The following is a 109,773-nucleotide window of genomic DNA, read 5'->3' on the forward strand; positions in this document are numbered from 1 at the left end:
TTCATCATACCTGCACTGACGTGGGGGCCGCTGGCCTCAGACGGAGCTTCTGAAGGCAGGAGCCCTGCTCCTAGGGAGGGTGGGTGGTCAGCCCCAGCTAAGCGCCTCTCTCTGGGTTTGGTAGAGTTACTGGCTCTCCCTTTTCTGTCATGGGCAGCTCCAAGGGTCCTCAGGGCCCAGTGGCCTAGTTTGCTTCCTGTTGCTGTGATAAACCACAAGCAACTTGTAGGCAGAAAGGGTTTATTTCAGCAAACAGTTTAGCATGGAGGGAGGTCAGGGCAGGAACTGAAGCAGAGATCACCAAGAACACTGCTTCCTGGCTTGCTCAGCCTGCTTTCCTTATGCAGCCAACACCCACCTGCCCAGGGGTGACACTGCCCCCAGTGTACTGGGTCCTCTCACATCAACCATTAATCAATACAATGCCCTACACACTTGCTTCCAGGCCTTCTGGTGGAGGCATTTTAGCAGTTGGTGGGTCCATCTTTCCAGGTGGCTGTTTTGGGGTTGGGGATCATGGTTATCAAGGAACTTCCAACATCCAGGGGTAGAGGCACCTGCTCTTGCCTGAAGCCTGTGCCTTCACCAGGCCTGGAGCAGGGCCAACCAATGTGGCCTCATCCCAACTCTCACAGGAGCCTTCATATGAACCAGTAGCCCTCCCCCAGGCTCTGCCATTTACACAGCTAACAGTGACCCCTAAAGAGGGAGAAGGAAACATCTGGTCTCTGCATTTTAAGAGTCCATGAACCCCACTTGCTCTTGTTTTTTTATTTAAAGGAGGCAGGAAGCAGACGTGGGCCATAGTGGACGTGTGGTGCTCAAAGCACATTTGTGGGAGTTGGTTCTCCAACCACTTGGTCTGAGAGCTCAAGTGCATGTCACCAGGCTTGGCAGTAAGTTGCCTTGTCCACTGAGCCATCTTGCTGAGCCTCCCGCTCTTTTTTGATGCCTCTTGCCTCTGGCTTAGTAAAGAGAAGACACCTCACTTCACCTTCAGGCCTAGCCTCCCTCCCTCAAGTCCCCATTGGCCCTGGCTCCTTGGTACCCTAATGCAGATGAGGGCATGGCTGCCTCATCCCTAAATCCCACATCATCTGTGGGCAGCTGTCAGGTTAGGTCTCACTTCCCATCACTCCAACTCTGCTCACCCAGGTCTACAATGTTATTACTGTCTGTTAAGACTGAAGAGTGTGAAGTACTCCACACGGCATAGCTGAGATACTCAGGGAAGGACAAGTTGCAAGGAGAAAAAGCTTTGTTCCATCAAGCTGGCTGCCAGCGTCCTAGCTCAGTGCATGTCCTGAAGAGGTAAGGAAATGGTTTTGGCTCTTGGACAATAGGGAGAGAGACACTGTCCATTGTCAGACCTGAGTAGGGCTTCAGGCTGGACCCAGGGAATTCCTCTGGGTATATCTTGCTCACACCCAATCCCTGTGCCTTTCTTTTCTAAACCGAGTAGCTAAATGACTGCCTCTTTCTTGGCTAATTCATAGTGCCTAGCTCACTTCCTGGTTTACAGACTTAGCTCAGTGAATAGACATTTGCTCACTGTGCTGTGCCCCTGGCCATGTGGCCCTTGCTTTGTACCCTGAGTGCCCAGACCTGCTCACCTAGAACCTCAGATGCCCTAACCCACATGGTATTCCTTTGACAGAATCTGCCACAGGGCCTTGTGCTGAATGACCAGGTGGAGAATCTGGCAGAACTCCTTGGGCTCCCAATCTGCCATCCCTCCTGCTACAGAGACATCAAAGGACGTCTGACTCAAACTTCCCTGGAGACAGAGCCTCCCTCCCATGTGCTCACAGGAGATGGAGACCTGCAGAGAACCCAGAACATGTCCAGGGTCAGGACCAGGGGACCTGAAACTAACTTAGATGAGCCTGAAGCGACCAGGTAACTTCCTGGAGCTTTATCAGGCTCAACAACAGATAACAACTTGACCTCCTCAGACAGTGTGGTAGTGGCAGATAACTGCCGGTGTGAGGGGTTTCAGTTTTTACATGAAGCAGCTCGAACCAGGTACCACTAAGTATTTTAAACCAGGAAAGTAGCCATGTTTCCCTCTATGGCTATATCTGTCTCTTTGTCAACTGCCAGCACCACTCCATCCCTGGGTATCTCTGAACAACCCCTTCTTCAAATTAGTGTCCCATGGCTGTGACAGAGTTTCTGGGTGCTAAATTTGAGGAATAATTCCCAGTTACACACCATTTATAAAAGAGAATTATGATGTATGTGCCTTTTGAACATTTAAAATAATATATATACATACATATGTATGTATGCATATGTATGTATATGTGTATACACACACACACACACACACATGCTGCAGAGAGCAAACAGGCCTGTAAAGAACCACAGAGCTGGAAGGGAGATATAGCTCATTTGATAGAATGCTTGCTTAATATGAATGAAGTCCTGGGTTTGAATTCCAGCACCATAAAAAATCAGGCATGGTGGGAATGGTGTCTGTATTCTTACCCCAGAAGATGCTGAATAGAGCTTTAACTAACACCTGGCTTAAAGCCAAGCCCACTAAAGACAGGTGTGTTTTTTTTTTCCATGCTTTAGGGTGGGTTTTACCCTAGGAATGTGAAGTGTTGGCACTTACCTGCTTTCCAGGGAACTTTGAGTTATTTGGTCCCTGCCAAAGGATTAAGGTGACCCTGTTTGCTGCATCCTGTACCCCTGCTAGATATACACAACATCCCAGGGAAGATGATGTCGTCCAAGGCCTCCAACTATTCTGACAGATTTTCAGATACAAGAGTGCCAATACTCAAGTAGCCCAACCATATAGGAGAGGCAAGATGAAACTAACAAAAACAAGAGATACAACAGCCACTAGGAGCAGATCACTAGGGGCTCCCATCTACACAAGAGAATCAAGTAAAGTAGCTTTGCTTAAATGTGCTCAGGTATACAGTAGACCCAACAAGCAACTCTGAAGAGAACTAACTGGAAATGATTTTTAATTGCTTTTATTTCATTTATTTAAATCCCATCAGTTGTGGTTAAAAAAAATAGGGTGTCACTTCCTCACCCCCAAATTAACAAATGAGTAACAACTGAAAACAAACAAACAACAAAACAAAACCTTCCAACCTCTGGGGGGGGGGGGGAAGCACATCCCAGGATGCCTGTTTGAGAGTATGCTTGCTGGAATCTTTGTACACTGGGTACTACCATCTTTAGTCCTAGCAGCAAAACTGGTGCTGGTACATTCATAATGTAATTCCACATCAACATGCCCAGAGATGGGGAGGATTACCACCATAAAGGGCATTCACCCGCTTCATGCAAGACCCTGGCTCTGTCCTCAGCCTGGCTCTCAACTCCTGGGCAGCACGAGCTGTACTTGGTCAGCACTAGGCCTGTCAAAGGTTTCCACCTATCACCATGTTTGACTTTCACAACCCTACACACAGGCTCCAAGGACCTCTCCATTTTATAATAAAACAAATTGAGGCTTGGGGAACCTACCTGACATGTTTGAGGTGCCCCAGCTAGCAGCATCAGAACCAGGCTGTGAATCACACGACTAAGGCAGGCTCTGCTCCTCCCACTGAATTGCTATAACAATCCCAAGACTCCTGCAGTCAGAGAGGCCTCAGAATTCTTCCCACTAAATACCAATTGTATACTGAGCCTTTGCCTTAGAGACCCAGCCTCAGGGACCCAGAACCAAAGCATAGGAAAGAAAGAACCTGTTACTGCAGCAGAGATTGGTCCATATTGTCTCTCTTTTCTTTGTCCTTTCTGGACCCAATTCCCAGCACATGGGGACCATACAGAGATAAGTAAGGAGTGATCCCAGGCCATATGTGCAGGATGGCAGGGGGAGTGCAAAACCCTGTTCTTACCACCAGATCCATCCTGGGAAGACAGTGGGACCACCCATGCTACTGTCTGTGAGACGAGGGGGGATCCCCAGCATGGCCCACACCCCTGGTTCTCTCTTAGGAGCTAATTCTCAGAGAGAAGGTAGGGCCAGCACTGGTATGTCTAACCCAGGATTCAGACAGGACAGCTCAGCCCTTAGACAGGCCTTTCTTGCCCCACTGGGAACAGGAGATCCAGAAGAAAGTTGCAGAAAGCTCAGAGGACATGACCTTAACCATGACGTTTGTTCTATACAGGCCTGGGAGCCAGCAAGGTGGCAGTAAGAACAAGGTAAAGGGGAAAGGGGGGAGGGAGCACCTCCATGGAGAGAGCAAGCTATAGGCTGGGGAGGGAACAAAAAGGACGTTGGAGGAGGTAGGGGGACCAAACTTAGACAAGGGGAAAGAAGCTTAGATAGGAGACGGGAGAAAAAAAATGGGCAAATGGAGGGGGCTATGTTCCACCTAAAGGCTGGAGAGAGAACTCCCATGGGTGGTGAAGAGGTCTTTCCTGTTGCTGAGATACCACAGCGAGGAGGACAAGCCTACACACCCAGAAGAACCTGTTCACTCTGTAGCTCAGTAAAGACTGAGAGTGATTTGGGTCACAAGGAGAAAGAGTGCAAACGTGGAACTGGGTAAGCTAGAGAAGAGGAGGGGACAGCCCAGCACTAGAGGCCAGCCTGGGCTCTGGGACAGAGGTTGCAGATGTCTTCTGGTCCAGGCTGAGACAAGGAAGGACAGGAAGCCCCAGGGATCACCTTGCCCTGTTATAAATTAAAAAGGAAACAGGTGTTGGGGGGGGGATGGGTCCCATCCACACCCAGACAGAGACCCCAGCTTTGCTGCCCTCCTGTATATTGAAAACCCCAAATCTCAGCCCCTCAGCTCAGGCATTGAGGGATTATGGAGGGGTAGAACTCACCGGGTTCTATAGCTTCAGGGAGGTGACCCTGGGTATATGGAAAAGTTGTGTCTCTTCAGAGCTGGTGGAGCTGTGACATCACAGAACTAAAGTGAGTCCCTAGCACAGACCCTCAACCCTGACACAGGGACACCCAGAGCTCTGATGTCCCTGTCTCAGGAATCCTCCAGAGGATGAAAAGTTCTAAGCTATTCCCCCAAGTGGATGTGTCCCAGCAAGAAAGACACATGGCAGGCTTATGTGAGAACTTTCAGGCCCAACACTCCTTAGAGTTGGGCCAGAAACTCTCTGCCTGGGAAGTTTCCAGACAGGGTATCGTCCAATGGCTGTAAAGAATTTTTGGATACCTGATACCCGATGTGATTCTGGCAGCCCCTCACCTGAGGCGTTTCCGGATGGGACGGAAGTATTTGGAGGTCTTGACAGCGAAGATGATGCTGGGGATGAGGAAGAAGGCACACCACCCCAGGCAGAACCAGAAGGCATTCTGGACAGGAGCCATGAGGTCAACTCACTGAGCTGGGCTTGGTGCCTTCCCACCAGCCCGGTGCTCAGAGGCCCTGCACTGACTCCACATGCCTGGGCTCATGCCCTCCCTCCTCCTGCCCCTTTCTATTTGTTTTGTATCCATGGTGGGTTGAGGACACTCACCCAAGGGTCGGCCATCATGTCACACAGGATCACATGACCATTGTCCAGGGCTGTAGAGAGGGGCTGGCATGTGGCGATGTGCCGAGTCACCTGTCATGCCAACATGAGGTAGGTAGATGTGAAGACACCTGAACCTACAGATGTGTACCCCATATTCTGAGGAACACCTCATGCTTGCACAGAGAGTAGGGGGTGCACACACAGACATAACGGCCATGGGTCCACAGGAAGGTTGGGACATTGAACTTCCTGCTCAGCTCTCCCCCTTTGCATATTCACCAGCCTATGTGTAAGTCTCACTATGTTCCCCACCGTAACTTTAAACCATCCTCACTAGAGAGGCACACACATGTCTGACTTCACATGCATGTGCACATACATACACAGATACTCAAGGTAAGCAACCCCCTGTGAAGCCTTTCCCAACAGCTGTGGCCCACAGGGTGTGCAGGAGGAGGTGGGCTTTGATGGCTGGTCCTAAAGAAGCATGAAGGACCTGTTCATGGAGAGGCATGGGGACAAGGTGTAGATGAAATATTCTGGAAAGCTATGGCCAACCATGTCCATACTTGGGTCTCACAAAATGGCTGGGGGTAGAAGTGCTGTAGATAGCATTCACTTTGTGAGCAAGATGCAGATGGCAGGTTTGGGAGTTTGGGTTCAATCCCAAAGGCCTAGGGTACCCCCAGAAGGGCCCACAGGTGGGCCACTGGGCTGGGTATGCTTTGAGGCCCAGGCAGAGTTCTGTACTCTCACTTACCTCTTCTCTCACCCAGGTCACATACTGAGAGAAGTAGCCTATTTCCCTGGTCAGGAAACACTCAGTGGCCTGCAGGAAAGAGAGAAGCCCTGGGTTGGCAAGGGTCCTGCCTCTCCTCACCCCTCCATATCTGGGATCATCAAGACAAGCCTAGCTCTCACAGAAGCCACAGTGAGGATGAGCTGAAGAAGCCTGGGATAGACACTTTATGTTTGGCTTAGAGGCCACACCCTGCCCTCAACTCACATTCCTCAGGATGTGGCTGAGCTGCACCGGCAGCTCTCCTTTTAGATGGGTGACAGTGTCAAGAAAGTCTGAGGTATTTGCCTGCAGGAGACAAGATCCCAGCTCAGCCACCCATCTCTCCCCTCACCATCCATCCTATTATACCACACACCACCTTAAGGGAGGAGAGGCAGGCTCTAGGACCCAGAGGCCAAAGAAGGGGATCCTTAATGATCTGGCCACGCCCCTTCACCTTCTAATAGGACAGGACAATTAGAGATCTCAAAGCAGCCATTCTGTTTTCCAGCTACTGCCCACCTCTTCTGAGTCTGCCCCCCACCTCCCACCCCACACACACTCCCATTAGCCACCTGCAGTTTGGGGACCAAGGACTCCAAGGCCCTGACACTGAGGTTGAGTTTGGCCTGTGGAGGAAGAATCAGGGCTGTTACAGGCAAGAATTCAGAGGCAAGAAACACAAAGAATGTGGCTATCCCCTCCCTCATTCACTGCCCTCTCTCTATCCCTCCTCTTCCTCAGGCCTCAGAATCCCTCCAAGCTTACCACAAGACTCTCCTGGGGGACAACCTTCTCCTGGTAGAGGCTTTGAAGTTCTCTGGCCTTGTCCTGTAGCTGCTGCCTCAGTGAAGAGTCATTCTGAGGGTAGACAAAAGGATGGGAATGGGTCCCACCCCAATAGGAAGAGCAGCCCTTTAAAGGGATTTATTAAAGGGATTGTGAAAAGTGCTGGGCTCAGAGACAGAAAACCCCCAAGCTCCGGTTTCCCTTGCTCTAGGGAGGCCACAAGCTGGATGCTCTAAGTATAAGCTGTAGATCCTACTGCTAAAACTGGGCATTGCTCTCTGCTTTTCCCAGGGTCACGATATCTGAAAGGGAACTTCAGGAACGTGGGATATCTGTAAATACAGAGTGGCTTCCATTACTGACTCTACGTGTCTATTCGGGGTCCTCATGACATCTGTCCCGGCGGACTCTAAGGCTGGCCCAGCTGTGTGAGGTTAGGCCAGATACTTCATCTGATCTGAGACTGGGACAGTCTACAGATGGAGAGACAGAGATATGAAATGGCCTGCCCAAGGCCACTCAAAATTGGCAGCAGGGCCTGAATGGGAACTGAAGGGGCAGAGCTTCAAGCCCAACAGCAGGGTAAAAAGCTCCATGTGTCCTTGTCCCCTCTCCAATCCCAGCATTCCCAGCCCCTCCTGCCCAGATCTTCTTCTTGATGGCTGTCTGGCTAAAGGGTCTCTGCTCCCTTCTTACTTGGGCCTGGGCCAGTCCTTCTAGCTCCTGAGCCAGCTGCCTCATGTCAGTCTTCACCACAGGCTTCTGGATCTGAGGAAAAACAAGAGACACCAAGAAGGCAGATGTCCCCAGTTACCCTCAGCCTTTGAGTTTCTAGACTTGTCAAATGTGTCCAGTACCAACCACGCCCATTCATTTCCACCACCCCCATCACTCTCTCTGTTATCTCAGGGAACTCAAACTTGCACATTCACCTCTCTGTCTCTCAAACACTGCGATTCAGGTGTGTGTTGCCACATAAGGCTTTATGCAGGACTTGGGACAGAACCCAGGGCTCTACACATGACAGACAAGAACTTTACCAACTGAGCCATATCCCCAGCCCCAGTAAGTCCATTATGAGGGGTCATCTTAAGTTTGAACTGAAACTTTGAGGTATTTCAGAGTTTTCAATGGAATTTTTAAAAAAACAAAACAAGGTGCCCTCTGGAACGGCTGGAAGAAAGTCACTGTCCAACTGTAGAGTTGACTTGGCAGTTAAAAGCACTGGCTGCTCTTCCAGAAGTCTCCAGTTGGATTTCCAGCACCCACATGGTGGCTCACAATTATCTGAAACTCTAGTTCCATGGTATTGGCTTATCTCTTCTTGTTTCCTCAGCCACTGCATGTGGTGCACAGACACATGTAAGCAAAACACCCATACATGTGTGGAAAAGAAAGGGTGGGGGACGGGGGAGCCAGTGTCACACCACAGTTCTTAGCAGCTGTGCGTTCAGGACCATGAACAGCGACACACGCCCTTGCTTGAGGGACCTGGGCAAGTGCCTGTAGGTCCTTAACAGGAAAAAGCCCCAGGAGTGGAAAGAGTGGAGAGAGCTGGAGAGATGCAAAACACACCCGGAATGGCCCTGTTATGAGATGTCTCATCCTGCTGGGGCACCAGATGTCCCCCTCACTGACCTGTTCAACGAAATCTCTGTAGTGGAGATTCTCCAGCTTGCTACTCTGCAAAGCCTCCAGGTCCTGGCGGGCAGCAGGGCTCAACAGATCTAGATCCTTTAAATCTACTTTGAAGCTCTGAAACTCCTGCTGAAGCTTGTACGTATACTGGGGGAGAGGACAGGATGGGGGACATTGTTGAGCTGGGTCACTTGGCTTAAGGGCCATTACCTGCATCTCCAGGGCCCCAACTCTGGATACAACATCACAGGCTCCCAAGAGACCTCTACTTGGGATCCTGTGGTACCTGGGCTGTGGCACAGACTTTCTCTGGACAGCTGATACTAAACAGCTTTCTGGAACCTCTTCATCACATCCTCTGTTGTAAGGTCTTTGCAGCATCTAACGCTCTAACATCACTTACTCCTCGACTTGTTAATGCAAGCTCGTCAGCTGCATAATATCGGGGACTTTGACTACTCTGAGACATTCTCATCTGCAGCAGAGTCTGTTGAGTGGTAGGTGAGATACAAGTTTGTAGACTTGTAAGTGAGTGAGTGAGTGAGTGAACACATCCACGTTTCCAGGAAAGACATCTGGCATTTGCCTCTCTTGTGGTCATGGCATCCAGCTTCACTATCAGACAAGGCAGCCCATCTCTGGTCACCTCCCCTCATCTTACCAGGTAACCTTCCTCCAGGGAGAAGGCTCCCCAGCTGTCTTAATGGGCATCATTGACAGGGACAGGACATGAAGCAGCAGACATTCTGGTGCCCTGGATGGCACATTCTGTCTTCCTGTTCTGTGCATAATTGCCTTTTGGTGTCTTTTCTGAGAAGTTTTTTTTCAAGGTCACATTTGATAAAATACCATGAAACCTCAAAGGACTTCCTGGTCCCTCAGAACCAGAAGCCTCATTGGTCCAAACTTTTCTGAAAGCTGGACTCTTGTTCTCTGAGACCAAGATCACTTAAGGCTGAGATAACTTCTAGCCAGCAGGATTGGAAGTCCACTGTACCCAGGACCCTGTTGCAAAGCTTCCAACTAAGGGGCAACTGTCTCTGGTTAAAGACACTAGAGGGAAAAGATGCTATAACTAGGGATAGAGATGAATCCAAGAGGTTTCTTGGGCATATCAAAATGAGCCAGCTTTATATGGGCAGCAAGAGTGCTAGCCAGAGCGTGTGTGTGTGTGTGTGTGTGTGTGTGTGTGTGTGTGTGTGTGTGTATTTAGGGGGTGTGTCCTGTTTCCTAGGACATGCTAAGAGGAATGACTTCCTCAAGGCTCTCTCTCCACTTTACCTAGGGATGGAGAGAGGAAAGAGGGCATGTTTCATATACCTTTGGAACCACATTCTAAAGATCCCCAGTCCCAGGTTCCGAGGCTCTTTTGTCTGTACTGACAAGTGCCTCTGTTCTCCACCCCTTCCATTCGAGCTTTGCATACTTCTGCACTCAGGACCTGCACCATCTCCAGCAAATGAGACCTGGGAGGACAGCCAGTCAGACTGGAGGGATAGAATCTTCCACTGCCACCTATTGGCTCTGAGGGTTCAGCAAGGGTCCCAGAGAGCTTTCCACCAGTGTCACTCAACTGGCTCAGGAACACGCCACTCCAGCTAGAACATGGTACCTGTCGCTATCAGGACATCCCTCCCTCCCCCACTGTCACTGTCCTCTCCTCCCATAACCTGTGCTGTATTCATCTTTCCCTGGAGCACATGCTTAGAGAGGCCCATAGTGACCAGCCACATACCTACCCATACCCCTAGAATCTTCCAGAGTTCAAGCCCTGGCCAGACCCTGAGTTGGTTGCTCAGATCTCTGGCTTGGGTACCTTGATAAGAGATTTTTGTTTTGTTTTGTCTTTTGTTTTTTAGTTCAGAGATAATGCCCCAGAAAAACAGAAGAAAGGGATGTACAATCTTCTGAAACACTTCCTTGCCTGTTTGATATCCAGGTGCTTATCCAGGTCATAGGAGTCATTGAGCTGTAGAACGTTCCAGAGTACTGCCCCTGCCTTACACTGTCTGGGGAAGAAAGATACCCATCAACAAAGAGCCACCAGGGATGGCAGGTGGGATTGGCATCACCCTAGGAGACATCCACTTTTGCACCTCCCTTCTCTTCTCCCACCCTAGCGCCAGTCCCAGGACACCCACTCACTGGTAGGCCTGGAAGATGCTGATGTTTTTCCTCAGGCCAAGAAGGTAGGACAGGTTCATGGATGGAGGCAAGTTCCCTGGGGTGTCTGCAAACTGCAGGTGGGCAGGAGGAAGTGGAGCACAGAGAGATGAGGGGCAAGGCTGCCCTAATGCTCGGTGCCACCCGTTACTCCAACTAAACCCACTCTCTAATTCAAATGACTCCAAACCCTGACCCCTTATGGGGACTTTGCCCACGCATCTCTGGCAGTGATGCAGGCAGGACCTTCAGTACAGTATCCTTCCCAGACTCAGAGTTGGGGTGGGGGGTGTAGGTGCCACCACCCAGAGTCCTTGCTGGGGAGCACCTTAGGGGCTTGGGGCTCATGGGTGTCTATCTGCAACCCACCCCCCCATCGTCCACTTGCACCTCTGGCTCCCACTTCCTCCTGACTCAGTCTCTTGGCCCAAGCTCACTTCAGCTCCCTCTGAGCTGGAACAGGCCCAGGCCCACCTGATATAGCTCTCCACTTTCCCAGCTCCGGCACACCAGCGTCTGCACATTGCCACCCACCAGGAAAGTGGCGAAGACAAGGAGGATAAGGGGGGCTGCGAAGAGGAAGCTGAAGGCCACACCTCTGGAGGTGAAAGACATGGTTGAGGGAATGTGGAAGCTGACTGCCCTGAACCATCCTTGTCCCCACCCACATCCTGGGGTCAGTGTAAACCGAGAGGCATGTCTCCTGGCCAAAGGAGAACCCAGTACTCCTGGCAACTCCTTGGCATCCTCACCCATCCACCCCCATATTACTGTTGGGTTCCACTGCCATAGTAGCCTAGAGGAAGACACCTGCTTGTTCAAAGAGCCATATCTGAACTTAGGGTTCATGGAAGTAACTGCTCCAATGCCCAACCTTTCTACATAGATAACACTCTAAAGACGCTGAGCAGAAAGGACACTTTGACCAGTGCCACTGACTTACAGAGTGTCTTTGTGAGCTGGCACAGTCCCATGCCAGGTCATGAGGCCTGGAGAACAAAGTATAGGGTGGATTTCAACTCCTTACTAATACCTTTGACCAGGTACTTGGTATGAACAGCTTGGCTAATTGTATGTGGCAGCCCTGTCCTTATAAGGCCATCAGTTTAAGGATGACAAACAGATTCTGCCCTTGCTGCCTTTGATGGCTTTGGGACTACTTAGAGGCTGGGTTAAGAAGAATTTTGAAGCTGTGTCTGGGCTTGATGGGGGTACTATAGTTACTACTGGTGTTGCTCTTCTTTCTTCAGCCCAACACTCTGGGAAGACACTGAGACCCAGGCAGGTCATTGCTTTACCCAGAGTCACTTAAGGAGTGGAGACCAGGTAAGCATCAAGGCTCATTCTCCTGACTTGCCAGACTCCACTCCTGTAGCTATATCAGGAAGAATTTGGCAACCCAACAGTGGGGGCCCCCTTCCCCTCCTCAAACCTTCCTTACGCCATGAGGAAGCGGGCTCCAGCCTCGCCCTTGGTTTCAGAGTGGCTGGGGTCCTCCCTCGCAAACAACCCCCAGATGCCTAGGCTGAGGCCCAGAAGGTTACAGATCACCACAAGCAGGATGGCAGAGCACAGCACACATCCCAAAATCCACCTGCCACAGAGAGAGTATGGGGTTCACTGAGAAAGAAGCCATCTGGTACCAGAGGGCTGGCCTAGGACCTAGGCCTCTAGGCACCAGACTGGATCTTTAGAAGTAGACATGTGAACATTTGCTGAGGTCTCAAAGCTTTTACAGAGTCCCCAGGTTCAGATTTGGTCATATACAACCTGATGGGACATGGAAGCCATAGGAGTTAGGGTTCTTGGCTTAAAAGGAGACAGTGGTAGTGTCAGGCTGGAAGTGACCATGGATGGGTAGAGGCTCAAAGTACCACCCACCTGTATGTCTCATATCGTTGCACATCCTGCAAGTAGGGGCGGCTGCACTGTTCCAGCCTCTCCAGTGCCTGGCTCCAGCGGGAAGCTGCCTCTGAACCTGGGAACGCTTGGGCCAGCATCCTCACACCTTCAGGCTGCTCAGCCAGTGCCTTTTTCAGATCTGCCCAAAGTCATAGGGTTTTGGAGGGAACAAAAGGGGGCACTCAGGAGTCAGGGCCAAATCTCTGGGACTCACAGACGGGGAAAACAGCCACCTCCACCACTGCTCAGCTCCTCTCTCAGCAAGCCCCCCTGAAGGGGTGTGCTGGGGGTGGCATTCCAGGCAGCCAGCCAGGCCCCTAAGCAGGCCCTCACCTTCGACCACACTGACCGTCTGCATTTTAACCAGGATCGGGAGGTTATTGAAGGTGGTGTTCTCCTGCAGAACCAAGCAAAGCTGTGTTTATTGCTGTCTGGAATTCCACCTTGGGGTCTCAAAGTCACAGGCCCTGAGGGAGGGTGCTGCTATCCAATGCTCCCAGCAAAGGAAGTGGTCTTGTCCTTGCAAACATGGCTTCTCCTGCCTGACTCAAGTCTTCCACACATGGAACTCCTTCACCCCCTTCTACTCGAAGCCACTTCCTAGACAGCCCTGGCTCTCATCCTCTCACCATGCATCCACCCCATGCTAACAGCCGGCTCTACTCCCTCAGCCCAGCTCCAACCTTCCATCTGCGTTAGTCTGGCTTCCTTCTTCCCAGCCTCCCAGCACAGCTGACTCATGGATCCTCCAACTCCAGGCCCTGGGTCACAGGCTCTGACTCACATGGTGCCACCCCTGCCTTGGCTGTCTCCACCCAGAGAGCAGGACTGCCCTCTGTGGTACAGCCAAAGCACCTGTTCCCTTGTGGCCCAAAGACCCTGTCCTTAATGGGAGCCCAACTCTTTCTGAGCTGCAAATCAGCCTTTCCCATCTGACTATGAGCAGTGGGAACTGGCACAATGAGCCTCTAGCCCAGGCTGCCACAGGGTGAGAGTGAACTCAATTTAATCAGGTTCCTTCTTTGGTCTTTCAAGACAGGGTTTCTCTGTATAACCCTGGCTGTCCTGGAACTTACTCTAGACCAAGCTGGCCTCGAACTCAGAGATCTGCCTGTGTCTGCCTCCCAAGTTCTGGGATTAAAGCCACCACTGCCCAGCTTAACTGGCTTCTTCTTCTAGAGAGTGAAACTGAGACCTTTCCCTCAGTAGTTCCTAGGTAGGTGGAACAAGAGCCCAGGTAACAAAACTAGGGCTCACCTCCTGGACCAGGCTGGAGAAGTTGGCTTCTGCGACATCCTTCAGCTGAAGCAGGACATCACCCACAGGGGGCATCTGAAATAAGAAGTGTCTATGACACGAGAAAAATCTCTATAGGAGGAAGGAGGTGCCTCTGAGCCCTAGTGTACTCAGATGTAAAATGGGGACCACAGAGGCCCTAGCACTCTGGGAGGAAGAGCCTGAGAAGCTAATACACATGAAGCTCGGGGTTCGGTGTGTGGCACATGGAGAGCTTTGGCTCACTCTAAGAATGAAGGGTCATTAACCCTGGGTGCTCTGGAAAGGAAGGCGTAGCGCAAGGAAGGAAAGTTGCCTGGTCACTAGGGATGACAGAGGATTCCAAAGGTGCAGGCTAGACCAGTCCTTCCAAGTCCCCATGGCTTTGTTCAGGGCTTGCACCTGGGTAAAGTCAGCACCCAGTTGCAGAGCACTGGCCCAGCTTAGGAACCCCTCGCAGTTATGGCACCAGCTCTTCTGAAGCAGGGTGAGCAGGCGTTCCCGGAGCACTTGTACAGGTGGTTCGAGGTACTGCTGACCCTCCTGCAGCTCCACTGAGGTGGTGTTCAGGGCTCGAAGGTGGTCTATGGAGACCTGCAGGGCTAAGAGAGTTACACATGGCCTGAAGATCTCCTCATTTCCTGGTGCCCTCAGTAACCTAGGAAAAAGAGGCACCATACTCCCTCCTCCTGAGACATATACTGTCTATAGCCACAATGGAAACTGCCGCTGGGCACATGAGGCCAGGAGGTAGGCAGGGATGCCACATACTAGATTCCTGAATAATGAGAGGAGAAAGACTTGGGCGGAGCTGGGGTAGTATGTGAAATGCAGGGGTGGGGGATGGTAGAATTGGCTCCTAGAGGACACCTGCTGGACCCACCCACATACAGGGCACCTGTCCAACTCACCCTGGCCCAGGCTGTGCATTGAGGCTAGCACCGGGTACACTGTGCTCTTGAGCCGGTTATGAATTATGTTCCCAAGATTCTCACCAATACCTGGACAACACAGGGCATTTGGCAGGGTTGGTCCTCCAGGAGCTGAGGACACCCCCACTGCCACCCATAAGCCGTGGTCTCTGCAAGGTGGTGATGGCCTCTTCATCCTGCAGTAATATGGCTGCTGCACAGGGAGCTCCCTCTCGGTGAAGTGGTACCCTGGTGGAGTCCAGGCTAAGGGGACTGAGAGGCTTCCCTAAGGGCAGGCCAGGGCAGAGGGACCTGGAGTTGGCCAAATGTAACTCTCACCATCCAGCTCCTTTGAGACTTGCTTCTGAGGCACGGAGAACTGTTTAGCCATGGCCTGCAGCTCCTAAGCAAACACAGGGGAGTAAGCCATCTTCCCTTGTCCTTCAGCAGCCCTGGCTTACACTTAGGTATTTCAGGGACTTTCCATGGGGGCAGTCAAGTACAGGTGGGAAGGGACACACTCTCTGCTCTGCAGGTTCTCAGGCTTGAGGCTTGGTACGCACACACAGATGAGGGCTTGGACAGTACTCACTTCAGGAACGTCAGAGATCAGGCCTCTTAGGCTGAGCAGGGTCTCAGGGACAGCTTCCACACTGGGGCCTGTCTGACTATGTGTGTACTGGTTAGTAGCAAAAGCACAGACCATACCAATTCTGCAGGGAGGGAGGCAAGGAGAAAGGGGTTTTCAGTGTGCCCAGGAGCACAGGGCTGCCATCCAGTCCTCCCTCCTGACCTAGGCAGCCTCTCACAGAAGCACGAGGGTGGTCAGCAGCAGGAAGGTCATGAGGGTGCCACGTTCACAGGCCATGGTCTTGTGCTCCGTCTTCACTCTGCCCCCACAGCGCCGGCGGCAGCGACAACAACAGAAGCAGAGCCCAGTGATGGGCACTGACAGGAGATAGAAGCCAGCAATCACAGCACACACGATGTAGCCTGCCTCATACCGAACCACCTGGGCAAGGCAGCAAGGCTTGAGGGGGCTGTCCTGCCTTTTCCCTATTCCAGCGGAAGTCAGAAGCGGAGAGAATGCCTGTGTGCCTCTCCATGTACCCTGGGGAACTCTCACAGGACACACAAGGCGAGTGGCATCCTTGCTAATTACCATTGCACCGATGAGGCAACTCAGGTCTAGATCACTGCAAATCCCGCCTTGAAGGGAAAAGATGCCTAAGACCCTACTCTGGCAAACACTCGGCAAGGTGGGCTGAACTGAGCAGGTGTGACCCTTCTGCTCACCCTTAACTCTCTCCCCCCAGCGCCTGTAACTCTCTCCTCACCTCATCTGTCTTCACAGAAGATGGATCATTCAGCAAGGTCTTTATCAACTCTGGGGAAAAGAAGCAAGCTGAGGGTTTGGGGAAAGCCACTGCCTTGCCCTTGTGTCTAGCCTCTCTTCACTGCCAAGCTAAGGGAGGTTCTTAGAGAAGGCAGTGTCATGTGGCTGTGACACCTTGCCAGGCCTCATCATGCTGCAGAAAGAGGCAGCTGGTAGAAGACCTCACAGACCTTTCCAGACCCCTTCTGGTAGGCCCTGCGGCTGGCCTGGTAGTCCTTCCCCTCCTCCTGCCTCTTCTGGCCTTCCTGAACCCTGACACCATGGCACTGGGACAATGAGCCAGATTTAACATAATGCACGTGCACATAGAGAGGAAAGGGGGCTGGCCCAAGGTCAAACAGGAGGGCTAGGGAGCTGCTTCTGGAATCTAAGAACGTGTGGAAGAAAAAGGCTGTGTAGTACCAGAAACCTCACCCTGCAAGTGCCTGTAGACAGGATGTGCACAGAGGCTAGTTGGAGACCCAGTGCCTGCAGAGGTCCCCTGGGGGGAAGGGACACTCACCTGCCGGGAAGGGGTTAAGCTGAACCACGGAGAGGAATCGTCTCACGGTGCCATAGAGGGAGTCCAGGGGCCCTGTCGCGCGGTCATAAGGGGTCAGCTCCCGTGTCCTGGCCACCTGAGCGAATGCCAGATGCTCCACACGCCCGAGAGACTCGCAGTCGGCTGCTACAGCTCCGGGCAGGCTCAGGGCCAATCCCAGGCTCAGGCCCAGCAGGGGCACCATGAGGTCCGGCGTGCGCGTCATGAGTTCGGGCGGGTGGGCAGCACAGGCTCAGGCGGCGGATAGTGCGGACCAGCACGGGGCAGGCCGTGCATCCTTCTGTAGCCTTCTTCCCTCGGTCCCTGTGGCTCTACAAACCGGCCCGACAGGTTTGGGCTCCCGAACTACCAGGTCGGGAGCGTAGGAAGGGCAGGGGCGGAGGCCGGATAGGGGGCAGGGCCGGCCTTGCCGCCCTTGGCCGTCTCAGTGAAGTCTGTGCTTCTCTCCCCTCCCAACATGCTGGGCAAGGGCAGCCCGGAGCCCGTCCAGGGGTACTTCAGAGTCTCTGGATTATCCAGGATGGTCCAATTTGAAATAGAATTTTCCACACTCAATCCCAGCAGCTCAACCTGAGGGCTGGTTAAACATGACCAACTAGTGAAACCCTGGCCCAATGACTCGGTCCTAAGACCAGACCCACAAACCAAGAAACAGCCTGGCTCTCCCTGCTTCCTCTGGGCACTGTTTTGTCCCCAGGGGTGAGCTCTGCCAGGCCAAACTGGAGCAGGCACTGTCCTTAGGGAGAGCAGAGGGTTGCCCTCTGCCCTAGCCATGCCCATCTGGTCACCAATGTCCAGAACTTGATACAAGTTATGCCCGGAGATGTGTCTCCAAAGGTCTGTGATTTGTGAAGGACTGAATCCTCAGGACCCTGTAACTGAGCAGTTGATGGGGAGATACTCCTGATGGATGCAGGATATCCCTAGCAGCATTATTCCTGGCGCCAGAAACAAACTGGTCCAAGAGACATCCTTCAGAACACAACGGGCAGCCATCAAAATGAACTGAAAATGTCCCGTGGCTTGGATAGATCCTCATGCATTAGTAAGCACTAACAGTTATCACAGAGCAGTCTGTGACATGAAGACACACAACACTGATCTTCTCCAGTAGAATCATGGGCAATATATATAATATATATTACATTCCATATATATTATATATAATACATGACAATACACAAAAATATTTTTAACTAATTTTGAAAATTGCTCAGTCTCTCTCTGTGTATGAGTGCAGGAGTTCCATGGTGTGAGTATGGAGGTCAGGGGACAGCTTTACCAAGCCACCTTGCTGAGAGGCAAGGCTTCTCGTGGTTTCTGCGGAGTTATGCTCTCTGGGCTAGGTGGCCCTAGAGCGTCTGGGTAGTTCTGTCTCAGCCTCCCATCTTGACTTAGGAGTGTCAGGATTGCAGAGTCTTGCCACCACATCTGGCTTTAAAGCTAATTGTTTTTACTATGTGTATTTATTTACTTCCAGCCTGTGTTTGCATGTGTGGGCATGTGGTGGCTAAAGGACAACTTGCAGGAGTCCTGGGGATGAAACTCAACCCATTAGGGTTGGCACCAGGACCTTTACCCTCCCAGCCACCCCAATGGCCATGTCTGGCCTTTAAAAAGTGGATTCCCAACTCAGGCTGTCAGGATTGTGCAGCAAACGCCTGTACCAGTGGAGCGTCTCACTGACCCACCACAACCGGGTTTAGTTCTCTTTTGCTCAACTGCGCATCTTCGATTCTGTGACTGAAACATGGGTAACTGACAGGTGAAGAAGCAACAGAAGGGGTGGGGATGTAGTTTGGTTGGTAGAGTGACTGGCTGGCACAAAGCCCTGGGTTCCATTCCCAGAGCTGTGTAAAACTGGGTGTGGCCAGTGAGAGCTGGAAATCCCAGCACTTGGGGATTTGGGTAGAAGGATGAAGAGTTCAAGGTCACCTGCAGCTAAATAGTAAGTTCAAGGCTAGCTTAGGCCAGTTCATGAGATTCTGCCTTTAGAAATAAAAGGTAATAGAAAATTGTGAGCTTCTCTGAAGGGAGCTCAGCTCAGTTCAGTACTGGTTTGTGGGGTGGGTGGGCTGCCCTGGTGGGGTTACTAGTCAAGTTAGGGCTGAGCTCACAGCAGCATCCTCACTCCTCCCACTGTTACCCCTATAGTTCTCTCAGTGTTGGGGGTATGACAATAGTGCACAGTCATGGAAGGAATGGTCCACTTAATAACTGGGTGCAGACTGAAAACGGGACCTCATTAAAGGATGATTCAGAGATGCAGATCAAGGCTGTGGTGAGGAGTGGGTTGTGGTGCCCTGGAACCCAGGCCGTATACCAGACCCACATGTTCCCTGCAGCCCAGCCCTGGTACGTAAAGGAAGATACCTGACTAATTTAGCCCCAGACTGCTGAAAAGCCGAATGCAGGTTGTGTCCACCCAGCCCCGCCTGCCACCCTCCCTGCTAGCCCATGATGTCTTTCTCCCTCTCCTAGGTTCAGGAATTAGAACGATTCCTGAGCTATCACTCTAAGTCTATCCCCATATCCAGAAGGACAGAAATAGCTTCTCACCAAGCCTGATACAGCCCATCTGTTGGACAAATAGAAGCTGCCACTGAAGATGTTAAAAAGAGGCGTGAGTGTGTGTGTGTGTGTGTGTGTGTGTGTGTGTGTTCTTATTTGGGTGAATTAGTGGTATAGGAGTTTATGTCCCAGCTCTGGGGTTTGGGGGGAGGGCAGGAGAAGACTGCCATCTTTGAGGACCTTTGAGGATTTGATAAATAAGTAGGTCTTCTCTCTCTCTCTCTCTCTCTCTCTCTCTCTCTCTCTCTCTCTCCTTAATTATCATAATTAAGACAATCACTGCCTGCCACCATTGTTTTTATAAATGTCTGTAATAAAAATGCAGCACTTTGAAGGTGAGATTTCCCCAGGAAAACAAAACAAAACAAGCCTCTTCCTCAGCCTCGGGGCAAGAAGGCTGATAAAGATAACCTACTTATTTGGCAGGTAGAGAAACTGAGGCAGGGGAGGGACTTTCCTGAGCCAGTCTCCAGATTGGAAGACAAAGCCACAACCAAGCCAGATCTTAGTGGAAGATGATCATCAGCCTGGCTCAGGACCACTTCCTCCACCCAAGCCATATGTGGCTGGAGTGCACAGGGCAAAAGGATGGGGTTCTGAACATTTAAGGTGGCCTAGAGTTGGGAAAAATCACCCAGTACAAAGTCCATTTTAAAAGACAACTTGCTATTGTTGTTATGACAGGGTCTCACTATGTAGCCCTGGCAAGCCTGAAACTCTCTATGTAGACCAGGCTGGCCTCAAACTCACAAAGACCTATCTGCCTCTGCATGCCAAGTGCAGGTTAAGGTGTATACCATCATGTCTGCCTAAGATTCATTTTTATTATTTTTAATGAGATATGTCTGTCTCTGTGAGGGTATACGCACACGGGCACAACAGGTACTGACAGAGACCAGAGGCAGCATATCCTCTGGAGCTGGGGTTACAGATGATTGTGAGCCACCTGGTGTGAGGCTTGGAACTAAACTCAGATCCATTACAAAAGCAGAATATGCTATTAACTGAAGAGCCTTCTATCCACCTCCCCAATTCTAAAAAATTATACTTACTTGTGAGATGGGGGCATGGAAAACATGTGTGGAGGTCAGAAGACAGCTTTGGGGAGTTGGCTCTCTTCCTCTACCATGTGGATCCTAGGAATCAAACTTAGTCATCCGGTTGGTGGCAAGTGCCTTCGCTTGCTGAGCCTCTTTTATAATGAAGTGGTGAATGACTCATAGCATTTGCTAAATACTGAAAATGGAGTACAGGACGTATAGGTTCCCTTACACATTGTCATAGCGTTGAAAACCTGTGGCACACTGTCTTTAAATGAGGGATTGTCTTGTCTTTGCACAGAATGTGAGTCTGGAATAGATAGTGAAGTTAGGTGGCGGTGCATGTCTACACAGCTGCAATTCCAACACGTGGGAAGCTGGGGTAGAGAGATGAGGATGGTGCGTTTGAGGGCAGCCAGGGCTATAGAGTAAGACTCTGTCTGCAGGTGGGGAGAAAAGCTATAGGCACACACCTCTGTAGTCTCAGCTGCTAGGAATTCTGGGACAGGAGGATGACCTGAGCCCAGGAGTTTGAGACTAGCCTGGGTACAACAGTAAGATCCATTCAAAATCAACAAATGTAATTTTTAAAAAGTATATAAATTAAACAGACGAGCAAGCCCCAGACTAAAGTTCTGAATGAAAGGGAGAGCTGGGGAGGAAGGGTGGTGAGAAAGCAGGTGGGGCAGGGAGGAGAAGGCTCTTTGATGAGCAGCTATCCCTGGGGATGTGTTCATATCATCATCAGGCAGTAAAGGAAGGCCTCTGGGCTCAGGGAAGTGCTTGAGAGTCCCTGACAATAACTACAGACTAAGTTTGACCTCCATGCAGCTGTGGAGCATGTGCTGGAAGGTGTCAAATATGCAGAGGCCATAGCAGCTTAGAGTGGCCAGAGCTGGGAGCCAGGGCCCATGCAGGCAGAGATGGCTGAGCTTTGGTTAGTCATGGCAAAGAAGCTAGAAGCAGCAATCTAATATTAAATAGATCCTCTAAGCTGATCTTGAGGCCCAGGGCCAGCTAAAACCTCAGGCCTACAGCACAAACTCACCGGGTATGCTCTGTACTCTCTGCATGGCCAAGTGAGCCCCTAGAATAGATCACTATGTCCTAAAACTGGTGTCAGATGGAAGGACAGCACCTTTTGGCCTGAGCCAGACCTCCCCAGGGTTATTTGCTTGGGAACACATCCTTCAGGTCACCTAGAGACTCCTCTGCTGCTTCTTTTTTCTCAGTGGTGGAAGGGTTTGGCTCAGTATCAGGGCCTAGGTCACATTGCATACCAATGTCAAGTCTTCCTCCTCTCATGGCCTCTGTGGAAGAAGAGAGAAATGGAAGTTCATTTTATAGAGCCTTGAGGTTGAGGGGCCACATGCTGTCCAGTAGCTCCCCCGCCCCCCAGCTCCTCTGAGAGCCCAAGAGAGATAACAAACACATGTTGGAGATGAGCCACTAGGTCCATTCTAACATAATCCTAGTTCATCTGGGCATACCATTACAAATTACCTGAAGCCCAATAACTTGTAAAGAAAAGAGGCTTCTCCTCTTACAGTTCTGGAAGTCTAAGAGCCTGGTGCTAGCATCTGCTTGGCTCCACTGAGCGCTTCTTAACAGGTAGCACCTCAATGATGGAAGCTCATGTGTAAGAGAGCACATGGAGAGACAGAAAATGAGGGACTCGAGAGAGACTAGACATTCTTGTACAAGAACCTACTCTTGACAGATCTAATGCCACGAGATCAGCCTTAATCCCATCCAAAAAAGCTATGGCTCGAATCTAAAATGTAACCATGGCTCATGCTTTAAACACATGGTTCTCACATGGTTAGGGCCTAGTTGGTGGAATGCAGGTTCCTGGTTCCTAGCTTGTTTTCTGCTTCCTGGTCCAGCGTGCTGTGAACAGCCTTCACCCACTGCAAGTGGGGCTGGCCTGCTATGATGAGCTGAAACCCTCTGAAGGAGCTGAAGGAGCCGTCATTAGATAACCCCATACAAGGTTTGCAACATCATGGCGTCTCCCTAGAGCTGCGATGCTTTGTGATGACCATTTAACCCACAGAGATGGCTTTCTCACAAGTTTTGGGATTCACATTTGGGTTGGTTTTATGTCTTCAGCAGAGACACATTTCCAGAGGATACTGTGAGCCAAGACCTTGTAACCCGGCCCTCCTGCTGAGGGAAAAGTCATCTAAGTCACATGGCCCTGGTGGTAAACTCTGGGGGGAAATATCTTGGATCAGTTGCTGTCGGTATGTACCGGGCTGAATCTAAAGATGAATCCCAGATAGCAATGAAGAGGGAAGACACATGTCCTTTAGATGAAGAGTTGACCAAGAGGGTAACGGCAGCCACAGCCTCTGACATGCAATTGGAAGATACTTTTTATGGGGCAGATGTAAATCTAAAGCTCAGGAAGGAGGCAGAGTACTCAGGCTCAAAACGAGCACATGGAGCACCTGGGTATCACGCTCTCTAAAATGAGCTCTTTCCAGAAATGCTGGAAGAGACAGTGGTTGACACACTGCAGCTACAGAGCAGCTTAGACCAGAAGAGAAAAGACAAATGGGGCAGCCAGGGGTTATACTCCATGTTTCATTGGATTTGGGTGTCTGGGTGCAGTGGTAATAGATCAGGTTTCCAGAGTCCAACGACCAAATAAATGGAACAGATGCATTCGTTGCCTCTCTCATCTGGTCGTCTTCCAGGCAGTTGTTTGATCGCACAGCAGTTTCAGAAGTGAGGGGAAACAATGAATGAACCACTAGGAAAAGCTACTGTCGGGGAAGCAGCGGTCTCGCTCTCTGTAGCTCAAATCCCTCCTCAGAACATGATGGTGACTTCTCTCCCCAGCTCCTGATGGAGGAACCTTGTCACCCATGAGGAAGGGAGATAACACATACATTTCCATAGTCAGGTGATAATAACACATACATTTCCACAGTCAGGCAAGTGCTCCCACTCATATGTAAGCAGCAGTTTTATAAAGCATTAAAAAAACAGAAGGCATGCATGGTGTGATTGGATTTTCCTGTGTTTTATCTGTATTCCCTTGTACAGAACTTTTCTATTTCTTGGTATTCTTATATTATCTTTGATTATGTCTGATGAGAGCTTAGCTGCCCCTTTTAAGATGAAATTTTTGGCTCTTGAAAAGGAATTCTTATGAAGTCTATGGGAATTTTATATATTTAAAGAAGAAAATCTGGGGTTGATATTTTGGATACTTCACAATTGCTGTTCTGAATACATATCTATAAAATCTGTATTTCTTTTATTATAAGTTTGTACAATTAGAACTTGAATAAATATACTTTGATGCATAATTCTGAACTAATATAATGTAAGTTTTCTTTGTAAAAAAAAAAACCAGTATATAAAAAATTTTAATTTCCATTTTCTTCTTTAAAACAAGTTGTTTCTGTTTAGTGGTCACAGTGATGCTAAAGGAAGGGCGGTGGTCTCAATGTCTAAGTCACTTTGATCTGGGCTCTTCCTCTTAAGGGTTCTGTTAACCCATCATCACCACACTGGGGACCAACCTTGCAATATATGAACCTTGAGAACAATCAAGCCTACTGGAACCGTAGCAACATCTTCTTTATCTACTGCCTTCCTTCACTACCAGTGCAAGGGTTTGTCTTGGCCCACCTGTTGTTTAACAGTTTTCTCCAAGATTGAAACATTCACCCTGAAGGGAAACTTCTTAAGGTAAATAATTCAAAATAGCTTCAGGAAGTCCCTGAAGCTGAACAGATTCACTAGGGCTCTCCCTGCCAGAGTAAGCAATAAAAACTAAGTCCCTCCCAGATGAGTAAATCTGAGCTATAAAGAAGACTCTTAGAAAAGCCCAGCTGCAAAGCAGACTTAGACCAAACCAGCTGCCCGGAAGAAACAGAAACAGCTAAGCAGCCTAGAAGAGGTATAGATCAACTGAGTCACTTGGAAAGAACACATTCCTTCTTGTTGAGCTGCCTGCAGGCTGTGCGGTGTGCTCCAGTAGGTTCCCAGCTTTGTGAGCTGTCACCCATGCTGGGGTGATACAGCTGTCTTTGAGTCATTTCTGCCCTTGTAAGTAACTCCTGACCTATATTCCTGTAAGTAGCCTCAATAAAACTCATTGGTTCACCAAGTCGGACTTTGGTAGCATCCATACTTGGTCTGTTGTGGATTCTCTATCTGGGATGAGTAGACGTATGAGTTGTGTCTCCCAGTGAAAGTTCTGTCACACAATATCATGTCAGCAACATCTCTCACACTCTCAGAACACTGTTAACACTAAGTGTTCTCTGACCATTCACTACACTAGGAGATGTGATATAGCTAGTAAGGGCTATGCTCTCTTTCCTTGGTGTGCTTGGGAAAGACATGGGATGTAGGGGCAGAGGTTCTTCTTTCAGAGAGGGCTGGCAGACAGGGCTTATCTTACAGACAAACCTACCTAGATAGAGTAGGGGGACTATGTTGAGAGCAGCCAGCTAGGATGGGGTGGGGGGTGGAGGAACCTTGAGATTCCCCAAATCTCTCAGGAAATTCCTGGTGGCGCCACCATCTACTCTGCTCAGAGCCTGTCTCTATTCAACACTTAGAAATTATTTTTTAAAAGGCTAATTACACAAATGGGGGTGGGGAGGGGGCCAGGCTGGGACAGACCCGGATGGCATATCAAAAGTCTCAAAGAATCCTGACCAACTGGAAGGATGGGTTCAAACACACAGCAGTGCATAGAGGCCTGAGAAATAGAACGACCTAACCACAGATTCCTAGATTCTAGATTCTACTGTGTGTGGAGACAGAGTCTATAATGGATTGGCTGACCACAATCCAGAGTCAATAATGAGGTGAGACACCTAAGACAACTCTGTAATACTAGTAGGCTAAGATGTCATTGGTCAGGCCACAGAGCCAGGGCTGCCCTCTGGTGCAGTTCAGCCCTGCAGTTTGAGTGCTGTCCACAGATGATCATGAGCAGATGTGGCAGGGTACAGGCTGGGTCAAAGGGCACTAAGCCAGGAGAGGATGCTTGGACAGGGGCTACCTGAGGGTCAGAGCAAGGACAGGAAGGATGCAGTCGAAAGGTCTAACCTCACCTGTCTTTTCTCATCCAGCACTCACATCCATTCACATACCTGGCAGCCACCAAGCCTGGGTCACAGCTGGTGAGGACAGGCATGACTCCCAGAAGCCCTTCCTTCTCATGGAGCTAGTGCCCTCTGCAGGCGGAGATGAGTTTGAAAGTGTTAGGCCCATTTCCCACCCCTGCCAACAGACGATGAAAATGAGAACAGGGACACCCAGCATCTACTGCAGCAGACACCCCAGAAGCATGCACATGTATGCACACACATACAAATGAGGGTCTTCCTGGGACAGATGTGCTTATCTGATGCAAATTACTGTTCACTGAAACACAAGCATCTCAGAAAACAAAGTGTGGGCACATTCCCCTGAAAGTGACAATGTAGTATATGAATTATGCAGCTGTCTGTGCCCCGAAACACTAGGGAGGGAGGGATATAAAATCTGGAGAGGCTTTGGGGTTACATGCCTTCATCGAAAGAAATGCCAGCTGTTACAGTTGGGCATGGTGGTACCCACTAGTAATCTCAACACCGAGGCAGGAAAATCAGAGGTTCAAAATCATCCTGAGCTACATTGTGAGTTGGAGGCCAGCCTTGGCTACATAAAACTCTATTTCAAAAATCAAAGCAAAAAATGTCTATACTGTTGAGACCACAGACAGTGGCAAAGGCTCTGATTCCTGCAGGCCCACCTGTCTTTCCTGGGTTACTCCCCACATGAAAGCCCTCCACATCCTTAGTTGAAGGGCAGGTCCTTTGGAGGTGGGGCCATGAAGGAGCAGATCCCTGACTGCTCAGCCAGAAAGAAAGGATGGGGCAAGAGCAGAGAGAAGGTCTGGCAGCCATGGAAGGGCTGAGGTGTTCACCAAGCTGCCCATCAGAACTACCTACAGATGTCAGGATCACAAATGAGACTCTCCTTGGTCAGGATTCAGAGTTTGGGGGGTTCTGGTGGGACAGGAAGACTGAGAGCTGGGGTACCACAGGCCCTTTCCCCAGGAGCAGCCCTTACCTGAGGGAACAAGGCAACCCTACTTCCTACCCTTCTGAGGCTTCTGTATACAGTGTGGAAGGGCCATCGAGACTTCATTCCTGCCCTGACCTTCTGTCTGCCACAGGCATGCAGCCTTGACCTTAAGACTAAGTCATCAGAGCACCAGGTCTCAGTCCCAGTGCCTACAGGTGTAGGAGAGAAAGAAAGCCAGCAGGGCGTGGGTTGGGGGAGGGCACTGCTGTCTTCAGAGAGGCTGGGGCAGTGGACCTGCAGGGAAGCCCTCTGTGGGTGGGGACAAAAGCACCAGGGACCACCTTCTTCCACTCCTATCTGGCCTTCTATGGTGGCGTCTTGATCTTGGACCTCTCAGCCTAGAGAAGAACACACTTCTGTGTCTAACTCGAGATTGCTCCGTGGAGAAAACTGGCCGCACATTCTGCTGCCATTGCTGTCACATTCCAGGCTGTGAGGGGCTGAGCTTTCTCCTGATTGAAGGGACTTTTTCTAAACGACCTGAGAAGTTGCTCCCAAACCTTTATCTGTTTGGTTAAAACTTGCTCTGGAAGCAGTATATAACAGCTCTACCCAGCTGCGGGAGGGGTTTTCGACATGGAGTGGGGCTTGGTGATACTATCCAATCTGTGTCATTTCCAGTGTCTCAAACATATGTCACTCCCAGAGTGTCTGTGTGCTGTGCAGCGTGTGAGCATCACCTCTGTGGGACTCTCTACAGGAGAAGCCCTGAGCACAGGCTCCCTCAAAAACCCTTATGGTTTTTATTTGGTTAAACCATGTTTAATCTAAAGACCCTTATTAGAAGGGCTCCATCCATTTCTGACCGAGGTCCTTCATCTTTTTTTTTTTTAATTTAATTTTTAAGGTATTTATTTTTTTATTTCATGTGTATGGATGTTTCTGCCTGCCTGTATGTCTGTGTACCACAAGCATGCCTGATGCCCGTGGAGGTTACAAGATGACATGAGTCTCTTGGAAGAGGAGTTACAGACAGTTGTGAGCTGTCATGTGGTTGCTGGGAATTGAACCCAGGTCCTCTGGAAGAGCAGCCAGTGCTCTTTACTGCTAAGCCACCTCTCTAGTCCCTCTCTCCACCCCCCGTTGAAACAGGATCTCATATATTCCAGGCTGACTTCCAACTTACTCTGTAGCAGAGGATGACACTGGATTTCTGCAGCTCCTGCCTCCACCCTTGAGCACTGGGATTCTAGGCATGTGCCACCTTGTCCAGTTTTGATGTGCTAAGGATCAAGCTTAGTGCTTCTCAGACGCTGGGTAAACACTACCGACTGAGCCTGGAGCCCCATCTCTTAATACTGTCCCATCAGCCACTAGGTTTTAATGCCTGGACTCTGAAGGGAAGGCAGACAAACAGTAGCTGTGTGCTAAGTCTTCCTTCTGTCTTACATCCTGGTAGTGAAAGCCCAAACTGGTGTAAACACAAGGGAGTTTTGTTTTGGGATAGAGTCAACACCTCGACATGCCTGGTCCTTTGCTTGTTACTGTAGGAGCTGGGTGTGGTGCACTCAAAACCACTCTGTGGCCAAGCTGGCCTTGGCCGCTTATGGCAGGCTTATTCACCGCAAAACTTTGCCCTGTTAACCACAAGACCCTCAACTTCCCAAGAGCAAAACTGAAGTCTGACCTTGCTCTGGAGTTTGGCCTCTGGCTTTACAGATCTACTGCTAATTCCACAGACTGAGAAAAAAAAGCCGGTTGCCTGTGTTTAGGGAGGATGAGGAAGCATGGTCCTCCCAGACGAGGCAGAGCTGAGGGAAACAGGGACAGGGTCTTTGCTCTCACAACCAGGTCCTCCTGGCCCCACCGGCACAGGACAGGAAATTAAGAGACTGGCTTCAAGGTCAAGTCTTTGGGGCAAATGCCACCTGGGCAGTGCACAGAGGGGGAGCATGGCGGCCAACTGGCAGAATAGATGGCATCTGGATGTCCAGGAATGCACTTTGATGAGGAAGGTTTGTGCCCAAATGAAGGTGGGACCCTTGATATTGGGGTCTCAGCAGACAGAGCCCGGAAAAAAAATCTAGCTATGAGCTGAGCTCAGCCGGGGAGTGGGCTTGGGATACAGTGGCCAGACACACAAATCACTTCCAAATCAGTGTGAGGTGATGGGATAGCCAGTGCATGTGTGCACAGAAATTTGGCAAAATGAGGTGGCAGCTGCCTGGCACAGCAGGAACTAGATAAGCAGGTGAGTACAGATACCAGAGCCCCAGCACAGGCAAGCCTCAGCAGGTAGCAAGCAGCCTGGAGAGGCTAAGCAGCAATGGGCAATGCAGAGCCCAAGCAGCAAGGAGAAGGCCTTGGTCCCAGGGCCTGCTGGGAAGCCAGGGGAGCAGGATCTGGACAGAAATTCTGGAGGCAGAATTCTTGAGCTTCCAGAGTTGGCGCAAGGATTCAGGTTCAACTAAGTCAGTCTCTAATACGATTCTTTGTGGAAGGGTGGGTGTCAGACTCCCTGGGGTACCCTGTTCACAGGGGTCTTGAGTTCCCTTTAGGACTCTTTCTAGCAAAGGAAATTCTCAAGGCTCAGCAGCGCCTGCTACATTATGGCGCATCTCCAGGCTCTGTGCTGTCCAGTGGTTCCAGGCCAATCAGCTGCCTGTTCTGGGGTTCAAGTGCTCAGGCACTGTCTACGTCATTATGAAAAACAGTCTGCCGCCATGTGGTGACAACATGTCCTACTTAAAAAACTTCAGGGCTGCCACGTCCTCACATTAAAGTTCTGCCCCAGGCACAGTCGTCCAGATCTGTGATCCCAGCACCAAGGGAGGCTGATGCAGGAGGATCGAGTTCATCCTGAGCTACCTGTCAGTGCTGGTTAGTTTTATGACAACTTGACACAACTCAACTGACAAAATGCTCCACGAGACTGGGCTGGAGGCTAGTCTGTGGAGCTTGTTCTTAATCAGTGATTGATGTGGAGGGCCCAGTCCATTGTGGGTGGGGCTTCCCTGGGCTGACCAGGTCCTTGGTGCTATAAGCACCCTCCATGGCCTTTGCTTCAGATCCTGCCTAACTTGAGTTCCTGCCTTGGCTTCCCTCTGTGGACTGTGACTCTGGATAGGTAAGCCAGACAAACCCTTTCCAAGTTGCTTTTTGGTGATGGTGCTTCATCATAACAACAGTAATCTTAACTAAGATATTGTCTCAAAAAACCAACAAGAGATCCACTAGTTAGAGTACTTAAAAAACACACAGAAGACCTTGGTTCTATGTCCAACACCATATAAAGAATAATTTGTTAATTAATTTCTTTTAAAGGTCTGAGCTGAGAAGGTGGCTCACATGAGCCTGGGCAACCTGAATTAGAAATGTGGGGCGTATGTATAAATCCAGATGTGGTGACACACATCTGTAATCCCAGCACTCCTATGGAGATTGGAGATGGATATGAGTCCCCAGCATGGAGGAAGCAACCTAGCAGAGGTAAGTGGAACTCTGCCTCAGCAGGATGGAAGGAGAGAACTATCTCCCAAAAGTCGTCCTTTGAGCCACATGCATAGTCACATTCACACATATCACACACACACACACACACACACACACACACACACACGATTAAAAACAATAACAAAAACTTTAAAAATAAATAATAATAAAAATAGTTATCTTCCAAACATCTGGTGACCACTGTAGTCAAGCCCCAAGCTCCATTTTGTTTTCCTTTCCCATGTGCTGGGAAGGTAAGCAGTTACAGCTTCTCTTGCAGCTGGGTTGAGACTGTGGGACTGGCACTGAAGAGCAGTCTTTTGATGGGAATGAAGAACACACTCTCTGCCTGAAGCATAGCAAAGCAAGAGTGAAGTCCTTATTCTGTCACTGTAATGAAATATCTGAAGCTGAGTTCTTAACAAGAGTCGTTTAGGTCACAGTTTTGGAGGCTAACAATCTAACTAGCACATCACCGGCTCTGGCGAGGACACTTCGGCCGAGCACATCACGGCGGACAGAGTCCCGGGAAAGATGCTTGCAATCGTGATCACATGGTGGATGAGGTAGGGAACCCCAGTGGGGATCAGCTGGTAATAACCTCCCACTGAGCTCCACCCCTTGAAAAATCTCAATACCTCTTAACCTGATCACACTAGAAACCAACCTTTCAGCAATGTGGTTTTGGACAACACACCAGACAACAATAAGGGGCCACAGCTCCCCGTACTGTCCCCTAAACCTGCATGTTATTATAGACTAGCAATGTCTCTGTCAACTGGATCCCCAGGTCTCAGCAGAATTACCCATGTACACCAAACACCCTTAGTCCCTGGGAAGGGTGGGAGAGCCACCCACACAGCATGATGCTTTGATGGGGGAGGGGTGGGGTGGGGCGATCCTCTCAAGGACAGTTTAAAGAACAGCAGATACATGTAAGGCACACTTACCTCTCTATTCCTCAAGATGGCAGATTAAAACCCCTGAAAGGAAGGTAGTTTATTCATAACTGGAAGAAAGAAACATACTTAAAGGAGGAGTCATGGCCAAGAGAATTCTCTACAGATGACTTTGTTGAATTCTGCTCATTCTCCTTTAACCACAGTCCCCCCCACCAAGCCCCACTAACTTAGTCTCTTCTCCACAACTGCATCACTTTGTTCAATTCTGTATCATACAAAACATATCCTTTTAAAAATATTTATGGCTGGGTGGTGGTAGTACATACCCTTTAATGCCAGCGCTTGGGAGGCAGAGGCAAGAGAATCTCCATGAGTTCAAGGCCAGCCTAGTTTACAGAGATAGTTCCAGGACAGCAAGGGCTACACAGAGAAACCCTATCCTGAAAAGCCAAAAAGAAAAGAAGAGAAGAGAAGAGAAGAGAAGAGAAGAGAAGAGAAGAGAAGAGAAGAGAAGAGAAGAGAAGAGAAGAGAAGAGAAGAGAAGAGAAGAGAAAGGAAAACAAAGAGAAAAAGAAAAAATGTTTGAGTGTGCACCACATACATGCAGGAGCCTTCAGAAGCCACAAGGGGGCGTCAGATCCACTGGAACTGGAGTTACAGGCAATTTTGAGGCCCCTCTCTTTGCTACCACCATACAGGTTCTGGGAACTGAACCCAGGTCCTCTGCAGGCGCAGTAAGTACTGCTGAGTCCCACACACCAATGGTGTTGGTTCTTCATTTCCTTTTAAAGGCTCTGGTGTCATGAAACAACTTATATTTGCATGCCTTATTACTATTAACTTGTCTCTGTTAATAACTATTAACTTGTCTCTGTTAATCTAATTCCAGAGCTGGGACAGCAGGGGAGAAACCTGTGCCTCCCTCCCATCTGCCAGCGTCAGCCACTAACCCTGACCCAAGAGAAACAGATCGGGCTGAGTAAGGCCTGGAGTTAAGTAGTTCTTGAAGCATTCCCCAGACTCCTGGAAACTTGGTGGAAGTCATTCTAGGTTTCTTCACAGGCTGGCAAACCTCCCAGTCTACTACCAGTAGCAGCTACACTGAGGCTGTCCTGTTCCCAGTACTACCCCAGTCTTTCAAGCCTCTTCCCCTCTGCAAGTGCATGCTGTCCCCTGACCTGAATGCCCTCCCATAGTTTTCTATCAACTAAGCCTCTGATTGTACCATCTGGACTGGGGCCCCAGGGGCTGGAACACCTATTTGCTTGGGTGCCCCTTCTTTCTCATGATGTAACTGTATTCCAGTTCACGGTTCTACTTGAAGGTGTTTCTTTCTCTTTAAAATAATTATTCTAAAAATGTTTTTATTAGCATATATTAACTATGAATTAAATGGGTTTCACTGTGATAATTTTCACACATTATATGTTTTATTTGTCACACTCACCACCCATTATAGTCTCCCCTACACACACGCGTGGAGAAAACCAACTCCTGTTAAGTTTTCTTTACTTGCATGTGTGCAACATAGCATGCCCCACCAAATATATAAGCAATACAATAAATTTTAAAAAGAACTTGTGAAGAGGTAAATAAATGTAAAACAAAGTGGCTCCACCACTGGAGAGGGTGTGTCTCTGAGCAGTAAGTTAGTCTTTGGAAGCAATCAGAGCAGGCTGGGCAGGAGGGTTTGTGCAACGTTCAGTTTAGCTTTGTTCCTGTAGCAGAGATAAACCAACTTACAAAGATAAAAGGGATGCCTTGGCTCACAGTTTTGAAGGCTTCCGTCTGCAGCCCCTTGGCCACATTGCTTTTTAGCCTGTGGTGAGATAGTACACATCATTACAGAAGTGAAAGATAGAGGAAGCTGCTCACCTCTTGGTAGCCATGAAGCAGAGGAAGAGTAAAGAGGGGCCCAGAACCACAAAATTCCCTTTGAGCACATGACCCTAATGGTTTCACTTCCTTCCCCCAGGCTTCATCTGGAAGGCTCCACAGCTAACAGCACTGTGGGCTGGGGATCAAGCCTTAAACTCATGGGCCTTTGGTGGGTATTCAAGATCCAAACTGTAAGAGTACATTGTCAGACACTGTATCTCAGGCTCTGCTTCATACAAAGTCAAAAGGAGCTCCTGCCAACTGTCTCATGTGAGGTCCCGAGAGGGACTTCCTCAAGCTCTTTCCTAGAGTCCCTCCCAAGATCCCAAGAACTCCTTCTTCCTCTCTGACAAGCAGGGGATAAAGTGGGGCCATCTTTCCACTCTAGGTTGGATCCTCTTCCCAAACTCCAGTCCCCTAGGTGTATCTATGGAAACAGATTTGCAGACCTGATACTGCAGGAAACTGCTGGTGAAGGGCTGGCTACTGGTCCTGCCAGGCTCAGGAAGACAGCTGTAGGGACACGAAACAGCAGCTGGTGGGTGTCCGCTAGGAACAGCCTGCTGTGCATGGAGGGAGAAACCAGAACAGGTGTGTGTGTGTGTGTGTGTGAGAGAGAGAGAGAGAGAGAGAGAGAGAGAGAGAGAGAGAGAGAGAGAGAGTATGTATGTGTGTGTGTATGAGAGAACGTGTGTATATATTTGTGTGTAAGAGAGTATATGTGTAAGAGAGTATGTGTATGAGTGTGTGTGAGAGAGCTAATGTGTGCATGTATATGTGAGTGTGTATATGTGTTTGTTAGAGAGAATATGTGTGTGTGAAAGAGTATATGTGTATATGTGCATGTGTGTATATGTGAAAGAGGATATGTGTGTGTGTGTGTGTGTGTGTGTGTGCATGTGTGTATGTTTACAAAGCTAAACCAAAGAGCTATAGTTTGGAGTCCTTTTAAGAATTCCTGGACAAAGTGGCGTGGGGGTGGTGGGGGCAAAACCAAGTGTATGGCTGGAGTCACCCTTTGGAAAAAGTTGTCTTTTAAAGACAATTTGTCTGTCAAGGAACAAGACTTCCCACATAATAAGGCAAGCAAGGATTAGAGAACTAAAAATAACTCCAGGTTCATTTTGCCAAGAATCAGCAGGCCATTCCAAGCACACACCTTCCTCTAACATGATGCAGCCACCCCAGGCTGAAAGCACAGGAGAACAGGGGGAAGCTTCTGCAGCTCCAATCCCTTAAATGCAAACGATGAGCAGCCCAGCCAGGAGCTGTTCACAGTGTCAGGATGCAAAGCTGGGCTAAGACTGCACGCGGGAGAGTCGTGTTCTGTTTTTAGGGTTTGTTTGACTTTTTTCATTTCGAGATTATAATATAATAACATCATCTCTCTCTTCCCTTTCTTCCTTCTAAAACCTCCTCGCCATCTTTCAAATTCATGGCCTCTCTTTTTCATTAAGTGTTACTGCATGCACATATGTATGTACACATATGTTCCTAAATATAACCTGCTCAGTCTGTATAATGTTACTTATATGCATGTTTTCAGGGCTGACCATTTGGTACTGGATAACCAATCAGTGTGCTCTTCCTATTTCTCCCACTTTCAGCGTTCCTTAGTTGCCTGTCACTCTTGGTCTTTCCCTCAGCCACTGTGGCCTGTCTATTGGCGTCCTTCTTCAGCTCATGTTTCAGCTGTCATGTTGATGAGTCTGAAAGGGTCTTGTGTTGCTCTGGCTGGCCTGGGGAGCACTAAGACAGAGGACTGTGGACCTGGGAACTTTTCAAGCGTTTTTTTTTAGGAATGGACCACAGAACACTGGCAATTATGTATCATTTATTTTTCCAGCCGCTAAGCCAGGAGCACCTCAGATCTTCCTGTCCTGGCTGTACCCCTGTCAGTCATGACCAAGCTGTCCTGCCGCCAGCACTGGACACAGAGAGCCCCTAGCTACCTGTTTCTTGTCCTCAAAACTGAGATGTCACCTTAAAGCTATCAGGTGCATTCAGGGGACACTGCATGTGCTCACAAAGGCCAGCAATTGCTTACGGAGACCAGAGCTCTTGAGTGCAGCTAGGAGGGGAACTACGGACATGTGCCTTTGAGCAGGGAGACAGACAGCTTTGTTTTACATTTATTTACCCCTTCACAAGTTCTTTTAAAAATTAATGTATTGTTTATATATTTGGTGGGGGCATGCCACGTTGTACACATGCAAGTAAAGAAGACATAACAGGAGTTGATTTTCTCCTTCTACTACGTGGGTTCTCGGGATGGAATTCACATGGTTAGACTTGGAGGCAAGTGCCTTCACCTGCTTAGCCAGCTCACCAGTTCTACTGTTCTATCACATGTTGGCCTCACACTTGTGATCCTCCTGCCTCCACCTCTTCAGGATGTCCTACTGATATGAACCACCACAACTGACTGTCATAACTAATCTCTCCCTCTCCCTCTCCCTCTCCCTCTCCCTCTCCCTCTCCCTCTCCCTCTCCCTCTCCCTCTCCCTCTCCCTCTCCCTCTCCCTCTCCCTCTCCCTCTCCCTCTCCCTCTCCCTCTCCCTCTCCCTCTCCCTTATCCCTCTCCTTATCCCTCTCCCTCTCCCTCTACTTATCCCTCTCCCTGTCTCCCTCTTCTGCTCACTCTCCTCCCTCTCCCTCTCCCTCCACTCCCTTCCCCCCTCTCTCTCTGTCTCTCTCTCACACACATACACTGTACTTTGATCATATTTCTCCCTCTCTCCCCCTCCCTCCCCCTAACCTTTCTCCTTTCTCCCCAAAAGCACCCCTTCTTGCTCCACTGTCCCTGAGTGAGCCCCACTGCACTTGATTAGTGTTGCATCCATGGATGGATAATGGGGGGCATTTACTTGAGGAAGGGCAACCTTATCAGCAACTATACCATAAAGATATGCCTTCCCATCTCCTAGCAACCATTAAGTACTTGCAGTTCCTCTGGGAGGTCTAGGACTTCATGAGCTTGTCCCCTCTTCACAATGGAAGGCTGGTGGGCCAGTCTAATGTGGGTGGCCGTCACCGTCACCGCTTTGGAGTCCGACTTGAACACATGGCTACTCTATGCAAGTACTCCAACATTGAGATTCACGGCTAGACCATTTCTAGCATTTTTTTTTAATGAGTCAGAGGCTCACTATATTGTCCAGGTTGGCACTGTGCTGCTTCTGTAGAGCAGGCTGGCCTTGCGATCATCCTGCCTTTGCTTCCCGAGCAGCTGGAGGTTACACTTGTGCCACTGTACTTGGCTGCAGAGGGGATCCCCATGATTTTCCAAAGCCTTCCACAGGGCTCTGTGCTGCACACGTGCCACCTGTCAGGAAGGTCATGCCACTGCAGCGTCTGTGACCTCTGCTATTGTTCAGTTCTCCACAGGGCCCTAGGGTTCGTACACCAGAGCCACAGATGTGTTCTGGACGAACAGATAAATCATTTCCCGCTGAGACTGGTGGAAGAGTGACCGATGGTAGAGCTGCCGAGCTGCAGAGGCAAGGATCTCCATGGAGCGGCCTCAAGAGTCTGACAGACTGGTCGACACTGCCACCTGGTGACAGGCATGAGAACTACACAGAAATCCTTAGGCATAGGAATCCTAAGCCAGAAAACAAAAGCGGGGAGCATCCTAGGAGCCAATTAGTGTGCAGGCGGCCCCAGTTACCCCAAATTAAGCCAATCTTGGGCCTTTACTAGGCTACTGTTATTTCCAGATCCTTGTTTTGAAACAGCCCCATTTTAGCACAGGCTTGCCTCAAACTTGTAATCCTACTTCTGCATCCTGAGTGTGAAGGTAACAGGCACACACCACCATACCCTCGGCTTCTTAATCTGTCTTTGAAACACCTCGCTGTGCTTGTCCCAGATAGTCCTTCCCTAACAAGCAGGACCTTTCCACTTTCTGTTATTATCCACCACTTTGGTCTCCTTTGAAGGGTTCCCTGAAAGTCCTGTAGCAATATGCTGCAGGTTCTGGTTCCTTCCACTGGGCAGGGTGTTTGTGAAATTCATTGTCTATCAACAGACCAATCTTTTATCGCTGACTAATGGACCATTGCGTGAACATGCTGTAATTTGTTTTCTATTATACTGATGATGAACATTTGGGTCGTTTCCAGGTTGGGCTGCTGTAACGGTGAGCTAGTAACACACAGAAATCTTTTGTGAATGTGTTTTCACTTCTCTTGGGCACACACCCACAAGTCAATGTGGGATTGAATTTGTGTTATTCGACTTGGTGGTAGATTCCTTTATCCATTAAGCTATTTCACTGGCCCTCTATGGTTTTTGTTTTTGTTGTTGTTGTTTTGTAATTGCATGATGCGAGATAATATAACAATACAGACATAGTGGGTCTTCTGTGGTCTCACTTTCTGAAATTGCAAGTACCATCTGAAAATATTAAATAAAAAGTGCCAGAAATAACCAATTTATGTATTTCCAGTTGTTCACTGATCTGAGTGGCATGATGAACTGTCATAACCTCTGCTCCATCTTTTCCAGGGAGGACATGAATCATCTCTTGGTCCAATATATACACTACTTCTTCTCAGTCACTTAGCCATCACAGTTACTATGACCGACTGCCAGAGCATCACAGTGCTTGCATTTAGGGAACCCCTGCTTCTACCAATAACAGCCCAGGAGCACAAGCCCAATGATTCACATATACCAGAGAGGCTGAGAATAAATTACATACAATACAGAACTATATGAGGTTTCATGCTCCACTGGGACATCATGGAACACACTCTGATGGATAAATACAGCTGTATCTGAGAACAATGTTTCAAGAATGTCTACTAGGCTTCCAACGATGAATACAAATGGAATTTTTAAAACAGGCGGAACACTCAGAGGCACTGTGGACGTAGCTCTACCGCAGAGTGCATACTGACCTTTGGGAGGCCTTAGGCTCTATGCCTATCAGTTCCTGACAACATTTCAGGTATCTATTTTTTAAAAGTTTTTGTTTTTGAGTATGTGTATCTGTATAGCTGAGTATGGTTTTGTGAATGAGTTCAGTGCAGAGGCCAGAAGAAGGCATCACATTCCTAGGATCTGGAGTTACATGTGGTTGTGAACCACCCACATGGCTGCTGGGTATAAAACTTGTGTCCCTTGTAAAGGCAGCATGTTCTTTTAACCATGGCCATCTCTCTAGCCCCCTTGAGAGAAAGAAGGGGTACATGAAAGGAGGTGGAGGGAAAGGACATGGGACGAGTTGGAGGGAGGGAAGGGAAGAGGGGAGAGTGATGTAATTAGACTTTAATTTAAAACATTTAAAATGTAAATGCAGGGTGGGGGAGATGGCTCAACAATTAAGAGCACTGGCTATCCCTCTAGAGGACCAGGGTGTGATTCTCAGCACCCACATAGCAGCTAATGACTGCAGCAGCTAATGTTTGCCTGTGACTAAGGTCCCACAGGTTCTGGCACCCTCTTCTGGCCTACATGGGTACTGTACAAATGTGCACAGACATACATGCAGGGAAGGCTAGAAAGAAGCAATCTCAAAAAGGACACCATTGCGAGCCAAACAGAGACTAAAAGGAAAAGAAAATGAACTCAATGACAACAGAAAAAGTTTAAGAAAAACTTTTAAAAATTTAAGCAACAGAAATATAACTAGTCCCTAAAGCTAATTGACAAGTCTACAAACACACCAATCCCGATTTAGCAGGAAATACAGACACTAAGAATACTAACCCTTCCAGAGATGGGGAAATCATGACATTGGGTAAATCTCAGGAATGCCTGGATTCTTTAACATTAAAAAAAATCAATACAGTTTGTCACATTGGTAACGATCAGCTTAGGGCTGCAGAGATGGTTTGACAGCTGAGAATGTGCTCTGCTCTTGCAGAGGACCCGTGTTCAACTCCTGGCACCTACGTATATAATTCACAGTGGCCTGTAACTCCAGCTCTAGGAGACCCAACCTCTGTGAGCACCCACGGACGTGTGTGCATACCCTCACACAAACACATATAATCACATAAATTAAAAATGAAAACTATGCTTACTACAAAGACACATATGTATTTACTACTGCTTAAGAAAACTTAGTTGTAAAAGAAGAAACAAAAACTCTATTATATTCAGTCATTTTTATTAAGTTACAGCATCACAAAGAATACAGGATGGACTATACCTAACACTTGATAGTTTACAAATCACTTATGCATCCACTGTCTACCTAGTTCTAGCCACTTTCAAATAGGTATGGCATTTTCAAAATACATATATAAAGAAACATTTCAAACATGAAGTGACTTGTCTCAGATATCAATTATCATCTTAATTTTGTTGGTTTTCTATAATATCACAAAAGAAAATACCCATATATCAAATGAACTGATAGCCATATATAAGTAAAACATAATTGGAAAAAATAAATCCAGGTGACAAATGTAAATTCAACTTGCCAATGGCTCTTACACATTCTTGGAGTAAAGACAGAGATAAAAATATTAACGCTACAGTTTATATTCACGGTTGTAGCTATCTTTCCTTCTCAAGTTTGCAATGCACAAATTAAATGATGCTATTTCAATTGAAAAAGTATAGTCCCCCCCCCAAAGCTAGAGAAAGGAATGCATAGTTCCCACAGGAGCCTATCTGCAGAACCAGTGACCATTCCAGTTCTAGCTGGCTATTCTGTACTAACATCTGTATGCCACAGACCTGCAGGCTGTGCTCCACGGAACTCCACGTGGGTGTCAGTGCCCAATGCGAGAATGGCAAGGGAAAGATGGAGTAGCTGTTTCCCTAACAGTTCAAGCACAGATGGAAAGCTTGGTAAGAGAATACCAGAAGGTTCTAACAGGTGGAGAGAGATGAAATGGACAAGGACCTAGAAACCTGAGGGACCCCACAGCAGGGCTTCTTGGCACTTCTTTTGCCTTATATCACAAACTGTGTTTTGGAGAAGGTGACAACCCAAAACTTCAGAGTTGTGGGAGAGACGAAGAGGAGAGAAAGAAGCAGGTAGATTTTTAACGGCCCAAGAAAAATCTACTTGTTCTTTCAAAAAAAAAAAAAAAAATGTCAGGAAGGGGGCAGACCAGCAGGACAGAAAACTTTTAGACAATATTGCCCAGTTTTAGCACAAGAGAACATGCAGTCCTTTTCCTACCAGCATGGGCCATCCACCCTCCGCTGTGGTGGTGCCAGAGTTCAAAGGGCCAGGTTTTGAAATCCTATCCCAGCCTCTCCTCACCAATGCTGATGGAGGATACATGAAGGGATGAGGCTTCCAAATCTACCCAGATACAAGATATCCCTTCCTAGTCTCACTGGCATCAGTGGGGCTTAGAGTCAGAATTTGCCCCATAGTAATGAGGTCTCATCCTACCCTAATACTGGTAGTCATGACATTCATGGATTTCCTAGCTGGGGCAGCATGAATGGAGAGCTACAAATCCTACCCCTCCTAGTGGTATTGAAGTCCCCTACCATGGTGCCAAAAGAGGCACAGGCTTTATAATTGTCTGCCAAGATATTAGGATATTAGGATGGACACACACACACACACACACACTTCAAGAAAAATGGAGCAGAAAAATACAGTAACTGAAATAAGTTCAAAGGAAAGAGGAAAAAACTGGCTACAAACTTGAAGACTGAACAAAAGAAAATACCCAATATTACCAACAGATAAAATGACAAGGGATTGAATTGTATCCATCTGTTCCTCCCCACCCACCCTCAACTCATTATGTGGAAACTCTACCCTTGCATTAGTCAGGGTCCTCTAGAGGGACAGAACTTATAGGATCAACCCTCCTCCCTCCCTCTCTCCCTCCCTCCTTCCCTCCGTCTCTCTCCCTCTCCTTCCCTCCCTCCCTGTCTCTCTCTGTCCCTCCTCTCCTTCCCTCCCTCCCCCTCCCTCCTTCGCATGCTTCCTTTCTCTCACAGGTTTTTTAGAGTGACTTCCAAGCTGTGGTCCAGTCAGTCCAACAAGAGCTGTCCTCCAACAGAAGGTCAGAGGATCCAGTTCCACCCATGCTCTGTCAGTGAGGTGGGATGTCTCCACTGGTCTTCATTGAATACTAGAGTCTCAAGGAAGTAGGCTCTAATGCCAGTGAAGGAATGGATTTGCTAAAGGTCATAGGAGTGAGGTCTTAATCCAACAGGACTGCTGGCTCATGAAAGCAAAGGAGAGCTCCCAGAGCCTCCCTATGTACAGGGTAAGGCAATGAAGACCATCTTCAAACGAAGGAACACTCTCATCAGGAACTGAACCCTTGATTTTGGACTTTTATCCTCCAGAACTGTGAGAAGTACATTTCTTTTGTTTGAACCACCTAACCCATGGTATTTTGTTATGGCATCCTGAGCCAACTAAGATCCTGGTGCCAAAAAGTGGGATGCTGGTACAGCAAACATTAAATGTGTCAAAGCACCTTTGCAATTGGATAGTGGGTAAAGGCCAGAAGAGCTCTGCGGTCGTACAGAATGTAAAGGCTATTCTGGTGAGGACTCAGACGGCAATGAGGAACATGCTCTTGGAGCTGGAGATGGCCTTTTTATAGTGTTGAACTTTCTGATGAGTGATGAAACTGGTAGTTAGTAGCAATCTCTAGATAAAGTACCAAAAGTGACAGGTGGAGTCTCATTGCTTTTAGTGAAGATGGGAGATGGGAGAGATGGACTAACGTACCGGAATGTTAATCAAGAAGGAATAAGAATCCAAAGATATGGGGAAAGTCTACTCATATGGGGGAATTTGAGGACATTTGTTAGGAAGAACATACTAATGCTGTCTGAACAACCATTTGATAAGATGATAGGCGTAGCTCATGGGCTAATACAGTGATGGGTACAACTCATGGATTAATACAATGATGGGCATAGCTCATGGGTTAATACAATGATGGGCATAGCTCATGGGCTAATACAATGATGGGCACAGCTCATAAGCAAATTCAAGTTATTTAGCTTGGTTTCAACAGGCAAGATGGCCTTAAACTTAAACCTGACAGCCAAGACTGGGGATGGAGTGATCTGGAAGAGCCATAGAGAAAGGGTCGCCTCACCAACAGATCCATAGGCTATGAATCAAATGAAAAGGGACTATTCTTATGCTTTACAATCTAGTGGAATTCTCTAAGTTTTGAACTTGCTTGGCACCCATTGCCCATTCCTTCACTGGCATCTCTATCCTTTGGTGCAGAAATGTCTGTCCTGCCATAGTATTTTAGAAGTATATAACTTACTCAGTCTCACAGGTTCAATGGAGCTGGAACGTCAGACTTTGGGAGGTGCTGGAGCAGAGTGAACGCACACCATGCATGGACATGAATTTGGTGGGAAGCAGCAGGAGCTGCGTCGTGACAAGGAATAAACTGTCTCCTTAAACACATGTACTGAAGGCCTAGCTCCTAGTGCAAAATGAATTTGAAACAGGGCTTTCCAGAGGTAATTAAGGCTAAGTGAGATTCTAAGGATAAGGTTCTAGTCCAATGGGACTGATAAAGTAATGAGAGAGGCATCTCTCTCACTTCACACATGAACTAACAATAGTCTGTGTGAAGACACACTGAGAAGACAGTCATAAGTCATCAAGATGATGGTGCATGCCTATAATACCAGCATTTGATGGGGGTGCAAGAGGATGAGGAGTTCAAGAACATCTTCAGCTACATAGACTATCTGACGCCAGCCTGGACTACATACTACATAGGATCCAAAGAAAACCAAAAAGGAAAAGCAGATGTCTGTGAGTCAGGAAAAGAAGCCTGGCAGGAAATGGGGTCAGCTGACTCCTCAAGCTCCAGGACTCTGGGAGACACTTTCCTTAAGTCACCTAAGGGATTGTTTCAGCAGATCCAGAAGACTAATTTTAAAAAATGGACTTAAAAAAGATGAACAGAGTCTTAGAAACCTGTACTACAATCAGAGCTAATGATTCTGCCATCCAAAATCAGAAACAAAGAACAGGTAGGGTAGTGGGCTAAAAATGTATTTTGAAGTGTTGTGGATAGCCCCAGCCTTGTGTTTTGATGGTAGTTCCACTCCTGGGAGGGGCTGCGGAGGAGGAGGGAATATTGTGAACCTTCTGTCCAATTGAATTTGTAAAATAAAAGCTAGAGCCGGTGATTGGGCAGTAGAAGGGGAGGTGGAGAAAAAGGCTTAGGGGAGGAGTCAGAAGAGGAAGTCAACAGGAGAGAGAGGCCATGGAGATGTTACAGAGGAGGAGAAGAAGCCGGAGGAGGAGGAGCCGGAGGAGGAGGAGCCAGAGGAGGAGGAGGAGCCAGAGGAGGAGGAGGAGCCAGAGGAGGAGGAGGAGGAGCCAGAGGAGGAGGAGGAGGAGGAGGAGGAGGAGGAGGAGGAGCCAGAGGAGGAGGAGGAAGAGGAGGAGGTGGTGGTGGTGGCGGTGGCGGTGGTGGTGGTGGTGGCGGTGGCGGTGGCGGCGGCGGCGGCGGCGGCGGCGGTGGCGGCGGCGGCGGCGGCGGCTTAGAAAAACCGCAAGTTATAAGGGATCTCATAGTTGGGGAGTAGAGTAGTGCAATGGTAAATCTGCCCAATCTAGGCTTGAACTTTATAATCATAAATATTGAGTTGTGTTTTCCTTGACCGGACTTATTTGGGTCGGAGATTTACCGCAACATTGAAGAAATGGTATCATGCTGAAAATTCCTCAAACTTGACCTATGGATTGAAGAATCTCAACATCTACAAAAAGATACCCACTCAAGGGAATCTACACCAAGACACAGCATAGTGGAACCCAAAGATAAAACTGCTACAGCCAAATAATGTTTCCAATACTAGCCTTCAAATTTTCAATCAAAATTGTATACACACCAAGTCACCTGGCACTACTCCAAAAGTATACTGGAGAGAGGCAAGCTTCTCAGTCAAGGTTCTCACAATCAACACAGCATCAGTGCAAATCTACAATTACATTTTCTATGACATAAAAAAAATTCAAGGTACAAACTATTTACAACTGAGGTAAATTTTTATAAATAAATATTCTCGGGTAACTCAGACAGATTAGAACACACTGAACATCTCAACGGCCTCTTTCATAAACTGACTGAGCTATAAGTCTTCAGCCTTGGGATTAAGATGATTCCCAGAAGACGCTTACTAATCAAGACACAAAGACAAGCTGCTGTTGCTCGGCTTGGGGCAAAGCTGTCCTCTCATGAGCTTGGCAACACAGCAGCTGTCAAGTTTACAGCTGCTGTTTTTTTCTGGTTGTCAATGCTCAGTTACTACAACCCACACTTCCTGGGGTCACGCCTCAACTCTTTCCCCTGTTCTTTCCGTCTACTTCTGTTGTGTTCTTTGACTTAAGGCTGAAGGACAACTGTTCTACCATTTCTGACCCTGGGCAAACTCATCATGACTTCTCAATCCTTTGTATCTATTCCTAAAATGGCCATTTATCTCCTTAGAATTTATCTCCTCCTCATCAAGGGACTATGTACCACAAATAAATGTCTTCTTTCCACAATGTATACCCTACTCTCTCACAGATTTGGCAGTGTTCATACACATTAGGATTTTGGAAGCAAATTTCTGTTTTCCATTCAGGAAATATTTTTAAAATATAAAACCTCCTTTCATAGTCTAGTAGGTCATGTCTCACATCAGCAGCTATTTCAATAACTTTTTCTTTCTTTCTTTCTTTCTTTTTTTTTTTTTTTTTTTTCTGGTTTTTCGAGACAGGGTTTCTCTGTGTAGCCCTGGCTGTCCTGGAACTCACTCTGTAGACCAGGCTGGCCTCGAACTCAGAAATATGCCTGCCTCTGCCTCCTAAGTACTAGGATTAAAGATGTGCGCCACAACTGCCCGGCTTCAATAACTTTTAAGATAACAGTCCTAAATTTCTTTGTAGCCCTCATAACATATGATAAGTGTTCAAAACCAATCAAACAAACAAAAATACCCTTGAATGTACTACACTTATCCAGTGTGGATTCTCTTTTGTTGGCCATAAACTGAATACTCACTAAAGGCTTGCCCATATGCCTTGTTTTCCCCCCCAGCATGAGTTTTCTGATGTTGAGAAAGAGATGAACTCTGGCTAAAAGCTTTTCCACATTCTTTACACTTATAGGGTTTTTCTCCAGTGTGGGTTTTCTGGTGTTTTGTAAGAGATGAGCTCTGGCTAAAAGCTTTTTCACAGTCCTTGCATTTATAAGGCTTCTCTCCAGTGTGTGTTCTCTGATGTCGAATAAGGGCTGAGCGGTCACTGAAGGCTTTGGCACAGTCACCACATTTATAGGGCTTCTCCCCAGTGTGTGTTCTCTGGTGCTGTGTCAGGGCTGAGCAGTAGCCAAAGGCTTTCCCACACTCATTACACTCATAAGGCCTCTCCCCAGTGTGAGTCCTCTGGTGCTGAATGAGGCCTGAGCGGTCACTAAAAGCTCTGCCACATTCATTACACTTGTAGGGTTTCTCTCCAGTGTGAATGACCTGATGCTGGGTGAGGAATGTGCTTTGGCTGAAGGCCTTCCCACATTCATGACATTCGTAAGGTTTCTCTCCCGTATGAATTCGCAGATGTTGAGTGAGGTAGGAACTCTGATTAAAGGCCTTGCCACACTCGCTACACTCATAGGGTTTCTCTCCAGTGTGGATTATGTAATGCCGAATAAGGGCTGAGCGGTGGCTGAAGGCCTTCCCACACTCGAGACACTCATAGGGCTTCTCTCCAGTGTGAATCCTCTGGTGGAGGGTAAGGTGTATGCTCTGGCTGAAGGCCCGCCCACATTCATTACACTCGTAGGGCTTTTCTCCAGTGTGAATTCTCTGATGCAGGACGAAAGCTGAGTAGTAACTGAACACCTTCCCACACTCCTTACATTGCCAAGGTTTCCTCCCTGTACACGGTTTCTCTCGTTTAATCACTTCTGAATTTGTAAAATTCTTAAGTGAACCATAATTATGAAGTTTCTCTCCTGGGTGTTGAACAAGCAGTGACTGCTGACTAAAATTTCTTTTAAATGCATCACGTTGGTAGCCTCTCTCCACAGAAAGGCTCTTCTGAGGGACCAGCTCTCGTCTTGGATGCTTCTCATGGTTTCCCTGCCTATTTTCTATGGGGTCTTCACAGTCCATGGCCCTTTCCTCGGGAAAACTGTCCAGTAACACTCCAGGGGATTATTCCTCTCCAGAAAAGAGCGTCTCTGGAGTTAGCTTCATGCTTTCTGGTATTGTCTCCCACTCTGAAAGAAATAAATTAACATACACAGAGAAAAATAACTTCCACATTAGAGAATAATAAAACAAAGAAAAATTCTTGCAGAAAACACATAAGCTTCAAAACTCTCAAAAAGAGCCTTGTACTGTTGGGAGGGCATGAGAAAAAAGATGGCTGACTGAGAAAAGATGCTGCAAAAAGGGAAGTAGTGAGCAGATGGGCAGTACTGCTTTAGTCAGCAAGGTAGGAAGAGAAGAACAGTAACAGAACAAAGCCTCTCAATGCTGACTTGAGGGATGACAGTCAAAAACAGGGTCTGTGGGACACAAGGATGGGACCAGAAAAGAAGCCTCTAAGAGGGGCTTAGTCATTGTATTTATACAGCCTTTCACTGAATACCCAAATAAAGGCCATCTTTAATTTTCCTTCTTGCTATAACTTTTCCCCATGTTCTCATGTCCTAACTGTAACTAAAAACTAATCTCTTACACACACATACACACACACACACACACACACACACAAACACATACATACAAATTGGTTGCTACTGTTTCAAAACAAGATGAAAATTCTAGCAGCTAGTATTCAATGTTGGATGTATCCACTAATTCAAATTATTAAAAAGCTTAGGAGTTAGAAAACACATGACTGGGCAGTGGTAGCACACACCTTTAATCTTAGCACTTGGGAGGCAGAGGCAGGCAGATCTCTGAGTTCAAGGCCAGCCTGGTCTACAGAGTGAGTTCCAGGGCAACCAGGGCTACACAGAGAGAAACTCTGTCTCAAAACAACAACAACAACAGAAACAAAACATGATAGTCTCTGATTGCTTACTATCATTCCCAACCAGAAAAAATACACAGAACTGAAATGGAAACTTCCAACTCTTTGGAAAGTTAGTTATGTCAAATGATGTTTTGCTGGGGCACATAAGTGAAAGGATGTCTTACTAAAGAAGACACATGAAAGAATGTTTTCCTGAAGCAGATACAGGTGAAAGGGTGTTTGGATATCGCAATGTGAAAGGACCCATGATGAAGGAGTGTAAACATGACCACAGACAGCGGGGGGGAAAAGCACTAGTTTGCTCCACCTCACTATTCTTTGCTAAAGACACACATGTATTGGCTCACTTTACATAATGTTGTTGAGCTCAACTTGTGGTTAACAACACCATTGAGAGAAACTTGCCCAAGAACTGCTTGTGAGGTTCCTGTGGCAGCTTGCTGCCTCCGTGGCTTCAACTACTGCAAAAGATCAAGCTTGCCCTCAAAGAACTATTGCTGAACAGGTCCACTTCTCCCATATCCTAATAAATTTTTTCTTCCACTACCACTGTTGGGTGGTGGGCTAGAGGAGAGGTTGAACCCTTATTAAAAGTCAGCTGCAAAAAATGTATGCCTACATAGAACAAAACAGAATTATATCTGAGGTAGTGGACAAGACCAAAGAAATATAATTTGCTGGCAATCTGTTGTAATAATTCATTTTGACAGAAGTTAAGATGACATCATTTTAAAACACCCATGACATCATTTAAAAAATACCATAGTAGTCAATAAACATTCATTTGCTTAGCATATAGGAAGGTGCTGTTCTAAACATTTTCTTAAACTATTTGATCCTCACCACAATGACCTAAGAGCTATATTGTTTTATAAATGGGAACCTTGACTCACAAAAGAGGGTAACCCACAGAAATACTGAGTAGCTAAGACCAGCTTTGAACCCAGAAGACTGATTTCAAATCTACCTGAGGGTAGAAAACCGAGCGATATGCCATGCTGCTTCTGCTTGAATAAGGAACACAGAAACCAATCAAAAGACAGTGACTGAGATAGAAAAAGGAAAGCATTACGCTGCAAATGTAAAAGAGCATGTAAAAAACAATCAATGTAGGGGCCAGAGGTCCCTGTGTTCACAGATATGCACTGGGAAGCCAGGAATGTTAAACATATAGGATCGTCTCTTCAAAGGGAAAGATGTATAGCCTGTTTTTCACCCAGAGGCTGGGAGCACAGCCTGTGTCCTTTGCACTGTCCGTGTGGCTGAGACCACATCAGAGCCTCTCCCAGACCCTAAACATTAGCTTGTTCTTCTCAGTCAGTCTGTAGAACCCATCTTTATGGATGGTGTCACAAGTATTTTACAAAGAGTTTTGATGTAGTCATGTCTTTTGGCTTTATTGTAACACAATAAAGTTAATTGTCACCAAGAAAATTTTTCACCAAGTTGTGCTTTGCTTAAATATTCCTAAAATAATACTTGGGATCAGAATCTACAAATTTCAACCAACAGACAAATCATAAAGTTTGAATAAACAAACTAAGTGCTGGATTGTGTTGAGCTAGACTGCCTTCTTAACTCTCACATATTGACACTCTGCAGGCCATGTTGTTTGCAGGAACCCCTGCAAAGCAAGAACTAGAACATTAAAATATCATCCCTTTTCATAGTATTCGATTTGATTGATTCTGGCTTTATATCAAATCATCTCCACAGGGCTAGAGGATAACACAGGAGAGACCAGGTCTCCAGGTGGACATTTCCATGGGTAGAGGCAACCTGGATAGCTCCTCTACAAGTGACCATCTGAGTTATATTCCCACTGTCCCCAAGAGTCACTCACCTGGACTGGCTGCTCTCAAGACATCTGCTCTAGTTCTTCTCTATGTTCTGAGAGATCACATCAGGTTTGGCAATCAAGCCCTGTTTACAAGGAAAGAAAAGGAGTCTGGTAAGGAGTGACTGATGGTGTCCTGGTCTTTAGAATTTATTTTTATTTTAAGTATGATTATTTTGACTGCATACATGTATATGCACCACATATCCATGCAGAGAAAAGAAATATGGACATACCTGAGTCCCGGAGTCAGTAAAAAAAAAAAATAATAATAATGGTTATGCCATTTTCTTTTGGTTTTCCAGCACTGGGAGAGTCTGAATCCTCAGAAAGTAAGTCTAGAAGTGGATGCCAGGAGCCATCACAATTAGTCCAGCCGACAGGCATTGGTTACCTTGCCTAAAAGTTAACACAGGAAACAATCCCATAACATCCCTGATACAAGATAGCTAATACAAATTTCTACCTCAGGTTCCTCCTGGACACCTTCGCAGTTGCACTACAGTAGAATTCTCCTATGAGAATCTGAGTACATTATACAAATACGTACTTCTTTTTCTTCTACTTAGTCAAAAATAATACAGATCTCTCTGTACATAGATCCGTGCTTTAATTAATGATTTGTCTCTGTTCTACTCCAGGCTCAAGGGGTGTACGAAGCCGAAATATTCCTGTAAGCTTTTGACCACTGGCGTTTCAAATGCAATACCTGCTTTCTTAGACCAGTGATGGGTTTTATGAGAAAATATCTAAAGCATTTAAAAACTAAAAACAAACAAACCAAACCCAAACAGGATTCTACATAAAACCTGAGACTTCAAATCCCTGCTTTTCTTTCCTATCTGCCAAAATGGGTTTTCTCTTTCCTTAAGGAGTTCTCACGGGGACAAAAAGCAAGTCGGTGTCAGAAGCTAAATTGTCAATGCAATGGGTTTTAGGAGGACTGCCCACTGAAGGCTTTTCCTCAAAATCTCAATGTGGGACCCAGAAGCAGAAAGCAAAGGGCTCCCTTGCAGAGCCTCACCTTGGACCCGGACTCCACGAAGACTGAATCACCGTTCGCGTCCCGCCTCAAGCCAGGGGGCAGGACGCGAGGGTGCCGCTGTCGTGCATGTAGTGGCCGGGCGCATCCGGGTCCTTCATAGCGCTTAGCAAACTCCGAGAGGTCTAGGATCAGCTCTCCATACTAAGCCGCCTTCTCACCGCCTAGAAAGGTACCTTGGCCTGAGCCGCTAAAGTGAGCTGCTCAACCGAACCACAACTCCCAGAATGCTCTGCACATAGCACCCCAGCTTCTCACGCCGCTTCCCAGAGGATCTCGCGGCGCCTTCTACTACTCCTGCGCCAGGGCTAAGCCCTCTTAATTTCGCAGATGGATGCACGTGGCTGGCCCATTGCTGCCGGTCCTTTAATGCAGGTGTTGTGTATTGCGTGCCGTGGGACCTTCTCTCCGGGTTACAGTATCCGAAGGATCGTGAACCTTACCCATGCAGGCTTCTCATTTCTTCTCTTTAAGAGAAAATGCCTGGATGTGTCCCCTACAGGGTTGTTTGCCTGGACCAAGATTTCACTTTTATTTTTAAGTTATATTTGTTTGTTTTGTTTATTTATTTATTTGTATGTATGACAGAAAATGCCTATAGCGGTCAGAAGACAACTTGCTAGATAAGTTGTCCCTCCACCATGATTCCAGTTTGGTGGCAGTTACTTTTAGCCACTGTACTGTGTTCCAGCCTCCACTTTCATTAAACTTGTAACTGGGAACTGATACCTGCTATGAAATGACTAAGGTAAGGCCATCCTGACTCAACTTTATTTTGTGTCAGCCTAGACACTTCTCAGCCTCCCACTCCCACTCCCAATAGCCATATCCACCTTGGCGATGCTTTGGGGATTGTCGTGACCATGGCCCAGATGTGTTTTGTAATGTATGAAAATACTCCTGAGCTTTACAAAGAAAGCAGATATTACTAGGTCACCTGGATTCCCCCAGTAATATAACACCCTCGCTCCTCCAGCTCTGATGTAGTGGTGGCTGCCTTTTAAAAAAACGCTGTACCCCGGAGCTTGTACACCAAGAGACTTTTCAGAGGCACAGGTTCCCTCTTGGTCTGGTCATTAATAAGAGGACTCAAAACTTTTAGTTGGCTTAATTAGTATAGTTGTCAGTAAATAGCTCATGTTGATAATTTCAGTTGCCCCTTGCTTTAAAAAGCTAGTAATTCGAGGAGAATGGTGTGTGTGTGTGTGTGTGTGTGTGTGTGTGTGTGTGTGTGTTCAGGGGGTAAGGGCAGATTTATTTGGAAAGTGGAAGCTATAGTTAACAAAGACCATCTTAGCAGGGGATTGCAAGGCGTATGTATAGAGGCTTGTGTTCAGAGACATATGAGAGGCACCAAGGTAGTGATAAATTTGGGGTGGTCTACTTCTCCCTAAATTAATGACTACCAAAATGAAATCAAAGGAAGTGGAGAAACTTTATTTAGGAGAAAATTTATTTAGGTTGTCTTAGTGACAGGCCTGTTATTACCTTGATTTACATGAAGTAATTAAAGATGCTTGTGCCAGGCTGTTCTGAGTAAGGAAATGTGGATTTTCAACTCTACAAATTACCTCAGTTCAGAAATGACCAAGTTCCAACAAGTGTTACTGAACTGGTACTACTATTAACCATACTGGAGTGGCCAAGGCAACACCTTCTTGTCCTGTTCGTACTCTGACTCCATTTTGTGTCTGCTTGGGCATTTTCCAGTCCTTATCCCATGGTCTGTCACTATTACCTTGTCAGTGTGATGGTTAGCATTACACTTAAAGTTTAGACCTTCTATGCTTGAAAGACCAAAAAGAGAAAAAAAAGAATGCCTCTAACACAACAGTCCCTAACTTACACAGGCTGTACCCTACCTCCCTTTTTTTCCAGACATTGGACTTTTTTGTTTGTTTGTTTGTTGTTTTTTTGAGACAAGTTTTCTCTGTATAGCCCTGGCTATCCTGGAACTCACTCTGTAGACCAGGCTGGCCTCCAACTCAGAAACCCGCCTGCCTCTGCCTCCCAAGTGCTGGGATTAAAGGTGTGCGCCACCACTGCCCGGTGACATTGGACTATTCTTAAATTTACTGATCTTGTAAAAATTACTGTTCTATCAAGATAGTAGGTCATAAGACTGCTATTTCTGGTTTTGTAATTGAACTTGCTTATTCTGTTCAGGAAGATAACTAGGACAATTGCAAGATATATATGTTAAAATTAGACTCTACCTACTCATAGACAGAATGCATGTATTCTAGTGGGGTTTGCCTTTATAAGCCCTGGGCTGATATAGCTAGGTGCTGCATCTTGGGAATGTTCTCAGTTGCGGGCCTGGCCCCATATTGGGCGCTAGTATCTAAAATAAAAAGCCTGTTCTTATTGAAATTTATTTATGGTCATAGTGAGTCTCTGAAAAACCCTAGACTCATAATATCAACATATTCAAGACTGTTCCTTGACTTGGACCATAGCCCAGCTGTATAACCCAAACAACTGATGTGTTCTACCAAAACAAATGTTACCAGGTTCTGCTGACCCATACCTGACAATGATATCATTGTGTTTTTTGCCTAATAAACACTCGGTACCCAAGCTTCAGTGCCAAGAGTTTTTTGGAGACAAGAGCCTGCTCTTAGTCACTGGCTAATTAAGGACTCTGATCTGGCTTTTTATGCATAGTAATATATAACTTTATCCCCTGAACTATAATATGATTCAGACTACCTACATGAGCTCTTGAATTCTGTAGATTTGTGAATTGTCAGCTGGTATATTCTCACTTATCTTCCCGCAGAAAACTATAGTTAATTTGAGCATCAGTTTGTATTTACAGAAGAGAAAATTTGATTCGCCCAGGTCTCCAGGAACAAGCCACAATGTCAGACTGTCCGTTCTCCAATCTAGTGCCTAAATTTTAAGTAGACCTAAATCTTCTTTGGTAAAACCTCCTTTTCTCAACATTTCTCCTCCTGCCAGTGGGCTGAGAACAAACGTGCTTCTTAGGAGAGTTTCTTGAGTCCTTCTCTATGCTGGCTGGACCACAAACAAGTCATCAGGGTTCATGCAAATAAACATGGATATCATTGAAACCCGAGTGAAAGTATTACCACTTAGCTCAAAGGGAGTCTAGCTGGACTTTTGGAAAATCTCAATAAACAATTCAGTTTTGGTGTAGCCACATTGGGAAGTCCTACATAAAAGTTGTCTTTGGGTATCAGTAGTAGGTAGCTGTAGGCTCTAAAGGAAAGAACAAAGGAAAAAACTAGGGTTCTGCACAGCAAGTGATCATAGGATGTAAAGTCACTGACCCATAGCCTGGGCTGATGGCAGGGTCTTATATGGTGACCGCTGTGCAGCCGTGCAGATCACCTTTCCAAAAGGAAGCTATGCATTGACCTCCCCACTGTTTTCAGTCACTTTTCCCATTTCACTGGTAATGACAGTGACACTGAGTTTATTTTGAAAAAAAGATTCAGAACTCTCAGAGACAGTCAACAGACAGGTGTCAATAGTTCCTTTATTTTTTATTCAACATTACAAAACATTAGGTATTATCTACACACAGATCCTGTGATATTTTTCTTCAAGCTGCTTATTATATAAAATACACACAAAAATGTATTCTCTGACACTCATCTGCTTCAAGAGACCAAAATGAATTTGTTTAGTAGCATGGGAGAGGACTGTTTGGCAATTTAATCTCCTGTCAGTTCCAAGAGAAACCCACCTGGATCTACTGGAATACACAAGCCCATTTCCAGGTTTTACCTTGCAAAGAGGGAATACAGACTCCCAAAGTCAAGGTTGTCTCATACCTGACCTTTAATACAATACAATACAATACAATACAATACAATACAATACAATACAATACAATACAATACAGAGCTTAGCCAAGGAAATGGATGCATTTGGGTACTCAGGATCTAAAGTTTGGTGACAGGGAAGTACATTGATGAAGATTTTAAATATCCAGAGAGATTTCATTCAATAGAGAGCTATTTTAGGTCTGGAATAATGGGTAGAAAGGGGTCATGATGAAATACTGAGCTAAATTGTGTGCAAAATTTAACTTCGATAGAGGTTTCTAGTGTCATCCAAATATCAAGGTGCCTGTCTGTGTCCCTACCTTCAGGTATGAATTCTGGCTCAGGTAGAAGTAATCAGAATGGCACCTAGCTGATAAAAATATCCTTTAGCATTCCCTTTCTTAATTCATGGTGATGTGCCGGTTGCAAACAGTACAGATTGAATGGACACTCATACACACCAGATGAGAGTCACAGGTTTCTATTTAGAAGGCTTGTTACTGTACCATGAGCAATGAAGAAGGAAGAAATAGATCTTGGAAGTGAAGACTAGTATGTTAAAAGGCTGGACTGTGAAAATTTAGAGAGAAAGGAGGTGGACCAATGCAGGTTTTGAATAGAGAAACTTTGGTATTCATTTAAACATTTATTGATCACCTAATATTTGCAAGGCGTGCTGTAAGACAGAGAGACCTAGTAAATCACACCTCTGAGTGCTTACAATCTAGCTAAGATAGTTTAGGTACGCCAATTATAAGACAACATTTAAGAGTATAATCTATAGTAGGAACACTGAAGGCAGACCCATACTGAAGACCTAGTTTCACCTTGTGTCATGTAGGGTATTTTACTTAATCTCTCTAAACTTCAGTGAGCACATCTGTAAAATTCAGACAACAAAAAGGCCTATTTCAAGTGTGAGGATTGGTTGTTGACCATGTCCTTGAGTGGAATGAGGTGGCTTGAATAAGAATTGTTCCCATAGGCTCATATAATTATTTGAATGTTTTGTTCCCTATTAATGGAATATTTAGAAAGGATTAGGAGGCATGGCTTTGTTGGAGGTATATACTGGGGGTGGGCTTTGAAGTTTCAAAAGCCCTTGCCAAGACCAGTGTGCCAAGGCCAGTCTGTCTCTCCTTATCTCTTGGCCTGCTGCTTATGGATCAAATCTAAGTTCTGCTCCAGCACTGTGCCTGCCTGTCGCTATGCTCCCACAATGATGGTCACAGACTCAATCCCTGGAGCTATAAGCAATCCCTGCAAATGCTTTCTAAGTTGCCTTGGCCATTATGTCTCTGCACAGCAATAGAAAAATAACTAAGACACCTGGTCTCACCTTGTGTCCCCTAGAGTATATGACTTAATCTCTCTAAACTTCAGTGCGCTCCTCTGTGAAATTCAGACAGCAAAAGGACCCTTTTCACAGATTTAGAGAGATGATCAGTCAATCTAGTCCTTTTACAACTCACCACTGAGAGTTTACCCTAAGATAAGTGCTTAGTAAGTGCTACCACTACTACTAGTCTAGGAGGGTTAAACACTGGGGCACAAGAGAAAGGACAAGGTCTGTGTGCCAAAAAGCTTCAGAACTAAGAGCTATAGAAATTTTTGGAGAAAATGGTATTCTCTCATAATTGTGACATTCTCCAATTGTAATAGCCTGCAGCCATTTAAAGTGCAGTGATAACAAACCTATCTCACTGGTCTGCAGACTCCTTTCCTAACATCTATTCTGTTGTCTGACAATCTCTCCAACTTTCTTGTGCAGTACATGGGATCAATTTGCAGCTCCTCATGCATGCCAGGCGGTGGTAGTCCATCACTGAGCTATGCACAGCCTCTGTGCAGAATTTTGAATGTGGAGATTCATGGTTTAGTTTCTGTACTCCATGTTAGTTCTGTAGCACAGGAGGTACACCATTTACTCAGACCCTGGAGCAGAGGTTGGGTAGAAGACAGCGGTCAGAGAGTTGGCAGAACGAACAAATGCTAGATTTGTAGATGACAGGAAAACCTTCCAAGCTTGTAGGAAAGCCCGTGGTCTAGCTCATGCTTCCCCCTGCTCAGTCTATCCCTTGTTTGGCGTAACGCCTCTGATGCTGAATGACTGAGGACTTGGAGCTGAACTCTTTGCCGCACACACTGCACTCAAACGGTTTCTCCCCCGTATGAACTCTCTGATGTCTGGTGAGCCGGCACCTCTGGCTGAAGGCTTTCCCACACTCGCTGCACTCATATGGCTTGTCTCCAGTGTGTATCTTCTGGTGCTGTGTAAGAGAAGAGCGGTCAAAGAAAGCTTTGCCACACTCGCTGCACTGATAGCGGGGCTCCCCAGTGTGCACTTTTTGGTGTCTGTTTAGGGAGGTGACACCATAGAACGCTTTCCCACAGTCACTACATTCGTAAGGCTTCCTGCCAGTGTGGATCAGCAGGTGACGGGTGAGAATGCTCTTCTGGCTGAAGGCTTTCCCACACTGCTGGCATTCATAGGGACTCTCTCCAGTATGGATTCGCTGGTGGCGAGTAAGGGATGAGCGGTCAAAGAAGGCTTTGCCACAGTCATTACATTTAAACGGCTTCTCCCCTGTGTGAATCCGCTGATGTACAGTTAGGGATGAACGATCAAAGAAGGCCTTGCCACACGCACTACACTCATACGGGCTCTCTCCTGTGTGGAACATCAGATGTCTACTGAGACTGCTCCTGTGGCTGAAGGCCTTCCCACACTCAGGACAGTCATATGGCTTCTCTCCAGTGTGAGTCCTCTGGTGGCGGATGAGGGACGAATGGTCAAAGAAGGTCTTCCCACACTCACTACATTCCTGGTCTTGGTGTTTAGCGAGGGTTTTCTTGAATGGAGCTGACCTTTGCTGCAAGCTTTTATCCAAGGGAAGGGGCTTTTTGCAAGTCTTTGCTTTGGGACTTTCCTTCTCTGGTTCTAACCTACCTGTTAGTGTTTGGATTTCATGTTTAAGGCATAGAGAACTTTGTCTTCCATAGATTTCTCTCAGTGTGCCTTCTGAAGCATCTAGGATCTCAGACTTAGTTTCCAAGTCTGCAACAAAGAGAAAACAGATGCAGTTTCTTCTCTGAACTAGAAGACATGACAGGAGAGAGATTCTATGACAGATATAAAGGTAATGCCTAGTCACGGCACAGCTCAAGCTGAAGGCTTGGGAATAAGAGAAGAGGCCAGGAAGGAATTTGACAGCAGACTTCTCAGGATACTGGAAAATGGCCAGTAGCTTTTTAGGGTAGGCTAAGTAGAGAGCTGGGTGACCAATAAAAATATCAGAAGTATACACAGGCAAGGTCACAGTTCCGAGAAACAAGTTGGTGAATACAGATAAATAACACATAACCGTGTAGAAGGGGAAAGAGAACCAGTAATTGACAGGAAATGAACATGCAAACAGACAACCTGTATTTGAGCAAAGGTGACTCCTAACATTCCTCTGACCCAGACAACCAGACAGACAGCCTGCATGTAAGCAAAGGTGATTCCTAACACTCCTCCAACTCAAACAACAGAAGCAAACACAATCCTGCCTATCCTGTTCAAACCTGCTTACCTAGAGAGACACTCTCTGGCCATGCTGTCTCCTCAGATTCATGAAGACCCTGAGTCCAGGGCTCGCCCCTTCTCTTTAACTGAAGAATCACATCAGGCCGAGGAACGGGAAGCCCTGCTCATGGAGGAAAAGAAAGGCAGGTGGCTGCTGGGATGAAAATGTCTAACCATTCCGAAACTTAATCCTGGCCTCTAAGTCTTCCAGAAATGCAGAGCATGGACCAGAAAGCCTAAGGGAAGGTCAGGACTGGGGCTCTTGAAAGAAACAAACGTCAGGCACCAGGGCAGTGCCCACAAGAGTCACCTCAGTCCACAGGCGGCTAATGAGAGCTTTCCATTGGCACTGGACAGTGGACACTGGACACTGGCAGGATAGAGGCCCTTGGCTCAAGAGGTAAGTGTAAAAAAAAAAAAACAAAACAAAACAAGGCGTCATCTTGACAAAAAGCTGAAGGACTCAATTTTGTTTGCTCATATTTAGTGTACTGCTCTTATTGAAACATGTCATGTTCACTGTAGGAAAATTAGAGTTATGCACAAGTAAAAACAAAGACAATCACCTGTCATGTATTCTATTAATTTTTCTTTCCTTCATTTACATGTGACTCTGAGGGGGCTGGTAATATGGTTTATTGGATACACCAAGTCTGCTAAACTGGGCTGGCTCCCTAGAACCCACGTGGTAAAAGCAAAGAACCAATACCGAGAGTTGTCCTCTGACCTTCACACATATGCTCTGGCCAATGTATGCCCCAACCCGAAATCAATAAAGAAAAAGCAATTAAATGTTATAAGACCTTTAAAGAATTGGATAATAAAATACTATTGACTTGTAAATTGAAGTTATTTTCATGAAACAAATTTAAAATATTAATTTTAATTGGCACAGATTTTCTACAATGTTTTAATGGCTATACGCTACTGTGGTAAATGTGCCCCTGTGAGCTGTATGAATTGGTAATCTTATTACATTCCTTGTATCATTCTCCAGAAGCAATCATACCCATAGCCATATGAACAAAGTTAGATCCCACACCTGGAAACATCTGGGCTCCCCATGCACAGGGTTCTGCCCTGGGAGACAGGTGCTTTCTCCTTCCACTTGAGAAGCATCTGTCTGCTGTGTACTAGTTCTCCTCGGACAGACTGGCCATTCTCATCCCTTCTTGGTACTTCTGGTCTCTAACCACAGGGATTCCATACTGCCTAATATTTCACTCTCTAAAGCTCAGGATCTTGCTCAATGCCAACAGAACATTCTGTTCTGTTTAGTATATAACTTGGCCTGTTAAGTTAATTCAGAAGTGTGTATTTGTAGGTGTTAAATAGAAGGCCTTATTCATGCTAAGAAAACACAGTACCACTTAGCTACACCCTCAGCCCAATATCTGCTTTTTTAATATAAACCTGCAGTGTGAATGTGACTGTTATCTGCTGTTTTAGCTTGTTTCTACATCTGTGTACTCCTGCTTCCAGAGTGGCCAAGACTACAGGTACACACCACTGTGCTTAGCTTCAGACTCTTATTCTGGAAGCTTCTGAGAGTTCCTTATTACTTATGGGGACTTCACGTTACTTCACTAACAGCTGATATCAACAACAGCTCTTAGTTTCCCCCTTGTCACATAAGTATAATTCCAAAGGGCCATTTATAGGTACAATCTTTGATAAGTTTGTTATTAAAACAAATATCCAAAAATCAAGCATATCTCTAGTAACTCTTCTCCTTTTCACAGGGTCACATCTTTGTAGCTTCTTCCTCTAGCTTCCATGAAAGGACCACTATCTCTGTCACCAAGATGACTCCTTGTTCTACCAGGTGGAACTGAAGACATTACCTGTTGGCATGCCAGAAGACCTGGACTTATTGATGATTTTTCTTGCTGTATCTGGAAAACCAGATCCACACATACAATACATACTCTGCCCTATCCTCTAGATTGCCTTCTAGTTTGTGGAACAAGTTGCTGAACAAGGGAGCCTGTGGTTGCCCAGTGCTGTTAACACCAGAGCAGCCCATCTGTCCGGGGCTGGGTTCACAAGCTATGCATCCAAAGACATCTCCTTTGGCTCTTTTGTTTGTTGGGTGCCTCTGAACTCAGGTAGATAGCGCTCTGCAGATCATGTGCCCCACACTCATTCAGGAGAAGTTCTGATTCCTCACGTTCCTCACAGGAAGCCTGCTCACCCAGTGAGATGATGCTCTCATAGTTCTCTAGCATCACGGCCTTGTAGAGTGCCCTCTGCACAGGTACCAGATGCTTCCACTCGTCATCTGTGAAAGTCACGGCCACATCTTCAAATGTCACCGATGCCTGAGAAGACAACCATACTCCCCCTTACAACCCTTTTCTTTCTTGTTGTCTGTTTTGTTTTTCTTGAGACAGGGTCTAACACTGAGTGTTCTATAGCATGCAGCATATACTGTAGCCTAACCCAGCACTCTCTGATGTATAGGGGCCGACCCTCAGTCCGTAACTGGCTGCACCAAAGGGACAGCCAAGCAGAACCACTGATCCTACAGTCCTCCAGTGACCTGTTCTGTCAGTTTTTGGAAGATCACATAGAGCAACAGCTACAGGTGTTTGTGCTTGGCGCTAGGCCGGTAAGCACAGGCTCAAGGAACTGAAGGTCACAATGCTTCGGGCCTTTCACTGGGCTGGGAATGGAGGGTTATGAAGGAAGACACTCAGGAGAAAGAAGGTGACTACATTTTGGCAACTAATAACAGTCTTTCAGAAACAAAACAAGTTCGCCTCACCTGACGTCTGGTAGGTGGAGACACAGCAGCCATTCCGTCCTCTGCTGCTCTGGTAGGGAAGGAAGGACAAGAGTCCTAGTGAGGAAAAGTGTGGGGGAGAAAAGATAAGAAAGTGACCATTTCTGGGGTCTTGACCCACATGGCAAGGCCCCTCCAGATATCAGAGCAATGTAGCCACCTTCATCCCCATCACCTCACAAAGAGTAAACGAAGCAAGGCCAAGAGCACTCCATGTTCATTCCAGTCACAACAAAAGCTATGGATATTAAAGCCACACACACTGTCTGCTTTACCCTGATCTTCAGGGCAGAGGTCCATTCCCAGGAGTCAGAACACAGTGAGATCTGTGTGATACTTATATATTCACATTTAGTATCGCTCAAAATGTTTACTGAGCAAAAACCATGAGGAACTTTAGACAATGACTATATGGATAAGACAAGTCCTGTAACCTCTTCAGAGTAGCATCCCATTTATAGCTTCAGCTAATGAAGCATCCATCTCCGACACTGTAAGACTGTTCACCTCACTTCCAGAACCAGACTGATCATATCACAGCTGGGCAATGAGTGAGTAACTAGCTGTTCTACCAGATCCATCCTGGTCTGCTTTCCCTTGCTCTGATGAAACACTGACCAAAAGCAACTCAGGGAAGAGCAGGTTCTTATGGCTCACAGATTACTTATATTACCAAGGGATGCCTTGGCGGGAACCTGGAGGCAGAAACTGAAACAGAGACCCTATAGGAACACTGCTTACTGGCTTGCTCAGCTACTTACACAGCCCAGGCCTACCTACCCAGGGGTGACATTATCCTCAGTGGGCTAGGCCTTCCTATATCAATTGGAAATTCAGAAGATGTCCCACAAGCATGCTAACAGGCCGATGGAGGCAACTCAGTTGAGACTCTCTCTTCCCAGGTATGCCTAAGTTTGTATTCAGTCAACAAAAACTATGACAGATGTGATCTGGTGTGAAAAGATGGCATCCTTCTTTGTGAACATGAATTTTTAAATGCTGGGACAATATGTAGGAGATGAGTCAAAAAGCTATGAGGAGGTACTGAGTAGTCACAGGGATCGGAGGAACAGAGTCCTCGGGAGACAAAACCAGTGGCTTCGGCTCCATTGGTGCTGAAATACTGGTGCTCATGGGTGCTTCCGGATGAGATTAGTGAGCTCCGGTTGTAGCTTTACTTATTCTTGGGTTTCCAGAAGACTGCTACCCTCTTCGACCTCCCTTTGCTTAAGTTAGCTAACTGGATCTCACTCTCTGACAGTGACTAAAGACCAGTGGGGTATGGCGGTGCAAGCTTGCAGTCTCAGCACTGCCTTAGCCCATACAGGAAAGGTTGAGGGAGAAATGCAGCAGCTTTCTTGGCAACAACTGGGACCTATAGTTTTGATATGAGGGAGGAGCAACATCATAGGCAGGGAGGACTTTGAGTCTTGAATAAACAAGAGGCAGATCTTTATCACATCAAGAATTACTACTGAAATTAAGAGAAAGTCACGAACAACCCTGGAGAGAACATGAGCCTGGAGAAACCAGCAGAGGTCAAAGTACATCAAAAGGGGCTTTGGGCAAGGGCGATTTCAGCATAGTTGGGTCCTCATTAGATATGCACTTTAGGAAGATCATTGGGATCTAGCAAGAGCCTTCAAACGCAAACATTCTTAGGTTGGTCAACTCTCTTCTAGAATTTATTCAATAAGTATGAGAGAATAGTCACAAAGCTTTTAATTAACCATCACCAACACACCATCTTTATTGAAGGTTGTCTGCCTGCCAGCTTCCTAAGCACATTATATGTATCATCTTGTTTAATCCTTAAATAATGCAACTAAAATCTAGACTCTCCTAAGCATCTATGACAGAAAACTTGATTAAATAATTTATTGTCTAGAGGCTAGACAGTGGAGCACTATCAAACACCACCATAACTAGTATTGTTGAGTGCTTGCTCTCATGAGGCCCTATGCTGAGTGCTTTTTATAAAGATAATTTAGTTCCATCTTCATACATCAATAAGAGATGTATTGTTTCACAGCAATTAAGAGATTCAGGCTTTGTAAAAGGCTGAGGTAGAACTGGGAAAAGTCTGCCTGGAAGCTTTTAATTCTGTTATAATTTACTTTCATTGAAAGATAGCCATAAAGTTAAGCAGAACTTTACCTGCTACACATCTCAGTATTTGGGGAAGCTTGATTCGAACCACTGAAATTTCATGGAACACAGAAGTATGGTGACAATCACCTGTACTGCTAGCACTTGGGAGGCCGAGGCTTACTGCCATGTTAAACTACAAAATAAGATCGTATCTCAAATGTAAAAACAAAAACAAAAAAACACCAGGGAAAAGATCACTGGTAAAATGCCAACAACTTCAATGGAGTAATAGACAACTGGTCATCACACGGACTTCTAGACAGCTGATGGTTACTGGTGGTTGTAACTAAGTTGTGCTAGTTCGACTTAATGGTGGTCATAATGTCAACCTGTAGAATTGTTTCCCAAAATTTTGTTTTTGTTGACCTCATTTGGGACTCACAAAATATCCTGCTTGGTGGGTCTTAACCTGGTACTGTGGGTCTTGTCTGGCTGCAGTACAGTCCCTTCACCCTTATTTCTCACTATTCTTTAATAGTGCACTCCCGTCAATATTATCTCAAAACTGCCTAAAGCCATTTGCAATTTCCTTTAGGGTTTTCTTCACCTCAAATCCGGTATCCTCCAGGAACACCCTACGCTCAAGCCAGGACGTTCCAGCGCAGGCTCAGGGCGAGGAGCTGAAGGACGCATCGTGAAACGTTTTCTAGGGGACTGAGTGAGAATGGAGTGGATGCTCCAAGATTCAGGGTCGGTACCATCCACAATTCACGAAGCACCCATCATGGAAAGAAGGAACGAAAGGAAGACCGGGACCTCCAACTTGAAAGTACAGGATTCTGACACACAGTGGACGTACCCTAAAAGGACACTGGTAACCGTGCCGGTTCCCCACGGAACCGACACACGCCAGACGAGAGGACTCTCCGCGGCTCTAGCGCAATCTGGTTCCGCTAGGCCACGCCCACTAACCCGCCCCCAAGTTCCCAGAGTCCCCGTCTCTCCGCCACCGCTTCCACTTGGCTTCTGGAAGACCCGCAACCCTCACCTTCGGCAAGAGTGCTGGGAACCTGCGAACACCTCACCACCTCTGGTCAGGAAGGCAGTGCGCCTGCGCGAAGATCTTCGGCCTCTGAGCTCCAATCACTGTGTTGCCTATGCGTGGACTACATTTCCCAGAAGCGTCGACAGCCAGCGCGCCGTAAGATGACGCGTAAGATCCTGCACAAGGTTGCACTCCAGATCTGTGGTGCTGAAACGGGTGGGACCAGGCTTTTGTGTGCTCTCCGAAACCTGGAGCCCGGCTGTCCAGAGAGGGCAGACCTGAGCAGTGAAGCTGGGGAGGACCCTAAACAGTACAAATCTGATTTCTAGTTCGTTTCTGGTTTGCCAACGTGCCAATCTTTTCTGAAAGCCAGGGTTCCCGGTTCTTAGTCTCCTTTCAGTGGACTATCCCAGATGCATGAGCCCAGAAACATACCTGTTACAGTCTTCCATCAAGAATTCTTGGCAGACAGCTGTGGCATATACCTTTAATCCAAGATTTGGTAGCACCTTGGGGAATTTACACTCAACTCTGTAGCCATAATCCTGTATGAGGTTGACCTTCTTTCTACTGCTTCAGAGGATACCAGCCAAACAACAGGCTATACAGACTTTAAACTTTGTACCTCAGTCTATTCGTGTGTGTGTGTGTGTGTGTGTGTGTGTTCTGAACTCACTTTGTAAGCCAGGCTGGCTTCAAACTCAGAGATCCACCTGTCTCTGCCTTCAAAGAACTGGGCTTTAAGGTGTGCACCACCCTGCCTGTCCTCTTCGTAGCTCAAAAAGGACGCAAAATTTCTAGGGGAAAATCTCAATTTATGAGAAAAAAAAAAAAAGCCAACCTTCATTTGGCCCTATGATATTTAGATTTGCCCCGTTTCTGAACTAAAAGACAGGTTGGAGCTTTTCTGGAAATAACTAGATAGTGCAGAATATGGATTACAGTATTTAAAGGAATAGCCAGGCCAGTCATGAGAAACTAAATGATGGTCCCAAGCCCATACCGTTTGTAATAGAGGAACTAAGGAACAATCTTTTGGTAGGCTTAAGAAAGCCCCAGCATTGGTGCTTCCGAAAGGGATGGGCTCTTTCAGCTATATATTACCAAAAGGCAGGGTGGATAACAATCCTCATTTGGCCACTGAATGGTCACAGATGGTCCATAGCATACCTGTCTGAACAACTGGACCCTGAAACCCAAGATGACCCCAGTATCTCCAGGGATTGACAATGACTCTTTGATTTCCCATTACTACTGTACTCCCTTTCCTAAAAACTTGATATTTTTGGCTATCATTTAGACCCCTCCAGTATCAGTTTTTCTTAAATAGAACTTAGAATTGGCAAAGAAATAAATTCTTCTACTGAGTAAATACATACCTTCTGGATGTTACATGTTCATGCTGGTATCCAGAAGGAAAGAGGTTTACTGAACTCCAAGAGCAATTCCATCAAATATTGACCACAGGTTTGTCTCTCATGCATGCCATCCAGAAACCCTCCAGTCTTGCTATGTCTGTTACAGGGGACACTAAAGAGGTAGCTCACTTGTCAATAGAGGGAATAAATTATGTCACTAGACTGCCAAGGTCTCATCTCTGCTGTCTAATTTTTGTTGACCCCTTTCCCCTCTGTCAGCCTCATGGATCCCTTGTAAGCCTCAGTCTGCTTCTAAGGCAGTGGAAAAGGCAGCTGTGAAAGGATTCCTCTGTATTCCTGAAGGATGACTGCATACAGAAATCCTCAACTATGTTCCCCGAGTATTTAATGGAAGCTTGTAAAGAAGCCCTATGATATTTTAGTTGGACAAAGTCAAGAGAAACATACAACCACCTCTTCTCAGGAAAAGGAGAGTTCCCAGGGGCTGCATGATATGTGCTTCAGACATGGTCACTACCCTAAGACCGATTTGGAGAAGTTCACTAAGTCTTGCCAAGTCTTCAACTGGCTATTGGTCTTCATGGATACGCTCACTGAATGAACTAAAGCCTTTCCAGCCTGTGCTGAAAAGACTTGTGAAGTAGCCTAGGCACTCTCACAAGCAATTCTGAACTCGCTCAGAATCTGCAGGTGTTTCAAATCATGACCAAGACATTAGGTAGCAAATGCAGCTTGCCCAACAACCACTACCTTCTACCTCCAGGAAAGGTAGAAGCCTTAAATGATAATCCAAAGAAGCTAATGAGGAAAACCCTCGTGTCACTTTCTATTGCCGTGACAAAACACCATGACCAGGGCAACATAGAAATAGTTTATTGGGGACTTACTGTTTCAGAGAGGGAGTCCAGGACCGTCACATGTGACTTATTTGGGCAAGCAGGGATAGTGTAAAGGCATGAACGCATGAACAGGTGAGGAAAAAAAAAAAAAAAAAAAAAAAAAAAAAAAAAAAAAAAAAAAAAAAAAAAAACAGTGGCCTAGGGCTGGAACATGACTGTGTGTGAACAATCTCTACCATAAATACACAAATACTTCTGATGTCAAAGGCAACATATGTGTAATAAACTTTAGACGTTTAACCGGAGTTAGATACGAACTTTCCAAACTTTGTCTCATTCACCCCCTGGATCCTTCCCGTTGTTCTTTCCCGGTTCCGCACAAACGACTCCCACGGGTCGTCTGATTGGATCTGATCGACTTTGCTACTACCAGAGAAAAAGAACCCAAAACTAGCCCCGCCCTCGCCCCGCCCCTGCCGGGGGGGTCCTAGCGTGAGGACCCCTGAGAAGCTGTCCGAGGTTGAGCCTGACTCAGTTTTCATTGTGGTCCATGTGGGCAATTTTTCGACCTCCATGTTTGCTGAATTGTGGCCCTCGAGTCTCAGCACACCTCTTTGTACTGATAATGGACGTCTGACGAGGCGCGGTAGCGGTCCGTCGCTGCAGGCGGTGAGGAAGGCTGTCCCAGAGGCCGGCAGTGTCGCTGCTCCGGCTGCAGCATGGCGGCGGCCGTACGCGCTGCAGGCTGTCTCCCTGCACTGTGTAGCGTGCCGGCAGGTGAGCGCTGGGACCCGGACTGAAGTCGCGCGCGATCAGGGGTCTTTCCCTCGGGTGTGTGAAGTCCAGGCTTCAGGAACGCGAGAGGTCGCTGAGCCTCTGATCCCGGTCTCCCATTCGGGTCCGGCCGGCTGTGTGACCTTGTGTGCCTTCTCTCCTCTGGTCGCGCGGTTTAAGATTATAAGGAGTGAACTGAGCAGTGTGCTTTCAGCCGGGGAAATCTCTCGCGCCCACTCTGAGGAGGCGCGAATGTAGCAAGCATCGTCTGTAGTTCATAGGGTGATGTCAATCCCTGTTTCGAGTCAGAGTGCTTTCAGCGAAGCTCAAAACTAAAAGACTATCAGAATCTTGCAGAGTCTTCTAGATTAATTAGCTGTCATTTTAGCGTCAGGAACGATCCGTTTGCCAGAATATACTTTGGCTGTCACCGTCTTCCTCCCGCCCTTCTCAGTTGGATGCAGATCTCTAGTATAGCGTTGACCTGTACGCACGGCTTCGCGCTGGACAGTTTACTCTTTTACAAGATCCAGGTCATGAAAGTTCATCTTATTGCAATATTTGACCTGCAATCACTTGATAGGGTATGTGACTTGAGCTTTCGTTTGTTTTGCCTGCGTTGAAACCATCTCCTTATGGCCTCTGTCGATAGTGAATTGTAACATTCATAAGCGGTTACCCATGTGCCAGAAATGATCTTAAGCTAGTTATGATTTTATCCCTCCATATTTTCTTCACGGTGCCTTGATGATTCTGTTGCATTCTCATACCACCCCATCCCCCAGTGGCCTTTTTGTTTTTGAGACAAGGTCTCATTATGGTCTTAATTTTTAAAGCCTCCTATCTCAGCTCTAAACATTGGAGTTACAGTTGTTTACTATCTTTAATCTTATAGATGAGGGGATTACAGCACACAGAGATGAGAAACTAGCTCGCAGATTAAGATTTAAAAGTTTACACCCATAATGCCTTGCTTCAAGTCCCATCCCGTCTCACTCCTGCTCGTGACCCATTTAAAGTATACACCTCAGTGTTTTGTATAAGTGTTTTTGTGGACGGTGCATTTATCATCACAGTTAGTTTGAGAACATTTCCATTACTCCAGAAGAAAAAACTGTACCTTTTAACTGTTGTCCCCACCACACACCATCTCTCACTAGCCCTTAACAATAGGTGACTACTGATCTATTTCCCATCTGTCCATAGCTTGCCTGTTTTGGGCATCTGGCTTCTGTGATTGGCATCTGCCAATAATGCAATGTTGTCAGGATTTGTCCATGCTGTGACATACTAGTCCCATGTTGCTTGTGAGCCAATAATTCTCTTGTGTCAATACACCACATTTTGTTTACCCATGCATTGGTGGGTGAACATTTGAGCTGTTTCCATCTTTTGGCTCTTAGGACTAATGTTAAAACATTAGGTGTTGTGCTTCTGTCTGTTCCCATATCTGTCCTTTTGTGTGTATTTCCTGAGTGGAATTGCTGGTTGAAGTGATAGCTCCATGTTTAACTAAGGAAGTACCAAGTAGCTGGACCATTTTATAGCTCCACCAGCGTTGTGTAGGGGCTTCAGTTTCTCTTTGCCAGCACTTGTTATTGTCTGTTCTGTTTAGACAACCAAGCTGTAACAATATACTAATTTTGTGGTTTTGATTTCCAATGGGTTCATTTTCATGTGCTTATTAGCTATGTGTGTTCTTGAAGAACATACACAATGTCTGTTCAAATCTTCTGTGTGTGTGTGTGTGTGTGTGTGTAACCTGATTGTGCGGTTCTTGACCGTGAACTTCTTAGATTAGAGGTCTGTGCCATGTTAAGATGCCAAAGATTGGAAAGACTTGATAAGACCTTGTGCATGCTAGGCAAGTGCTGAGCTTTAAGCTCTAGTGTTTGAAGACTTGGACCCCATCTGTGGAGCTATTTGGAAGGGTTCTAGAAGCTTAGGAGGAGGAGCCATTGTGGAGGTAGTGAGTCAGTGGAGGGGGCTATGAAGCTTTATAGCCTGCTCTCCATTCCTGATCACCTGCTTCCTGGGTGTGGATGTGGTGTTCTCCTGTCTTGTCATCCTTGCTTGCTGCGATGACTGCTCTTCCATGACGGACTGTATCTCTCTGGGATTGTGAGCCTGAATAAACCCTTCCGTCCTTAAGTTGCTTGTTCCTGGATATTTTATCACAGAAACAAGAAGTACATTTTTGTTTTTTGAGACATGTCTCAACAGCTGTTGTTGAAGTCACTCTCTAGCCCATGCTGTGTTTGAACTTTCCATCCTCCTGTCTCAGCCTCTCTAATAGCTGGGTCTGTGAGCCTGTACTAACAGGTTTAGCTTCATGTTCATTTTTCAATTGGGTTGACTTTTTATTATTGATTTGGAAGGCTTCTTTGCATTTTCTAGAAATAAGTCTCTTGTCAGATATATAATTTGCAAGAAAAAAAAGTATTTTTGGAGACAGGCTCTTGTGTAGTTCTGGCTATCTTGAAACTCACTATGTAGAGCAGGTTGGCTTCAAATTCACAGAGATCACCCTGTCTCTGCTTCCAGACAAGGAGAAAAGGCATGCGTACCATGAATAAACATTTTTTTTTACCCTATTTTGCACATTGACTTTTAAGACCCCCCCCCCCCCACCAAGGTTCTCACTGTAAATGCAGTCTAGCCTCAAACCCACAGTGATTCTCCTGCCTCAGTTTCTCAAGTGCTGGGATATACTATTATACCTGACATTAATAGTGTTCTTTGAAACACAGATTTTTGTTTTTGAGCATCCAGGGCCTAGTGCACGCCAGGCAAGTGCTGTACCATTGAGCTGTTTCTAGCATTGAACACATTGGTTTGAAATTTTGATGGTCTCATTCACCTGTTTTCCCCCCTCTCCCTTTGGTAGAATGTACTTTTGGTGTTGTATCTAAGAAACCACTGCCAAATCCAAGGTTGTGATCACTTACCCCTTTTTTCTTTTAAAAGTTTTATAGTTTTGACTATTACCTTTGACCTCTGACCAATTTTGGTGTTAGTTTTTATATATGATCTGAGGCAGAGCTACACTTCATCCATCTGGATTTTACTGCCCAGCTGGCTCCATACATGAGTTTTCTCAGCACTGCTGTCAGAGTCTGTTCTAGAATACCACATTAAGTGAGGGCTGGTGGGCACCAGAGGGAGCACGAGTGGGGAATCTGCAAGGCTTCACCTGAGCTGTTGTTTGAAATAGACTCCCCTCCCCCCAACAACAACATGTTCTACTCACCTCCAGAGAGCGGCATGATGATTCTCCCGACATCTGTCGTAGTGAATCCATGAGTTTTGTTGGGGTTGTTTGCAGGAGTATGGGTAGCATTGAAGGACCAGCAAGGATGGCACAGGGTGCAGGTGACATCCAAAGGACTTTCACGGAGCTTGGAAACTTCATGGATTTGAGAGTGAAAGGTGGAGATGAGATGGTTTACTCATTGTCTTAATTCTTCCGTTATGTAGGTGCCAACATCTTATGGGTATTACTGGTTAAAATGCTCTGTCTCATGTAGAAAAGTATCTTGAAACAAATACTCTTTTCCTCCCAATTCACAGGTTATTTCCTGTCTAGGCAGCTCTCTTTAAACACCTTTCCAGTAGCAGCCACTTCCTTTTTGGCAGTGAAGGCAGCTCTCAGCCACGGTAAGGTTCTACTACCTCTGTTCTCTTAAGGTTTATTTACTATGCAGTTTTGTTACAAGGTTTCAGGTGAGAGCAGCCATCTAGGGCACTGTGGAAGCTAGTTATACACTCATCAGTTTTCCTCCCCAGAGGCAACTGTAGTTACAGTTTCTAGTATGTGCTGCTGGGGTATGTAAGACACACTTACAGACACACCTGCTTTGTTTCTAAACATGGAACAGGATAGGCTGCACACTCTGGCATTTTGCTCTGCTGGGACAGTTGCAGATCAGCGCACATTCCTGCGGCACACAGCAGAGGGCTCTGTTCTCCCACAGTAGACTGTGTGCTTGTGGGTACTGCAGAGAGATGCCACAGCTAACGTGTGGAAGAGGTGCAGCTTCTGTAACTAGCAGAGACATTTATGTTATTTTGTTTTGAAGATGTCTCAAATTTTGTTTTTTTTTTTTTTAAAATAGATTTCTTTATGTCTGTGTGTCTTGACTGGATGTGGGGGTAGATCTGTACACATGTATGAAGGTGCCTAAGGGGCCAGAAGCATAGATTCCCCTGGAGGAAGAGTTAGATGGTTGTGAGACATCTAGGAACCCAACCTGGGTTCTTTTTAAGAGCAGTACATGCCCTTAACTGCTGAGCCATCTCTCCAGCCCCAAAATATAATTCTTAAAAGGTCAAGATATTAGTGTTTTAAATATTTTTTATTACGTGTGTGTGTGTGTGTGTGTGTGTGTGTGTGTGTGTGTGTTTGGATACACATTCTACCACATGTGTGGAAGCCAGAGGACAGTTTGTAGGAGTTGGCTCTCCTTCTACCTCTTGTGTCAATAAGGTCAAACTCAGGTTTTCGGGCTTGGCAGCCTTTAACTATCCAAGCATCTCATCAGCCCTTAGTGACTTATTTTCATTAGTGTGATTATGATTAGTGTGTGTATTAGTGTGATGAGTATGAGATGGTGCTAGTGGTGTTAGTGTGATGAGTATGAGATGGTGCTAGTGGTGTTAGTGTGATGAGTATGAGATGGTGCTAGTGGTGTTAGTGTGATGAGTATGAGATGGTGCTAGTGGTGTTAGTGTGATGAGTATGAGATGGTGCTAGTGGTGTTTTTCTACAGCCATGGGGCACCTAACGCAGTTTTACTCTGTCTGCCTGTAGGCTCTTTGTCACCAAGGGAAACAAGGCACAACCATTGTCTGACCAGCTTGAGCCATGCGCTGCAGACACAGTGCTGCATTTCCTCTCCCAGCAAGTGGATGGGCCAGCAGTACAGACCCTACAGCTTCTTCACCAAACGTAAGTAGGATGATAAACTCTTTTCATGGAACCAGAAAATGGAAGGTGTTTATACTTTCATTTTTCTTCTTAAATAAAAAAGTGACTAGTTTATAATATCCTGTTAAAATAAAAGCATTTCTTGATATACCCCTAGAATTATCTACTTGTCATCAGTTGTACAATTGACAACAAATTTACTTTGAATGCTGGATGGTATAGCTCAGCAGTAAACATTTCTCTAGGAAATGTAAGGCCCTTCATTTGGAGCACCTGAGGTCCAAGTGGTATTGGATCATGGTTCAATAACCTGCCGATGTAGAGCCATACCAGAAAAAAATACATTGGTGCTCTTTTTTTTGTGGCACCTCTTAGGTGGTCGACTGTGTCAAGGTGAAGTTGTCTGTCTCCTTTCCGACCATGGGCTCTCAGATGCTCATTGAAGTAGGTGATGAATGCCAAGCTTTGTGCTTTCTCTGAGAAGCAGATGGCCACAGAAGTAGCTGCTGATGCTCTAGGTGAAGGTGGAAGGGTTTTGTGGTCTGAATTAGTGTTAGGAATGACAAGATTTACTCACAAATCAGGGTCTTGACCGGCAACACAACTCACTCACCTGGTATCCAGTCAAGGGCATCCTTGTTATAGACCCAGGAGAATTGGAACGATGTAATGCAAGTGTGTTTGAGGATGTACTGTAGGTGCCAGGCTGAGGGGTTTCAACTTGGTCATTGTTTTAAAAAGTAGAGAAGGATATCCCTGGACTGACAGAGACTCCTGCACCTCATGAGTTGGGGCTGAGAAGATCTCATAGGAAATGAAAGCTTTTCAGTCCCCCCAATATGTTGTTAGGAAGCCTTAAACAAAGATGGTAAGAAGCCCAGGACTGGAGCACCAGGGCTCGGTGTCTTGTCACTCCACATGTCCTGCAACACAAACACCGACCTATTGCTCTGGAGAAACAGCACACTGAGAAAAATGAGGAGGAAGCTGTAAAACATGCTAAGCTTTTGACCAAGAGAATGAAGGAAGCCAAAGAAAAGTGCCAGGGACAGACTGTCACAAGACGTGGGCTTTTTTTCCCCTGAGTGCTTCTATTTACATGTCCAGTCAAAACTAAGTATTTTAAGAGTAACAAATAAATGACCAGATTTTGGATCTCAAAACGAAAAAAACAAACCAACCCCTTGGTTCCTTTTAGTTGTTTCTTAGCTGAGGAGACAAACTGATCGGGGAAAGGTAATTTTATGCAACAGGATTTGTGGATCCTTTTCCTATTTGCAGTGGTGTTGCTGGCCTGGAACTTGCCATTCAGGCTAGGCTGGCCAGCAAGCTCCAGGCTCCACCTTGTCTGCTCTCCAGTGCCGGGATTGCAAGCATGTGCTACTAGGCCTGGCTGTTTTTACACGATTCTGGGATCAGATTCCTGTCTTTGTGCTTGCAAAGCAAGTACTTTGCCTAGGAAGCCTTCTTCCCTTCCCTGAATTCAACTGTTTTATATATGTTGGAATAAAATTAGTTCTAAAATAGTTGGTGAATTGGAAAGATGAAATTTAAATACCAATAAAATACAATAAGGATCAACATTAAAAAATCTAGACATTGATTTGAGATGCAGGTTTGAAATAGATGTTGGGACATTTGAAACTGACAAATGGAAATAAACAATACTATAGTGTAGGTGTTATTAAAAGACTTAATGTGAAGCCAAGAAGAAACACGCACATGGGGAGTAGCTATGAAACTCTGGATATCTGTTCTTTCATATCTAGTTTGAAGGAAACTGATGTTAAGATATTGGTAGAAGGGTAGAGCAGACTGTCTAAATGAGGCATTGATTCTTGTATGTAAGAAAGTGTCCTAGTTTGTCTTCTCAGTTTGAAACAGCCTAGAGCCATCTCAGGAAAACCTAAAGTCAGATTGGCCTGTGGACAGTCAATGGGGACTGTCTTATTCGTTAATTGATGTAGCAGGGCCTCACACACTGGGAGGCACCAACTGCAAGTAGGTGGTCCTGGATTATGTAAGAAAGCAGAGTAAGCCCAAGGCTGCAATCAAGCCAGCAAGCAGTGTTCCTCCATGGTGTTTGCTTCAAAGTGACACTTAAGTTCCTGCCTGACCTCCCTCAGTGATGGACTGTGAACTGGATCTGTGAGCCACATAAAGGTGCTCTTCTCCTAAGCTGTTTTTGGTCAGAGTGGTTTATCCCAGCAACAGAGAAAGATACTTATTGATTACTCTAGTGGAGTAATTATTGTGGAGGCAAGAGAACAGGGAAACAACCTAAGGCATAGCTGACTAAACGTCAGGCAAACATGCTGGTAAAGACCTGGTGCTCTAGTGTGGCTGTCTTTTGTGAGAGTAATAGCACCATCTGTTCTTGGGCTTTCCAAATGTAAATGTGTGGTAAGCAGAGTGACTTTGCTGTTTTTCTAATGTTACCACAGGGGTGTACATGAAGTGACTTCTGGCCATTTTATTCAACAGGAGACTGTAGATCATTGCTTTTAAAGTGCAGAATTTAAGACAGCAAACCTGTTTCATTGCAGTCACTGCAGAACAACTCTGGAAAGGTGCGTTAGCAGAGACTGGAGCTGGAGCAAGAAAAGGCAGAGGCAAAAGAACAAAGAGGAGGAAGAAGAAGGATTTGAACAGGGGCCAGATCATTGGTGAAGGTAAACTTACATCGAAACATCTAATTTCCTGTTTTGTATATCCCAGGCTGGCCTTGAACTCATGATCCTTCTGTCTTAGTCTCCTTGGAAGTAGGATTACAGGCATGTGCCAGAACTCCTAGCTAATGAGCTGACCTTTGTTTTGTAGTGTTAGAAAATGACATGTATATCTTGCCAGTTTGAGAAAAAAGGAAGTAAGTATTGCTGAGAACGTTGAGCGCCCTTCAGTTGCCTGTAGTCCTGTTGCCTCCCCATCTGGTTTTGTTAAGTTTCTTTTAATATTTTTAAATGCTTTTATCTAAGTGCCTTTATAAAGATAACTTAATTATGCTGTGTGCTGTGCAGAGGTGAATTGCCATCTTGACATACTCTGGAGTTACCTGGGAAGAGTCTCAGGTTGTCTAGGTCAAGTTGGCCTGTGGGCATGTTTGTGGGGGGCTATCTTGATTATGTCAATTGATGTGTGTAGACTCGGCCTAAAAGTAGGAGACACTATTCTCTGGGTTTGTTTCCTGAACTCTACAAAAAAGGAGAAAGTGCACTGTGTCTGCTTTTGACTCTGGCTGTGGCTCGCTGCATCCTGACTTCCTGCAGCGACAGACGGGAACCTGACTCTGAGTTAACATCAATCTTCCTCTAAGTTGCTTTCATCAGATTATTATAGTAGAAAAGGAAATAGTATATTCTGTCTTAAAATTTGGTTGTTTTGGCCAATAGTAGGTCTTGGAAATCAGTCCACATCCAACCATAGGAAGTGACTTTGTTTTGTGAATTCCATGCAGAACATCCTACATACCAGCTGGGCCTAGCCGGAACACTCAGATAGCACTGTTTAGGCCTTTGCAGTAACATTTCAGTGGATATGCTTTCCAGGCCCAGGTTTGCCTTGTCCTGAGATGAGTCTTTCCTTAGGTGTTAGGACACAGTGGTTTAGCTTGCATACATTACAGTTTTGATAGCACAAAGGGACATGCTGAGCAGTCATGTTACTTAAGCTCTCCAGCCTGGGTTATCTGTTCATAGCTTGCTTGGCATTTTGATACTGGAAAATGAATCTTCAAATTCTTATTTATGAATATTTTGAAATCTTCAGGGCGTTCTGGTTTCCTGTGGCCTGGTTTGAATGTTCCTCTTATGAAAAGTGGAGTCGTCCAGAACATTGGCCAGAGAAGTAAAGAGGAGCAGCAGGAGGTGGAGGCCAACATGGCCGAGCAGAGAGAAGAGTGGGACCGGAAGAGGAAGATAAAAATTAAACGGGAGCGCGGCTGGAGTGGGAACACATGGGGAGGTGTCAGTATTGGCCCTCCAGACCCGGGGCCCAATGGAGGTAGGCGAGTTCCCATCTTATTTGTCTTTGTGACAGTGCTAGGGTGGCTTTTGAAATAATTTTATTTACTTGCCTGTTTAGGGTTTTCTTTTTCCTGAACAGAGTGTGAGCATCTTTGAGTAAAACCACATTATTGTCCAAACTGTATCATAGAAAACATGGCCAAGAAGAGTGTATAGAAATTTTCTATAACAAGAAGTTACACTCATGCTTTATTATTTTCCTTTTAAGGAAAACAAAAGCCATGAAAGCAGCAGAGAGGTGCGCTGGGAAGAAGGGTTTCAGTGCAAGCACGGGGGGGTGGGGGGGTGGGGGGGCGGGGGACCACAGTGACGCTACACACGTGAATTGTTGAAGGATAGAAAAGCTTTAAGAAGTTAGAAAAGGGAGTGTGGAGAGGAGACTGAGGTGAAGGCCACCACATAGCCGGGTGTCGGTAGAACTAGAGAGCATGAGTTTTGAGTGGCTAAGTGTGCAGTGCCTTGACTTCTGTCTCTCCATGCCCAGTAGTTGGGGTGTGGCCAGAGAGCTGCACTGATTCAGGGAAGGGAGTGTGGGGAGAAGCTTAGGGAGTTTGGAAAGTGATGGGCTTCAGTGTCTTGACCCAATAGCAAATGGAGGTCAAAAGTCTGAGCTGTTGAGGACTTAGAGTTTGGGCAAAGGGTGATCCAGTCATGAATCTAGAGGTAGAACCATCTACTGAGGATAGGGGATGGGGTGTGTGGGGGGCAGGACATGGCCTTGAGAGGGGTACCAGAGGACCCTAGACTTACTAACTTTGGAGTTTGTGATGGGGCTGGGTGTGTAGCTCCTTGGTAGAAGGCTTGCCTAACAGATACAAGGCCCTGGGTTCAGTCTTAATGAATACCCCATCAAAGAAAAATGTCTGTGATGCTGCCTGTGTTGAAAAGTACTTCCATACATTAATGCTACAGACTCATTTATCTATATGCTTCTTCTTGTAGAAACATATGAAGACTTTGATACCAGGATTCTTGAGGTAGGCACATGGAATTAAGCATCCTGCCAAGCCTGTGGAGAGGCTTGGATGTAAGGAGTGGGGCTGGGGCAAGAGGACCAGGAAGAAAAGTTTTTGAAGATAGCAGTCTCTCAGATGCAGAGCTAATCTGGGTAAGGCAACAGCGAGACTTCATGCTGCGTTACTTAGTACAGGCTGTCCTGTTTCCCTTCAGGGGTCCATATTGAGCTCTCATAACAAGGTGACTTCTGTGGTTGTTTAGTAACAGGTTTGGGGCTTACATGTATAGCCCTCCATCCTAAAGCTCAAGAAGGGTTAGCAGTGTATCACTGAGGTTCTCAGTCTGAAGGACACAGCTGGGGTGGAGCACAGTCACTGATGCACAGCTGGGCATGACGGTAGCTGATGACTAGTTTTGCTGGGAAATGGATTCAGCCCTTGAAGCTGAATCCCTGTCAAGTGAATTTCCAGCGCCCTCTCTGAGAGAGACGCCACTGTTTGTCAAGCCAAGCGCTGCACACTTGCTGTTCTGTATCCTGGAAGCATTCACCTGAGCTGGAGCTGTGCCGAGTATGTGTGCACCATGTATTGCTGCTGTTATCCAAGACAGAGTTTGAGCTAACTTCTGTTCTGTCGATTGTTTTCTGTGTGATTATCCATAAGAGTGATGCACTCTCTCTCCCTTTAATTCCACTTCATAGTAAAGAAGCACTGTGAGCCAGGGTGTAGCTGCCACGTTAACTGTATCATAAGATGGGTCAGATTGAACCAGACGCAGACACCTGTAGATTTGGTTTTTAGTTCTTCATAAGCAGCATTAGCAATATTTCTATTCCCCATTAGTCCTGGTCCTTACCTGTCAGCCCCGTCCTGTGCAGTTATTTCTATGTGCTGTGTTTCACCTTTTATAGATGGGGTGAACATCTGTTGCTGGGCTGTTTCCTGTTCACTGATGAGCCATTCCGTTTTTATCCAAAGTGTTTTATTTCCTGTGGCATATTCATTAAAGTAGACCACTTTGAGTTGTATGTGTTTCAGATTCCTTTAAACATCTTTGTTGAATCTTCCACTAAGCCTGTGAAATAGAAAGCCTTACTTCCATTCTCTTCCTGAGAAGATGACCCATGGGCAGCTATGGGAGCCTTTGTTTGGAGAAAGTCTGTTTTTGTCTCAAAGCACCAGCTGGTCTCTTTCAGAATTTTCCTAAGGCAATATTGATGAGACATTTTGTCTTTCAGGTAAGAAATGTTTTCAATATGACAGCAAAAGAAGGAAGAAAGAAGACGGTCCGTGTCCTAGTTGCCGTTGGGAATGGAAATGGGGCTGCAGGTGAATGTCTGGTGGTGGGTGGGCTTTGCTTGTAGCTGGCCTGGTCTGTCCTCCTGATTACATCTCTTAGTGGTTTGGGCTCATGAACCCAACATTTCACTACGTAATTAAAAACCCAACCAATGTAGTTTGTTATACTTTTGCTGGTGTAGGAATAGGGGAGACTTGTTTCAGTAAGGTTGCTACCCTTTTATGTGTCGATAAGGATCATCAGATTGGCTCCCATCACACCCCTGTCTGTGACACTAGCAGTGTCTGTGACACTGTCAGTGATTGACAGCATGCTGTGAGCAGCATACTCTCAGTTTTGATTTGTGCACCTTTAACTAGGAAGAGTGGGCACAGTTTTACTTGTTTATTGATCATGCCATTTTCTTTTGAGCTTTGACGGCTTATGTGTTTGACCCAGTTTTTATAGAGTGGTGGTTGTTTTCCTGATTAGCATAGGTTTTTTATAAATTGAAGACATATCAGCCCTCTGCCTTTCAGATGCTTTGACTTGGTTTTAATTTCCTTCTTCACAGTGTTAAATCCAGAGATGTTGTAAGCTTCTGTATAGCAAACCTGCCACTCTTCCATCACTGACACGTGTGTTTTGCTTAAAGAGTCACTGTTTGGAAACTAGAAATAAGTCTGCTTATATTATTCTCTGTAATATCTATGTTTTGTTTCTTTTATTTATCTGAAAATTAGAAAATACAATTTCTCTGTCTTGGATCAGGTCTCTTGGGTGTATCACATCTTACAGATGATGCCTGTCTTTGTATAACTTACAAAGTTACAATTATTGAACTTCACATTCAATAACTGGCAGTGACATCAGATGCTAGGAGCTTTCCAAGAACCTGTGCAAAACTTTAAAATAACCACAGGTTGAAGGAACACGAATCTCATCTCTGGCTAAATTAAAACTTAGATTGGGCTTGACAGTCCCTGTGAGAGCTGGGAACTGTCACTCTGGAGCAAGGCATCCCGCCTGCTGCTCACTCTAGTCTGTTTCCAAAGGCGGTCACAATCATCGCCTGGTAACTTAGAACTTGAGTGCAGGGCTGGCAAGATAGCTCAAGAGCTAAGAGCACTTGCTGCTCTTTCAGAGACTACTGTTTAGTTCCCAGTTCCTGCATGGCAGCTCACAACCATTTGTAACTCCAGATCTAGGGAATCTGACACTTCTTCTGACCCCCTTGGACTCCTGTATGCATGTGGTTCACAGACATAAATTCACACACATACACGTAAAATTAAATTAGTTAATTAATTAATTAATAGATCAGAGCCAGGCATGGTGCACACCTTTAATCTTGTCACTCAGGAGGCAAAGGAAGGCTGATCTCTGAGTTCAAGGCCAGCCTGGGCATCAGAGTAAGTTCCAGGACAGCCAGGGTTACACAGAGAAACCATGTTTCAGAAAACCATAATATATAAATAAATGAATAACCCTAAGCTCACTTTACTTCAGTAGAAATTTGTTAAAGGCAATGCAGTGCATCTAATGTTGAATTTGATGAACAATTCAAAAGTAAAATGTTCAAAACAGACCAGGGAAGGTCTGTGGCTCTGTGCTTGCTGGTTAGGGAACAGCTTTTCTGTGGGTGGTGGGAAGATGGAATGCTTGGGAACAGCAGGAGCTCAAACTGGGACTGAGGAGGCAAGTGTGTTGTGTGCAGAGCTCTTTCCATCTCTACATCTGTCCTTCTCTTTGAAAGGTTTTGCTATTGGGAAAGCCGCTGACCGGGCAGATGCTTTCAGAAAGGTATGTGCTTTATCTTTCTGTTTGTCTGAGAGAGGGTCCTGCTATCACCTGAGCTCCAGGTCCTCCTGCCTCTCGCTCCAGAGTATTGGAAGTTCATGTGTGTGTGCTAACACACCCAGCTACATACATTTTTCTTTTCCATTTTTAGTAAAAGATAATGAGCTTTGCATACAACCTGGGCACCATAAGAAAATAATCTGTTCTAAAACCTTCTCATGAGGCTTGCTGTCAAAGGTTGCTTATCTCATAAGAAGCCATTTCTCATGTGCCTTTTACAAATCTGTGATTGCTATCTGTGGTGAGCCTGCATGTTCTGACAGACCATTAAGAGGCACTCAGGAAGTTCACTATGAGGAACAGTGAAATTATGCTTATGGTTTTTGTTGTTGTTTTAAATACTAAAATTTTCATATGGGTAGAATTGCTTGTAATAAAATATGTTATAAAAGATGTTTTTTAATGACGACACACCTCTTTAATGCAAGCACTTGAGAGGCTACAGCAGCCAGCCTCTCAAGTATGATTTTGAGTTTGACAAAATACTAGCAAAACCCTGATTTTCAACAGTTGAACCAGCAAAAACTTTTTTTTTTTTGAGAAAGAAGTCTTTCTAAATAGCCCTGGTTGTCCTAGAACTCAGTATGTAGACCAGGGCTGGCCTTGAATTTCCAGAGATCTGCCTGACTCTGCATCCTGAGTGCTAGAATTAAAAGTATGTACAACCATTCCCAGCTAGCCAACAAAATGAAAAAATATTTTCTTCCCTTTTTTTTTTTTTTTTTAGGCAAAGAACCGAGCAATTCATTACTTGTATTACATAGAACGATACGAAGGACATACAAGTGAGTGTGGGATGCGTGTGGGGCACTTCTCCTGCAGTCTGCAGGAGTAGCCATTGCAGAATGTGTCACAAGATGTTTTCGTGTTCTCTGTTATTCATGAAATGTGAGAATAGATCTAACCTGGAGACCACATTGTCTGTCCTTGGCCTGTGTGCTTCTGGGCCAATGCCAGGATGTGCTCATTGCTCTGTGATACTGCAGAGCTGCTCAGACCTCGAACCTGACCCTTCTTGTGCTTGTTTTTACCTCCAGTATTCCATGATATTTCACTAAGATTCAAAAGGACGCAGATCAGGATGAAGAAACAACCCAGAGGTAACAGCTCTCACTGTTTGACTAATAACTCAGAGACTGCAGCAGCCTGGGCCTTTGCCCCTTTTTGTCATCTTCTTGATCTTCTAGAGGCATTTTGTCACCTGAGATTCCCACCACGCCGATGACTATAGCTTGTGTCAAGTTGACACAGCCAATATAACCACTAAGCTATGTCTCCAGACCCTCCTCCACACTTCTTCTGTGAGGTCTCTGTCAAAGCACTGGGCATGCGGAAATGGCTCTTCCACCTCTGTGACTGTGACAGAGGGGCTGTGACAGTCATTCCCCAGATGACTCACATCCCCGTCACGTCTCACCTGTGATTCTACAGTAAAGATGGTCTCATGTAACCCTAGTTCTACAAATCTCTAGAAGTTTGGGTCTGAGCAGTTAAAACATTTAAAATTTTCTATCAGAGCTTCTAATACAATTCTGCTAGAGCTGTGGGGTAGAGCACCGTCACCACCCACAAACAAATCAAAGCACTCACATCAGTGTGTTAATGCATCAGAACTTGCCTTCTGCTTCTCAGCTATAATTATTCACGCAGATGCCTGCTTAGACCCACTTTGTTCCACAGAATGCTGCCAGCCAGTAGGTGATCGTGGACTTAGTGTGTGGCTGCTGAGATCACTCAAATCAATACATACCACATTTCCTATATATTAGAGTATAAAGTGTCTCATATGAAGTATATTTTGAAATGATAATTATTTGGACCAGTTGAATTAATAAAATATATTGGTAAAATGCACTATGCTTAAAACAACTTTAATTCATCTATGAGAAAAATTTAAATCACAGGGCTTCTGTTTGTATCTTGAGTTGCCTGGTTTTTTTGGTTTTTTGTTTTTTAAGAGAGTTGGTTTAGACACATTTATTCTCTTAATGCAGAGGCTAGAGACACATGGAAGAGCAGACTGAGTGAGACCTTCTGTAGGAGAGTTGTTGGGTGTTTCATTTTGATCTTCTTCCAGGTTACGGCCTCCGCTGCCACAGGGCCATCATCACCATCTGCCGCCTCATCGGCATCAAGGACATGTACGCGAGGGTCACTGGGTCCATGAACATGCTCAACCTCACCCGGGGCCTCTTCCATGGGCTCACCCGCCAGGTAACCTCCTGGGTGGGAAGGCAGAAGTGCTAGTTTATGTTCCAGGCTGTGCTGATGTGGCTTCCTCAGTACCTCTCCAAGTGAGGCAGAGGGATTCTAAGCCAGGCCTGGGCCTAGTTAGACAACCCAGGGCTCTCATCTGTTAGGAAACATATCCTTGCTTGTTAATGGTCATAGTTCCAACCTGCTCAGGTCAGTGTGAACCCTGCATGGGTAACACAAAGACTGACTGTGCTCCTCCCGAATGGAAGGGCCCTAGGTGCTTCACCAAATCCAACAAACAGGATTAAACTAGCAAATAGACTTTCTCTTTTCATTTGGCATTTTCGTATAATGGTAGACCAAGCATATTTTTATCATTCAACAGTGTAATTACTGACTTTCTAAATGTTGAAGCTTAAACTTGAAGAAGTCCATGAAGCATTTGTTTAAAAGTTCCTTGAGTGGTGCAGTTACTCTGGTGTAGCCATGGAAGCAAAGAGTGCCATGTCCTCCCAGAGACAGGACCCTGAGTTGCTATCCAGTGGGCCCTGGCTCATGGTCCTTCCACCCCTTTTGAAGGGCATGGTTTATAACTGGGATGCTGGCTGTAACTCTGTGACTTTGGTAGATGGGTCTTCTTCCATATAGTTTGTGTGTTGCTATTAGACTGAGGTAAATCTCTGTGGACACACCCTCCCAGTCTGGCCACACACATTTCCCAAGCCAAGTGAAAGAATTACTTCACTTTCCCAAGCTGCTAAGGGCTCTTGATGCTGGCTTCCTTCCAGTTGACAGAAGCCCCGACCCTTTAAGTTTCAGGTGGCCTTCACAAATCTAATCTGTTCTCTACTTGCTGTCTTTCAGGAAACCCATCAACATTTGGCCGATAAGAAGGGTCTCCACGTGGTGGAATTCCGGGAGGAATGTGGGCCTCTGCCTATTGTGGTCGCCTCCCCACATGGGGCCTTGAGTAAAGAGCCAGAACCTGAACCTGAGGTTCCTGATACCAAACTGGACTGGCAAGAAGTGAAGGCCATGCAGGGAATGAAGCGCTCTGTGTGGTTTGATTTAAAGAGGTCCGCCACCTGAACGTCCCGGCCTGCCCCAGCCAGTGCTTGCTGCTGACAGCACCCGGACGACTACCCCTCACCTGGATGTGTTGTCTTTTTTATTTAAAAAAATAAGTCCAACCTTCTTTCTTTTCAAATAAATAATTATATTTGTTTTACTGAACACATGATATATAGCAGTGCGATGGGAATGTTACTGCAGATATCAGGAGCAGTTCATTATTTAAACTAGTAAGTGTAAGTGAATTGGGAGACAGCCAAGTAGTGATGGGCACAACAGCCATTGCTCTGACAACTAAGGTCGTGTTTATTACGGAGTCATCCAAGAATGAATGTTTTCAGCTACATTTTACAGAGAAGTTGGGTAGCCTGATGCGCCAAGCCATTACCAGGCAGTTCCCCCGGCAGTCGCATGCCATTGTGTTCAGTACTATCCCAGGCTGTGGCCTCACCCTAGGCTGTGTTTACTGGTCTCTAGGTGATAGTGGTTCTGGTGTGTCTGAAGTATGTCTCACTGTCACCTTCACTCACATGGCCCGAAAAGCTAATGGTGTCGAGCGTCCTCATTGGCTTATCAGGTATTCATTCATCTGGCCCATTCAGATCCTTTGCCCATTTTAAATAATTGGGTTATTTGTGTTTTTATTATCAGCTGTAATTGTTTTTTGTTGTGTATTATAGATACACATCTCCTATCAGATACAACATACAGTTGGGCTCTGGGGTTTTTGTTGGTTTGTTTTGTTTTTTGTCTTCTCTGATAGTCTTGGCTTACTTACCTTTAACTGGCATTTTTAGGTCATTGACATATAAAGTGGTTGTGATGTAGTGAAGCCAGTATCTGACAATATCAATTACACTTCTTTTTCCTTTTTTAGTAGTTGCTCTAGAGTTTGCTGTATATGTTCGCAGCTAATCCAGGTCTCCCCTAGGCAGCACCATCTCTGCTTTGTAGCTAGTTTATTCAGGTACCTTACAGTAGTGGAGGATTAAGTTCCTGTCTCCCTTCCCTCATGTTCCCGCTTCGGTTCATTCAGGCCTCATAAACCTGGTACTGTTAGAGTTTTAACATATGTCTGTGTTTCTGACCCCCATCTCTTTGTTTTCGTGTATCTTAGCTTACAAGGCAGGTTCATTGGAACAAAGCCTGTTGGTTGTTTGTCTGAGTCTTTGCTTAATTATAGCTCCATGAGGCTTCTCTTTGAATAGTTTTTCTCTCATACTTTCTGAGAAGTTAGGTGCATTGCTTCTTTCTGCCCCTCTTTAGGTAATGTTTTCTTCTGTCTTCTTTGAAGACTTCTTTCCCCTTTATCTTTAGCGGGTAGGCTATGATGTGCTGAGTGTAGGTCTTACTTAGACCCATCCTACCCCCTTTTCCCTGCTTTGTAAGTTTCTCTTGATGTAGCCTCCACCTAGAAGTCCTTGTGTTCAGTTTAGCATCAAAGATGCTCCCTGCTTTGCTTGCAGCATTTGGAGTGTTTTGTTTATTCATATTTTGAGACAGGGTGTGATGGTTTGATGGTATATATGCTTATATATTTGAATGCTTGGTCCTGTTAATGGAACTATTTGGGAAGGATTAGGAGGTGTGTCCGTGTTGGAGAAGGTATGTCACTAGGGATGGGCCTTGAGGTTATCTTTCTGCCTGATGCCTATGGATCAGGCTTTAAAGCTTTCAGCTCCATACCTGCTGCCTGGTGCCATGCTTCCTGCCATGATGATCATGAACTAACCTGAAAGTGCAAAGAAGACCCCAATTAAATGATTTCTTTTATCAGAGTTGCCTTGGTCATGGTGTCTCTTCACAGCAATAGAACAGTGACTAACTCACAATGTGGCCAGGGTTGATCCTTCTGCTAAGTATTGTGATAACATGGTGTGCCAATATGCCCCACCTTCTTTTTTCCACTTACAATACCAGAGAGAGCCCAGGATCTTGAACGAGCTAGACAAGTGCTCTGCCACCGAAGCACACCCCCAGCATGTTTTTGATTCTTTCACAGACTCTCCCTGTTTATATACTTTACTGTCTGTTCTTTGGTGTTGTCTGTTCTCCGGTAACATACTAATCTTAGTTGTGTTAAACATTCCTGGGGTGCTGACTCTGACATCCCATTTCTGCTGTGTCTCAAGCCTGCTTTGTTCAGCCTGCACCTTTGCTTCCAGTGTGCCTGTCACTGTTGCACATGGTGTACTGGGTAAGGAGCTGAGGAAGTAGGTGGTTAGTGATCTAAGGGGTGAGATGAGGGAAGTTGTCTGGTGATGGGATTAACCTCAGTCTTCTGGTGAGCCTGTTACTGGGGGCTTCTCAGTTCTACCCCGTGGGTATTGGAGGATTCCCTGTCCCCTGAGTCACACAGTCTAATAAACCAACAGTAATTTAGTGTGCTAAAGCACTTTCTCTTCACCTGCCTGGTATGTTCAATGCCCCACATCCAGTCCCCTGCACATGCATACACACTCCCAAAGAACATTTTTGTATAGAGTTACATTATTCAAGGCTATAGATAGAAGCTAATTACTATGAAGGAAATACCTTTAAATTAGATACATTGGAAACATCTAAGATTTTTCTTTTTCTGTAGAATCCACAGGAAAATAGGTCTGGTAATGCTGGACTGTGAAGGCAGAGCTTTGTGTTTCTCTGGGAGCTGTGCTCCCAGACCTCTCGTCATTTTTGAAATTGTATTATTGTCCTAAAAAAAGCAATGAGCTGTATTGACCTCTCTCCTATTATTTAAGTTGGTTTTTTTTATACCTGATCCTTTTATCTTTTTTAAATGTCATTTTCTCAAACTACTGACAACCACATTGTCATTGAGAAGAAAACTGTTTCAGAGTGAGTTAAAAAATGTTTGACATCTGATTCCCCCCAATAACTTGGCAAAAAAAAAAAAAAAAAGTAAAGAAAAGAAAAGTGAAGTAGAAGTTTGTCTTGGTGGCGAGGCCTTGTCACTAAGAACGCTGTGTTTCAAAGGATCCTTCTTGCTTCTCCCCGAGAAGCATAGGGAACCTGTTGAGCGGGAGGCCCTGTGACTTTGCAGCCTGGCTTGTCCAACACAGCCTCTAGCAGCCCTGTCTGCCTTGCTAAGACATGCAGAGAAACGCACCTAGGAGTGATACTTGCAAGCAAAGTGTAGAGATGTGCCAGGTGAACAAACCCATGGCCGCCCTGGCCTCAGGAGGCATTGGTGTGTCTGTACCATCCATTACTTAGCAATAAAGGAACCAGAGAGCCCATGTGTCTGTACCATCCATTACTTAGCAATAAAGGAACCAGAGAGCGATGCTCAGCAGAATAATTGTATTGAGTGAAAGAAGCCAGGTTTCCTTAAAATGAGATGTGAAAGTTTCCAGAAGAACAAACTATAGTAGTAGAAATGGTTGTGTAGGGGTGGATGAGGGTATTACTGAGGGCTTGAGGTGGCTTTTGAGATGGTCGATGTCATGGTGGTGTGACAATAGTTTGAATAGTGTACAAACATCAAGACTCCTAAGAGTATGCTTTAAACATGCTGTCGAAAGGGGCCTTAGCTTGGGCTCTTAACCTTCCCTCCAAGAATGGAGAGGGCAGACAACAAAGGGTGAGCAGACAGAGGTGACCTTTTATTGGCCAGTGAGATTAACAATAAATACAAAGGTAGATATTCTGAGCTCATCAAGGGCCACTGGATACCAGCTGGGAGGTTTCCAGTGTGGCAGCTCTATCCTCATCTAGCTTCTGGGTGTCGGGGAGAAACTGTCAATAAATGTTAGGGTTCTAAGCTCTTAGGGCGGGGTCTCTACATTCAGGGTGACCATGCAGAGCGCAGGTCCCTGGGAAATACAGAAGTCTGGGGCCCTGCCTCCTACTAGAAGCTGAAGTGGCAAACAATGGCTTCTCATCTGCTGCCCTGCATGCGGAACATTTGCTGTATCTAGCAGGAGTGGGTGCCAGTTCCTCCTGCATCCAGCAAGTCTACAGGTCTGACTAGGGGGTGGGTGTCCCTGGAGCATCTTCCTTCCCTGGGAGCCAGACTCTGAAATCTTTAGGTTTCCTTTGAAGGGAACAGATAAGTCTGGGAACTTTCCCTGACCCCAGCTGGGACTCAGCAGAGATGTGTTGTCCCCCAGTACATAGTGCCTGGTGGGGCACCATGTGCAAATGAAATTAAAATGTAAATTGGGAAAGATCTATCAAACCCAAGAGGGGAAAGAAAAGGCCAGGCAGACCTGAGTGGGTCCTCAGCAAGAATGGTGGCCCTCTCCCCGCTGGGTCCTGTGCCATCTGTGCTTTTACAGTTCCATTCACTAGGAGTAAATAACCTGGTTGTTTAAGGGGGCAGTTCCTATCTTGAGTGGGATGGGTCCAATCCATTGTGGCTGCAATCCGTCAAAGGCAGCTCTGGGAACTGGGATTTGCAGTTGCTTTGGAGGTCGGATTGATTGATTGCCTTAGCACCCAGCTGTCCGGCACCTGTGCTGTTGTGAAGCTCAGACAGATGTTGGGGGCCTCCTGATGCTCTAACCAGCTAGGATAGCTGTGGGGGGAGGTTGGACTCTTCACTCTTAAATTTCACTTGTTTTTTTAAGGTTGCAACCACTAGAGGGCAGAGTCCCTCAAATAGTTCTGTTCCCTTTTGGACTAGCTACCATGTAGACAGAAATCTGGCTGTCTTGTCACTGAGATGTGCAGTTTGAAGTGCCCGTCTACTAGAAAGGGGGTTGTTCTTTCAAATACAGAATACCAGTTCCATTTAAACATCAACTTTGCCTTAGCAAATGCTGTCATGGAAGACACATATGCTTTCTTCATGAGGTGTGGGTGTGTTCCTGGCATCTTCCAAGCCACAGATCACCAGGTTCAGAAAGGTTTATTTAATTTTATTATTTGTTTGAGACAGAGTCTCACTCTGGAACATTGTCTGGCCTGGGATTTGCTATGTGGACGAGGCTGACCTAGAACTCACAGTGATCCTTTCCTGCCTATCTCCTGAGTGCTGGGATTAAAGCTGTGTTACCCATGCTGGGCCTCAGACAAGTTTATTACAGGCAGACCCAACCTGAAGTCAGGGTTGTGGGACAACTCCAAAGTCATCGCCCTGCAGGTGTGACCTTAGTCAAGTTGTTGAATTACTCTCTATCCCTAGACCCAGTTTAGCTTTCTAAGGGTGAATGGTGAGGGAAGTGGAGTACACAAAGCCCAGGCTTCCTGCCAGGACAGCATAGGCGAGTGAAAGCTACATGTGAGCCAGGCATAATGACAGATCAAGGAGTGGGGACTCCTTGCAGCTCTGGCTTGTGAGGCACCAGCATCTTAACAGCAGGCCATTGTTTCAGGAAAAGTCCAGAAGTAACTGGAGTGAGAACAGAGAGAGAGCCTGGCAGAGGCAGGAGGCAGTCTCAGTCTGGGATTATTGGGGAGCAGCTGGGTATCAGGCACCCAGCTGTGTCCCTACTGTACAGGAGCAGCCAGTGCAAACTGAGGCACTCAGTGCTTACCATGAAATTGGATCCCTGCCCTTCAGAGATTGGCTGTTACTCTGATGCTGTATAGGACCCTTCTTTGAACAGAAAATACTATTGGGGAGGGGGTGTCACGATGCTTTTACGATGGATACAGAAAGGTTGGCATTTATTGAGCATTTAACATGGAGAGATGGTGTTTCAGTCCACTTGTACATGTAAACTAAAAACCCTTGAGTACTGAGATTTCTATATTATATGAATTTGCTCAAGGCAACAGCTGGTTAGAGGTTGCCAGAGCAGCTAGCCTCCAGAGCCAGCTCCTGAGGCCTGTATGCCAAGAAGGCAAGATGAGTTCCTTTATCCAGGGTTTGGTTTAGTTTTTCTATGGGAGGTGGGGTTGAGAGGTGCTGAGAAGACAGGGGAGGCTTACTGGGTTTCTAGGGAAAGGAAGGTAGGAGAGTTGGGAGGAAGGAATGGCTATTTTCTTAGGGTCTTGAGGGCAGGTGGGGCTGCATGTGTATGTCTGTGGTCACACTATGCCCCAGTGCCAGTGAAGAATGCAGCTAGGGGAATGCTCAAAACAGCAAAGCCAAGCCAGGATAGCCAGCCCCTAGCTGCTTCCTGCAACCCATGCCCCATCAATCCTGACCCACCACAGACCCTGGGTCATTGCTGAAAGGTGGCACCCAGCAGGGACATCACCCCCAGGCAATTGGGCAGGTGCACTCCAATTGGGCTGCTAATGGCCAGATTCTTCTGCCGGATGCTGTAGCATTGCTGTCCAGAGAAGGGCTTCTCCTCCCTGCAGGATCTGCCCCAAAGGACTTCTCCCAGGCTGGCCTTGAGGAGCAGAGAGGCCAGCCATGAACCTCAAGGAGCTGCAGCTGTGTGGCAAGCACTGAGCTGGGGCAGCAGGAGGGGTGGGTGCTCTGTGCAGGACCTAAAGTCCTCAGGCCCGAGCAGAAAGTTCCACCTAGCAAACAAGTCTCTGGGTGTATACCACCGTGGGGCGCCAGGCACCAGGCACTCTGAGTCCTGGCGACCTGATGTCTGCAGAGGATGGGGAGGGAACTGTTCCTGGATAACCAAACACATCGTGGGCAGCCAAGGCCAGAACTCTGTGGTGACTGATTTTCAAACACAATTGGAAGCAGTAAACCCATGAACTTCACATTCACATCCAGATACAAAGTGGGCAACAGAGTTGGATGGCATCAAAGCTCTGAGAAGTTTTTAAACACAGAGTCTTGGGATTGATTGAAGGACTGAAACAAAATACATCTCTTCCCCATGATGAGGAGTCAAAATTTTACCCACATGAGTCAATGAATGAAAAATAAAAAAGGAACATGTGGCCAGGCTGCTCTTGCTTGCTTCCTCAGTTTACAAATATAGAAAACTAAGAGACAGATGGAGTGATTGACGGACTAAGAGCATGCTGTCAGGGTTACAGCATTCTACCTGGGGAGAGGGGAGACTGACTCTGCACAGGCTCCGGTGGAGGGATGGGCCTCAGCAAAGGAAGCTCTTAGCTGAAAGCAATCTTCAACCATGGGGATTCCTAGAAAGTAAGCTATCCCTTGTTGGGGGACACCCATCAGTGTCCACACACCAGGGCTGCATGAATTTTTATCTTATTCCTGCAGCACCTGGTAAGTAACTAGAAAGTTCTCTAGTTAGCAATAGTGCATGGGTTGGCTAGAAAGATGGTTAGTAGTTAAAAACACAGACTGCTCTTCCAGAGGACCCCAGTTGGGTTCCCAAATCCAGACTGGACGGCTCACAACTGTAACTCCAGCTTGTGGGAGGATCTGTAACCTCTGGCCTCCAAGAGCACCTGCACTTACCACACACACACACACACACACACACACACACACACACACACACTATAAAAATAACCAAAATAATATTAAAGCTGGGCATGGTGGTGCACACCTTTAATCCTAGCACTCTGGGAGGCAGAGGCAGGTGGATCTCTGTGAGTTCAAGGCCAGCTTAGTCTACAAATCAAGTCCAGGATAGCCAGGGTTACAAAGAGAAACCCTGTCTCAAAAACCAAAATCACTACCACCACCACCATCATCATCTTAGAAAAGAATAGTACAGATACAATAGAAAAGTTTGGATAAGATTTGTGTCTTCCAGTTTCAGTCTTCTCCCAAATGCTGTCCAGACCCAACAGGAGTTCCAAGGTACTGCCCTAACCCCAGCCTGAACCCCTGGAGATCAAGTCTTGCCCTGTAACTTGTAAGAAGAGCCAGGATGCCAGCACAGATTCTAAAGTGTATAACAGGTACTTGTGATATTGAGGGAACCTGGAGGCTAACGTGTGTGTTGTTATACTAAAAGGTACCACAGGTAACCAGTTGTCCCTCTGCCAGTGATAAGGGAAATGGCTGCTTTTGATAGAGAGGAACCAGCTTCACAAGTTTCTGAGGAATTCTGGCTTTTGTTTAACCATCAGAACTTGGGGAAATGGAGTTTCCTTTGGACCTGACAGGTTCCACTGGGCCCCTCCCTTCCTCCAGTTGAAGAGAACATGGAGAAATTGCTTGTTCTCACTACCACATACAACTTCAGAGAACAGTAGGTCTTCAGAGAATGCAAACAAGTTCAGAGCATTCTGTTGGTTCTCAGAGGGCAGAAAAAAAAGTGGGCCTCTGAAGTGTTTTTGAGACGGTAGCATTTCTTTCTTAATGACAACATTTACTTGGGACCAAGTAGAACTTCTCAGCTGAGGAGAGTGAGCTTAGAAAAGATGCTTTGAGAAGAAGGGGTTCTAGATAGCTCAGGAGCAGTCTCTTACCCCAATAGCAACCCAGGTCCAGTGTTTTCTCAAGGTCTATTTTTGTTTTTGGAGAAATACTTTAATATTTTAAAATTTTTCATGTGCATTGATGTTTTGCATGTGTGAAGGTGTCAGAGCCTTCTGGGACTGAAGTTACAGACAATTGTGAGCTGCCATATGGGTGCTGGGAATTGAACCCACTGGAAGTACAGTTGATGGTCTTAACCACTGAACAATCTCTCCAGCCTTTCTCAAGGTCTTTACATGTTTGGCTTCTTGTGCTAGAGAGATAGACTCAAGGGAGCAAGGTCTGTTCTCTCAGTGGATAGCGATGAGGGACTCAGAGTGACCATCTTGACTAGAGCCTTTAGGCCCATTGACATCTAGACTCTTCCACTTGGTGCGGGACAGGCGGAGAACTCTTCCAGAATAAAAGCCAGCCTGTGTCAGGTAGTGGTGAGAAACTTACTTAAGATGGCAGCTGTGGTACTCTCACCCCCACCCCAAGCTGTTCTGTGGTCCAAAGGCTCACTCTGTCCTCTCATCTGTGATGATGAGATGACAAAAGCTCTGGAGTGCACCCAAGACAGCTGGTCACCAAAGTGGGGTGGGAGGAATGGGGTGATAGCCTGCCCAGTGGTCAGGCCACTAGCCACTAGCCACTGCTGCTCCAGAAAGGCTCTTATCCAAGAATTGCCAGCCTGTCCACATGTGAATAACCTGTAAAATATCTGTAAAACATGGCTGGTGGTGTAGCTCAGTCAGTTGAATACTTTCCTAGCAAGCACGAAAGTCTGGGTTCAGTCTTTAGCACTACATAAAACTAGGCATGGTGGTTGTTTAGTCTAGAGTCACAGAACCTTGGAATGCCCCTATATACTAAGGTTATTTATTAGAATGACTTAGAGTCTGCAGTCCAACTAACCCAAAAATGGGTAGCTGTGAATGAGAAGTTTAAGAATCTTGTAGTTGCTCAGTCCCATGATGCTAGATGTTTCAGTTGGCCTTCTGTACACGCTGGAATCCTGAAGAAGTAGGTTCCAGCAGACGTGCTAGGAGGTAAGTACAAGCAGGTAAAGAAGAAGGAACCCTTCCTTTTTCAATTGCCCTTATGTAGGCCTCCAGCAGAAGGTATGGCCCAGATTAAAGATGTGTACCACCACGCCTGGACCTAAGCTGTTCTTTACTTGTAGCTTGCTCTGTCCCAGGCTGGCCTTGAACTCAAGAGAGCTGCTTGCCCGTCTCCTGGGATTAGAGGTGTGTACCACCTTGGCTGGGTCTAAGCTTTTCATGGCCACTATGCCTCAATATCCACATCAATAGCCTGTGTCATCCCATGTCAGGATCCAGATTAAAAGTCTGTGTCTTCCCATGTCAGGATCCAGATTAAAAGCCTGTGTCTTCCAGCCTCAAGATCTGGATCACAGATGTGCCCTCCATTTCTTGATTGCAATTCATGCCAGATGTAGTCAAGTTGACAACCAGAAATAGCCATCACAGTGATGAATGTCTATAATCCCAATACTAGGGAGGTAAAGGCAGAAGGATCAGATGTTCAAGGTCATCCATGTCAACATAGTAAGTCTGAAAGCAGCTTGGGCCACTCCCCCTATGATTTTATTTTATTTTATTTTATTTTATTTTATTTTATTTTATTTTATTGTTTGGTAAAACAGTTGGCCCTCTACTGGCATGGGGCAAGTGGACTGTGCCACGAGACAGAAGAACTGGTAAGGTTGAGTGAGCCCAAACCCTGTGAACTCAGAATTGAGTACAGCAGATGTGGGGCCAGCTCCCTACCAAACTCCACCTGCTCTGAAACAGGAAACCATGACACCCCACTGAGAGAACCATGACAATCAGCCATGTAGGGAAAACACCTGAAACCCATCCCCATGCTAAGACTCTTCAAAGCCTCCTGCGGCTAGCATGCCCTTCCCGGCACTCCTAGCTCAACAGCTCTAAAGCTTCCCTTAGCTTAGTTGCCAGTCACCTTCTGTGAAGCCCATTGGTCTTGCTGCCCAGGATGTTTTCAAGCTGCCCCTTCCATGGACCACTTTCCTTTTCTACCTACATTTTGGAAGGTCTCCCCTGCAGCTCTGAGACTGTTCTGTCTCTTTCCCCCAAGTATCTTGATTTCCCTCCTCCTGCCCTCTCCTCTCTCCTAGCCTTCAGGAACCTGGAAGTTTCTCCTCTTTTTTTCTCTACCCATTGGCCACAGGCATCTTTAATGATTAATCAAGAACCAACTGGGGACAAGGACCTTAGTGTGTGGACACACAGATTCCCCATCAAAGCATCAGGACCTCTCCCATCCAATCCAACACAACTGACTTTCCAAAGAACCCTTAAGTTTCCACTTCACTACTCCTCAATGTTTATAAAGTCACTATCCACATGGAATAAAGTCCACAAATTATTTCACCAAAAATCATTCATTGCTAGACCTTAGCACCCCCTGACAGGCTGGGCTAACACCTGCCATTCCTACCATCCCTACTGTTGCTAGCCACCGCTGCCATCGCCCTTGCCACTGGCATTGGCACTGCCAAGGTAGTGGGCAAGACTTGAGACCTCAGCGACCTGCCCTGCTTGGGCTTCCCTCTGAGAACAGTAACATGTTGGCCGTTTCCAGCAGTGGACTCACGGAGCACCTAGTTCCTTGGAGAACAGCATCAATGACAGATACTGGTAATAGGCACCCTTCTAGAGACCGGTGATAGAGGCCATCAATCTACATGTCGCTCTGTCTTCAGCAATGCTTTCATTGTGGGCATCATCTGTAGTTGCATATATTTGAAGCCTAGGATTGTAGGGTATCTGGGCACTTGAACTGGGCAGGGCTAGGGGGCTCAGACCCAGTTTATAAGAGCCCTCAGTGTATAAGCCACAGGGGTTTTGTTATTTTAAGTTTTTGTAGCCATGGCTGCCCTGGAACTACTTCTGTAGATGAGACTGCCCTTGAACTCACAGAGATCTGCCTACCTCTGCCTCCGGAGTGCCCACCACACCCGGCCTGGCAAAGGGAGGTTCATTTTTAAGAAGTGATAGATGATGAAGATAGAGGGTTTGCTCAGCAGTTCAGAGCACTTTTTGCTCTTGCAGAGGGCCCAGGTTTAATTACCAGTACCCATACGGTGACTCACAACTCCAAATAAATCATGATACACTCAAAGCCCATCACATGAGCTGCAAGTATAACTCAGTAGTGGGGTACTAGTCTCTCATGCATGAGATCCAAATCCCAATACTTTAGATAAATAAATAAATAATAAAATGATAATTTTTTTTTTATTGCACACTTTTCCCCAGCCTGAACATCCTAAACTCCACAACAGGTGGCTTGGTGCTCACAGATGTTGACACAGAGGGCTGCAATCCAGAGCCAGGCTCTGAGGACCTGGTTGGCATGGATGTGTTCTCGGAATTTCTTTACAATCCTTAGAGCAAATGACATGGGCTTGGGGCTCAGCCTAATGTGGCTCATCCTTCAAGGCCCAGATCTAAACCTGCTCACTGAGCCATAACCAGACCCAATCTCCAAAGAGATGAGAAAGCTTCACAGATCTGTGTACTGCTGTACCTGTCAAGAGGGGCTCATTGAGTGAGATTGAAGGTGTCTGCACACCCCCAGATCCTGGTTTAATTCTTTGTGGTGTCTTTATCCTTGAAAAAGAGAAACCATCACACACACAGAGACACAGAAGGGAGGGAGGGAGGCGGGGGGGGGAGAGAGAGAGAGAGAGAGAGAGAGAGAGAGAGAGAGAGAGAGAGAAGTCAGGGACACAAAACTCAGATCTGGGCACAGTGGCACATACCCGGAATCTCAGCAATTCAGGAGGTGGAGGCAGGAGGATCAGTAATTTAAGGCCAGCCTGGGCTATGAGTAGCCCCGTCTCAAAAAATATATATATATATTAAAATAAAAACTGTTAAAAAGTCAAACTCAGCCGAGCAGTAGTGGTGCACACCTTTAATCCCAGCACTTGGGAGGCAGAGGCAGGCATATTTCTGAGTTGGAGGCCAGCCTGGTCTACAGAGTGAGTTCCAGGACAGCCAGGACTACACAGAGAAACCCTGTCTGGAAAAAACAAACAAACAAACAAACAAACAAACAAAAAAAGTCAAACTCATAGAGGTAGAAAGTAGAATGGTGGTGAGCAGAAGCTTGAGCAATAATTATGACCATATATGTCCCCAGAGCAGATGCTTGAGTGACAGTAACGACCGTGCACGTCTTTACATGGGAGTGGTGAGCAGATGCCTGGGGAATAGTTACAACTGTGTGCATCCACTCTGCTTTATAATGGGTGTTGACTAAGTGCTCCATGTGGGTCAGGCATGGTGCGGACCACCTTACCTGTCTCAACCATCTCATCCTCACGGCAGCCCCAGGAAGTAGTCAGCAGACCAAACAACTACTGTTCACTTGACTGGTTAAGCCTGGGCTGTCAGACTGGCAATTCACATAAAAGGTTTATTGCGGACTTAGTGGAAAGGCTAGAGGATCATGTTTGTGACCTGGACATAGAGAAGGTATGCCCCACTGTGGAGGAGACCAAACATTCTCCGCCCACATGAACATCTTTTCTACCATAAGGCTGCTGAGGTGGTTCTGTGGGTAAAGGCCTTTGCTGCTAGCCTGGGCTGAGTTTGAGCCTTCCCAGAGCCCACACGGTGGAGTAGAACTGACTCCTACAAGTTGTTGTCTGTCCTCCACACACTTGTACCCACCACATACATATACACAAGATAAAGTGCAATACAATTTCTTTAGAAGTAAAACAAACCCTGTTGTTAAGATATGATGAACCACTTGGAGGGGAAAGACAAACCAGTGAAAAAGAGGCATGGGTTGTAAATGTACAACCCTCATAAGAAAGAACACAACTAATAATGCACCTGAAAGACTAAAACCCAACAAACAGACAATGCAAGTTCAAACAATATAATTTTATGCAAAAATTAAGACTATTTATGACCTGTTGGAAAAGGATAGAAAAACAGGCTTTTTGTGTACTTTGGAGGTGCACCTAAACAATATCTTTACATTATTTTATTTTATTTGTATGGGTGTTTTGCCTGAGTGTATGCTTGTGCACCATGTGTGTGCAGTCCATGGAGATCAGAAGAGTCTGTCAGATCCCCTGGAACTGGAGTTACAGATGGTTGTGAGCCTCCATGGGGGTGTTGAGAATTGAACTTGGATCCTTTAGAAGAGCAGCCAGTGTTCTTAACCATTGAGCCATCTCGCCAATCCTTTAAATACTAAAAATTACTGTGCACACACAAGCATGCCATAATGCACTTGTGGAGGTCAGATGACAACTCTGTGGAACTGATGCTACCTTTATGTAGGTCCCAGGGGTGGAACTTAGGCTCTCAGACTTGTGTGCCGAGCACTTTTATCATCTAGGAGCCGTCCAGGAGGCCCCTGGAGGCACGTTCAACACCCTCCATGTTTTAAATGCACTGTTCAGGAATTTTAGTTGCTTTGTATCTGCTCTGGAGGGACACTCCTAGGAAAAGATTTGTTAGAACACATTTTTTTTTTTTAAACAGTGAAAAAAGTAATATTTAAATGACCATTAAAAGAAAGTCTAAACCAATAGCAGATAGGCATGTCCCTTGACACACTGAATACTACGTGTAACTGTGTGAAGGGAAGAGTCTGAGGACAATCTGAATGGCTTGCTTCAGTTTGTGTGATGCAAACACAGACATGCATGTAAATGCATAATTGCCAACGTGTGTCTCCCCAGAGCTTTATGATATGTCAGTTTTACCAAGGACTTTACTTTGTAAATTGTAATTGGTGTAATTCTCTGTACTAGGAGGTAAGGGATTGATGGCCTTACATTAACATGATGGTCATAGTCACCTCTGGGGCAGGGCCAAGCTGGGAAGTGACGGGAGAAGAGGAATCTGTGATTGTTTAATTTGTGTCCAGATGAAAATCTTGTTGGCGCCTCCATGCTTCCTGCTAATGCCCAGGGTGGACCCACTTTCCTGTCATCCCTTACACACACACACACACACACACACACACACACACACGTAATAATGATTATGGATGGCTTCCCCAAACCCATGTGCTGAGGTCTTAACCCCCATATATCTGAGTGACTGTAGTTAGAAACAAATCTTTTAAAGAAATTATTACGGTTTAATGAGTCCCTTAGAATAGGCTCTAATCCAAGGTGACTGGAGTCCTCAGAAGAAGAGACAGGAGTGTGAGCATAGACAGGTGTCCATGTGAAGAAGCAGTAGGACTGTCACTGGAAGTTAAGGGAAGAAACTTCAGACTGAAACAAATCCCTAAGAAACTGAGAGCTTTTCCTCTGCGGTCAGGAACAGGATGCCCACTCCTATTCAACAAAGTACTAGAATCTTTGCCAAAGCAGACAAGAAAAGGAAATAGCACAGATTTAAACTGAAAAGGAAGATGTAATATCATCTTTGGGAATGATAAGATCACAAATATATGGAAACTCCAGTAACCATACATACACACCTAAACATACAAACACGCACACAAACACATGAAAACACACATACATGTACACACACACACACACACACACACACACACGCTTTACTAGATTACAGGAATTTGACAACTAGAAAGATACCAAGTATTTTACCCCAGTACACTGATGAGGAATAATCTGGAAATGAAGTTTTGGGAAAAGTGCTGTTGACAGTATCATTAACATAGAAAACACTTAGGGATTGGTTTAAGGAAACAACAGACATACTCAATGAAAAATACAAAACACAGTGGAAGGGAATTCAAGCTGCAGCAACAAGGCTGTGTGTGAGGACTGAGTCTTACCATCGTCTTGATGTCTGCACTACTCCAAATGGTCCACACATTCAGTGCAGTTCTTAGCAAAACACCAATAACGTGTTTCATCTGTAGAAAAACTCTTCCCACTGGGCAGTGGTGGTGCACGCCTTTAATCCCAGCACTTGGGAGGCAGAGGCAGGTGGATTTCTGAGTTCGAGGCCAGCCTGGTCTTCTACAGAGTGAGTTCCAGGACAGCCAGGGCTACACAGAGAAACCCTGTCTCAAAAAACAAAACAAAACAAAACAACAAAACAAAAAACCCAAAAAACAAAACAAAACAAAACAAAAAAGAAAAAAAAAAAAAAGAAAAACTCTTCCCAGTGTTTATATGAGATACCGAGGGATCCCCGTAGCTACAGATAGAGAACATAGGAACAAATCTAAAGGATTCAAACTTACAGATTTTGAAACTTACCACAATGCTACAGCAATCAAGATATATGATGTTTGCGCAAAGCCATACAAGCCACGGTGTAGAGCAGAGAGCAGAGAACGTAACAACCCTTGCATATTTGGTGAAAGTCTTTTTGACCAACTGTCCGAGGCCACTTAGTGAGGGAAATAACTATCTTTTCAGCAAATAGTATTGGGAAACCAGAAAATAAACATGCAGAAGAACAAAACCACACCCTTAACTAACCCTATGCACAAGCATTTTCTTTAAATGCTGCTGGGATGAAGCTCAAAGGTAAAACACTAGCCTAGCATACATGAGGTTCTAAGTTAACTCCCAACCTAACTGCAAAAGAAATAAAAAAAAAATCTTATTCAAAATGAATCAAAGATTTAAATTTGACACCCAAAGCTGTAAACTTTTAGAAGAAAGCACAGGACGAAACATTCGTGCCATCAGGTGGGGGAGGATGGGTCTTTTGGGTATGAGCCCCAAAGAATGGGTAACTTCATGAAAATGGAAGTGCTTTGTGAAGACAGTACCAACAGAGTAAGAAGCCAACCTACGTAACAGGGAAAATATTCAAAGCTCACATCCACTCAGAGATTGCTATCCAGAGGACATAGAGACTACTTGAAACCCACAAAAACAAATGACCTGGTTAAAGGAGGGGAGAATGTAGTTGGTGGCGCAGTGCTTGCTTAGTGGATACAAAACTCTGGACACAACCCAAACACCACATAAAGCCAGACACAGCGGTGTACACCTGTGATCCTTGTGCTCTGGAGGTGAGGGCTAGAGGCTCCAGGGTTCAATTCCATCCTCTGCTTCAAAGTGAGTTTTAGGTTAGCCTGAGCTGTATGAGATCCTGTCTCAGTAAAACAAAGAAAGGAGGAAGGGAGGAAGGAATGGAGGGAGGGAGGGAGGGAGGGAGGGAGGGAGGGAGGGAGGGAGGGATAAAGGAAGGAGGGAGGAGGGAGGGAGGGAGGGAGGGATAAAGGAAGGAGGGAGGAGGGAGGGAGGGAGGGAGGGATAAAGGAAGGAGGGAGGAGGGAGGGAGGGAGGAAAGAAAGAAGGGAGGAAGGAGGGAGGGAATGGTACAGGCTGCAGATTGTTGCCTTCTCCAACACTCTGGTCTAACTTTGCTCCCCATATGCAGTATTAAGGGTTGGAACCTTTAAGAGATGACTAAGGGTTTGACTTCATGAATGGACTAATACATTCGTGCAATTAGATTAATGAATCAGTAGCTTATCTAAGAGTGAACCCACTATAAAAAGCCAGTTTGATTAGGTCGCTTGCCGTGTAATGTCCTGTGCCAATTCAGGAATGCCAGACAGACAGTCACTGATCTTGGATTAAAACTATGAGCCCAAATAAACCTCTTTTCTTTATAATATATCCACATTTGGTACCATATTATTGGCAAAAACAAAACAAAACAAACAAAACAAAACCGAAGGTAAACTGTCCAGTTCATCCTGTGGTTCAAGCAAGCGAGCCAAATGGCACCATAAGAAAACTAATTCCTGCCCTTATAAACACCTACATGGAAATCTTCATGCAAAATACTTAAAAGTTGAATCCTGCAAGTCAGGTGGTGGCGGCACATACCTTTAATCCCAGCACTTAGGAGTCAGAAACAGGGGAGTCTCTGAGTTCTGAGTTCAAAGCTAGCCTGGTCTACAGAGTGAGTTCCAGAACAGCTACGGCTGCACAGAGGAGCCATATTTCAAAAAAAATTAAATAAAGTTGAATCCTGCAAGTTAAACACATATAGCTAAGGAATGCAAAGCTGGTTAAACACTAGGGAAGAAAGCATGGTGGTCTCATTTTTCTTTGTGGCTGAATAAATTCCCCTGTGCACACAAACCACAGTTTTTACATTCATTCATCTGTTTATGGACATCTAGTCTGGCTCCATGTTTTAGCTGCGTGAATAGTGCATCTACAATCATGAATGTGCATGTATACCTGCAATGTGTTGCTTAGAGTCCTCCCAGTATACTCCAGAAATGCTATTGCATATACACATACACATATATATATATTCCAGTATACTTCAGCATATGTATATGCTACAACACATATATATACGTATACATATATATATTCATATATGTATATATATGAATATATATATATATTCCAGTATATTACAGGAATGCTATAGCATATACATATATGTATACATACATAAATATATATATTCCAGCATACTACAGGAATGCTATAGCATATATATACACACACACTTATATACATATATACATATACATACACACATATATATTCCAATATATACTAGGAACATTATAGCATATATATACACAAATATATATATGTATATATTATATATTCATATATTATATATAGTATTATATATGTATATATACACACATATATGTATATATTACATATATACATATATATTACATATATATACATATATGTATATTATATATATATATATATAATACTGAATATGTATATATTCAGTATTAACTCCAGGAACACTACAGCACACACACACACACACACACACACACATTATATATATAATACATATATATATATATATAATATATATATATATTCCAGTGTACACCAGGAATGCCACAGCATAGCACTGTTGAAGTAATTATTTAAAATGGTCAAGCCTATTATCTAAGCTGCAGCGGCTCTGCCTAGCTCAGCTGCCATATTTTGTGGCCAGAGGCCATGTGCGTGCTGCAGCTAGAAACTGACAGCCAGAAACAGCAGCCCTGGCAACCATGAGATGCCAGTGTGGAAGATTGGCTCTCTTCCACACGTCTCCGCAAGGCTGGGCATTGCCTAGACCATCCTGCCATCCATTCGGGCCCAGTAAGAAAATGAGACTCTAATGCTTAAATATTAATCAAAGGCTTTATATATTTAGTAATGCTTAATAACAATATGCACATACAAAAAGAGTTGTTTCTCAATTAGCTAACCTAAATAAAAGTTGTTACCCAGGACTGCTCTCCATACCTGCATGGCTCTCCATTGCTCCTACAAGCTCTGCTCTCCCCAGTTCCTCCTCTTCCTTCTCTTCTCTCCTTACTCCTCTCACCTTAGCTCCTCCTACAGAGCACCTGTTCTAATTCCCATTAGCAGTGGATAAGTCTTCCTCTTTCCCCACATTGTTACCAGAATTTGCTGTTTTTTACTGGATAATTGCCATTCTTACAGGTGTGAGACAGACTCTTAAGTCAGTTTTCATTTACATTTCCTGATGGCAAAAGATGTCCAAAACTTTTTCCCCAATCATTTATCAGGCATCTGCATTGCTTCTTTTGAGATTTTCTAGTTTATTAGCCCATTCTTTGATTGGAAGAGTTTTGCAGTTTTTAAAAAATATATTCTAAATATTAACAACTAACGTAGGTTGTTGGCACAATTATTGTACTAAGTGAAATAAGCCAGACTGAAAAAGAGAAATACTTATTACTACACGCTTTCTCTCATGTGCAAACCTTAGGGGCTCTCTCTCTCTCTCTCTCTCTCTCTCTCTCTCCTCTCTCTCTCTCTCTCTCTCTCTCTCTCTCTCTCTCTCTCTCTCTCTCTCTGTGTGTGGAGGGTGTCATGGTGGCAAGAGATGAGTAAGGGCAGAGTGAGCCTGGGCACACGGTGAATTCTAAATCTGTGGGGAGCTGTGTATTTGGTAAGAATCCTACTGTGAGCTTGGCTCATGTGTAAGCAATGTGAGTTATCCTCATCAGTTAAAATGCCATACATCCCAGTATTGTGAACAGAAATGTGTTCATCATGTGTTCTTAATACCGAAGCTCTGGGTCAGACACCACAAGGCAGCACTCTGCTTCTTGATGTAGCTCTCAAACTGAAATAAGAATCTTTCTTTTATGGTCTGTCTATTCAGTGATTTTCCCCCACTCCCTTTTCACATCTGGTGCTTTTAGTTGGTGGTTTTGATGTTTAAAATGCACCCAAACACAGCACACAAATGCTGCCAAGCAGTCCTATGTGTAAGGAAGTTGTACTGTGTATTATAGGGAAAGATATCTGTGTTTATAACTTCATTCATGAGCAAGTCATAGAGCTATTTGCTGTGAGTTCATGAGTTCAGTCTTCACGGCTCCGAAAGCATCACGGTTGGTTTTAGTGTTAACTCAACACACATTAGAATCACCTGAGTAGACAGCCTCATCTAAAGAGTTATCCTGATTGCCTTGATTAGTGTGGGGAGACCCACCCTCATTGTGGGTGGTTCTTGGCAGAAGACCAGGTAAAAAGGGTTTCAGAAGTCTCTCTCTCTCTCTCTCTTTCTCTCTCTCTCTCTCTCTCTCTCTCTCTCTCTCTCTCTCTCTCTCTCTCTCTCTCTCTCTCCTTTAGCTGGCCTGCTCTCCCTTTTGCTGCAGAGTTAATTTACCTTGTTGCTGTGGCTGCTGCCGTAGTGACAGGGAAATGTTAGTGATTCCCCCCAAAACAGACAGGAGTCAATCTGATGCAACTCACAGGACAGTCTTTATTCAGTCTTTATTCTATTCAAGCTACCTCAGGCTCTCCCAACGCACCCTGAATGTCTATAAGGCAAGGCTTTATAGTAAGCAGCAAGCAGGAAGTACATGTGCAAGCATCTAATTGGAAAGCCACTGCTGTGGCCTTTAACGTAATTGGCCGGTGCTGGGAATCAGATCATAAATGTAATTTCTGCTCTCCTCTGCATTGGTGGTCGTTAGGCAGGGAGTGGGCTTGTAACCTGGGGATGCAGTTTGTTGGGGGAATAACCTGGAGACACTGATCTTGTTGAGGGTATAACCTGGAGATGCTGGTCTTGTTGGGGATTAGCCCAGAGACTGGAGCTAGGCTCAGGTTTTGTTGGAGTGGGGCGGGAACTTGGAAACTAATGCTAAGTACCAGCCTGTTAGTTTACCTGGGTTCAAACTTAGGTCAGGTTCTCTAAAATGGAGTCTGAACTTGAAAGATTTGGCTTCTCCCTGCCACTGACTCCTTCACTGAGAGCAGAATCAGTATTTTCAAGCTGTCATGGTGAGCTAGGGATCAGGGGCTCTCCAAAAACCTTCTGAGACCGAGATTTTGACATCATATGGGACTACTGAGGTACCTTATCTTGTAGGCTGAGTAGCTGCTGGCTGTCACTCTCTCTGTGAGAGACAGCTATTCTAGGACTACTCTGAATGATGACACACCAGTTTCAAGGACTGAGTAACTATTGGGTTCTCAGAGTCTCTGGTGTGACTTGGCTATCATTGCTATTTTTAAGTTAGCTTAATAAATTCTGAAATATGAATACATGTACACACACATACACACATACACACACACATACACACACACACACCTCCTTGGTTCTGTTCTTCTAGAGAGCCCCGACTAAAACAATAAGATACATTAAATAGTGTCTAAACAGAAATGCATTTAAATTTATATATTTATCAGATGATAAAAGTGTGACCATACCTTCAAAGGAACCAAATCCTATATTTACCCTAAGAGCAGCAGTTCAGTAGTCAGTTGCTTCATAGGACATAACTCTGTAACAGGAACAAAATATTTACTATCTGTCTTCTATTATCCATCTATCTATCTATCTATCTATCTATCTATCTATCTATCTATCATCTAATCTATCTAAATCAAACATCATCTCCAAATAGAAAATATGTAATAAATTTGAAGGTATGCTTCATTTTTAAAAGATATAAAAATGGTCTCTAGAGCTGGGAGTCAGTTCAGGAAAGTGCTTGCCTTGGAAGGATGAGAATCTGAGCGTCATCCCTAGAATCCACACTTAACAACCCAGAAGCAGACACAATGGCATGTGTGTATAATCCTGGTGCTGGGGAGGGAGAGGCAGATCCCTGAGGCTTGCTGACCAAGCAGCATAAATGTGACTTGAGAAACAATACCTGTTTCCACACATGTTAGCACATGTGCATGCCAAATGTACATGTACATTTGTACATACATGGACAAATACATGTGCACACATATATTCAGACACAAAAGGTCAGTAATAGCATGAAAAAAATCTAACATTATCAGTACTGAGAAATACATGTTTAAATCACAGTAGGATGCCACTATGCATATTTGAAAAAAAGATAATGCTAGAAAATATTGACAACACCAAGTGCTGGCGAGGACATGTAGGGCTTGGAATGCTCCTACAGTTCTGGTGGGAACCGTTTTTATGGTTTCCTATGAATCTAAAGATCCACTAGCATGTGACTCAGCCATTCAACAGCTAGGCACTTATCCAAGAATAAAGAAAATACCTTCCTTCAGACAAGAGATTTTTACACAATTGTTAGCAGCTTCCTTCAGAGTAAGTAGTTACAATGATCTAGCTCCTGTCCATTGAGGGATGAACAGATCATCTAAGACATATGTATACAATGGAACACTGGGGAACATAACAGAGAGGAAAGAACTGGTGTTGGAGAGACAGCTCAGTGCTGTTCTTCCAGAGCTCCTAGATTTGATCCCAAGCACCCAGATGATAGCTTGCAATGGTCTGTAGTAACTCAACTGTAACTCAAGTCTCAGGGGAGCCAATGTTCTCTTCTGACCTCTGCAGGCACCAGGCACACATTTGGTACACAGGCATGCATGGAGACAAAACACCATAGACATAAAATAGAAAAAGAAACATGTGAACTATGGAAATCTCCAGCTGTATCATCCCATACAGCACGATGAGAGAATTTCTTGCCAAATTTCAAGGGTCCCCCGCTAAAATGAAGAGTCCTTGTGGGCAGTAGACCCTTTAGACTATCAAGGGAACCAGAGCAGCTAAGCTTGCCTGGGGCCCAGACTGGGAAGTAGACGCAGAGCACCCTTTAGTCTGTGTGAGTCTTCTGCCTGTGTGAATTGTTCTAAGACATATCTCTGGCTCTTGGCAGGGGTGTTTGCTAGGTAAGTTTCAGGCTCAGTAAACCTGTCTCTTCATCTGGCACTGAAGACAGCAGTATACATAGTGGGATTATCGCTGGATGACAACAGAGAAGTCAGGTAGCATCTTTAACTCTCACCTTATGGATAATGCTGTGAGAATCTCTCAGTAATACATGAGGAGATCACATCCAGCTAAGGTCAAGAAGTGTCTGAACTGGCCGATGGCTAGCTTTCTCTGCTCATCCAGCTCTCCTCTCCCCACACCATGAGAGGCCAGAACCCTTTCCTCTTTTGTTACAGAAAAAGGTGGTTCAGAGTGTGGGAGACAACTCCCTCACCCACTAAGAGCTGGCATGCTTAGCCTGTAAGCACCAGGGCCCAGAACATTCTGCTCAACCCAGAGAAGTTGGGTAAAGGGCAGGGCAGGTCATATCTCAGCATCAGGCCAAGGCTGGCATGGCTGAGCATGCTGTCTCAGGGCACATTCCTGTCATTATTTGTCCCAGGTGGGGCACTGGCTGAGACTGGAGGCCCCAGTCCTAATTTTAGATGTGAGAAGTCTGTAAAAGTATGCTGCCTGTCTACCTGTATGCTCCCCACACACCAGTTCTCCCCTGCTCTGGGCAGGGGAGTGAGTCATAGGAATGGCCCCTGAGTCAAGTCACTTCCTCCTATGTCCACCACAACCAGTCCTTGGACCTGCTAAATTCCTGGGTCCTTCCAGCCCTGTTCAGCCCTACTTGGAGCAGCAAGCTACTATCCTCAGTGACCAGAGAGTTTTGGTAGGAGCAACCTACCAGAGGGCTTTCCAGAGGGCTGCGTTGGTTTTGTGAGGTGGAATTATAGTAAATGATGTTATCTTCTGGGGCAGGAGACAATATTTATAATCCAAATTTATGACAGGATATCAAGAACATGACTAACAAGACAGATAATTGGTCACATGTCCAGCTAGAAACTTCAGGAATAGCCCAGACTTTTCCCTTCATATTTTCCATCAAATATACGGGGAACATCCTTGATCTCAGGTCTTACCTGAATCAAGCGCTCAAATCCTCCTGACACTCCATGGGGTGAATTAATATTCCAATTCTGTAGCCAGGGAACTGAGCTGGGAGGGAGGCCACACTCGGGCCAACTGAGGGACTCATGCCCTTGGCCACACCCTTCCACTGGCTCCCCAAATCTAGTTGTATCTACCTCTTGTCAAGCCTGCCTGGCATCCCTACCCTAGCCCAGTGGGCAGCCTACAGGATCTGCTTCTCAGTAGAGCCAAGCTTTCATTTTTTTTTTTCTGAAAGAATTCAGGCCCCTAGAAGCTCCTGCGAGTTCTGCTCTCCAAGACCAAGAGAGGAATAGAGTCTCCCTCACCTGAGACCTAACCACTAGCGGGGCTGGGTTCCTGTTTCCTTTGTGTTCCTCACGAGCCTCTTAGAGCCTTTGGTATTAGTGAAATCTATCATAAGTGTGACACATCTGGGGCCCCAGCTTCTAGAAAAATGAAGATCCTCTTGTGATGAGACTCTAGGCATGACAGACCACTGTCTCAGAAAGTTGTGACCACAGACAAATAATTTTATCTCTCCGCACCCCAGATCTCTTATCTCAATGATGTGGCTCCTGACCATCCCCCCCAAAGCCACATGGTGAAGGTTTGTCACCGGCTTCTTGTGTCTGGGGAGGTAGTGGAGGCTTCTGGAAGCAGAGCCAATTAGAAAGAAGGCATTGAGGCTGTGCCTGCGGTGAGGCTATTCTGCCATGTGCTCTGGCCATCATGTGCTGTGCTACCACATCCCCAAAGAAACAGGACAAAAGATCATCTACACTGAAGCCTTGGACATGGTGAGCCAAGACAAACCTTTTTCCCTATGCAGTTGACTGTCTTGGGTATTTTGTTACAGTAACAGAAATGAGGCCAGCATGGCCGCCGGTGAGATCAAGTGAAAAGGTGAAAGGCTTCCAGCATCCTTGGCGTCCCCCAAGCAGGAGTAGGTCTTCTTGTTTGGCATCTGTGCACAAATCAGACCTCTCTGGAGTCTTCCAGTGAGCCTGGGACTGTGTATATACCCAGTTAGCTACCTAAGACAGAGGAGAGAGGTCCCAGCTGGGAGCTCTGGTGTCCTCCACCCCTCACCCGCCTCTCATCCACCATCACTGCATGTGGTGGACATGGAACAAAGGCCACTGCACATGGTAGACACAGAACAAAGGCCACTAGATTGTACACTTTAAATCTGTTTTCTCAAATCGTGTTATTTTAAATGTTCTGGGCAGATGCCCACGTGTGCAGGGACACTTAGGCAGGCCAGAGGCGCTTTGTCTCTTTGAAAGGCCTCCATTGTGACCCCACAGTGGCCCCAATTGATTCTGGGAACAACAGGTCCTTGTGTAGCCCCACAGGCATGCTTGCTCCAGCCCACGGCTGGCAGTGAGAATCCTTTACTGTCTCTTTAAGGCCCATGTAGGGAGGCCTTCAATGCTCCATTGGGACTGCTGTGCAAAGACACGCTGATTCCTGAGGGTGCCCACACAGATGCCTTCACAAGGCTCAGCATCTATGAAGTGGTCTTTGACAGGCTGGTCTGATTGGACCTACTGTGTGCAGAATGAGATGTCAGAGGTTGGCTTCCAGGGGATACCTCCTTCCGTATACCCTCCCTTCATGGGGGAAGATCACCAGAAAGAGAAACAAAGGCAGAGAAGTTACAGGCTGGAGCACCTATATCCTGTATGGATTTGGCACATGTTGCCTTTTTCTGTGTGTCCACCCTCCCTTATAATGGCCGTTCCTAGTTATCGCTTCCATGTAGTTGTCTCTGGGGCTGACAAAGGCAAGAGGGAAGGGACAGTACTAACTCATCACCACATTGTCAAGTCCAAGTTATGCCAGAGAGATCCACACAGCTGCCCCAAATACCCAACTGTATCCCAGAAGCCCCTGCCAATTTGACCACCACAGGGACTCTGCTCTGTCATTGCTTGAGATGCTGGGTGACAGACTGCATGAAGATAAGTTGGCTGGAGCTGCCCAGAGCTGGACCCTGCTCACTCATGCATTCACATTTATGGGTTCTTTTGGCACCTGCCAAGCACAGAGTGTTCCTGTGAGCTCACATGGGACCCACATTTGGTGGGATCTCCAGTGGGCACTCTGACTCTATGTGTTCTGCCAACTGGCTGCTTCTTAATCTTTCCTTAGAGCCATAGGAGGAGATTCTGTTTATTCTTTGTGATGGTGGAGTGTCTTTAAAACTTACTTGTATTTATTTGAGTGTGTGTGTGTGTGTGTGTGTGTGTGTGTGTGTGTGTGTGTGTGTGTGTGTGTTAGGAGCCACGGTGAGCGTGACAACATTCACCATTACAAGATGGCTCGGGCATCCTGTGCTCCCACAAGTAAACAACTAACTGTGTAGGTGCAAAAGGCAAAAGTGCGCCAAAGTCACTGCCCATTCCAGGACGTAATATGGGGTGATGAGTAAACAGCCAATCAGAAGTGAAAACGCCACTCTAGGGTGTATATATATCAGTGCCTTCCCTGGGCTTGGGGTCTTTCTGCTTCTGCTGATACAAGAATAAAGCCTCGCTGTAGTAACTACCCGAACACTGCCTCACGTGTCTCTTTCGCGGGCGAAGGGGACTCGAAAAGGGGCGCAGAACGTGTGTGTGTGTGTGTGTGTGTGTGTGTGTGTGTGTTTTCAGGCACACACAGGTGGGAAATTGTTCTCTCCTTCCACCTTGCTGATGCAGGGTTTCTTGCTGTATCTGCTGCTGCACTGTGAACTGCAGTCTTGTTGGCTCTCAAGCTTCTGTCTCTTCCTTCCATCTTTCCATAGGTGTGCTAAGGTTACAGATGTGACCACTGAGATTACAGATGTGGCCACTGATTTGGCCTTTTTACAAATCCACCTGGACTTGGTTTTTGTTTTGTTTTGTTTGTTTGGTTGGTTGGTTTTTTGTTTGTTTGGTTTTTTGTTGGTGTTTGTTTGTTTTGTTTTCGTTTTATGTTTTTTAAGATAGGGCTTTGTGAGCTGCCCAAAAGCCAGTCTTCTACTGGCTGCCTTTGGAACAAGATATAGACCTCTCAGCTTCTCCTGCACCATGCCTACCTGGATGTTGCCATGCTCCCACCTTGATGACAATGGACTGAACCTCTGTACCTGTAAGCTGACCCTAATTAAATGTTGTCCTTATAAGAGTTGCCTTGGTCATGGTTTCTGTTCACAGCAGTAAAACCCTAACTAAGACAGAAGCTGGTACCAGGGACTGGAGTATTTCTGTGATAGGCTTGACCATGCTTTTGTTTGGAAGAATATGGATTTGAGGACTTTGGATTTGGAATGTTTTAAGTGGGGCTTCATGAGCCATCCTAGTAGGAATATAAAAGACTTTGTTGCTGTGAATGATTTGAACTGTGCAGACCTGGCCCAAGAGGTTTCAGAGGAGAATTTCAGAATGTGGTGTAGAGACTATTTTTATAGTATTTTGTTAAAGAATGGCTGCTTTTTGCCCCTGTCTGAGGAGTCTACTTGAGGTTAAGGTAAAGAGATTTATATTAATTGTATTGACAAAGGAAGTCCCAAGAAAGCCCAGCAGAGACTTTGATCTCTGGTTAAGTCTCATGAAGAGTATTTTGAACAAGCAAGATTAGAAAGGAAAAATATAAAATATATGGTTCAAGTATTAAAGAAGCACCAGGAAGTGAAATGGAACTGAATCTTATGCTCTAGGAGATAACAGATGACGGGAGAGGGACTTTGGGGCAAGATCCTACCCAGCTGCATTTAGATCCAGGCATGGTGGCACACACCTTTAATCCAAGGAGATAAAGCCAAGCAGATCTCTGAGCTCAAGACCAGCCTGAGACAGAACAAGTTCTAGGTGAAGAAAAGCTTAAGTCAGGTGTGGTGATACACATTTTTAATCTCAGGAGACAGGCACAAAGATCTCTGAGTTCAAGGTCAATCTACAGAGGTCAATCCAGAGCAGTCAAGTTTAGGCAGTGAAGGAGTTGGAAATCAGCTGATGATAATGTAGTAGAACAAGGGGCCATGTTCCAGCTCCTGCAAGCAGTAGACCTTGGCAGCTTTGGCCATATGGCTCAGGCTTTAGAGTCAAGAACAGAAGGGACTACTGGGACAATTGATGCTGGTTACTGGAGCTAAGAAATTATCAGTGATTA

The 109,773-nt window shown here is 45.9% G+C and overlaps 3 protein-coding genes and 1 long non-coding RNA gene across 14 annotated transcripts; 2 read left to right on the forward strand and 2 right to left on the reverse strand.

The window, feature by feature from the left end:
• Positions 1 to 2,964: 2,964 nt before the first annotated feature.
• On the reverse strand, positions 2,965 to 48,670 carry Prom2 (prominin 2). Of its 4 annotated transcripts, none has more exons than XM_076929707.1 (26): positions 48,588 to 48,670; positions 21,522 to 21,783; positions 16,824 to 17,439; positions 16,263 to 16,312; positions 15,735 to 15,937; positions 15,518 to 15,638; positions 15,265 to 15,328; positions 14,926 to 15,015; positions 14,417 to 14,616; positions 13,997 to 14,071; positions 13,073 to 13,136; positions 12,719 to 12,878; positions 12,279 to 12,431; positions 11,312 to 11,435; positions 10,820 to 10,911; positions 10,599 to 10,683; positions 8,675 to 8,821; positions 7,733 to 7,804; positions 7,016 to 7,108; positions 6,823 to 6,876; positions 6,473 to 6,553; positions 6,227 to 6,295; positions 5,467 to 5,556; positions 5,196 to 5,302; positions 4,816 to 4,885; positions 2,965 to 4,657 (listed from the first exon to the last, which is right to left on the reverse strand). In XM_076929707.1, exons 3-25 carry the CDS (start codon positions 17,065 to 17,067, stop codon positions 4,822 to 4,824), a joined length of 2,502 nt encoding a protein of 833 aa, XP_076785822.1. In that variant the 5' UTR covers positions 17,068 to 17,439; positions 21,522 to 21,783; positions 48,588 to 48,670; the 3' UTR covers positions 2,965 to 4,657; positions 4,816 to 4,821. The 4 variants fall into 4 exon arrangements, with proteins under 4 accessions (XP_076785822.1, XP_076785821.1, XP_034350663.1 ...); XM_076929706.1 differs by having other exon boundaries at positions 20,486 to 21,783; XM_034494772.3 differs by lacking the exons at positions 21,522 to 21,783; positions 48,588 to 48,670 and having other exon boundaries at positions 16,824 to 19,284.
• Positions 43,744 to 63,021, reverse strand: LOC117703214 (uncharacterized). Of its 8 annotated transcripts, XM_076929716.1 has the most exons (8): positions 62,472 to 62,610; positions 61,931 to 62,057; positions 59,756 to 59,830; positions 59,183 to 59,269; positions 56,996 to 57,109; positions 55,513 to 56,478; positions 51,278 to 51,295; positions 43,744 to 45,713 (listed from the first exon to the last, which is right to left on the reverse strand). In XM_076929716.1, the coding sequence occupies exons 2-8, from the start codon at positions 62,049 to 62,051 to the stop codon at positions 44,716 to 44,718; spliced, it is 2,379 nt and encodes a 792-aa protein (XP_076785831.1). In that variant the 5' UTR covers positions 62,052 to 62,057; positions 62,472 to 62,610; the 3' UTR covers positions 43,744 to 44,715. The 8 variants fall into 8 exon arrangements, with proteins under 8 accessions (XP_076785831.1, XP_076785830.1, XP_076785825.1 ...); XM_076929710.1 differs by lacking the exons at positions 43,744 to 45,713; positions 51,278 to 51,295; positions 61,931 to 62,057; positions 62,472 to 62,610 and adding an exon at positions 62,913 to 63,021 and having other exon boundaries at positions 53,099 to 56,478; positions 59,183 to 59,309; XM_076929714.1 differs by lacking the exons at positions 43,744 to 45,713; positions 51,278 to 51,295; positions 61,931 to 62,057; positions 62,472 to 62,610 and adding an exon at positions 62,913 to 62,931 and having other exon boundaries at positions 53,099 to 56,478; positions 59,183 to 59,309; positions 59,756 to 59,804.
• Positions 49,938 to 62,594, forward strand: LOC143441417 (uncharacterized). Its single transcript, XR_013108789.1, has 4 exons — positions 49,938 to 50,371; positions 57,032 to 57,388; positions 58,731 to 60,675; positions 62,460 to 62,594. It is a non-coding gene; the product is annotated as an uncharacterized LOC143441417 (long non-coding RNA).
• Positions 63,022 to 65,631: 2,610 nt separating the features above from the next.
• Positions 65,632 to 82,374, forward strand: Mrps5 (mitochondrial ribosomal protein S5). The gene is made up of 12 exons (XM_034494233.2): positions 65,632 to 65,904; positions 69,472 to 69,558; positions 70,712 to 70,849; positions 73,375 to 73,500; positions 74,594 to 74,827; positions 75,793 to 75,827; positions 77,045 to 77,135; positions 78,842 to 78,888; positions 79,673 to 79,730; positions 79,983 to 80,045; positions 81,023 to 81,159; positions 82,006 to 82,374. Exons 1-12 carry the CDS (start codon positions 65,847 to 65,849, stop codon positions 82,228 to 82,230), a joined length of 1,299 nt encoding a protein of 432 aa, XP_034350124.1. The 5' UTR covers positions 65,632 to 65,846; the 3' UTR covers positions 82,231 to 82,374.
• Positions 82,375 to 109,773: the final 27,399 nt, after the last annotated feature.

This window comes from Arvicanthis niloticus, chromosome 2 (assembly GCF_011762505.2).
Source record: "Arvicanthis niloticus isolate mArvNil1 chromosome 2, mArvNil1.pat.X, whole genome shotgun sequence".
NCBI classification, from domain to species: Eukaryota; Metazoa; Chordata; class Mammalia; order Rodentia; family Muridae; genus Arvicanthis; species Arvicanthis niloticus.

Excerpts from the sequence above, each read along its gene's own strand:
- Prom2 (XM_076929707.1), bottom strand. The coding sequence starts at position 17,067 with ATGACGCGCACGCCGGACCTCATGGTGCCCCTGCTGGGCCTGAGCCTG. Across the intron at positions 15,639-15,734 it reads CTGACCACCCTCGTGCTTCT|AATTGGTATGGTCTGTGCTT; the intron begins GTGAGAGGCTGC and ends CCCTCCCTGCAG. Across the intron at positions 14,072-14,416 it reads TGGGTGCTGACTTTACCCAG|ATGCCCCCTGTGGGTGATGT; the intron begins GTGCAAGCCCTG and ends TTCTTATTTCAG.
- LOC117703214 (XM_076929716.1), bottom strand. The coding sequence starts at position 62,051 with ATGGCAGTAAGCCTCGGCCTCCCAAGTGCTAGCAGTACAGGTGATTGT. Across the intron at positions 59,270-59,755 it reads CTCCACCTACCAGACGTCAG|ATGACGAGTGGAAGCATCTG; the intron begins GTGAGGCGAACT and ends TGACTTTCACAG. Across the intron at positions 56,479-56,995 it reads GCCAGAGAGTGTCTCTCTAG|ACTTGGAAACTAAGTCTGAG; the intron begins GTAAGCAGGTTT and ends TCTTTGTTGCAG.
- Mrps5 (XM_034494233.2), top strand. The coding sequence starts at position 65,847 with ATGGCGGCGGCCGTACGCGCTGCAGGCTGTCTCCCTGCACTGTGTAGC. Across the intron at positions 74,828-75,792 it reads AGACCCGGGGCCCAATGGAG|AAACATATGAAGACTTTGAT; the intron begins GTAGGCGAGTTC and ends TTCTTCTTGTAG. Across the intron at positions 80,046-81,022 it reads GATGAAGAAACAACCCAGAG|GTTACGGCCTCCGCTGCCAC; the intron begins GTAACAGCTCTC and ends ATCTTCTTCCAG.